Below are 144,179 nucleotides of genomic sequence, written 5' to 3'. Positions count from 1 at the left end.
CAGATGTTGATCACACACACACACACACACACACACACACAATTAAAAGACTACAAATGGTTCTTCTTCCAACAAACAAAAACAAAAACCTAGGGCAGATCACAACATCTTTGATCTGTGAGAAGGAGAAAAGCACAGGAACCCAGAATCACCTGGAACTGTCCACTGGACACGTTCTCTGCATTCCAGTCTTCAGCTTGAGTGACTGTGGAGGGGGCACCTTAGTCCTTAGGGACATGCTAGAAATTTCCAGAGCAGGATCCCCTCTGCCTAGGCCACACAAAACTGTGAGGTTAGCTGATTTCTGGGAGATCATTTCTAGAATCCACAGGCAGATAGAGAGTCCATGGCATACCCTGACATCTCTTCCATGAATGATCGAATCTACTGTATCCATTCCACCATCCGTCCAGGTGCCGGGAGGTCAGGCAGGATGCCAGCACATCTGGAGTGCAGAAGCTCTTGCTTGGCAAACCAGGGGGTTGTTACCCTCTGACAGGACAGCAAGGTCTTAGCAAACTTAAATTTCAAGAGAATGCCAAGGCCCTCAGAACTGGGATCCAGTGGGGTTCCAGATGGCATATGGGTTACTCTGCCTAGCTGTATAATAAACTTTGACTTATTTTAGCTTACATTAGATGAAATTAAATATATTTTAACTGATACATTGAAAATCATACATATTGATACATAGGATGTTTTGATACATGAATATATTGGGTAGTCAGGTAAAATAGCCTATCACTTTACAGTGAAATATTCAAAATTCTTCTAGCTTTTTGAAATAAACAGTAACAATGACTGTCTATAGTTACCATACTGTACTACTGTACACCAGGATGTTTTACTCTGATCAAACTGTACCTTAGTACCCGCTAACCAATCTCATCCCATGCCCCATACTGATTAGTGTTGACTGTCAACTTTATAGGGTCTGGAATTACCTGGGAGACAAGAATCCAGCCACCCTAGTGAGGGGATTATCTTGATTAGGTTAGTTGAAGTGGGAAGACCCACCCTGAAGATGGGTGACAGTATTTCTTAGGCTGAGGTCCTGGAATGCATAAACAGGAGGAATCAAGCCAAGCCAAGCATTCACCACTCTGCTTCCTGGCTGTGGACACAGTGTGACCAGCTGCTTCAAGATGCGATGTCTTGCCTTCTCCATCATGATGGACTGTATTCTTAAACTATGAGCCCAAATAAGCTTTTCTTTCCTTAAGTTGCTTTTGTCAGGATATTTTAATCACAGCAAGAGGAAAAGTAACTAAGGTAATTCTCTTTCCTCCCAAACTCTGCAGCCTCTGACAACCACTGTTCTGTAATTAATTTATTTGAGATCAACATTTTTATATTCCTCACATGAATGAGATCATGCAGCATGTGTCTCTCTGTTTCTGGCTTATTTCACTTAATATAATCACCTCTGGTTTTATTCTAACAGATGGCAAAACTTCATTTTAATGGCTGAGTAGTGTTTCATGCTATGCCTGAGACACATTGTCATTTTAATTGTTAAGTAGTGTTTTATGCTATGCCTGTGACACATTGTCTTTATCTATTCATCAGTTAATAGACACATGTTTATTATCATATTGATATTATATGTATCATTAAACCTATCATATTAACAGGTGAATGTTTTAGCTACTTGGCAGTGAATTAAAGACTTGAATGGAGATGTAGTGGACCTGTATTATGCAATACGGTGACATCATTGTGAGCTTTAGAAACACTGGTATGACTTTTTCAGTCTAGGATTTATGATGACAGGCCAAGTTCAGTACAGTGCAAAGGATGGTGTTTAGCAAAATGGCAGATTGGCTTAGCACCAGGGTTTTCTGTATCCTTCTAGCCTGGGAGGAGTGAAATTGCTCAGACTTCAGCTTTTTGTTGTATAGTGTTTGCTGTCTACTTAGACAGAAGCCACCTGGGCCATCACATATCTCTCTGTATACCTTTTCTTTCCTTCACCCAATCCTTCCTGATGGAGAACCCCCGTGTTGATGGATCTTCACAGTTACATGACTTCAGAGCTGTGACAAGCCCAGTGCCAGGGCGGTATTTTTTTTTTTTTTTTTTGGTCTGTCCTGTCCTTAGAATGCCCTTTTCTATTTCCATGTGAATCTCATCATATAAGGATTGAAGCGATTAATTAGCCAATTTATGAGTAATTCCTTCTGACAAGCTAGCCACCTTCCTTTAGCAAAAGTACAAGATGAGCCATCTAGAGGACAAGCATTAAATTCACTAATTAAATTAAATCCGAAACCAAAGGCTTCTGGGGATCAGATTTCTTTGGTAAAGCAAATAGGCATTGCATAATTAATAATTAGATTGCAGTCATCTGTTTAATTATAGAGCCTGACTTTAAGAGTAAATTCATAAAACAACGTTAAATACCAAATGGACTTGTATATTAGTACCTGAACATTTCTATTTGATTTTCAGGTGGTGATTTCCTTGTGGATCTTATCTATGAAGATTTTTTTCTTCAGTCATAAGACTTTGCCTCTATCTTCCTAAATCTCAGAAGAGCAATACACTGATGAGTGAGCCATGCATACTAATATCCTGGTCATGCTGCTGGTGTGACAAGAATGTCACTTGCCCCTTCTGATAGATGTCATCACACAGGAGGATGGTGATTGCAGCTGTCCCCTTGGCAGAGGAAGCATCCCTGGGCCTGGTGTCACAGTTGAATCGATCAGGGGTGGTGGGACTTGAACCCACTACAAGATTTTGCCTCAGAGGCATCTTTCCTACCAACTTCCTATAGAACTGGCAACCTGTTTTTCTTGGCACACCTTGATGTTCAACAAAAGCAGCAGTGAATGGTTAACTCTGCAAGTGGGTGCACTTTACAGTGAGGTTATGTTCCAATAAATCTATTGTAAGTAAAACAAAGTCTCTTAAGATAAAAATTTATGTAATTCCATAGCATAGCCTGGCCCACCTTGAATATGCTCAGAGAACCTGCATCAGTCACATTTGAGCAAACTCATCTACTACAAAGGCTGCTTCATGATAAAGTGTTAGTAATCTCATGCAAATCACTGATGGATGGCCACACTGAAACCAAGAACAGAATGGCAGTAGGGGTACACTGAATACCATCCTCAAATTGAAAACTCACCAGTGGACCCGCCCTTTGTTAGGCACCAGGGGTCCATGGTCTGAAAGTTAGGATGGGGACCTGAGTTGGTGCTAAGAAATTTGTTGTAAAGCTTTCCCAAGGAGAGGAAGTAGAGGGCAAACGCAGTGGGTGAGGTGGTGGGCTGGAAGAGTGGTACAGGAGGAGGAAGAGGTTGCCACAGAATGGCTGGTAACTATGCAGGGAAGGAGACTCAGAGGTGCTCCCCACGGAAGCCACTGGAGCGGAGATGTATGCGGCTGCTGCTGCAGGATGAGAGTCCAGGGGAGGCGGCCACTAAGAGGAAGAGAAGGAAGTCAGTGTGAGCACACGGTGAGGAGGAATAGTAAGGTCAAGCCAGCCTGCGCGCCTGCACCCGAGAACGCCCAAAGAGCATCTCTTTCTGTCTTGGAGCACAGAGCTGGGAGGGTGCGGCCCACGTGCGGGGGAGCGAAGCATAGGTCAGCGTGTACAGCGGTGACAAGCCTTCTTAGGCTGTTTGGACAGGTGTGAGCTTAAACCAGAAAAGGACTCAGACTGTAAAGCCGAATTTAGAATCAGAGAAAGAACGAATCGGACAAACAACAACGGGGACGATCTGTACCCGAGCTGGGACAGGGGACAGCAGGGTTCAGACAGCAACAAGAGCTCCCTGAGACAATGCAGCCACTGTGATGGTGTGACACTGGCCTGGCTGGCCTCCAACCACCAGTGGCCTTTGCATCAAAGTCTGGAAATTCGGGAGAAAGAAGTTTAGATGCAAACCAACAAGAGTGGAAAAAAATAAGATAAACCAGTGGTGCAAATGGAAAACCCAGCTACCCCTTTCACTTCAAATTGCTCGGCAGTGGAGCAATAGGATGTAACACTAGAGAGTTCAGAAACAAAATTGCTACACAAATAATGTGGTCTCACATCGCTCAGTGGTGGGGATGCTCTCTGAGAAGTTGTCTCTGGGAGGTTTCATCCCTGTATAAGTCACTCTTCCCTGACTCTAACAAACACCTGAGCTGATCAACATAGAAAGAAGAAAAGTTGGCTTTCTCAGTTCTGTAGGCTTGAGCCGGTCCATAACCAATTGACCCTAAGTGTTTCAGGGGCTGTGGTGAGCCTGTGCACTGAGGCAGGAGAGTGCGGCCAAGCAAAACCATTCACCCTGGGGCCAGGGAGAGAAAGGGAGACAGATATGGCTGTGGCAATCCCTGTCAAGGGCACAGCCCCATTGACAGAAAGCCCTTCCCTCTTGAAGACTCTGTCTCCACTGCCACCTCCTAGCAGTGTCTCTCTGGAGGCAAGGCTTTTGTCACATACACCTTCAGGGGACACTTAAGGTTCGAATGATAGCAGCCATATCACAGAATATAATTCCATGAGCTAAGGGAACCATTATGTTAGCTGATATGTGATATAAACAAATATGTTGTCTGAACCACGTGCTGGAATTTGTGCTTTGCATAATTTATGTTCTAATGGTGAAGCCAGTCTGAGTGGCTGTGTGCCTTTCTTTGGGTAATGGAGACAGTGGGATGCATGCAGTTGGATCCATCATGGGGGAGACTTTTTCCAGAAAAGAGAAACAAAAATCCACGAAGGGCAAGGGAAACTCAAGTTTTGTCAAGGGGCTATATGTAATGCTGCTGAACTCTGAGCTCTGCTGGGTGGCAGGGAAACAGGGGTCCAGACAAGGCCAGAACACCATGCCCCTAATGTTTCCACAGGGCTGAAGAATGACCTCAGGCAGGAGGAGCTGAGTCAGGCAGGCAAGAGGAAGAGGCAGGGCTGAGAGAATGGTAAGCATCAGTACCCCTGACTGTGGAGATGGAGGTGAGAGTCAGATCCAGTGCACATGCTCTCAGGGATGGCTGGAGGAGGGGGAGGGACCAGTTCTGGTGAGAACCTGAGCAGCCTGAGGCTGCTGTCAAGGGCATTGCCACGCGTGCAGGGAAGTCCTGGGGCCGGGGTAGGGATGGGGGGGTGGGGGGTGGGGGAGTGAGGAGGTGGGAGGGTGGGGGGGGTGGGGGGGTGGGGGGATGGGGGTGGGGGGGTGAGGGGGTGGCGGGGGGGGGGGGGGGGAGCAGGGGTGGTGTGATGGCAGTGCTCAGAGGCCAGATGCTAAGGAAAAGGAATGATCCGGAATTACATAAAAGACAATGGCAAGAGGCGTGGCAGAGCTGAAGAAGTCGGAGTTTTACAGGAAAGAGCAGCAGCCTTGGGCAGAAGCAGGAACCGGGAGCAAGGAGGACCAGAGTTCCAGGTCCTCGGTACAGAGACACAGATGGGAAGGCACCAGCAACAAGTGTCATAGAGAGGAGGCAGTTACCTTTGAGGCCCGGATGATACTCGGGAGAGCTGAGACGGCAGGGAGGGATTCTTTTACAGCTAAAAGGACCCGGGAAGCAAACCCAGAAGTCCGGGACATTACTGTTATAAACAAGACACAGGAGAGCAGCCTGCAGACTGCAGGGAACATCCTTGAACATCATATAGGAAGATAGTCAGGGATCACAGGCCTGTCAGTCATCCCAGCTACTCATGACGCTGAAGCAGGAGGATCTCAAGTTCAGGGTGGGCAATCCAGGCTACACAGTAAACTCAAGGCTACACCTGGTAACTTAGTGAGATCCTGGCTCAAGATTAAAATTGCAGAGGCTTAGGAATTTAGCTTGGTGGTAGAGCATTTGCCTTCTGTACCCCAGCCCTGAATTTAATCCTCAGTACAGCACACACATAATAAAACATAACAGAACGAAGTTAAGCAAACCAATGTTAAGCCAAACTAAGCCAAGAACAGCCTCACCTGGAGGTTAATATGCCTAAACTAGGGCGGAAGGGCCATTTTACACACTTTTAGTATTTCTTTCCAAACATTCACATTGTGCTTTTAAAAGTTGGTACACCAGTGGAAAAAAAAAAGAGAGAGAGAACAAACATTAATTAATGGGCTTGCTGGGCTGGAGAAATGATTAAGTAGTTAGGAGATCCCAGCCCCCACCAAAAAAGCCAGGCCTGGTCATATACATGCCTGTAATCCAGGACTGAGAGGAGCAGAGACAGGGAGATTGTTGGGGCTCGCTGGATGGTAACCTAGCTAAAGGATCATGAGTTCCAAGTTCTGGGTCAGGGAGAGACCTTGCTTCAAAAGAATGAGGTAGAGACCTGATGCCTTCCTCTGGCCTCACTAGGTGTAGGTGTGTGAGCCAACACAACACACACACACACACACACACACACACACACACACACACACCAGAAAGAGCAGGGAGAGGGGGAGAGGGGGAAGAAGGGAGAGAGAGAAAGGAGGGGGAGGGGGAGAGAGGATTTGCAAGTATAGATGCCAAGTTTAGCACCTTTTTTCTCTTCAAACAGAACTCGAAGTCCCTCGCTTTTTGTTGTTTTACACAGGTGCCATTTTCTGATTCTGGTTGAATTTAGAGATACAATCTTCTCCAGGTTCTTTGTTTCCCTTTAAGTACAGAACTCAGAAGTGGACTCAGTACTCCAGGAAACATTTGACAACTTCCAAGTATCATAGCCAGAGGACTCACCTTTCTTCTAGACCTAGATGCACCCAACGTAATGCAAATTTTAAAAAGCTGTCTGGACCAATTTCAGCTTTCATGTGTGCTCCTTTTTTAACATGCCACAGCCAGTCACCTCTCATCATCTATTTGCACAGCTCATGTCTCTCTCCTAAACAGTCTAACAGACCCTGCATTTATCTTGAGAAAGTGTCCTGGCCACCCTTCTTTTTCAGTGGGGGTTATTGCAAAGTTCTCTGTGTCAGCAGACTGGAGTTGGCCTTCCTTCCCACCCGGTAGTGGCCAGAGTGCTCTGAGCTCCCTTTATGCCAGAGCTATGCTGGAGAACACATCTGCAGACATCTCCAGCTTCATGGGTGGCCTGCCAGGCTGGTTGATTCTTTGTGTGAGGACACTGTAGAAATTGAACGTGTGTTTCTTTATAAGTAGAAACTTTGATTTAAATTTTTTAAAGATCAAAATCATTTGGTAAATTTGGACATTAAGATGATCTGGTGAGTAGGGGAAGCCTCTCATATTTCCTTTAGAAAGTAGTGGGATAGTCTGGGAGTCATGCATCTACATTCCTAACTCAAATCTGGACAAAATGTTGAAATGATTGCTGGACAGTTTCAATAAATCCTTATGTGATTATACCAGGTCAGAGAGGATCACATGATTGGATGCCTGCCTCCTTTTAAGTACTTCTAATCAGTCTTATGAGTGCAAGAAAACAAAACAAAACATGCAAGTCAGTACTTAAGGGCAAAGTACATATTAAAAATAAACAAGACTACTCAGGAAAAGTTGTATTGATCCACATGCATAGTTGATATTTTGTATACTGCCACTACACTTTATTATCTAGAGCAGGCTGGGAAAGCTGTTACCATCACGAATGTCTTCCGAACTATTTGTTCCTGTTAATCAGTAATTTTTGGAGGGCCAGTTAGTCTAGTACACTGTGCTTCAAAGGGTTAACAGAATTATAGGATTCTTCGTATCTATCTTGGCATTTTCTGTTCAGAACTTATAAAATTTCTTAGTTAATTCAAAGTGCATTCACTTCCTAACCTGAAAAACAGCATCCTCTGGATAGCGCTCTTGATACTGTGTGAAATGCAAAAGAACAGAAGAAGAATAAAGGCTTCAGAGTCACGGCCTCCTGCAGCCTCTTTGACACAGCCTTCGATATGGACACTCACCAGGACTGGTCCACCTAGACGCTGGGCTTCTCCACTCAGCCGAAGAAGACAGCAATAGCTTGATCCCATTGCCTGGTTGGGTTTGACGTGATTTCTTCATAACAGATGCAACAACTCTAAAGGGAACGTTGGAAGGCGGGTGGCCACAGAACTGGGTTCATCTGTATCCCTCGGATGGTACCAGGTTGAACAGTATCGTTACTAATGCAATATAAATCCTTTCCAAGTACTAAACACAGTGACCACCACTTATTAGCACTTTTCTTTATGTTAGAGATTATGCTAAATGCTAAAACAATGTAAGATTTCTTTGCATTCTGTACCACCACATTCTGGGGGTTATTATTGCCCTCATTTTAAGGGTGGAGAAACCCTAGATTGGGAAGGATTAAATGACTTGCTTAAAACTCACCCAGTCAGAAAACTGTGGAGCTTGAATGCTAGGTTAGACACACCTGTTCCTTAATCCCTGGCCTGGCGTCATACATGGAAAATAGGACTGCCACCTTGGGCCTTGGGGCACTGGAGTAAGGACTTGAATTTTAAAATGGTTGTCAAAATGTGAGGCCCTACTCATTTCTCATCACCCATCTTTATCTTTACCCAAGATGTACTTGGTGGGAGAATGATATTGCCAATATTCCTTAGAGAAATAGGTTGGGGGGGGAGGGGCAGACCAACTAGAATCTGCTGCCGTGAAAATCACCCTCAAAGATTCAGACATCACAGTAAAGTCCCAACAGCTCAGAAGAGCCCTGCAGTAGGGAAGCAGTACCCACCCTGGTGTTTATGCATTGGGTAGTGTGAAGGTCTTTCTGTTCCATTAAATCTGCTAGCTGAAAGGTCTGGGTCAGGGCCCAAGGGGGGCACTGAGACAAATTGTTAGGGAGTGAGTTTCTTGGAAGAGTTATTAATACCATGAACAGACAGACAGATAGACAAATAATGGCATATTGGGGACTCTGAGGAAAGTTCAGGCATCGGCACTAGTCAGAGGACATGGGGGCGGGGAGCTGTGAAGAGAGGAAATCAAGGCCCACAGTGTAGAACCCGAGGTCTCTTCTTATATATTTCTAGTGGGGAGGTTTTACAGTATAAACCTACAGTCAGGTTCTCTTGATTCCAGACCTGAGTGAGTGGGGAGCAGGTAGTGTGGCTACCAATAGCCCCTTTGATGTAAACTCACTCTTCTGGGTCCCTAGATGTCTCAGTAGGTGCCTGTTGTATCTGTGACAGATAAAGAACTGTTGTATGTACTGCAGCCTGATTAGCAGCTGGACTCTACGTTATGCTATTAAACTCACAGCCCCTAGGGCTGGGATTCTGTGGCATATAGCTTAGAACACGCCCTGCTATCTCTCTGGACATCACATTGTTTGAATCAAGCTGGACTTTGCTCTGCCCCTCTGGCCCCAAAAGCTTCAGTTTCTAGCTCCAAACACACCTGGTTCCACATCCTTCCCTGTCCTGTGATTGACATTGCAGATGTCCACATACAAATGGAGTAAGTTACATGCAACTCACATGTAAGTCACAACAAGTATGGGTGTCGACATAAATGAAATGCGAGAAGGCGGTGAGAACAGAGGAAACAGAAATGAGGGGAAGCAATGAGCTCAGAGCCCCACAACCGTTTCCTCAGTGACTCGGTAACCTCCAGAATTCATTTATAGACTCACCCACCAGTGATCCACTCCAAAAGAGTAAAGCATGGTTCTGAGTGAAAACAATTGAAGCTCCAACTCAGATAAACTGTATTTGGCCATCGGAGTGCAGCTAGTCAATAAAACACGTTCTGTCATACAGTTTTGCGGTGTATTGATTTTCTGTGTCGACAATTATTATTAGCTCATTTATTTATTCAACAAACATATATTGAGCACCTGTTCACTGTAAGGAGTTTTTTCTATGTATTAAAAAATTGATTAAAAACACAGGACACTCAAGGGCGATCGTGCTAGGGAGAAATAGTTAAGAATAAACTCGTTAAGGCAGAGCATGGATCCAGATTCAGCCAGTAGATGTCGGGAGACATGGGCAGAAGGGATTTGGCCAGTTAAAGTGTTCTGTCCTCTGCACCTCAGTCACTTATAGACTGAGGGGTGGGTGTGACACTGACTAAGGCAGGCACAGTCCTCCCAGAACCTTTCCTCATCAATTAATGAGGGTGGTTTCTCTCCTTGGGAGATTGCTACACTTGAAGAATGTGAGCCTGAGGCATCTGGAGGCCATCTTGCCTTTGTAGAGGAGAAATGGAAACTGAAGGCTGAAGCTGAGAAGAAACAAGTGAATGTAAAACAGAGTTATTAACTGTTTCCTCTTTTAATAGCTACAACTTTCTTATTTCCTTCCTCTGCTATATTGCTTCCTTCCCTCTTTATTTCCTCTCTCCTCCTCTCTCTTTTCTTCTGTTCACATGCTGCTGACTGAAAAAAAAGGTTTGTTTTATTTTATGTGCATGGGTGTTTTGCCTGCATGTATGCTTGTGTGTACCACATGCATGCCTGGTGCCCCTGGAGGCCAGGAGAGGGCATTGGATCCCCTGGAACTGGAGTTACAGATGGTTGTGAGCCACCTTGTGGGTGCTGAGAATCAGACCAGGGTCCTCTGGAAGAGCAGCCAGTGTTCCTAATGGCTGAGCCCCTTGTTTGGACCCATGTCCCTTATTTTTTGTCACCAAAATACTTAGTATTTCTAAGTGCTTTGTGTTTCTAAACACAGATGTTCAAAAAAATTCAGGGCAGTCAGTATATATAAGAAAACCAAAATGCCCTAACATTTTACCACTTACTTCAATTTTAGTAAAAACAACACCGGATATCACTATGTACTCGAGTCACACACTAGGAATCAAAACAACAACAATAAACAATAACAACAAAACCCCAGCATCGTGCTGTATATACTATTCAATGACCTGCCTTTCCACAAAATAGTATATTTTATGTGGCATTCTCATGACTCTTTAAGTCTATGTTTTTACTCTACTGTAGTCTAAAAAACAAAGATGATATAAAAATGTGTATGTTAAAAACTCACTCCATTTTTGTGCCTGCCCATAATATTCTCTTCCATAATAAAAACAGGGACTTTCCTCATGTACTCTCCAGTATAATTTTATGTAAATGGAGCAAAAACAGATCTACATGATTTCCAACATCCCCTTTTCACACAAAGGGCTTCATCTAACACAAGGGTCTACTGTTGTTTACCATTTAACACCAGAGAGGTAAAAATCTCCTATGTTAGCACACAAGAGTGCTTTTCAGATTCAGGCATTTGGGATGTGTATGTAGCAAAGTCTGTTTCAATCTCTCTGCTATTGTAATGATTTACTCTCAATCAACCTGAAACACAAGAAGTTATGAACTTTAATTAGAGTGTGTCTAGAACAGAATTGAAGAAGAGATATGAGTTGTTTTCTGGATATTAAAATTGAAGTCAATGCTAAAGATATTACACAAAAATGATGAAGCCCTTTGTTATTGTTCTAAATGTTGAGGTTCCTGGGCAAGCATTTATGAAGGAGAAGGCTTCTTTTCATGTTTATTTATCATATTATGAACAACAAAAATTTGTAATAAAACTTATTCAAAACACTATCTCATATATTTATTCAGGTAATGTGTATTTTATAAGCATCTATCTGGTCAATATAGATTATTTACTACAACATGAATGGTAAAGTTAGTTTTAGATTCCATATTGAACATTTTTATTTCAATTTTTCATCAACTTAATTTCTCAAAAGGAAGAAAATTAATCATTACAAGAATTTGTGTAAGGTTGCTCTTTGAAATAGTGTCTTGGAAGTGATAAACAAAAAAAGGTAACCACAAAAGTGAAAAAAATGAGTGAGTGAATGAATAACAGGTGCATGCAAATCTCATCCCACCTGCTCCTGACAAACATATGTTAGATGTTAACCTTGCCTTGCACGGATGAAGAATTGGGTCAGGGAGACTGATGCTCTGCCAGAATCACACATCCATTAAGTTTAAGAGGCAGGAGTCCTCACTAGTCCCTTCCGCCCTCAGCTCTGTGCACTTGAACAGCACATTACTCTGACTCTCTGTGAACCTGATTGTGCTTGGCCTGTGATCATTTATTTGTTGACAATTCCTCTCAGATAAATCATTTCCCTTTAAATTAAAAAAAGACAAATCATTTAAGGGTTTGAAGCTAACCAGAGAGTAGGCTAGCTATCGTGTGTGTGTGTGTGTGTGTGTGTGTGTGTGTGTGTGTGTGTGTGTGTGCGCGCGCGTTCCAGAAAATAGCAGCCTTGAGAACAAGTGATGAATATTAGAGATGGGTTCTTGGTTTCTAAACTTTAGTAGTGGGGCAACAGATTTTTACAGACAATCCATAGCGGCTTACAAAGATAAGCACAGAAAGATACATGGGGAAAAATCACTCTAGCTAACAGTTGGTTTCCTCTGAAGAAGAATCAGATCTGAAGAGATTAGTGTGTCGCTGAATAAGAGGAAGTAAAAGAAAAATGGAGTAATTAAGGATCCCATCTCTAGTTTTCTGTAACACGAGCGTACTGTAACAGGGCTTGTTACAGACTGTCACTAACAGAATGTTTATTGTAGAATGATGTTGGAAAACAAATATGAGAGGGGAGGGTCCTGCAAGTCACATGGGAAAATCTCAAGCTCAAGGTAGCTAACCCTCTAGGTAAGATTGTGCACATGTTGGGAAAAACATTAATAAACTGAAATTCCTCTCTGGGTTCATTAATCTCATCTTTTTGTTTGTCTATGAAAATATAATTTCAACTTGGAGGTTCTCTACGGAAAGGTAACTTCGGTCAGGGAGTATGTGAACACTTTCTGTGGTAATAAAGCCAGCACACACTCATTTGTATGAAATGATAAGAAAAGAGATGTCAAAACAAAAATATCAGACTTGCCAAGTTCTGCCTAATGTGTGGCTGTGGGACTCTGCATCTGCTACCCTCAGTTGCTGGATGAAGTCTCTCTGGTCTCTTTAATGATGATTCTGCTAGGCTCTGGTCCCAGAACACCCTGCAGCCAGAACAAAGTGTAGGTCGAAGGTTTTGTGGCCCAATTAGTGTCCCAATCCCTCCACTTGAGGCCTTGCCTGGTTGTAGAAGATGGCCAGTTCAGGGTTGGTGTCCCCCAAAAGTCCTTTGCTAAGATTACTCTTGTAAATTCTGTGGAGTTTCTATTGTACTAGATTTCCACCTTGTCCCCCAATTCCAGTCATGTCTCCCAGTATTTTCTCCCCTTTACTTGAGCCCCCCTATTCCCAGCCTCTCCAATCCCCAGTCCACCAGCAAAATCTATTCTATTACCCTTCCCTGGGAGTTCCTTGTGTCCCCCTTTAAGCCCTCCTTGTAACTTAGCCTCTCTGGTTCTGTGGGCTGTAGCATGATTATCATTTACTTTATAGCTAATATCCACTTATAAGTGAGTACATATCATGTTTGTCCTTCTGGGTCTGGGTTACCTCACTCAAGATGATTTTTTTTTTCAAATTCCATCCATTTGCCTGCAAATTTCATGATGTCATCATTTTTAACAGCTGAGTAGTACTCCATTGTGTAGATGTACCATACTTTCTTTATCCATTCTTAGGTTGAGGGACATGTAGGTTGTTTTTAGTTCCTGGATATTATGAATAAAGCTGCTATGAACATAGTTGAGCAAGTATCTTTTGTGGTATGATGGAGTGTCCTTTGGGTGTATGCCCAGGAATGGTACAGTTGTATCCTGAGGTAGATCTATTTCCAATTTTCAGAGAAACCACCACATTGATTTTCAAAGTGGCTGTATAAGTTTCCACTCTCACCAGCAGTGGAGGAGCGTTCCCCTTGTTCCACATCCTCACCAACATTAGCTGTCATCTATGTTATTGATCTTAGCCATTCCGACAGGTGTAAGATGGAATCTGAAAGTAGTTTAGATTTGTGTTTTCCTGATGGCTAAGGATATTGAACATTTCTTTAGGTGTTTCTCAGCATTTTGGTGTCCTCTGTTGAGAATTCTCTGTTTAATCTGTACCCCATTTTTTTAATTGGATTATTTAGTTTGTTGGTGTCTAGTGTCATGTGTTCTTTATATATTTTGGATATTATCTGTCCTATGTGGAGTTGTTGAAAATCTTTTTCCATTCTGTGGGCTGCCATTTTGTCCTATTGATGGTGTCCTTTGCCTTACAGAAGCTTTTCAGTTTCATGAGGTCCCATTTACTAATTGTTGATCTTAATGCCTGCACTATGGGTGTTCTTTCTGTTTAGGATGTTGTCTCCTGTGCCAAAGCATTCAAGGCTTTTCCCCAACTTTCTCTCTTATCAGATTCAGTGTATCTGGTTTTTTTGTTGAGGTCTTTGATCCACTTGCACTTGAGTCTTGTGCAGGGTGATGGATATGTTTATCTATTTGCATTCTTTTACATGCTGACATCAAGTCAGGCTGGCACCATTTGTTGAAGATGCTGTCTTTTTTCCAATGTATATGTCTAGCTTCTTTATCAAAAATCAGGTGTCCATAAGTGTGTGGATTTACGTCTGGGTCTTCAATTTGATTCCATTGATCAATGTGTCTGCTTTACACCAATATTATGTGTTTTTTATACTACAGCTCTGTAGTACAGCTTGAACCCAGGGATGATGATACCTCTAGAAGTTGTTTTATTGTATAAGATTGTTTTAGCTATTCTGTTTTGGTTTTGTTTGTTTTTATTTTGGGGGTTTTCTTGTTATTTTCTTTTCATATGAAGTTGAAGTACTGTTCTTTCAAGGCCTGTAAAGAAGTGTGTTGGAATTTTGAGAGGGATTGTATTGAATCCGTAGATTGCTTTTGTTAGGATGACCATTTTTACTATGTTAATCCTCCTAATCCATGAACATGGGAGATCCTCCCATCTTCTGATATCTTCTTAAATTTCCTTCTTCAAAGACTTGAAGTTTTTTTTTTTATATCATACAGGTCTTTCACTTGTTTGGTTAGGGTTACCCCAAGATATTTTATATTATTTGTGGCTATTGTGAAGGGAGTTGTTTCCCTGATTTCTTTCTCAGCTCATCTGTCATTTGTATATAGGAGGGTTATTGACTTTTTTTAAAGTTAATCTTGTATCCATCCACTATGCTGAATGTGTTTATCAGATTTAGTTCCCTGGTAGAATTTCTGGGGTCATTATCATATTATCTGCAAATAGCCATACTTTGACTTCTTCCTTTCCAATTTGTATCCCCTTGATCTCCTTTTGTTGTCTTATTGTTCTAGTTAGAACTTCCAGTACTATATTGAATAGATATGTAGAGAGTGGACAGCCTTGTTTTGTCCTTGATTTTAGTGGAATTGCTTTGAGTTTCTCTCTATTTAGTTTGATGTTGGTTGTCAGCTTGCTGTATATTGACTTTATGTTTGGGTATGCTCCTTGTATCCCTGATCTCTCCAAGACCTTTATCATGAAGGGGTGTTGGATTTTGTCAAAGCTTTTTCAGCATCTATGGAGCTCAGGGAGTCCTGTGGAGGATAGGAAGAAAGGATCAGAGGAACCAGAGGGGACAGAAACACCATGAGAACATGGCCCACAAAATCAACTGACTGGCACTCATTGGAGTTCACAGAGATCAGGGAGCCTATAGGGGTCTGACCTACATCCTCTACATATATGTTATGGCTAAGTAGCTTGGTGTTTTGGGGGGTTCCTAACAGTGTGTGTGTGTGTGGGGGGGTATCACTGACTCTTTTGCCTGTTTGTGGGATTCTTTTCCTCCTATTGGGTTACCTCTTCCAGCCTTGATATGATGGTATGTGCCTGGTCTTATTGTAGCATATTATGCCATGTTTGATTGGTATCCCTGGGAGGCCTGTTCTTTTCTGAGGGGAGACAGGGCATGTGTAGATCTGGGGTAGATGGGAGGTGGGTGGGAGAATGGGGGGGAGGGAAAACTGAAATAGGGATATAATGTTTGAAAGAAGAATTAAAACAAAAGCAAACAAACAAAAAAATCCCCAAAAATATACATACTTGGGTTTGGGAATGTGTCTTAGTTGGTAAAGCACTTGCTGCTCAGACATGGGAGCCTGAGTTCAAATCCCCAGTACTCATGTAAAAAGCAGGTGTGGCGGCCCATCTCTGTAACCCTAGGGCTCACTGGTCAATGGACCTAGCCAAATCAGTAAGCCTCACATTTGCTGGAAGACTGTCTCACAAAAGAAGGTGAAAAGCAATTGAGGAAATCACTCAATATCAACCCCTGGTACCCGTATGCATGTATACATGGGTACACACACACACACACACACACACACACACACACACACACACACACACACACACACGCTATGAGCTGGTTGCGGCAATGCTTCATTTTCTGTATTTTCCAACAACTGTTTAATGTAAAGGCAGTTAGTGTGTTGAATACTTACTGAAAGTCTGTTGCCTGAAAGGGGCTGTTTAAGAGAGAAGGGATCCAAAGCTTCTGCAAACAGAAGTCTGTAAATTGCTGTGATTCCCACCTCCTTCTTGCATACTATTTTCTCAAATTTCCAGTGATAGATGTTTCCTGGTGACTGTCATGGAAGAAAATTGTAATTTTCCTAAGCCTACTTAAGCACTTCTAACCTTGACTGAGCTGAACGCTTTGGGGACACATTTTTATTTTTCCAGAAATAATTTATAACTAGTTTCTGGGTTTGCCAATAACTGGAATGTGCATTGAATAGTGCTTTTCTGTAATTATGTTTGCGTTAGTGTGCTATTATATGATTATCAAATTTTAAATTACTATAATATACGAGGGAGCATATATTTTATAATGTACTAATTATATGACCCACAGAATATTGTAATTTGCAAGGAAATGCTTGCCTGTGAGTGTTTTCCAAATGCGTTCTGTGGGAAGTCAGCACTTGCCGCTACTCAGCTGCAGAGCACTTACCAGACCCAGGGTGGATTTGGGCAGTGCCAGCTTGCTGCACACAGAGATGGCTGTGGTGCCAGACTGCGCTGATAGAAGAGTGTTAGGCACAGCCTTACTATCCACCTTGAAAAGAGATCCAACTGAAAGCAGAAATATTAGACAAGGGGGAAGACTATAAACAGAAGAAAGGATGGATTGTAATTGAATCGAAACATTTCAGATCTGTCTATTTGGCCACTGTTCCTTTTGCTATTTTTAACCTGGAAACCATTCACACTATTCACTGTTATTAATTCACAATTCACTGCAGTGTTGGCTATAGCTTGGATGTTAAATGTCCTCCAAAGGTCCATATGCTAAGGCTTACTCCACAGACTGCGATAATATTGGCAGTTAGTGGAACATTTAGGGAGATAGGTCATTGGGCATGCACATTTTAAAGACATAATGAGACCTTCTTGTTGAATAATATTCTGCTGCTATGAACTCTGGCCTGTGCTGCCAGGGATACAACACAACAGGGCTGAGACAGCATGAACCCAAAATTCTAAACCCATGAACTAAACTAAGCCTTTCTTTCTTATAGAACAAATCATTTCAGGCATTTTTGTCAAAGTGGCAGGAAGCTAATGTAATGTTCAATCACAAAAGATCAAATAGCATATATATATATATATATATATATATATATATATATATATATATATAAAAATAATTTAAGTCAGATTTACAAATCCAGAGTATAAAATAGTTTGTGCAATCTCAATGGGAATGGTAAGTATTAATAGATGTGAGCAATGGGGACAGGATCTACAGTAACTAACCTCATACCTGGCCTCTAGCCTCTAGGGCTGTTTTCTTCAAGAGTTGACAGTGAGAGCCACCCATGTGACTTCTAATGTCATAGTTATGTAGATGTAACCATCTTATTAAATAAGAAACACATGGCCAATGCAAAGATGAAAGCCCAAGAGGTCAGAGCGATAGCTAAGAGCTAAAAACCTTACCCTTCACTGCCGCTGCTATCTTCCTCAGCAAGAGACCTACTTCCTGTCTGTTTGTCTTTTTTTATAGACTTTCTATTCTGCCTTCTCATTGGTTGTAAACCCAACCACATGACCTCCTCGTCACTGTCTGTCTGTACAGACCTCCAGGTCTTCTATGGTTGGTATTGAGATTAAAGGCATGTGTCTCCATTCTGACTGTATCCTTGAACACACAGAGATCTGCTTAGCTCTGCCTCCCAAGAGCTGGGATTAAAGGCGTACAGCACCACTGCCCAGCTTCCGCTATGGCTTGCTATTAGCTCTGACCCCAGGCCATTTATTTATACAAATAAAATTACATTTCAGTACAATTAAAATATCACCATATAGTTATCATGCTCAATGAAGTGAAAAGAAATAGTTGAGATAATTGGTTTTTTTATTTTTTTAATATTTTTATTTTATAATTAATTTAATTTTACATATCAGCCATGGATTCCCCTGTCCTCCCTCCTCCCACCCTCCAGCCTTCTCCTCCAATCCACCACCACCATTCTCACCTCCTCAAGGCAAGGACTCCCCTGGCGGGGGTCAGCCCAGCCTGGTAGATTCAGCCAAGGAAGGTCCAGTGCCCTCCTCCCTGCACCAAGGCTGAGCAAAATGTCTCAGCATATGCCCTAGGTTCCAAAAAGTCAGCTCATGGACCAAGGACAGGTCCCGGTTCCACTGCCTGGGGGCCCCCTAAACAGTTCAAGCTAATCAACTGTCTCGCTTATCCAGAGGGCCTGATCCAGTTCCATGGGGGCTCTTCAGCTATTGGTTCACAGTTCATTTGTTTCCACTAGTTTGGCTATTTGTCCCTGTGCTTTTTCCAATCATGGTCTCAATATCTCTTGCTCATATAATCCTTCCCCTCTCTCGCCGATTGGACTCATGGAGCTCCACCTGGGGCTTGGCCGTGGATCTCTGCATCCGGTTCCATCAGTCACTGGATGAGAGTTCTATCATGACAGTTAGGGTGTTCGGCCATCTGATCACCAGAGTAGGTCAGCACAGGCTTTCTCTTGACCATTGCCAGTAGTCTACAGTGGAGGTATCTTTTTTTTAATGATGTGTTTTACTTAACCCAATATACCTAACATTTATTATTTAAACGTGTGAACATAAAGTTATCAATAATGTGTTTTGTATTATGACTTAACTGGCTCATCCTTTCCACTGCATTGGCTTTCTTTGGTGCTAAGAGTATCCCAGCTAGTCTGTGTCTTTAAAATCCAATGTGTATATTATGCCTTTAGCACAACTTAATATCTAGCCCCATTTTTAGTACTCAAAAGCCCATGTAGTGTGAATACCATATTTGGGAAACTCAGCTCAAGGTGGATTTTCCAAAGACTAGACCACCTGCTTCCTAAAATTTTTGAAGACAAAGTATATTAATAGATTTTTAAAGGCCTATTTGTATAGAGGAATAGAATACACAGAGAAAGGCACAGATCCTAAGCACATTTTGATGACTTTTCACAGAGGACACAGTTGTGGGACTGGAGACATGATTCAATCATTAAGAGCATTTGCTGCTCTTGTAGAAGACCTAGGTTCAGTTCCCAGCACCCACATGTAGGGTCATAACAGCTTGTAACAATGGTTCCCCCTCTTTTCATCTCCATGGACTCTTGCATGCATGTGTTGGACCTAAACTCATGCAGGCAGGCACTGTACACATAAAATAAATAAATAAATTTTAAAGAAACAAGCTTATAAAAAAGAACATAAATCACTAAGAGAAACCGGGTATCACTCCTGCTCCCCTAGATTTCCTAATAAAATCGCATGCACTAAGATGTTTCCTTCCTTACACCCACTTCCAAGCCATACCCACTTATGCCACCAGAAAGAAGATATTACCAGAACGTTGAAAGCCAGTCCTTTTCTGTGGTACAGTTTCATCTTGGCTGTGAACTTGGATAATGAAGCCTTAGAAATATAAAAACTCCTCATGGTACCAAGCCAGAAAAGGAAGGCTAAGGAATGACATCACTGACTACTTAAAATTTGATATGCATGAGACCTATGCACATACAAACACATCACTTTCTCTCTCTCTCTCTCTCTCTCTCTCTCTCTCTCTCTCTCTCTCTCTCTCTCTCTCACACACACACACACACACACACACATATACACAGAATACATAGCAACACACACACATGTACATATACTTCCATGCACACACATACACTGAGAGAACACACACACACACACACACACACACACACCACACAGTATCTATATTTTTCCTGGTTCTTATTCAGTTTTAAACACATGATAATGTGGACTCAAATCACTTCTTAATCTGCTTTCTTTCTTTACACTCACTAATCTATGGATGAGAAAGTTCTCAGTTATATCAACTTTCATGGGATGCTGTGAAGACTGTAAATGTTTTTAATCAGATGGGTTTCCTCTTGTAATATGAACTGGGTATACAATTGATGCCCAGTAAACATTTTTCATAGGTGGGAGGGTAAGAGACAGAACAAGCATCCAAGTATCTGTGTAAGTCTGCAATACTGACTAGGCCTAAGGTTTATGGATGCAATGTCTTTCTAGAATGTGATGGATGAGTCAGCCTGAAAGCAGGGAGGCAAACACTGCTAAGCCAGAGATCAAATTATCCATGCTCTGCTGTTTCCTCCAGGAGCCTTCTGTGGGGGTGTCAAGAACTTTCCTCCTCTGAGAGTGGTTCTCTGGAGCACACACTTCAGCAGAATAGAAATCTTCCTTCCCGCTGTGAAGGGTGTGGCTCCCTCCCTATCTCTTTCTGGCTCATCCTACTGGAGTGACTTTCTTCAGAGCTAAATGTGGCCCGGCTATTTTCAAGCACCTGAGGAATGAAAGGCATAATGAGGGCTGGTCTGCCACATAGCTATTTAAGTGGTTAAAGATAGAATGGCTGAAGCCCAACCTTTCCATGGCTTTGTGACATTTTGCCACACCCAGTTCTGGAAAAGTGAAACGGTTCTACAGTATTAGTGAAGGGAAAAATGAGGCTGTGTATTCTCTGTCCTTTTTCATAGACTATGACTTAACCCTGCCATGTCTGCATGTCTGCGTGTGATGAAGTGCCTTATTATCAAGGAGTTGGAGTGAGCCCAGGGTATGAAATTTTTCCAATTCTACACAAAACTCTTGGGGGGGGGGGTGTTGCTTGACTAATGACCTCTAGAGAATTCTGAGTTGATTAAGGACACCAGAGTATCCAGGAATAAAGTGAGTCAGTATAATCATGATATGTATATGCAAAGGAGATTTTAAGACAAGAAAGAGCTGAATTTACTTTAACAACAAAAAAAGTTGATGAAGAAAAGCGTATTATGCTGTTCTGCAGTGAGTGCTGTGAGAGGAAAGGAGAGTGCTAAGTTATTTGCATTTATCATGAAGAGACAGCTATCTCTGTGGAGGTGTCCAATTGCAGAAGTTTTGGCCCAGGATAACCCTATGAAACCCAACAACCTACACTGCAAACCAGAGGAGGAGGAGGAAGAGGTCTCGAGATGGTGACTGTATGCAAACACAAAAGAATCCAAAAGGAGGCTCTTCCTCTCCGGTAAAACCCTGGAGAGCAAGCAGAGGACGCAGCTGAAACATCAGAACTCGGCATTGTGTGCACTTTGCTCTAGTGGATCTCATCACTGCGAATCCCATACCTTCTACCAATCAGCCATTCCTAGAGCTACGTATAAAGTCACACTCACAGGTACAGACAGCTGTGTGCTAAGCATTCACCCATATGGCTTCCAAATACACAAAAATCAGTTCCAGTTGAGCTGGCATATTTCCCTGACAACCTTGTCCTCTTCCAGTGACCTTAAATAATGCCATCTTGTATCTGGTTACCCAAGTGTGACATTTTAGTTATCCCTGAATCTCTCTTATCAGTGGTCTTGTTTCTTCCATTCACTAATCTTGGTGCTTACGGATCCTGTGTCTCTACATCCAGCTACTCCTCTCTGTTCCTCTTGACTCTGCCGATATTATCTCAAATGAAGATTTCTTTTGGACCAGCCATATCGTGGCATCGAACGTAGGGCCTCCTCATGTATACCAACTGTTACATTGTGAATAGGAAATGTCCCTCACAAGCTCATGTCACATGAATGCTTGGTCTTTAGCCCGTGATACTTTTTGGAGAGGTTGTGAAAACTTTTGTAGGGGGGAACCTAGCTAGAGGAAGTAGATTTCTGGAGTCAGGCCCTTTCGAGTATCATTTCCCAGCTCCTTCCTTTCCTCTCTACACATCTAACCATGATGTGAACAATGTCTGTACCAGGCTGTGATTGCCATGACATTCTGTCTCACCATGGGTCTGGAATCAATGGGGCCAAGGACTATGGACTAAAGCTTTTATTACTGTGACCCCAAATAACTTCTTCCTCTTAAATTGTTCATGCCAGCCATTTTCTAACAGTGATGGGAAAGCTACTAACACTATGAAAAACACAATCTGTTACAGCTTAAAACCCTTCAAAGCCTTTCTGTTTCTCTAAAATCAACTCCAATAGCCCCAGCAGCCTGCACCAGGCTGTGCATAAGTAGCAGATTCTACATGCTCCCCCACCTCCCAACCTGCGCATGCACACTATTTACTCTACGTTCTTCTGCCCAGCCAGGATAGCTCCTTTAACGTCTTCTCATGCCACAAGCCTTTGTGTGTACTGACCCATCGGTCTAGAAGGCTCTCCTTGGGAAAACATCTCTTACTCCGAGATCTAGAGTAGGGGCCACCAGCATAGGTGTCACGGTTCAAATCATCTCCCCGGGTTGGTAGGAATCAAGGGAACAAGGACTTCCCAGGTTACGGTACTCTGTGCTAAATATTTGAAGCTGGCAGAGCCTTAGAAGCCTTCTGGCGGGGACCCTCAGACTTTCCCCTCATCACTCCAGTCATCTGCCTCTTTCTCCCCCACAGTGGGGCACAGAAGCTGTAACTGCTCTTCCTCCAAGCAGAGTACATAATCTAGAAAGGTCCCTATCTCCCTTTTCCCCTGACGACTCCTGTTTCATTTCAGAGGGGTCTCGTGGGGGAGAGGAAGCGTTGCTGCAACAGACAGGCCAGAAGGGATCTGAATTAGCAAGCCTTGGTTCACATCCTTTTATTGAATCATATGTTTATACATGTTGACTGAATAGGGATTAGAGAGATAGAGGTAGGCAGAGAAAGGAAAGAGAAGCTCCCGAAACGGTGTCTTCTTGATCCCAGAAGACCTTGCTAGGGGAAACAGCTGGAAGGCACAGATGAGTGTTCAGATAGAGCCAATAGGAGAAAGGGGAGGGCCCAGCTCTGTAAGATAACCCAAGCCAGGCTCTGTGGAGCTGACTGCCAGACTTAGGACCTCTCCCATCCCAAAGGAATAACACCGCTACTTTTACTCTCCTCTGGCTTGATCTAATATCTTCCTAAACTTTATGATTCGTTGTTTATGCCAGGGAATGAACTCAGAACCCCCCCAGATAAGAGCCATCGCCCCTTACAGAGTGTCTTTATAACAGCTGAGAAAAGGTATCATATCCTTCTAGCTCTATATAGTATATGGCTGACTAGAAAATATATATTCAAAAGGGAAAGTTTGCTGAAGAATAAATGAATGAATGTAATGTTTGAAAAGCCAGCCAGTCATCCCAAAAGAACTAGAAGGAGATTCCTAAGCGAAGATATAATGAATAATAGGGACTCGGGCATCAACCCAGACTTACTAAAACTTGAGATTAGGACACAGATATACAAAATGCCACCTCTGCTCAAGACCTCTGATACTAAGCACAGGTTTGTTTGTTTGTGGGGGCTGGGCTAAGGCCATCCTCACTTCAGAGAAGCTGGCTACAAATGTAAGGGTCTCCACAAACTCTTTTAGTGTTGGTATTTGCCAGAGGGAGAAATAGGGAGCTCACAGTGGCACTATAATTATAATTCTAGTGTGACAACAGACAAAGATCAGAACCAGTTAATGGAAAAAAAATTCATAAAGTAAAACCTGAGGCTAGGAGGATTTTATAAACCAAGGATTCATGGCTTTAGGGAGATGTCACCTCCCCTGACCCATGTTGATGTATGGATACACACACACACACACACACACACACATCACACACGTGTGTGTTGCTGACTTAAGATACTCCCATATTGCATCTGGGGTGGAAGAATGCCTTTTGGTCCTATACTTCCCTAAGTACATAAAAGCCAAAGATTAATGAAAATAAATTGATTAGGCAGGCACTATCAACATGTTTATTTTGTTTATTATTATTATTATTATTATTATTATTATTATTATTATTATGCTTACTGTAAACCTCATGGTATAATTTCTAGCAAGAATGTAAAAGGCAGAGAGAGGGGCAAGAGTTAATATTGCTGACTATGAAAATAGAAGGCCATGCCACAATGACCAATGAAGCAGAATTTAATTCAGCCAAAGAATACAATAATCTTGTCTCACCTGTTCCTAAAGATTTATAGTACCCAAAGTGGTTTCAATGCCCTACCCCTTGGATTAAGCCATAGTACTAAAAAAGTATAAATAATTAAAAAACTGAGTGGCAATTAACAGAGCCAAAGGATTATTCAACTGGTTTTATTTAAGAATTAAATTATCCTAGAATTCATTTTTTCCAGCACAGCAGAAGAATGATTTACATAAAAATTGATATGCTAATTAAGATTAATCTTGGAAATCTACTGTGATATACTTTGTTAATAAACCATGATATTTTCTGAATTTGAAAGTTCATAACTGAATAGATAATATATTTTTGCCCTAACTTTTCACTTTAAAAAAATTAAAATGTATGGCATGGAAAATTGTGGTGAAGAAATTTGTCTCATCAGAAGGATGCTGTTTTCTGGTGAAATACAATATTTATCTATCACTGTGGTTTGAGTGTTGCCCTATGCCTCATGTGTTGTGAGGTTGGTCCCTACAGTGGTAATGCTATGAGACCCTGAAGAGAGGGGGCCTAGCTGAAAGTCCTGAGATCACTGGAATTCCTGATCAGGAAAGGATTAAGGCATTTTCCCAGGCAAGCTCTATTGGTTACTTTTCTATTGCTGTGATAAGATGCCGTGACCAAGAAAACTTACAGAAGAAAGTATTTAATTTCATTTATGGTTTCAGAGGGTTAGAGTTCAAGATGGCAGAGTGTAGGCATGGGGGCAGGACCAGGTGAGAACTCAAACCCCAGGTGAATATTTCAAACCACAAGTAGGAGGTAGGAAACACAGAGGGAATAGTGTGAGTTTTTTTGAAATCTGAATGCCTGCTCCCAGTGACATAACTTCTTCAATAAAGCCACCCCTCCTAATCCTTCCCAAACAATTCCATCAATGGGGGGCCAAGCATTCAAACACATGGGGGCTTCTTATTCAGACTACCATACAAGCCCCTGGTAATTCTCATGAGAACACAGTTATAAAAGGAGCAAGCTGCACCCACTTTTCTCTGGGCTTCCTAGTTTGAGATATGGTTTCTGTCTTCTTGTATTATGACTGCCCACCACAGGGTCTTCATATGTGGTGTGCTATACTGCTTGGATCTCAAGCTTCCAAAACCATGAACCTATTAAATCTTTTTATTATATAAGTGGAGGCCAGTGAAGTGACTAAGATATTAAGAGTGTTTGCCATTGAGCCTGATGACCTAAATTTAATCCCCAAAACCAACATAGTAGAAGCCCAGAACTGACTCCTACAAGTTGTCTTCTGACCTTCATATATGCTGATTTTCTTATATATGTTCTATGTGATTTATGTTTGTTCTTACATATGAATTGCCTGCGTTCTTCTGTTTCCTTTAAAATTCTTTTCTTGCCAGGCGGTGGTGGCGCACGCCTTTAATCCCAGCACTCGGGAGGCAGAGGCAGGCAGATCTCTATGAGTTCGAGGCCAGCATGGTCTTCAAAGTGAGTTCCAGGAAAGGCGCAAAGCTACACAGAGAAACCCTGTCTCAAAAAACCAAAAAATAAAAAAAATAAATAAATAAAAATAAAATTCTTCTCTTTAAGCTTTTGGTTTAATTACAATGTATCTTGGTACATTGTTTCTTTGTTTCCAATACTCATTGATTTGTTAAAATTCTTAACTCTATAAATTTGTAGTTTTCATGAGATTTAAAATACTTGAAGTTATTGTCTCCCCAAATGTTGTTCTATTCTCTCTGTCCCCTGGGAAGCTCCAATTGTCTGTGTAAATGCCTCATTGAGTACTAAGATCATCCACTAATCATCACATAGGTCATCTCTCTCTCCTTGCTTCATATCAGAGCTCCTATTTCCCAGGCCTTAAGTTTACTGATATTTTCTTCAACAGAATCAAAATGGCTATTAATTCCACCTAAAAATTTTTTAATTTCAGATTTTGTATTATTTTAGAACGAGGCACTTCTTATCTGTAGTTGTGTTTCTTTTCTCATTGTGCTAATGTATTCCTTGAGATTTTTCTTCTTGAGATGTTTTAACAGAATTTGTGACAGTCCTTTTCTGCCAACTTCATTATTGCTGTCATTCTGAGCCTATTTTAGATTAACTGATGTTTTTCTTCCATTATATTATGTACTTTTTTGCATATCTAGTACCTATTTATTGGGTAATGGATGCTATCAACATTGTTATTGAGTCTGCAGAGATGAAGGAAACTTCTCTCCTGACCTCTGCAAGCTTGGTAGTTAATCTGCTGCAATAAACTAACAATAGACAAGCAGGAAGAAAAGACACACAGAATTATTTTATGTACCAGGATATGGCAGGAAGTGAGTACCCGGTAATTCAACAATGTTTAGAATCTTCTAGATCCTTTCAAGAGACGAGATGGAAGTTAAGATGTAATTATTTTTAAGAGGAAGAGTAAATTTTGGGGGGAGGGAGTGATGAATGGGTCTATAGAAAAGACAGTAGCCCAGGACAGAGTTCATCTGGTTTCTGGCCCTGATGTTAATTTCGGTCATGGGCTTCCCTGTTTGAGGATGCCTTATCTTTCTTCCTTTCTTCCTCCCTCCCTCCCTCCCTCCCTCCCTCCCTCCCTCCCTTCCTCTCTCTCTCTTTCTTTCTCTCTGCCTGTTTGTTTTCCTTCCTTCTTTCCTTTCTTTTTTTTAAAAAATCTTGGTGTTGAAAGTAAAACCCATAGCCTCACACATGCTAAGTAAGTACTCTAGCCCAGTAGTTTACCCTCAGTCTTTGAGGTATCAATTTTTTCTGAACCCTAGCATGCAACTGAACCTTTCCTAAAACTTCTTTCAATGAGTGTGGGTTTGGTTATGACTAATGGCAAGGTCTTTGTGGATCAGCATGACCCTTCACCCTTCGGATGCTTATCTGCAAGCATTAGAAAGGGAGGTCTCTAGCTGCATATGATGTGTGCTGCGCTGTTACTAAGTTGGGGGATTTTGGATCTCTACTGAGTGTTGCAGGGTTTTACTATGATCCCTCTACACTAGCTAGTGATAAAAAAATGAACATCTCCCATCCCTGTATGAATTTTGTTGATTGTTTTATTCACAGCTCCTATACACAGCCACATAGTGTTTGGCTCTGCACAATATTCAGCACACAGTCAAAAACTTGATGAAGCTGTCATTGTTCAAATGTCCCCTCAGAATCTCATATGGGCCAGTTGATCTATATGCCAAAGACATTTAGAGTTTGGTGTTTTGGAATGTTATGGAGATTTGATAAGGTCACTAGAGTGAGGCTCCCTGTAATGGGACTAGCCACTTTATAATAGAAAGAAAGACCTAAGCTACCACATGCTTGCTCTGTCTCTTCAAGGAGATCCTCTGCCACATCGTGTTGTGGCAAGGACCAAGGACCACACCAGATGCTGGCATCTTGCTCTGGGACTTCTTAGTCTCTGAAACTATGAGCTAAATAAACTTAATTCCTTATAAATGACTGCCTCTGGTATTTTTAATAGCCACAAAGACCGGATTAATTCAAGACCCCCTATAATCTGTGGGGTTCTGGATGCCAGCTCTGTGCAGTTTCTACTTCCTCAGTGTTCTGATCTCCACGTCCCACTCACATTGTCGTTTCCAAACTCCAGCTCCTGTTTCCTGAGCTCGGCTAGATCCCAGAGGTCATATCCCTATCTCTGGGCAGAAATGGTGATGGCCATCAGTTTCACCTCATTTATTGTATTTCACTTCTCTCTGATAACAGTCCTTACTGTTTCCCAGTGCCCCAAATCTCCAGTTTCTAATATTGTCCAGTCTTCCAGTTATTTATGGCTATGTCAGTTCCAGGTTTTTAATCAGGGCTGAAATATGATATCTACATTTCTCTTGGTTGCACTGTTGAGGCATTGAATCATCTCACGAAAAACAAATAATCTGAAGACTTGGAAGCATGAGCCATTTTAAGACAGGATGAGTTGGATTTTCCTACTATGGTTCAACAAAACGCATACCCTAAGCAACACATCATACAAAGACCAACTCCATGGCTCAAAGTGAAAATGTGTCCTCACCATCCTACTCTTTATCTCCAAGTTGATCTCAGCAACACAAGCATTGCTTTAATTCAGGTTAGTAGTTCTCTGCTCACAGTGGGTACCTACATATGATTCAGATGTTGTGCCTGACATGAGGCTATATGAGTAAAATTCCTTCTCTCGGGGAACTAATTGTTTGCTAGGGGAAATTTTACCCACCATCAAAAAAAAGGCCAGTATAGTTGGTTGTATGTTGAATTATGTTCCCTTCAAAGATATGATCAAGATCTCACTTCTTGGACCTGTGAAGGTGATTGTATTTAGAAATAGAGTTTTTGCAGAGGTAATAAAGTTAAGATAAAGCCATGCCAGATTAGGGTGAACACTAATTCAATAGCTGTTACCCTTATAAGAACAGGAAATTATGAACACAAACAAGCCATGTGAAGAACTCCATATGAAGGCAGAGACAATAAGACAGAGAGGTGGCGCAGGAAGATAGAGGCGGAGATTGGAGTGATGCATCCATAAGCAGGGGGTGCCACAGACTGTTAGCAACCACTGGAAGCTAGCAGAGAAAGGGTTTTCCTCTAGAATCTTCAAGGGGGTGGAGTATGCAATTTGAGTTTGGGCTTCTATCCCTCAAAACTGTGAAAGGATTCTCTTGTATCTGGGAAGCCAGCCTATTCATTTTGTTCTGGCAAACTTACAAAATGAATACACAGCAAAAGAGGAAGTGCACAGTGGAAAAAATAGCCCCATGGAGCTCATGGAGCTTCTCCAGGCTGTGGAGCATCTATTGAAAGAGTGTAGGAATCTCTCTCCAGATACTAGTCTAGGTACTTTGTACCACTCAGGAAAATCCAGAGAGGGAGGGATAGCAGCAAAAGATTGGAAGAACAAGAGCCAAAAGTTTTCCAAAATTGAACAAAAGATTCTGCATCTCAAAAGTCTCAATTTTTGGAAAACAGTAAGATGTTTTTTTTTTTTTGTTTTTTTTTGTTTTTTTCTGATGCACATCAAGCCCACTGCAACTATGGGTGACCTCCAGAACAGTTGTCATCTGGGTAACAGGTCAACAGGATCTGCGTCAGTTTGCAAGCCAGCGTGCCTCCACCCCCATCTTCAGAATGGCTTCGGTACAAAACATTTCTCACGTGTTGTCTTCGCTCCAGAGCCCCGTCTTCACGGCAGACACAGCTCTGCTCCAATGAGTCTGCTGGCTCCCCTGACCTTTTCATTTTATAATATTTGTTCCACAATAAAAAAAATAGTTTTAGTGATTTCATTAGCATATGTTTACTAATTTACTAAATTTCATTTAGGTTTCATTGTGACCTTTCCATAAGTGTGGATCTTGAAACATTACCATTTCCATTCTCCTGTCTTCCATGCCCTCTTGCTGTCTCATTTTCAAACAGCCCCTGTTCTACTATCAAACTTTATTTTGAAAAGTCAGATTCCATGTATGAGAGAAAACATTCAGTGTTCATTTTTCTGAGTCTAACTCATTTTTCTTAGAGTGATGTGCTCCGGTGGCACCCATTTTTCTATACAAAACAAGTTTATTCTTCTTCGTGACAGAATGAAGGTCCATGTGTCTATTTAGTGCATTTTGAAATTCACTTATGTTTTTGGTGGACACCAAAGCCAATTCCAAAAGTTTGCTCATGATAACAAGTTTATATTCTTAATTCTCTTACCTCAACTGATTGCTGGAGGATCCAACTTTTGACTTTTCCTTTCTCATATCACACACACACACACACACACACACACACACACACACACACACAAATCTAAAAGTCAACGTGAAACCAATTGAGAAAGCTGTCATTTGAACTGAGAACATGTTTTAATGTCAACAAGTCTAGGTGAAGGCCAATGTTCATACACACAGTAACAAGTATAATTTTGTAAGGTATATGGCCTGAATCATATTCATAGGAGGAATTCAGTGTCTGTGGCCTTCAGGAGAATAGGAATTCTTTCTCTTTCTTTCCAGAAACATTCACTATAACCTATCTCTGAGAAGACAGACATCTATTGGTCTTTGTGCTGGCCAGGTATTTTCATGGTGACAAAACCCAAGAGAAACAACTTAAAGAAGGAAATATTCTATTGTCTATGGATTTCAGAGGTTTTGGTACAAGTCTGGCAGGATCCATTGCTTTGAGTTGAAGTGAAACAGGCTATTTTAGCTGCAGGATCTGTGGTAGACAAGGAGGCTACTCATACCATGACTGTGTGGAAAACAGAAAGAGAGAGATAAGAAGGGGCTGTGGACATGCTCTACCTTTCCAGGGCATTCCCTGGGGATACATTTGTTCCCACTAAGATCCCTACTTTGCACCCCCTTCAATAGCACCATCTTCTTGAGACCAAGTCTTCACTCATGAGCCTGTTGAGCACATTTCACATCCAAAGCCCAACAGCTTTGCTGAACTCCCCAAGAATTAGAGCCTCTTTGCATTCTCTCAGAGCCAGGCCAAAATTGGGCAGTGGACGAACCCATCACCACACCAGTGGGGTCTGGGTTGACAGATTTAGAAAGACCTGGGAGGGCAGAGGGTGTCACTCTTTCATGGTGAGGGATAAGCAAGGTTTCCCCAAGTGACTCTGTGAGGAGGTGGCAATGGCAACATCCTCGAGGTGGTTTTCTGCAGTGTGGCTTCTTTAGAATGCTGACTAGAACATTCAGGTAGGAACAGCTTTGTTCTTTATTTTCATAAACGTTGTTTGACCTCTGTCCCAGTTCAGTGTAGATTCATCTGGCAGGAAAACCATGTGTGTGGCAACATCAAGAGAGGGGCCATCTCTGTTCTTTATTGACTGTCGCTGTCTGAGCTCTTCTATGACAGAAAGGACAACCCCTAAGGTTGATTTTTCTTTAGCACACCAAAAGAGTAGCAAATAACATTTCTAGTGCAATGAGGGGGATTCTTTGTCATACTGATGATCTTGAAGACACAATGTCCTCCCTGCCCTTGTACATAGCCATACAAAGCCTCTTCCTGGTAAGACAACTGGTCTACCTGCTTCTGCATCTTCTAGAAATCGATCTCCACAAAGAGCAGCATAATACTCCACTTGTACTCACCTTGCTTTTCACTTATATCAATTATAGATTATCCAGAATCAATACATATGTGTCATTTTTTAAAAAACATCAGAACATTATCTCATGTGGGTAAATCATTATTTACTGAATTAGCCCCTTTCTGATGAACACTTATTTTGATTTCATTCCCTCGAAATTACAGATAATACTGAAGTAAATACTTTTGAACATGTGTCATTTTTACATGGGTAAGTAGGTACATTTGATATTTGTTAATAACTATTTTACAGAGATTTTATGTATTTAAAACCCCATCAGCTTAAGAAATACCTGCTTCCTCAGACTCTTGTTCACAAAGAGTGTTATCAAACTTTTGATTTTTGACATTCCAACAAAAAATAACATACTATGATAATATATTGCATTTTTCTTACATGCAGGACTGCTATGTAAGTGTGCATGTTGTGCATGTAATAAATTCAGAGCATCTCACATTCAGTGTGATGCAAACAATTCTCCCTTGAACTCTGTGATGCTGAATTGGCACAGCTAAGTGACTCTGCCCTGCGTTAGGCTGGAGCTAAGTTAGCGTCAACTTCCTAAGACTGAGCCTCATAGAGCTCTTTTTCTGTTAACGTTCTTGTCATTTTTTTCTCCTGCACATTGTTTGTTGTTTATTTTTATTTTCTACTTTTTTTAGTTTGTAATGATTTTCATATATTATATAGGTAGTCTGAACTAGAATTTTCCTTTTGTCATAAGTCAATAATCACATTGATGTTCACCCTTTCCTACATGTACACCATTTTACTCTGCTCATTTTCATTCCCAAGTACCCGTTCATCCTTTCTCCTTCTTCCAGTGCCCCCACCACTCAAATTAGTCATTCTTTTTCTCTCATATATGAGAAAGATGGCCTGGAATCTGTTAACTGCTTTGGGTAATATGATCATTTTCACAATGTTAATTCTGTTAACTCATGAACATGGTGGTGGTCTTTCTACCTTCCAGCGTCATCTTCAGTTTCTTTCTCTAGTATTTTACAGTTTCCATTGTAGCCTTTTACCTCCTTGGTTAGATTTTCCCCTAGAGTTATTTTTTTTTTTTAAAGATTTATTTATTTATTTATTATGTATACAGTGTGTTCTGTCAGCACGTATCTCTGCAGGCCAGAAGAGGGCGCCAGATCTCATTACAGATGGCTGTGAGCCACCATGTGGTTGCTGGGAATTGAACTCAGGACCTTGGGAAGAGCAAGCAGTGCTCTTAACCTCTGAGCCATCTCTCCAGCCCCCCTAGAGTTATTTTTAAAGCTATTGTAAATGGGCTTATTTTCCTAATTTTTTCTACACCTATTCCTTATTGGTTTATAGAAAAATGTACTGGGTTTTACATGTTGATCTCGTATCTTGCAACTTTGTTAAGAGTGTTATGTGTATATAATCCTAGCAACCAGGACAATATCAGCATTACAGAATTCTCTTGTATATCCCTTCCAATCAACACATTCCGAGGGCTCGTCTTTATTGTGGCATAGAATGCCATGGTTGCTTGGCCTATTTCTGAAACTTAAATAAATGGCCCTAGTGCCATACATCTTCCAGCAAGTCTGCACCATCTAAATGTACCCAAACAGTGCCCCCAACTGGTGCCTAAGTGTCCAAATAACTAAGACTATGGGGGACATTTCTCATCCAAACCACTATACCACCTGCAATTCTAATAGCCAAGTTCAGTCATTGTGCATCTTCTCCCCATTTGCAGAGGATCCCATCCACCTAGTCTAGGAGGAGGCCCTGCTCAGCTTGAATTTTCCATCGCCTCTGCTGCTCTCTTCATGCCCACTCTGTCCCCTTGGGTTTTTTGTTTGTTTGTTTGCTTTTTACAGTGGCCCCTGAAGTTCAGTTAAACCCTAGGCCTCACTCATTAGCAACAGAGGCCGTAGTCTCCAAGATATGAGTATTCAAATTTTTAGGGGTGAAAGATATGGCATCCCCTCTACATTTGCATCCTTCCTTTCAAAGGGTGAGTAAATAAACAAGACAGTCTGACCAACACCCTAATACTCTCTCTTTTTGATAAATATTTGCTTCTACAGAAAAAAAGTGACTCTCTATTCAGCAAACCCCCACTTCCTGACCAGTGGTTTTTGAGATACAGGTTTTTGCCTGAATTGAGTTCCCCAGAAGTGTAAATATTTAACACATACAATAGCACTTCTCTAGAGCTGCTGTTTTCTAAGCAAGCCCAAGGATTATATTGAACGTGATTTTAAAATAGAGGTAAGTAATGACTTTAATATCTGTTCTCCTTCTTCATTTACAAAAGCAATCCTGTTTTTTTAAAAAATGATATACTCAACTTATTAAATAAGTAAATCTAATCCTTGCCCTCACAAAAGAACTGTGACTGCAGCCGTCATTAAAACAACAATAAAAGCAGAAACAAAGATGTTCCTGTTCAAAATATAGATAACAGAAACAGAATGTAGAAATCTTCAAATGAAAGATTGAGGCTCCCAGCCTACAAAAAAAAAAAAAAAAAAAAAAAACAAGCAGGTTATCTGGTTTTATGGACAAAGATGTTTGTGGATAAAGAGAAAGGATTGGAGATATGATATGGTGTTTTTATTGGTTTTCTCCCTGTGGTCTTAAGTTAATTCCTTTTTACAGTTCCAGTAATATCAGTATTCTGGGATAGATGAGGAGGCCAGTAACCCATATTTCTTGAATTACATCTAGTAAACTGGAGAAACTAATAGGGACATGAAATTCCTACTCAGAAAATTTTAGTTTATGTATTCTCAGTACTATGTTTTGGTCATCTGGAACTTGTGCTATTTTACAGTGAGTCACTTGTTTGTCCTCAAGTTCTTTATACACCCTGATGACATTTAGCCTTTACTTTGATATGCTTAACAAGTTTATTCTCCACGTTCATTCATACCAGCAATGCTAATAATCCTGTGTCTAGTAGAGTCTATTTTCACTCAGTCACTTAAACTTTTATTCAGTGGCTTCTTATTTGCTATCCAGAAATACTTGTACTGGCTATTTTGTTATGTACATAAAAAAAATCTTCAAATACAAAAAACAAAATTTCTTTTGTTTCTCATGAGGTATAAGAATGTCTATAAAATTAAATTATAAATGTTTTATTGAATTTTAATTTTAGATTGTCAATTGACTTTATGGCACAGCACAACAGAGCTCCACCAAGTAGTTTCAGCCATCAAGCAATTTTCCAGTAGTCATGGTCTTGACTAGTTCACATTCCTGCCTAAATGTTTGTAAATATTTGCCTGCAGTTCACTTCCAGATCCCTGATCACAAAAATGGATTCTAGCAGCCATGATTTCAAAGTCAAGTAAGTCAATGATCTCTGAATACTTTAGCAGATACAGAGAGTTTCCTTGACATTAGACTTTAAAAAGAGTTTTATCTTAACTGATGACACCTCAGGAATCATCTTGGAGCAATCAAATTCTAAAGAGTTTGTGTTGGCTTATGGTTGTAGGGGGATAACAGTCCGTGATGACGGAGGGAGACATGAGAGCAATGAGCAGGCATGGCTGCTGGAGCCGAGGGCTGAGGGCTCACATCTTGATCTGCAAACACAAGCAGAGGGAGCAAACTGGGAGTAGGGCCAGAGCTTAAGTTCCCAAGCCTGACCTAAGTAACATCATTTCTCCAGTAAGGGCACACCTCCTAAGCTTACCCAAGCCCCCCAAAACAAGCACCACCATATGAGCCTATGGGGGACATTTTCATGCAAACCATTACTGTGGGATAATGCCTTTGTACACTGGTTTAATAAAATGCTGATTGGCCAGTAGCCAGGCAGGACGTATAGGTGGAGCAAGCAGACAAGGAGAATCCTGGGAAGAGGAAGGGCTGGGTCAGGAGTAGTCAGACAGACACAGAGGAAGCAAGATGACAAGGTAGAACTGAGAAAAGGTACCAAGCCAGGTGGCTAAACATAAATAAGAATTATGGGTTAATTTAATTGTAAGAGCTAGTCACTAAAAAGCCTGAGCTAATGGCCCATCAGTTATAATTAATATAAGCTTCTGAGTGATTATTTTAGAAGCAGGCCACAGGACTGTGGGGGCCTGGTGGGACCGGAGGAACCTTCCAATTACAAACCATCTCAAATGATGATCATTTGCCAGTTTGCTCCAGATGACGTCTGCTCTGTTTGGGTAAGAAAGCCCAAGAGATTCAGCATCCCAGCTCCATTCAGTCCATGCGCTTTTGGACAGGCTAAGGGAGGGGCTTACAGAGCCCTTCCCTTACTGCCAACCCTCTGTCTGTCTTGGTGCAGCGCCACAATCACATCCTCATCACAAGTCCTTCAGGTGATTCTGATCTGGACTGCCTCGGCGCAAAGGTTCCTTCCTTAAAAGGCACGGTGTTCAGCTTCTGTTGAAAGATGAGCTCAATGTGTAGAGACAAACTAGAGAAATTTGTTTCCCATCAAGGGACTCTTCCTGTTGTTGATCCAGCAGCATGGGTTCCACGTCCCATGCAGAGAGAATGTGGACAGAGAAATGATTCTCTGTCATTTTGCACATAATGAGATGTTGCCTCCAAGCCATGTGTTGGTTCAGACACGTGTTATCACTCTTTTTGTCTCTGAGTGGGATGACCTCCTGTTTCCTTTTAAACTTCAGCGGCTCCAGTAAACAAGCTGATAGGCCCATGGTGCAATTACAAGAAGCCAAATTCAAAGCCGAAAGCATGTAAAGTCCAGCCTAAGCACCAAATGATTGGTCCTTGTGGACTTGGTCTACTAAGTTAAGCTGATTGTAAAAGCTTGGAGTCAAGCACACAATGAACATTGTTTACTTTGAAGTTCTACCATTCAGGCCTTTCAAATAATCTTTTTTCTGGGGTGGCTGCCTCTCCTGTGACGAGATTGTATTTTACCCCATGGATGCTTACTTAGTAGCACGACCCTTTTGAAAAGCCAACAGGGCTTCCCACTGTTTCATGACCTGCACACAGTGTTAGTCTCTAGAGCCTTTAATTTTTTTTTTTCCTTCCCTGGTACAAGAAGACAAACGAACTGAAATTGTGCCAAGGTTTTGCTTCGACCATAGCATGAGATAAAGAGGATTTACGAGCAAAGAACTCTCTTGAACGGCTGCCAAAAAAAGCAGATAACTTTTAAACAACACAGTGTGCTAGCAGAAAATGCCTGCAGCAAGACTACTGTCACAGGATGGAGGAGCTTCGCACAGAACATGTTGGCAAACTGTGAGCCTAAGCTCGGAAAGAGCAAAAGGCTGCTCTGGAGTTGCTGGCTTTCTTCACACTAAACTGAGTGGGACAGAAGTCTTTGATCTTTATTATTGATTTTTGACCAATATCAATTAATGGACAGCAATCAACTAAGTGACTAGTTTAGTTTGAATGGACTTTAATTCAGTACATTAAAATGGAATATGTCCTCACTAAATTAACTAAAATACAAATGTGGTCTCTTACTTGAATCAGATGTTAGTATACCAATAGAATAGAGTAGATCATTTCTTTCTTTTCTGAAGATTGTCTTAATCCAAGTAAATAGCACAGACTGGATGTACTAAATAGACATTTACTTTTCGCAGAGTATGATGTTCAAGGTCAGGTTTTTTTTTTTTTTCTTTTGGACAGATTTTGAGTCTTGTAGTCACATTCAGTGACCTGAAAGGGATTTGCTGGAGTCAACAGGTGTCTTGGTGTAAAACAATAATTGAATATTTTTAAATTACATATTCCTAATAAGGAAAATAAAAATTAGCATCTCCTGCATGAGAATTTGATTTTTTACAGTAGAAACCCTACAGGCCAAAAGGGAGTAGCATAATATATTCACAATCCTGAAGGAAAAGAAATCTTAGTAAGAATATTATATTCAACAACTCTATTTCTCGAAAATAAAGGGAAACAAAATAAAGACTTCCTCAGACATTTAGGATTGGAGAGAGTTTATCAGTATTAAACTAACCTTACCAAAAACATGACAAAGATTATCTCCAAGCTGAAGGAAGAGGATGCTAATTAGCAGTACCGAAGCATAAGAAATTACAGAACTCACTGGTGAGATTAAGTCTATTTACAAACCCCACATACATAAAAAACTTCACATGGGCGGGGAAATGGACTCAGTCTCTAGTATCTAGTATTAAAAGAACCTAAAACTACAACGATATGATCATGGGAGTGAATTATGAAAATCTGTAAGTTACTCCAGCAAGAATACAAGGGGAAGGTAGAGTCTGTGAGACGATCGAAATTGTTGTTAACTTCAAATAGCCGGTACCAGGTATTTTCTGTGAGGTTCGGAAAAACCACAAGAAACAAATCCGTGACACCATTGCGGAAGTCACGAATCAGGAAGGGAAAAAGCTAGATAGGAAGAAAGGAAGAACAGGTCCACAAGACAAGTGGAGACAATTAGTAACGCAGCCTTAGAAAGTCCTTACCTGGCAACAATTACATGGAACTGTTTACAGACGGACTTCCAAAGTCCAAAGGTATCTCAGGTCAGCAATCTAGCATTACCTCACGGAACCAGAAACACAACAAACTAAGTCCCAGGTGAACCAAAAGAAGGAAATCAAGACCAGAACAGAAACAGATAAAATGGATTTGGATTCAGCAGAAAAGATGTATGAAACTGAAAGATGGTGTTAAAAATTATTTCCTTATTTAGTGTTTTACTTGCGTGTGTGTCTGTGCGTCACATGCACGCAGTGTCCATGAAGGCCAAAAGATAGTGTCGATTCCCCTGGGCATGGCGTTATGGACAGTCGTGAACTGCCACGCAGATGCTGGGGACTGAACCTGGCTCTTCTGGAAGAACAGCTAGTGTTCTTAACCACTGAGCCATTGCCCCAGTGCCCAAAAATGACTTTTGAAAAGGAAAAAAAAAAAGTCAAACTCATTGCTAGACTAAGAAAAGAGAAGAAGAAATATTACAACTAATAACAGCAGGATATGCATCATAAGAACGTCACCTAACTTTACATGCATGTGGACTGCACAAAGAGAACTCCTGGATGTAAAGGGGAGAATAGTGGTTGCCGTAGGGGAGGAGTGTGGATGTAAAGAAAGGAAGTGGGCCCAAATAAGTTCAGGTAATTACTGCAAACAGGGTGGCTGGTATTTTAGAATAAGCAAAAGGTTCATTGTAAATACTCTCCCAGCAAAGAAATGGTAAGTATTTGCAATGATCGATAAGCTACTTAGCCTGACTTGATTATCCCACAATGCACACATAAATCCAAACATCACATTGTACCCCATCAATAAACATGGCTATTATTTATCACTTAAAAATAGAAAACTTAGCAAAAATTAAACACAGAGGGACTGGGAAGATGGCTCAGTAGGCATGAAGGTGCCATGCAAAGGTGATGGTGGAGTTCAGCCCTCCAGCACATAAATGTCAGGTGGGTGTGGGGCCCTCCCCGTAACTCTGGCCTAAGAGGACAACAAAGGGGTTTCTCAGAGCCAGCGGGCCAGCCGGACTACCTGTATAGGTAAGTTACTGGTTTATTGAGAGACCCTGTCTCAGTGAATGAGATGGAGTATGGTACAAGAAACCTGACAATAACCCTGGGCCTCTACATGTATGTGTGTACACACACACACACACACACACACACACACACACACACACACACACACACACACAAAAGGAAAACCTGAAAGACCTGTCTCAAAGAAAGGTAAAGAACTCCTGAGGAATGACATCTGAAGTTCACCTTTGGCCTCTACACATATGCATGTGGACCTCAGGTGTCCAGAGGACATAGTACTCAACTTCAGGGGACTCCCACTGGTCAAACAGGACAACTAAAAGTCAAAAAGACTAGTGACTACAATAGACTTAGCTCTGTGTAGTATGTTGGGAGCCCATGTGTTTATACTGACATTTAAAAAGGAAAGAGCCAGAAAGCATTCATTTGGAGGTGCAAGGACAAGGACTCATTCTGGAAAACTTTCCTTTTTGAGGTGTACTCTATTCTACTTCCTGTCTGAAGCATACGCCACGGTATTTCTTGTCTGAGGTATATTCCATACCTCCTGTATGAGGTGTATTTCACAGGTACACTTCTTAGGACTGGGAGCTAACAAATTCAGAAAGAGAAAAGGGAAAGAAAAGACCAAAGGATGTAAATAGATAAATAAATCTATGTTGGATCAGGGGAAGTAAGAATATTTGTAGATAAAACATCCTAATAAATCCACCCACAACTTACCAGAACCATGGAGCGAGTTGAACAGGGTCACGTCTTATAAGATCAATATATGAAACTCAGATTTATTTTTCTACTAGAAAATTTTGACATTGCAAAGAGTGTTCCTTGTAATGGCATAAAAAATTGACAGAATACTTAGATGGGAGCTTTAAATACAAGCATGAGACCTGTAGATGCAGAGGGAAGTCTTAAAAGGCTCAAATGGAGAGAGAGACATTGTGTTTGTGAATTGGAGAACTCAGTATTATTAAGTTACCAGGTCTTTCTGAATTTATCTATGGACTTCATGCAATCTTAATCAATATCCCAGCAGGTTTCTTATAGAAATTGACAAGCTATTTTTAAAATGTGTAGGAAATGTAAAAAGACGTAGGGTGGCCAAAACCACTTGAAAGGGCTTCTCAGACTTAACTGGAAAGCTAAAATAATGAAGACACTGTAGTTATTAGTAAATGGATAGAAATATTGATCAAAAGCAGAATAAAGCCCAGAAACAGACCTGCTTACAAAGGATGGATTTATTTTGGAGAAAGGTGCCAAAGTAACTGAATACATAAAACATAAAATTTCCTTGAAGTAATCCTGATAATATTTGGACATTCATACACTGATTGTGCTGCTTAAACTATTCCCAACATCTACAAAAGTTAACAGGACATGAAGCTAAACATAAGATCAAAACAGTGAGCCTTCTAAACAAAGGCAAATGAAATGAAAACCAAAGCAACAACAAACCAAAACATATGGGGGTGGGGTGGGTGGGGTGGGGTTGGAGAGATGGCTCTGTGTTTAAGAGCATCGTGCTCATCTTGAAGAAGACTTGGGTTCAGTTTCCAGCATCCACATGGTGACTCAAATCTCAAATATCTGTAACTCCAGTTCTAGGGAATCCAATAACTTTAAAAAAAAGAAATATATATATATTTACCTCAGGGTAGGCAAGAACTACCTAGATAAAAAGCAAAACAAGCAAGCAAATACATCAGCATTGGAACTAACCTATAATGAATGAGTAGGTCGCCATCTAACTTGAAAGCTTCTGGCCTTTGAAAGATACATTTTTAAATGAAAGATAGGGGGCCGGAGAGATGGTTCAGTGGTTAAAGCACTAATTGCTCTTCCAGAGGGTCCAGGTTCAATTCCCAGCACTTACATGGCAGTTTTTAGCTGGCTGTTAACGCCAGGATCTGACGCCCTCTTCTGGTCTCTTCAGGAACAGGCATACAAGCAGGCAAAATGCCTATATACATAAAAAAAATAAAAATTTAAAAAGGAAATGAAAAAGATAGATTATATATTGGTGAGAAATATTTCTAAATTACATTTCTGACAGATGACTGAAATACAAAAGAATTCTTACATATCCAAACAGACACTTCGCTGAAGAAGATAAACACTGTGTGAGAGATAAATGCATTAAAAACCTAGAAGAAGAGGGCCAGCAAAATGGCTTGGCAGGTAAAAGAGCTTGCTGAACAAGCCTTAGTTCAATCCCTAGAACCCACACTGTAGAGGCGAGAACTGACTCCCACATGTTGCCCTTTGACCTCCACAGGAACACCATGGCACACATTTCCTCTCCTTACAAAATAAAGAAGTAAAATTAAACAAAAACCCAGAAAAGACACCACTTTTCACCCACTGGAATGACTGACAATATCCGGTTCTGTAGAGCACACCGCCCAACTGGAGTTCTCACCTATTTGCAGATACCGTGTAGGTGTTGGGGAGGCAATTTGGCAGGTTCTCAGGACACTAAACACAGCCTTGCCTTAAGACCTAGAAATAAAATTCCACTCCTGATATTTTCCCAAGGGGGAGGAAGCATGTTCTCCCCAAACCCTCATATAATAGCTCGGAGAAGGTGGATTAACACCAGCCCCAGATTAGAACATGCCTGGGTCAACATTCCGCAGCCATCCATGCGGTGTAACAGCACTAGTCAACAGTGAAGAGACACCAGGGACTGTGGTCCACAACATGGTGCTCGATTAAAGGGGCCGAGACAGAAAAGGCCGTGTGCTGTATGGCTTCGTTTACAAGACATTCCAGAGAGAGCAAAATTACAGGGAGAGAAAAAAGGCAGTGCTTCCAGGACAGTGGGGTGGAGAGAGAGAGAGGTTTGACTTCGAAGAAGCGCGAAGGACTCACGGGATGACAGAAGTGCTGTGTGTTCATGGTGGCATTAGCTCACACAACTCTAAACCCCTGTCAAAGCTCACCAACTGCATGTTTTTAAATAAACATGACCAGAAGATGAAAAAAGGCAAACTGAGCCAAGAGGAAGTCTGTGAAAAGATCAAAACAATAGTTTAAATGATTTCATAAAAATCTCTTTATGACTTGTTATAATACCGTATTTTGAAGACCTATGTGTATGAAGTATTAGTTCAGGACCTGGCAACAGAAGTCAAGCCAACTTCAATTCAAGTCTATCTTTGCCATTTATTAGAAAAATGGCCTTATACTATTATTTTACTCATACTTCATAAGATTAGAGTGAGACTTAATGACTCGCATAACCCGGTTACTCATAACTCTCTGGCTCAGGATAAATATTCACCAAATGTCCATTTTGAAGATCATTTAGAAATGGAGTTCTCTCTCTCTCTCTCTCTCTCTCTCTCTCTCTCTCTCTCTCTCTCTCTCTCTCTCACACACACACACACACACACACACACACACACACACACACTGCTTATAATGCCATTTGAAAATAATGAAACTAGCACACGCATAACATAGAGCAATGGTGTAAGATAAGAAATGTTTTCTGGTGCCTGGAGGAGCTGATGACTTTCTGGAGGAAATTATGATGATAGATATGAAAAATGATGTTCAGGCCAATTAAGGGAGCAAAGGGCAGAAAATCTCACTGTGTATTTGAGAATTTTGATTGCCAATCATGTTGCATGCCATCCTGTGGTGGAGGGAGAGGGAGACACCAAAGAGAAAGAAAAATTAATTAGACTTGCATCTTCCAGGGTTGACTTTGAGCATCCTGGAATAGAGCACTGAAGCCAGGATGAGGCTCCAGGACTAGAGACATATCGGAAGGTTTGTGGATGAGGCCGGGAAAAAGATGGTTGTACATCCACAGCGTGGACTGTGAGAGTGAAAAGTTGAATCCGAGAAACTTAGAATCTGATATCTGAGCACAAAGGAGAATGAGTGTCAGGCTTTATGTATGAGCAGCTAGGAGGACACTAGTGCCCCTGGACCAGTGGTTCTCAACCTTCCTAATGCTGTGATCCTTTATTACAGTTCCTTATGTTGTAGTGACCCCCAACCAGAAAGTTATATTCATTGCTACTTCATAACTGTAATTTCACTACTGTTAGGAATCAAAATGTAAATGTCTGATATGCAGGATATCTGATATGCCACCCCTGGTGAAAGGGTCGTTCAGCCCCCAAAGGGGTTGCGACCTTAGGTCATTGCCTTAGACAAACGGAAGAACACATTTTGTACCAGAGAAACTATGAGTTTAGGTGAATTGTGTTGTTTAAGGTGCCTGTAAAGGACTTTTGAGCCTAGAGTTCATTATCATCTGGTTGGGGAGCTGTGGAAATTGAAGCTGTGACTTCAATTTAACAGCAATTGAAGTCACTCATAGAAGCAAGATCATCCCATTGAAAGCATACACTGTGGGAGAGAGTCAGGAACATATTACTGAAAAATAGCAACATGTATGGGGTATAGAAAAGACCTTAAATAATGCTTTAAAACTAGAAGGATCAAGGGACAGCACAGAAAGTCCTAAGTTTCCTGAAGGGGCTGCTAAGAGTGCCATGTGCACAGCAATATCAGAAAACACAAAGATAATTCACATCCTATGAATCTAGTCAGTGTTTGTGCTGTGGAAAAGACAGACTTGAACGGAAAGTTAAAAATGTGGAGTTATATAGTGCAGGCTATTTTCCTGGGGAGCCACGAACATGAGCAGGGAGATAATTGAGTGGCAAGAGACACAGGTTGCTATGGTTTTTATAAGTGTTCCCCAAAGGCCTATGAGTTAAAGACTTGGTCCCCAGGATGGCACATTATTGGAAGGTCCCATGCACCTTTTAGATTTGGGTGCTGGTGGGACCTTATTTTTTTTTTAACTAAGTCTCTATTGTTTGATTTTATCAATAAAGACTCAGGAGCCAGATGCTGGGGTGAAAACCTGCTAGCTCAGAGAGGCAGAGAAAGCACCCAGCTTTTTCCTCTTCTGCCTAGCTCCCTGGAAAGAGAGTTTTCTCCTACATCTCAAGCAAAAACTCCTCCAACTGGATATCCCTCCCTTCTACTTCCTGTGCATCTCTCTACCCTCCTGAGTTCCTCTTACGCTCTATGGTTTTTTTTTTTTTCCTGTCAACTGGTTGCTTGCCCTACCTCTTAACCTACGGTTGATTTTATTTAATCCTGTTCACAATATTTAAGCAGAAAGCTCTTGGATTAAAGGTGTGTGCTAGGACTGAGCCACACCACAACTAGAAGCAGGTTTTTTTCAGTAAGTAACACAATCTCAGGGTTCACAGTGTGATCAAATATCTGCAACCCTCTTCTGCCCGACTTTTGGTTCCTAGCTTGTGAGGTGAGCATCTCTATGATGTACTGCCCTAGCCAAAGGATGGCATCTCCAGAACCATGAGTCCAAATAAGTCTACCTTTTTAGGTTTATTGCTTCAGGTGTTTTTCTATAATAATAATGGGAAGCTGGGTGATGAAGATGAATGAAGTTTCTAAATTTTTTATTACTTATTCTCTCTCTCTTTCCTTCCTTCTCTCCCTCTGTGTGTGTTGGGCGGGGGGATGGCAATGCATGTATCACAGCATGTATATGGAGGTCAGATGAAAACTTTATGGGGTTGGTTCTCTCCTACATTTATGTGCATTCCAGGGATCAAACTCAGGTCTCCATGCGTACATAGCAAGTGCCTTTACCTGCTGAGTCATTTTGCTAGACCCTGGAGGAAATCTTGATTTTGTTTTTATTTTCTTGTGAGGTACAGGAGAGATTATTATATTTATATACATATGGGGGGCTGGAAGAAAGGAAGTTAATGAATTATATTGGGTAAGAAATTAGTCAAGGTCCAACGAACATATAGAAATCACATGAGCTATTGGACCATAAATATTTGACAGAAATAGTTGTTAAAAAACGTAACAATCTGGTTGTTAGGTGACTGAAATGGTAGGAAGAGAGTACAGAGATAAATCAGCAACTGTAAGAAGCATCCAGCATTGTTAGGGCTGAGGTAACAAGGAGGACCGGTGGAAGATGGAGTCTACATTGTATAAGGGGTGGAGAGATTGTCTCCTAAGAGCAACGGAAGGCTCCTTTCTGGGGATTGCATGGGGTCAGACTGAGTTAGGCAGAAACGAAAGAATCTCTGAGAGTTGCGTACAATCGAGCAGATGAAAGGGGCTTAGCAAAGCATTGCTGGGAAAGGAAATGAGATAGAGTGTAAAGAAGCTAGGGGAGGAAGTTTGGAGAAGCTAGAGGAGGAAGTTGGGGGAAGGAGCAGAGAGGTTGGACACAAGGCAGCGGAATGGCATAGACCGGGCAGCCGGGCTTCGGGTTTTTCTTGTGTTTTCGAAGAAAGCTGCAGATTATTCGAACAGTGGAGGGAAGTCCGGAACAATGATTTCTGGAGGGCCAGTACATCTGAGTGGACGAGAAAAAGCTGGGAGGGAAAACCAGAGTCATTATCTGCAGGGCCAAACGCGATGGCCTGGTCTGTGGTGGCTGTAAACATCGGAAGGAACCTGTAAGGAAGGGAAGGCTCCAGTTAATCGATGGCTTCTTTGCTGAATGTGGCTGGGGGGCAGAAGACGAGAGAGCGAACAGGATCTTCTTTATTTGGGCCATTAGAAAGGATAACTGAAGACGAGGAAGGGAGGGAGAGGAGGAGATTTTGAGCCTTGTTAGTCTTGCCCGGTACGATTATGGTTCCTGCAGGACTGATCGCCGGGTGCTGGACAATGGGTGCTTTGGAGCTAAGAGCCAATTCCAGGCAGAGCACGCAGGCGCAGCCCGGTGTCGCCTAGCAACTAGGAACAACACTGACCCTCAGAGGCCAGTGCAGTATGTTAGGTGTAGGGAGTCGCTGCTCCTAGGGACTCCATGCAGGTAAAGGCAGGCTCCAGGCTGGGCTGTTCACTTGCCCTAAAGGGTGGAGAGACCCAGGACTGAACCAATTGGGGCATTCGGTGCACAGGTGGGAACCGCTGGGACAAAGGGAGGGGACACCTGAAGAGCTGTCCCAGTCAGCACCCGCAGTTACCAGCGGTACCCTGCCCTTAACGGGGCGAACCTGAGGCTCCAAGAGGGAAGTGAGGGTCTGAGATCCTGTCACTTGACTGTAAGTGTCTCTTGAAGCAGGATCCTACCTGCTACAGCCTTCCTCTGCTGCTTTAAGTCTGCTCAAAGCTAGTTTCTGCCTATGGGAATATCTGAAGCTCAGAGACTGAGGGGACGGCAAGAGGTGGGGGGATACAAATGACAAATGGGGTGATAATGCGGCTATGAAAGGCACGATTTTAAGCCAAATCCATTGTCATAATCAGTTTAATAAACTTAGTGCCTATTCATCGCGTTATCTTCCAGCTGTATTTATATTCCTAAAGAAACTGAGAGGTGGGTGGATTTTTTTTTATGTCCAAAGACATTCATTGCAGCCTTGTCCATAATTCCAGAAAATTGGAAATGGGAGGCTAGATGAGTAATGGATTTGAAAGCATTATTTAAATGATATGCTGATCCACTGAAGATGCCAGGAAGATAAATGGAGATGGAAATGTTTTGAACTTGCCCTTTAAGGATTTCTTAGGAGAATGGTCCTAGGAAAGGAAATTGACAATAGGCAGTAGAATTCAGGAAAGATGGTAAAAATCACTGTAGAACACACACACACACACACACACACACACACACACACACACACACACACAAAGGAACTATATCAAAATAACACAAATCTACCTGAGCTTGTCTTTGGGTGAATTTTCTTTTGTTCATTGTGCTATCCTTTGTCTTGCAAATTCTTTACAGTGAATTACCTAGTCTTTATGAGAAAAAAATTAGTGTGTGTGGCTAACTGCTCCCACCTATACCTGTGGTTTACTCCTGCCACCCCCCAAGAGCTATCCCAATATAGTGATGAAAATCAGTCACCTCTGACCTCATGGTGTTGCCCAGGACCCTTTCCATGACTGCAGTGCTCTGTGTCTTTATCCTCTTCACTGTTCATTATTGTATTGTTCAAAACACCACCCTGGAATAGGAGACATTAGCATGAGGTCAACTGAGATAACTGTAAACACCGTGTGTGTGTGTGTGTGTGTGTGTGTGTGTGTGTGTGTGTGTGTGTAACTTAATTGTTTACTGAATGTTCTTCAGTAGGAATTGTTATGATTCCATATATAGCAGTTGCTGCTGTGCCATAGAATTGCTTATGAACTTATCTTGACCTATGAACTTACCCTAATGATAGCTTCTCCGTGTTTCAGAATGATTTCTATGTTCTGGATGAAACGGGCTCAATGTCAAAGGCCTATGCACTTTTCAAGCATACATGAATATCCGAGATTTGAGAAAAACGCTAGCTTTATATAAGGAAAGAAAATTGAAAACTAATACTTTAGTGTTTTGTTTATCTTACATCTCCATACATTTAAAGACAGATTTCCCACTTTGTAAGAATTTTCAAATATCCACACTAGTTGCTGAGTAGTTCAAAAAGCAAATCCTGATGGAAATTTGGAGGCTGGAAAGATGGCTCAGTGGTTAAGAGCATTTGTTGTTCTTCTAGAGGACCATGCTTGGGTCTCATCACCCACATTGTGGCTTACAAGTCTGTAGCTCCAGTTTCAGGGGATTCAACACCCTTTTCTGGCTTCCTGGGGAACTGGCATGCACATAGCACACATACATGAAAGCAAAAATACCCCCACACATAAAATAAATAAATCTAAAATATATTTATACAAAATTGTATTTAATGGAGAATGTTTTTTTTTTATTTTAGCATTTTAGTATACTTGATAAGCCATAAGGTACCCCAGGATAGGACAAGCCTGCCAGGTTCTTCACAGCCCTTACAATTCATGTTAGTCACATGGAATGGGAGTCTTTCAAAGCCTCTGAGTCACTGTGATTTTGTAGCCTTTTAATACATTCAATGCATTCTGCCCAGTGTCTCTAAGACCAGGAGCAGCTTTTGACTCCTGACAAGCAATTTGAACTAATCCTGATACTGAAAGCCCTCTCCAGGGATTTTGCTACCTCCGGAGACTTCTCTCAAGATGTTGGTAACTTGATCTTCCTTTCACCAAAGCATTACTCACAGGAAAAATAGAACTAATGATTTTCATAATACTGAATTCATATCATGTGCTAGATACCTGCAGGTACATGACATAGTTGCATACAAAAAAAGGACACACATGCCTGTTTTGTGGCATGTCATGTGGGTCTCAAAAACTTCATCTCAAGCCCAACATAGGTGGTGTGGAAATGTGCTGTGCCATTGCTCATTTAGTCAGAAGTTATGTCACCAATGCATTCACCTTTCTAAACTGAACAAAATGCCAGTACTCAACAATCTTATCAATAAGTTCTTTGAAAATCAGTGCTTCCAACAGGGACACATGAAACAGTTTGGGTCCTTGCAGGAATTCCTTCATGAACTACATGCTTTAATTGGTAAAAATGTGACAAAGAAATGCCCTTCTCCCAAGGGCATTGATGACTGAGAGACGGAGGATGGACAAATTTATTAGTGCAGATCACAGCTTTTGCATCTTTCTTTTCTAGGATGGGTAAAAAGATAAAGAAGGAAGTCGAACCTCCCCCTAAGGATGTGGTAAGTTTCTGGTGCAAATACCAGCAAGAGTTTAACCACCAGTTTTAAAAATAAATTGTTCCGACAGTTTGGCATGTCCCACGGTATACATGAATGCATGGTGGCAGAAGTCCAAAGTCTGACTAATGATAATATTAGTCAGAGAAACCTAACAGAATATAAACAAACATTTACAACATTGTCATTATATAATTAGCACAATTAAACAGCGATTACTAGCTTTTCTAGTGTGTAGATAGCATGTTCGCAGTCTAGTTAATGGATAAATTGTTTCATTGTGTTCTTTTAAATACTTCAACTTTATATTCACTAGTCTCTCATCAACATGAATTATCCAAGGGAATTTTAAAAAATAAGGAGAAGTTATGCTACAGTGCTTACATACTTGTGTATGGCATCTGCTGATGGTCTTGGACATGAGATGTCCCATTTTTTTCCAGTTAGTAAGTAGTCTGGGATCATTAGCTGCTTCTCTTCTACATGTTAAGCATCAACATGGCCCCTTATAGAAAGTGTTTTTCACTCCTAAATGCATGGTTTATCTGCTCACTTTAATCAGTTACTGAAAGACTATGTTACAGTGGAAAACCACCTTTGATGATACTGACTTTGGAGTCTTTTTTCAAAACATGTGTTTGATGTGTGTGTCACTAGACAGAATACAAATAGCAATGAGGAATTCCCAAGCTTGCAAAAATTGGAAAGTACTGCAAGAAAGTTGCCCTCCAAGTTGGAGCATTACAGTCAAGGCTGGAAGCTTTGTCTCAGCATGGCTCCTTATAAACTGTATTAATCACTTTGACCAAGTTGCCAAATTTGGCCAAACTATTTCAGTTTTCTTTATCTTTGAAATGGGAATTGCACTTTCTAACTCATTTGGATTGCTATATTATTAATCCAAAATAAATTATATGATGTTCTCAGTGATTGGCATGTAGTGCAGCAAATAATATTTGTTATTATAGGAATCCTCAGGACTCTGCTCTGTCCCTGTCCCTGTCTCTCTCTCTGTCTCTCTGTCTCTGTCTCTGTCTCTGTCTCTCTCTCTCTCTCTCTCTCTCTCACACACACACACACACACTGATGACTGCCAAGATATATGATACTTTATAATAGAATTATGATGAAAGCTACTCTACCACCCACCCTCTTGCACCCAGTTGTGCATTGGGTACATTTTCAAACCTCTATATGGTACAGGGAGGATGTGACGATACCCACCTCAGAGGCATACCCACTCCCAATAATGAGCATTAGACAGCATCAGGTGCTTAGAGTAGCTTCGAGAACTAGCCTCCACTCCAAGTGCCCCGGAACCACATGGGAGCCAGGGGTAGTGGTGTGTGCTTGCCACATCAGGACTCCAGAGACTGAGGGAGGAGGATCAGTACTTTAAGGCCAACCTGGACTAGACAGTGAGACCCTGTCTCAAAAAGAAAGGACGAAAGCAAACACGTGTGGCCTGTGACCACCACATCGGAAGGGCAAAATGAGGAACATCTCTGTCTCAGAAGTTCTGTCGGACAGCGGTTTCTCATGGCTGCATTTTCTTAACTGAGCTGGGAGACTACGGTTTCTCATGGGTGCTTTTCCGTAAAGGTGCTGTGAGACCACCTCTGTACTCCTCTGGCCTCTCGGCAGACTGGCCTTAAAAAGCAGAGCTCAGCCAGGTGCTTCTTCCTGCTTTCATTCTTTCTGTGGTAATTTTGGCTCACCGTTCACTTTATACAGAGTGTGACATTGTAATTTCACAACAAGCTTGCTGGTGACTGACTACCTCGTGGGGAAGCAGATGGCCTATGTGATTACAGCTCAGGATTATTTATTTAGTCGAGTGGCATTCTGTTACAGCCGTCATTTCATTCTCAGCACCTTTTTAAATAAAAAATTACTATAATGCTGTGGACCCTGCAGGAGAAACAAATACCACGCCAAGTGCCGCCGCTCTCTGCCAAGCACTGGCATTTCTAGCGCAGAACTGCTCTTTAGCGTGCCGCTCTTACGGCCTCCATCTTCCTTTATGCTTCCCATAATCTATATTGCCTTGTTCCTAATGATGGCTGGAAGGCACAGTAACACATCAGAGTGTTGACGAAACCTCCAGGAGAGATTAAACGGTGCTTATTTATCACTCATGCTTCAGTGGAATTTTATGTACTCTACCTCTTTGAAGATTGTAGTTATCATAGCATGCTCGCCTGCAATCACCGAAAAGTTAGTCATGTGCTCATAAAACAAGCTTTAAAATATTCCACTATTAATTGAAGTTTAGTGCTCTGTGGTATGACTGTAGTCTTGGCTACTCTGGAGGCTGAGGCAGACGGGTTGCTTGAGTTTGGGAGTTCAAGGCCAATCTGGACAACAAAGTGGAAGCTAATGTCAAAAAAAAAAAAGAAAAAGAAAAGAAAGGAAGGAAGGAAGGAAGGAAGGAAGGAAGGAAGGAAGGAAGAAAGAAAGAAAGAAAGAAAGAAAGAAAGAAAGAAAGAAAGAAAGAAAGAAAGAAAGAAAGAAAGAAAGAAAGCTGGCGAGCTTGGGAGACGGCTCATTCATTGGTGATGGCACACAACACAAGGACCTGAGTTCAGATCCTCAGAACCCGCAAAGGAATTACACATGGTGACTCTCATCTATAACTCCAGTACTGGGTGGGGGACACGAGAGGAAGGGGACAGGTAGATCCTGAAGCTAGTCAGTCCAGCACAAAGTAAGAGACCCTGTTTCCCTGAAAAGGAACAAAAAGGTGAAGACTGATTGATAAAAGACACATATGCCACACCCTGGTCTCCAGATGCACTCACACTAACAAGGACACACCACACATCTCCAGATGCACTCACACTAACATGTGCACACCACACAGCTCCAGATGCACTCACACCAACATGTACACACCACACATCTCCAGATGCACTCACACTAACATGTACACACCACACATCTCCAGATGCACTCACACTAACATGTACACACCACACATCTCCAGATGTACTACACCAACAAGGACACAACACACATCTCCAGATGTACTACACCAACAAGGACACACCACACATACAGAGAGAGGGAGAGAGGAAGAGAAAGGGAGAAGGAAGAGAGAGAAGAAAAGAGAAAGAGTTATATTAGAAAATTAAAGATCTGAAATGGGGGTTAAGTCTGTCCCAAGTATGGGCTGGTGGGGAGACCAGGCAGCTGGAATGTTGGAAAACGCTTGATGTCTAGGATGTCTAGAGCTGTGACAGACAGTCAGGGAGCCTTGGGAAAGTGGGACAGAAACTCTGGACACTTCTGCCTGTAATTTCAGTAACAGAATGCACCTTTTGAAGCCAGCTGATGGTTTAGGTCTCCTGATATCAAAAGACAGACCCTGATAAGTCACCTTAACTCCACAAACTGAACTCAGGAGGTCCAACAAGATGAGGAGGTCCATAGCTTCAACTGTTATTAAGGAAAGAAATGAAATGATCTAGAAATGGTCAGTGGCAGGTGACGTGGTGCTCACTGGTGGTAGCCTTAGAGTGGTCCCTTTGGAGTCTGATGAAAGTTAAGCTCAGCTTGGATATGTGCAGCCAGTAGAAAATGGAGAAAAGTCACACTTCGTTATGTTTTTGACCGTGAAAGGGAAGGAAGGGCACAGGGTGAGTAGTATCTAAAGAAAAATTGGTTTTTGTTTCAAAATAAGAGAGATTTGTTTGGAAAGTTTTGCCTGGAGTCTATAGCACAGAGAACCAACCAGGAAGGGCCAGCAGCAGAGAAGTCTAGTTAAGGGTCCCCTGGAGATAAGAAGTTCTAAGCTGTCTAGGTGGAACTAGACATGAGAAATAACATGCATGAACTACTAAAAAGCTATGAAATGAATGATTTTTAGAGCTCTCATGAATCTGGGGATTTTTGATAAGAGAGTCTTACTGAATTTCTAGAGCATTGTTAGGTAGAGTCTCCAGAAGTGTCAGGCCTTTATAGTGTGGCTAGCCTTGCCGTATGGTAAAGGCTTTCCTGGATTTGCACAACAAGGTTTAAAAATGAGCTTGAAGTAGACAACGTTGACCCAGGTGTAGGATAAGTGCTCACCATAGCAAAATCCAACATCCTTTGAGTTCCTTTCATCCCCATTACCAAGGAAAAAGATCTTTACACTCAACTACACAGTTTTCACAATATTAAGTAGCCAATAAAAATAATTAAGGATGGAAAAAAGGAAAATGTGAATCATACCAGGAAAACAATCAATAAGCCATTAGAGGAAATAAAATAGAAAGCTAAAAATATATTCAGTTACCAAAAAAAGAAGACAGGAAAAAGAACAGATTAGAGAAAGTGGAGACAGATAACACGATAGTTAATAAAACTCAACCATATCAGTAATAATACTATATATAAATGTTGAAATATTTTTAAGGTGAGAGATTGTCAAATTTGATGAAAAGACAAGACTCAAGTAACCTTTAAGGAGAGCTCAGCAGGAGAGAAAAAAAAAGAAACCTTTAAAGATACATGGACACATGGATACATGGATACATGGATACATGGATACATGGACACATGGATACATGGACACATGGATACATGGACACATGGATACATGGACACATGGATACATGGATACATGGGTTGAGAGTGAAAACAAAGACATGCATACCATGCAAACACTAATCACAGGGAAGTGCCTGCATGTCGAACAAAATACAATTGCAGAACAAACACTTTTATCAAATAAAAAGGTGGACATTTCCTAGTGATAATTTTTTTTTCATTTTTAAGAAGAATATGTTCTTAAGACAAATTTTAAGGAAATTTAAGAAAAGGGGCTATTCCATCGAACAAAGATGAAATATGTAAATACAATACTTTTACCAAAGTCAATATCCATTAGCTAGAAAGCATTGCAGAGACAAAGAAGGCCCAATGAAGCAGACACACTGTGCTGGATACAGGGACATTGATGGTGCAAAATGGTAGAACTACTTTGAGGAAACATGGCGTTTTCTTGTGAAGTTAACTACACATTTGCTATCAAGCCAGAAGTGTGTGTGTGTGTGTGTGTGTGTGTGTGTGTGTGTGTGTGTGTGTGTGTTCAGATGCATTTGCATGTTTGTTCATGTATTTGGAGGCTAGAGGTCAACATCAGATATTTTATCCAATCATTCTTCACCTTTGGTTTTTGAGATAGGTCTGTCAATGAACCCGGAGTGCATTGATTTGGCTAGAAAGTCCTCCTGTGTCTGCCTCCCCAGCACTGGGATTACAGACAGTCACTACTGCACTCATCTTTTTTACACGGGTGTTCAGACACAGAAACCCTTTAGCAATGTTGAGACAATACTGTCCTAAAATCTGGCAGAAGGCATTTGCAGATAAAGGTGTATGCCACCAAGCCTGATGACCTGAGTTCAATCCCCAGGATCCACATGATAGAAGGAGAGAGCCTACTCCTTTGAGTTGTTCTTTGACCTTCCATGTGTTTGAACACACACACACACACACACACACACACACACACACACACACACACACACACACACACAGTAAACTAAGAATGTAATATTTTTCCAAAAATCCAACAGGCTTTTCTCCTCTGTATGTTTTTTTCCCATTCCAGATTCATCCTTTTAAGTTACCTCCATCATCCATCTCCCTTTCCTTTTTAGTTTCCCAGTTTCACACAATGACGTCACCTATATTCCCAAACATACTGCGATGTTCAGATAGGAAGAGTCATCCCAAAGAACCAAGTAACACTTGGAAATCCATCTGCCTGCACCATACACAGAACTCCTCCCTCCATTTGTCTCTGGAGATGGAAGAAAACAGTGTCATAATTTATTGCTCCCTGTCCACAGAAAGCACCAGTGCTATGAGTTCGGTCTTGCTTGGTTTTGCTACACAAGAATTGCCCAGACTGAGCATGACACAAATCTCAGAGTCCTACGGATTTCCTCTGTGCTATGCTCCCAGTTCCCTTTTCCGGAACTTACTCAAGGTTGTGTCTTATTATATACATTTGCCCCATTTTTCATCCTTGTTCTTGTCTCACATATGTTATTCCTGCTCTTCCACTGAGAGTCCGGTAGGTGGAGTGGACACATTGACTGTTGAGACAGGGCATCAGGTGTACTCAAGGATTCTTGTATGAGGGCCCAGAATAACAGTAATACATATTTATTTCAGTGAGCATGTGTGTGATGTGCCAGACATTGGGCTAAGTGCTTCGTCATAACCTCCCTAGCCCTCCCTTGATTACTCCAGATATGTGCTTTTATCCCTAGAACACAGAAGAAGGAAGCAGCATTCTAGAAGCTTCAGCAACTTGTCTGAGTCAAGCTGAGAATCCGCATCTGTAACTGTCTCTCCCCTTCCCACGGCCCTCTGGGAATCAGAGGGCTGCGGTGGTCTTTAAGACTTTTTCTTTCATTTCTGTGTGTATAGGTGTTTCACTTGCAGGTGTGTCTGTACACCACTTACATGCGGTGCCCACAGAGGCCAGAAGAAAACATCAGACCCCCTGAAAACTGGAATTACAGAGGTTGTGAGCCACCACGTGGGTGCTGGGAACTGAACCTGGGTCCTCTGGAAGAGCAGCCAGTACTCTTAACCACTGAGCTATCTCTTTAGCTCCAGGGATTTCTTTCTGATATAGGAACATTCCAGTTCGCCTACGGGGCCATGACCACATCCTTTTGCAGGATTGTGGCCTCTTTCAGTTTTAAGCCACTGTTCCTTTTTATGTGACATTTAGGAATTACGAATGAACCCAATTACTCTTCGTTTTGCTTTTCAGTTCGACCCACTCACAATTGAAAGCAAAAAAGCAGCCACCGTGGTGCTGATGCTCAACTCTCCAGAGGAGGAGATTTTAGCCAAAGCTTGCGAAGCCATTTATAAATTTGCTTTGAAAGGTTTGGATCTTTTCAGTTTATCTTCCTATCTCATTCCTATTTACTACATTCCAGGCATTTCTTCACTTGTCTGTAGGTTACTTCCCGTGTGAGTGACATCAGTGCCCACTTGAAGGCAGTGTGCTTTACTCGGGTTCCAAGGGTCGGTCACAGCACAGAACAGTCATCTAGACCAGGAGTCGGGCATGGTGGCACATGCTTGTCATCTCGGGATTTGGGAGGTGGAGGCAGGAGGGTTGTAGGCGGAAAGCGAGCCTGGGTACATAGTAAATACCCTTGTCTTCCCCATTTCTTATTCACTCACTTGGTCACTCACTCATTTATTTAATCAACCAATAAGAATAAATGCCACAGAAGCAAAAAGAGCCACCGTTTGAGCAGTAAGATGAACTTGCATTGGATCATAACCTGAAGTACAAAATAAATATCCCTGTGCACAAACAGTAGTGATAAGAAGAGTTAATGTCAAGGCCGCCACCACCCCATCTCCATGCTCCCTTCCATACAGTAGCCTTTCACCCCCAGTATTCCCCATTTCCACTTTGTTCTATTGTCTCCCATCCCCCTCCCTTAGACCTCCATTTGTGCAGTCTCAATGGCCCTTTTCTGGTTTCCTTGTCTGTAGCTAGAGTTTTCCTGCCTTGCCCACAGTCAGGACAAATCTCTGTCACCTGCCAGTCCCACAGCTGCTCGGACCCAACCAAGTAAACACAGAGATTTATATTGCTTACAAACTGTATGGCCGTGGCAGGCTTCTTGATAACTGTTCTTATAGCTTAAATTAACCCATTTCTATAAATCTATACCTTGCCACATGGCTCGTGGTTTACCAGCATCTTCACATGTGGCTTGTCATGGTGGCGGCTGGCAGTGTCTCTCACTCAGCCTTTCACTTCCCAGAACTCTTCTCCTTGTCCTGCCTATACTTCCTCCTGCCTGACTACTGGCCAATCAGTGTTTTATTTACTAACCAATCAGAGCAACACATTTGCCATACAGAACATCCCACAGCACTTGTCTTTACCCATAGTTCCTCCCCCTTGGATGTACTCTTTTAACAGTTAGAAGCTACAGTCCATGAAGGAGAGAGAGAGCATCTGAACCTGGCTTACTTCACTTAAGGTTTCCTGTTCTGTCCATTTTCATGTTAATTTTATAGTTTCATCTTCCTTTACAGCTGAATAAAATTCCATTAAAATAAAACTTAACAACAGGGAGAGATTGTTTTATTGAATTAAAAATCAAAAGCAAATTACATGCTGCCTTCAAGAAAGACACTTAGAATGTAAGGGCTCAAATAAAAGATGAAAAGAGATATCTCATGAAAAGACTAATCAAAATAAACCTGGAGTGGTTATAATAATACAAGAAAAGTAAACAGTAAAAGGAGCCAGAGGTCATTTCATTATGATAAAGAGGTCAAATAATCGAAGGGCTAAAGAAAATCTTCCCTAGCCATGGACCTAAAATAGGACCTTCCAAACGAATAAAGCTGGTACTGTAAGGAGGGGTAAGCATCCACAGACACTCCCCAGAGAGAGGATTCAAGACCCTTTTCTCAATAAATGAAAGAATAAATAGACTGCAAGTCTAAGAATACGGAAGATTTGACCATCAATACTGATGAATTTAACCTAGTATTGACAGAGCTTAAGAACTGTGGAGTGAACATTATTTCTCAAGAGTATCTTACAGAATACTTACCTCAGTACACTGCATTGTGGGGCATAAAACAGGACGAAGCAAGCTTTAAGGGACTCTAAGCTACTCAAAAATATATCTCCATACCACAGAGAAATCACGTCAGAAATCAATAATACCAGATATTCTGGGTAATCATTAAATACTCAGAAAGTAAACAGCACACTCCTATGTAACTCATAAGTGAAAGAAAATGAGTGATAAAAGTGAGAATTGAAGTAATCTATAAAAATGTATAGAGTGCTGTTAAATGAGTGTTTAGATAAAAATTTATTGCACCATGTTAGGGTCAGGGAGGGGGCTTAGTGGGTAAAAGCGCTGCCCTGAGTTTGGATCCCTCAGGTAGAAGCCATCATCCCTCAGGTAGAAGCCATCATCCCTCAGGTAGAAGCCATCATCCCTCAGGTAGAAGCCATCATCCCTCAGGTAGAAGCCATCATCCCTCAGGTAGAAGCCATCCCCCTCAGGTAGAAGCCATCATCCCTCAGGTAGAAGCCATCCCCCTCAGGTAGAAGCCATCATCCCTCAGGTAGAAGCCATCATCCCTCAGGTAGAAGCCATCCCTCAGGTAGAAGCCATCCCCCTCAGGTAGAAGCCATCATCCCTCAGGTAGAAGCCATCATCCCTCAGGTAGAAGCCATCATCCCTCAGGTAGAAGCCATCCATCTGTTCTTTGACTTGAGCCCATGTGCATGCCCTCACATGCTAAATACACACTCATTTGCCCAAAGATCAATTTTTAGAAGTTTTAAACCAATAGTTGCAATTCTTTTTTAAGAAAGAGCAATGGTAAAGGAGAAATTAAACTCAAAGTCAGTAATAAATATAATGGGTATCTGAAGAGAAATTAATGGAACAGAAAACAATAATAAAAAGCAAACAGAAACTGTGAGCTGGCCAAAAAGAAAACGAGGCAATCTTCAGCTCAGTATGTCTCTTAAACATGGATGAGGAATTTGTAAAGAAAACATTAGCAAATTAGATCCAACAACTGAGTTCCATGTGAAGGGCCCAAGATTTGTTTAACTTAGAAGGATTAGTCAAGGGATTCTATCCTATGTGATAGAGAGAGAAGTGAATGTCCAGGGTGCTGGAACCCCAGGTTTGTTCTGGGCTAACACTAGGTGGAGCTCCAAGGAGACAGAAAGCATTCATGCATGGTCTTGTTTTACCTGTGGTGTCAGGTGAGGAGAATAAAGCAACTCTTCTTGAACTTGGAGCTGTGGAGCCCTTGACCAAACTGCTTACCCATGAAGACAAAATTGTAAGAAGAAATGCTACGATGATCTTTGGAATCCTAGCTTCCAACAGTGAGTAACAATGTTTTGAAATGAACAAGTTCTCCTTCTTTCAAAGTTAACTTTAAGAGATTAGCCTAAATTTTATTTAAGCCAACTTTAACATCAGAAAAAAAAAAGTAGTACAGTGTAACAAATGATTTCATAGTTTTAAAAGACGTGTTTAATGTGTGTGTATCTGCATGTGAGTACAAATGCCCATAGAGGCCAGAAGAGGGCGTTGGATCTCCTAGAACTGAAATTACAGGTAGTTGTGAGCTGTCCAGTGTGGGTGCTGGGAACCAAACTCAGGTTCTCTGGAAGAGCAGTAAGGGCTCTTGAGCACTGAACCATTTATGCAGCCCAGATTTCCTATTTTAATAGATTTTTAACAGATGTGGACATAAGTATAAAAATCTCACCTCAAAGTTAGTGATGGTATTCTAGTCTAACAGGTTAGGAAAGAAATTATCTCTCAAGATGATTCTCTCCCCTCACCTCGAGTTAGTATAGTGTAATTTTCCTGCACACATGTCAGTTATATTTCATATAAATTCTCTAGTATATGAAGCCCACAGAAGATTTGGATAAATTCACTTTTTAAAACTGCTAACTATTGCTTCTTTAAAAAGTTTAGTTGTATATATCGAATTCAAACTGATTAAGTTAAATGCTCTTGAATCAGATGTATGATTTGGTTCAAATATTTTCTTTTATTTAGGAGTGTGGTACTATAGTATTAGCTAAAACATGCTCTTCTGGTTTTCAAAACAGAAGTTTGGCAGAGCTGTGCCAACAACAGTAGTCTCTACTTGTGCACAACATGTCTTTGCCCAGACATAAGTCACTTCTCTGTGTTTTAGGGTCACAAATTTTGTAACTTACAAAAGTTTCAAAAAGTATTTTGAGCCAATATCTTTGTAACTACAAAAAGATTCAACAGTACTCTTAATAGAGAATGAATTCAACCATGGAACAAAGGTAGTAGAAATAAACCCAAGTCTCCCAGTTACAGTATATGGCTAAGGTCATCATTCTGTCCCTTACCATGGCCTCTACAGGGTACATCATGGTTCTTATCTTTCTGTCTCCAGTTGTCAGTTTTTCTAGACAACATGTGATATGCACAGATATTAACATTTTCAATGACTTCTTTCCTGTTTGTTTTTTTCTTAATTTCTATTATTTCTCTTACTTCTTCATTCATTCATCTATCATTTAATACATAAGGTATTTATTTCTTGAGAAACTGCAAATTGTCATTGAAAACCCTCAGTTCAGGATATATATAAATTGCATTTTATGGGTTTCTAGGGGATTTTGTGACCTTAATTACTAAGAATTAGGGACTGAAGAGATGGTTCAACAGCAAAGAGTGCATCCTGCTCTTGCAGAGGACTGGAGTTTGGGTCCCAGCACCCATACTGGATGGTTCATAATTGCCTATAGCTCCAGATTAAGGGGGAATCCATGTCCTCTGGCGCCCTCTTGCATCTGCACCCACATACACATACCTGCACACATATCCACTCACACACATACATGATTAAATGTTTTAAAAATTTAAGGAAATATTTCCACATGTGGGTGTTAAGTGAGGGGTTCTCTGGGAGCTCCCAGGACCAAAACCCACCCTATCAGCTGGTTTTGGTCAGTACTAGGAGGACACACCACATCTGCTCATCCAGTGGGGACAGCACCGCTGCCCTCAGGGTCCCAGTAAGTACCTGGCTCTCTTGTCTGAAGAATGATGACAGGTCGTGAATACATGTCTGGTGTGATGAACAATTATGGTATAGTGAAAGGCTTTCTTTTGATTCCATTAGATGAAAAAATGATTTGAATTGATTGATTTGTATTTGATGATGTGGCTAACACGTGGTGGTATCCCCAGCTGCTTGGCAAGGTCTCCTTTTCTTGGAAGAATCAATGTGTTCACAGCTATAGGTCCACTTGTCACACATGTCCTAGAAAACTTGGATGAAAGTTGAGCAAGTAGCCATTGGATCCTAAGGAGAGTCATGGCTCCAGGCTAATCTGTAGATGAATGCACCTCCACACTGCTCAGCTGCAGCACTGTTGACATGTCTAACAACAACAACAACAACAACAACAACAACAACAACAACGGATGCCTCTTAGAAACATGTGCCTTCCTATGGTTCCATACTCAGTGAACAACTGTGCTCATGGCAGATAAATTGATGTGTCAACTGGATGCTGGCGCTAGAACTTCATGTGAGAGAGAGCTCTCCTTTCACAGCCTCCTCCTCTACTTCCTCCTTTTCTGTTTTTCTTCCCCCTCCCCCTTTCCCTTCCTCTCCTCTTCCTCCTTTTCCATTTTCTCTTCTTCCTCCTTTCCTTCTGCTTACTCCTTCCCTTCTCTTTCATATCCTCCTCTCCCCATTTTCTTCCTCCCCTTCCCCTTCTCCTTCCCTCTTCCTCCCCTTCTGGAAGTTACTGAGCTATGTGTCTATGCCAAGCTGGAGTGATTAGAAAAGACACTGAAATTACCTTACTGGACCTTCTATTTTGGCCAAAATCCAAGTGCCACTGTTTTCTTTCTTTTGTCAGTTTGTGTTTAATTCATCCAGAGCACACAACAGCTGCAGTGGTTGTGGTCAGCCACAGATGCAGTGGTTGTGGTCAGCCACAGATGCAGTGGTTGTGGTCAGCCACAGATGCAGTGGTTGTGGTCAGCCACAGATGCAGTGGTGGTGGTCAGCCACAGATGCAGTGGTTGTAGTCAGCCACAGATGCAGTGGTTGTGGTCAGTCACAGATGCAGTGGTGGTGTCAGCCACAGATGCAGTGGTTGTGGTCAGCCACAGATGCAGTGGTGGTGGTCAGCCACAAATGCAGTGGTGGTAGTCAGCCACAGATGCAGTGGTTGGAGTGAGCTACAGATGCAGCGGTGGTATGGTTGTGGTCAGCCACAGAAGTAGTGGTTGTAGTCAGCCACAGATGCAGTGGTTGTGGTCAGCCACAGATGCAGTGGTTGCAGTCAGCTACAGATGCAGTGGATGTGGTCAGCCACAGAAGCAGTGGTTGGAGTCAGTCACAGATGCAGTGGTGGTATGGTTGTAGTCAGCCACAGATGCAGTGGTTGTAGTCAGCCACAGATGCAGTGGTTGCAGTCAGCTACAGATGCAGTGGATGTAGTCAGCTACAGAGAGTTCACCAGAAACCCAAAGCTACCAGAGAAAGATGGTTTTATAAACTGGTAGAAGGTCAAGAACAAATTAGATGGTAAAACCAAGATACGGTGTTAGGAACAGTAATCAAGCTTGATATAGTGGTACCCACCTGTAATGTCAGTACGGGGAGGCTGAGGCAGAGAAATTGCAGTGAGTTTGGCCTGGCCACCATAATGAATTTTAGCTCTGCTGGGACTGCATAGTGAGGTTCTGTCTAAAAAGTAAATGCAATCAAAACAGATCTGATAAAGTTAGAGCAGGCATTAAAGTCACTGGCAGATCTGCCTTAACCAGAAATTATGGGTGGCACCCTGCTCAGCCAGATGCTGTTCACCTGGCCCCAGCACAGGTCAGAATTTCCGTCCAGTTGCCCTAACTGAGGAACTTCACTGTTGAAAAAGAAGGAGCCGAGACTAATATTGTGTTTACAGTGCTTGAAAGAACAGCTTGTCTGGTATGTTTTGTTTTTTGTTTTTTTTCTGATTTAACATCAATAATAAGAATTAGATTCTTTGAACCATCTAGTGTCAAAAGCAGAATAAGTCTGTCAGCTGTGTCACCGGTTCACAGAGCTGCAGTGAACTAGAATTACCCATCAAGCAGAGAGGATGGCTCAGCAGACTTCATGGACCGCCGGGGTGGTTCTTGTGCATCTCTGGTCATTTGATCTAAATTTCACGGCATGGGACTCTCTGATGGACACTTTTAGCTTGTTTTGGCAAAGCAAGGTGAGATGTCCACCTGAGGCCACAAGGGACGTACAGCTAGGGGCTTTCCATGTGACTGCCAATCACATAGAAAGGAAGCAATTGAGAGCCCCCAGGCACCACCATGGTCTGCCTTAAGGTCAGGGACACATCAAGAAATTTTGAAGTGTGGGGATGTCTTATATATATGGGGGAAGTGCTTAGAAATCTAAAATTCCAGAAATAGTAGGGTTTTTTTTTCTTCCAAGCATCTAAAAATAAGGGATTTTGCTACTGTTGTCACAAAAATGATTCTCAACCATGCCGACTGGCATCAGGAGAACAGCACTTGCTGAGACAGGGTGCATGGAGTTTGGTTCCCAGAACCTTGCAAGGATCTAAGTATTATGCCAAAGCTGTTACCTGTCAATTAATGGAGAAAACGTTTTTTTAAACCTGGTGTTGGACCATAAATGTCATCCCCTACTGTGTCCAGCACAGCTTGGGCTGGACACCTGACTGAGTTGATACAGGAAGGAAGAAATGACAGACAGACAGACAGACAGACATACGGAAAGACTGGGCTCAGAGGCATTGTACTCACTATGATGGAGGGCAGCACGTTCTACCCAAAGAACCCAGAACCTCAGTGAGTTTATTATGTACAGCACAGAGAAGAGGGCTTAGCCAGTGTCAGAAGAAGGGCTTTGTAGGGGACAGTCTCTAGGAAACTGTAGCCACCATTTTCTGTAAACTCTGTCAACATTCATACATGGGCCGGAGGAAGGCTTTGCCATTTCCCTGGGCCTGACCTAGAAAAGGCTTTGTCAATCCCCTGAGCCTGACCCAGGAGTGGCTTTGTCAGTTCCCCTGGGGTCCTGAGACATTGGTGTCCTTCTCAACAACACACATTCATTCAGGACTACCTCTGCTTCCCACAACACAGCACCATGGGACATTACAGGTCCTGGAACCTACAAAAGCTACTGTCTATTTGCTCCACCTTCAGCCACTTGCAAAAGAAACAGAGAAATCAGAAGTGTCAGCACATTGAAAAAAAGCCACAGCTCTGAATTCCTCAGGAAAGGGTGTTCAGTGAATGCCAAACCTATTCAGCAATTAATAAGGACAAATTCATCCTAGACAGTTCTCTTCAGTGACCTTCCCTTTAGTTCTAGTGGGGTTAATCTTCCTTACAGGTAAAGGAAATGAACCAGATGTTCCAAAACTAAAGAAATAGGTATCTTCCCCCCCCCCAAAAAAAACCCACAAAAACAAAAGCAAACAAACAAACAAAAAACCTGGAGTAAAGTCAGCAGGAAGTAGGGACGTACTTGGCTAGCCTTAGCTTAACAGAACGCACAGACAAGTGAACTTCAAAACCCAGTGCATTTCTCTCTAAGAACTTTTGACATCTCCAATAATTAAATGGGGTGTAAGCAATGATGATATATCAGTCAAAATATGTTAGGATAATTGTTTGCATTCTACACAAGTTTATGAAAATCGAACTTAAAAATAATTTCAAAATAGAGAGAATAAGTGACCATAGATCTGATGCATCTACAATGTAAGCTAAGGCTCTGGGGAAACTGAGGAAAAGAGGTCAGAAAGATAGTATGAGCCAGAAGACCAAGACACCTACTCAAAACAGGGTCTTCTAGACATGACAGGGAGGTGGCACGGACGAAATCTCGACAATAAGGTTTCCTAAACATATTGCATAATGACAACAAGAGTCAGTGTGCCAGTGTGGATGGGGGAAATGTCACGGGTTCCACCCTTAGATGAAGAGCTGCGGAGAGGGATGAATCTGTTTTCTCCACAGACAAGCTGGATATGTTATACAATCCCAAGTAGTGAGCTTAAAACACATGTACATGTGAGTAACAGTAAATTGTACACACACACACACAGAGAGAGAGAGAGAGACAGAGAGAGAGAGGCAGAGACAGAGAGACAGAGACAGAGACAGAGAGACAGAGACAGAGACAGAGAGAGACAGAGACAGAGAGAGACAAAGAGAAAGAGAGAGAAAGAGAAGAGGTAATAACAATTGAAAGTGTCAGTGTTGGCACAAGACACCCCAAGACCAAGTTCTCAGCACAAAGGTGATTTCTTTGCCCAGAAGGACAAAGGGCAGGTAATAAGAGACAAAGACAGGAGACAGAGGACAAGAGGGAAGGGAACAAGGGAGGGGGAAGGGCATTTAATTGGGCATGTTAATTAGGTGAACCAAAAAGGGGTTTTTGATTGCTGGACTTTAATACTTTGATAGCTGGACCTTGGCAGTCAGCCTCAGGAGGAAGAAGAGGCCACATAAGGGAGTAGACCTTGGTGGCTAGCTTTAGGAATGTAATCTGATGGTTTTTAGCAAGGCGGAGGGCATGGGGGAAGGGCAAGCCCTGCCAGAGCCATGTTTGCCATGCTTGGGCCTATTAGAGCCCTTTCAACAATAATTAAAGAAGAAAAGATCATGGATTTGGAAGGAGTAGGGATCTGGAAGGAACTGGAGGCGGGAGAAAGGTGGACATGATGTAATCATGTATAAGAATTTCAAAACAAAAATTTAATATAATAAACATGTACAGGACACTGTAAGTCAGCTTTTCTGATGTGTTCTGGGTCTGGCACTGCGGCTGTTATCCTTTTTAGTACTGACCAAAAGACAGAGGCTAGATGGTGTCTGAGCAGAGTCAACTGACCTGGGCATTCATCCAGCTACTTCCTTGTTGCTGCTTAGATCTCAATATCCTTCCCCACGAAATCATACAAGCACCTAACTCCTGAGCAAATGCTTACCAGACATCACCATTATTATTTTAACAAACATCCGTATTTTGTTTCTTCCTTTGTAGGTGATGTTAAAAAATTGTTGAGGGAGTTAGAGGTCATGAATTCTGTTATTGCTCAGCTTGCTCCAGAAGGTAACTTTGCATCTTACATTTATTTCCTAAATGGAACTGAGTTCTTTTTACAATTTATTAAACTAAATATTGTAAAGAACTTACGAGCCATCCACTATGAGTTGCCATTATAATCTTACAAGCCATGGCTCAATTCTCTCTTTTCAGGAAGTGTGGTATGAGCAAGATTTGTGGAGCTTTGGATTCCAAAGCCTCTGTGTGTTTGTGGTGTGTGTGTGTGTGTGTGTGTGTGTGTGTGTGTGTGTGTGTGTGTGTGTGTAGTACTAAAATTGAGTCCAGGGCTTTGCATATGTTCAGAGAGTATACCAACACTGCAATATATCCCATAACCCTGGAACTCCAGACCCTCCTGCCCCAGCCTGCCAAGTAGCTAGGATCACAAGTGTGTGTCATCATCACACCCCTCTTCGGAGCCTATTGCAAAGTAGAGCTTCGGTAAACAGCTAACACATTGTCTTGTTTGTTTGTGATCTACAGAAGAAGTGATAATCCATGAGTTTGCAAGTCTTTGCCTCGCAAACATGTCCATCGAGTACTCGGGGAAAGTACAGATATTTGAGCATGGTGGACTGGAGCCGCTCATCAGACTGCTGAGTAGCCCAGACCCGGATGTGAAGAAGAATTCGATTGAATGCATCTACAACTTGGTACAGGTAAAGTTTGCTTCTAAACAGTGTTTTGGTAGCAGGGGATACAACTCAGAGCTAAAGTGCTTGCTTAACATGCAGGAGGCTCTGTGTTTTAGCCTCAATACCATTAAAAAAAAATCTTTGGACAAAAGCCAATTGTGGGGGTTGGGCTGAAGAGATGGCTCAGAGGTTAAGAACACTTGCTGCTCTTCCAGTGGACCCAGGATCAGTTTCTAGTACCTACATGGTTGCTTATAACCATCTTTAACTTCAGTTCAGGGGGGATCTGATACCCTCTTCTGGTCTCTGTGGGCACTATGTGCATATGATACACAGACATGTAGGCTAAAACTAGCACAAGATAAGGTAACTAGGATCTGGACCAGCAATGTTCCAACCTGTGCATATCATTACTGGGATAGCATCAGCCTTTGCAGACAGCTTCTTTCCAGAAATTCTCATTCATAAAAACAAGCCACTGGGACAGTCCTGATGGGCTTGGAGGACCAGCTGGTCAATGACCAAAGCTTTGGACTGTTGATCAGTAAAAAATCCTGTCATCTGAATCTGCTCAGTGCAATTCATTATTCACCACAGCAAAATGCTATCTCGTCAGGCTGCTTCCCCGTATAATAGAAAATAACTCCCACTCTCCTCCTCACTGTGATGCCCCCGTGCCCTGCTTTCACCCACAACAGTTCAGTTTGGAAAGACTTACCAGCTGTCTCTGCTGCTTTTCTCGCTCAGGTTTCTTAACAACTACCAAATGTACATAATAAGCTTTAGGTCGGCCGAAATCCTAAGACAGGCAGGAGGGGTAGGGTAGAGGGCTAATCTAGAGACAGTATCTAGGCACTGGGATGGAGAGAGACTCAGAAAACCTTCTTGGCCTTAGGTGGTCCTTGCAACATGACCACCTCATGCTCCTGAAATGGACATCCTCTGGAGGAAGTTCAGCCTCTTTCCGCTGTCCCTGATCCAATGGGCTTTCCCCGACCATCTCAGTTTATTTTCCTGTTGCTGGGATTAAACACCCTTACAAAAAGCAGTTTAAAGGAGAAAGAGTTGGTTCTGTCGTAATTCAAGAGTGTGTAGTCCTTCCTGGCAGGGAAGTCAAGATGGCGGGAGCTTGCAGCAGCTGGTCATGTGACATCCACAGTCCAGAAGCACAAAGCAATGGATTCCCATGCTCAGTTAACATCCTCCACTTCATATAGTCCAGGATCTGTTGCCCAGGGAATGGTCCCACAGACAAGATGGGTCTTTCCACATCAGCGAATAGAATCAAGATAATCTCAAAAGCTAGAGAACCTCTTAATCTAGAAAACCTCTCACAAGCTTGTCTCAGGATGATGTTGTATTGTTCATAGTTGTCAATTAATACTCTCCATCCAACTCACTCAGCGACTTAAAACTTTCCATATGTGGGTTTGTGGTTTTAATCTCAGGACTCCTTGTGGGTGCATTTTTCTACTTTTTATTTCAAGTGAAAATAAGATGCGTAACCTTTACAGTTCTTCATAACAGAAGCATTGGAGACTAAGAAGATATTAGGGCTGCTGTAGCTAAATACCACAAGCTGGGTGGTTCAGAGTTACCGTGTTAATATGACATCCTCCAGAGACTGGGCAGAACCATTCCTCAGTTGCCCAGCTTTTGCTAGCAGCCAACAGTCTAGTCTCTGCCTTTGTCATCTCCATCCTCATGAGGACATCAATTTTACCTTAGAAGGACACCATTAAGGACTATACTCCAGGTTGACCCTGTCTTGCCTAATTACATCAGCAGTGACTCTCTTTCCAAAGGTGGTCACATTCTGAGTCCCTGCGGACATGATTTTAAAGGCCACTTTATGCCTAGAAGAAGCTGATCATTTAGAGGTTAAGTAAAAGATGAAGGAAGGAAGGCTAAGCTGAATGTGGGAGTTTTCCGTGTGTGTGTGTGTGTGTGTGTGTGTGTGTGTGTGTGTGTGTGTGTGTTGTACATACACATTTATGTTGGTGTGTGCACATCTGTGCATGTGAGTGGGGAGGCCAGAGATCAGCGTCTAGTTTTCTTCAATTACCCTCTACCTTATTTTTTTGAGGCAGGGTCTCTCACTAACTGGAGCTCAATGATTAAGGTAGGCTGGCTGGCCACTGAGTTCTGGGAATCCACCTGTTTTGTCTCCCTGGAGTTGGAATACAGGCACACTGCCACTCTGGTTTCTTTATGTGGATTCTGGTGGTCCAGACTCATCTTCCCAGGCTAAGTGGCAAACACTCAATTGATTGAGTTACTTCCCCAGCCCCCCTTTTCACCTTCAGTGCTATTTTAATCACATTTGAGGGTTGTTTTTTTTTGGGGGGGGGGTGGTTTTTGAGACAGGGTTTCTCTGTAAGCTTTGGAGCCTGTCCTGGACTAGTTCTGTAGACTAGGCTGGCCTCGAACTCACAGAGATCATCTGCCTCTGCCTCCCGAGTGCTGGGATTACAGGCGTGCACCACCACCGCCTGGCAAGTTTGGTTTTTTAAATCATGATTTAGTAATAAAATTTGAGAGTTTTCTCCGCTATTCAATACAACACTCCTCGCCCTGCTACTACTACCAGATCTGGTTCGTCACATGCAGGAATGTGACTACACCAACTCTATGCGATCTTAAGGGTTTCACTTAAAGGTCATGTATTTGAAAAAACCTTGCTGTAAATTTGCACACTCAGGGTTATCTACAGCAGTGGATGTGTGCAGCTCTAGGTTGTTTCACAAACAACCCCTCAAAGATAAAGAATCCGTGCCATTATTTCATAAAATATTATTTGAAACAGTATATTCATGTGAAAAGAATTGTATTATGTATACATTTTAATGTAATAATTTTCATAGAAGTTTGCAGCAACATAAATCCTGCAAGTGATAGATAGCATCAATAAAAATTTTTTGCCGGGCAATGGTGGCGCACGCCTTTAATCCCAGCACTCGGGAGGCAGAGCCAGGCAGATCTCTGTGAGTTCGAGGCCAGCCTGGGCTACCAAGTGAGCTCCAGGAAAGGCGCAAAGCTACGCAGAGAAACCCTGTCTCGGAAAAAAAAGAAAAAAAAATTTTTTTACTGTCCTTTAAGAGGTTTTTTTTTTTTTTTTTTTTTTTTTTTTTTTTTTTTTTTTTTTTTTTTTTTGTCTATAAGTTATTTTGGAATCTGGAGTTAAAAATGGAGAAATTATACCATAATAATGTTCTCTGCCAGAAAGTAGACACTCTCCACCCTTGAGATTGCATTTTGTTGTAGAAATTATTAATGTGCTCATTCGCATTTCACGGCAGGATTTTCAGTGTCGGACTTCACTTCACGAACTAAACCCAATCCCTCCGATGTTAGAGCTCCTGAAGTCGGAGTACCCAATTATCCAGCAGCTGGCTCTCAAAACCTTGGGTGTTATCACGTGCGATAAGGAGTCTCGGACAATGCTGAAAGACAACCAAGGACTGGACCAGCTCTCCAAGATCCTAGAAACCAAGGTATCGGCAGTATTCCCATCCACGCAACTCTCTGAGATGTTGTCCTAAAGTCTGAATGTTTTTAATTGTAGTAGGCAGAGTTTACAGGAGTGATTCATTAACGGTTGTGAAAACTTTATTAGGCTGCTTGGAGCAGATTAGTTGTAGAGGCCATCAAGAACCAATAGAGGCCGGGCGGTGGTGGCGCACGCCTTTAATCCCAGCACTCGGGAGGCAGAGCCAGGCGGATCTCTGTGAGTTTGAGGCCAGCCTGGACTACCAAGTGAGTCCCAGGAAAGGCACAAAGCTACACAGAGAAACCCTGTCTCGAAAGGAAAAAAAAAAAAAAAAAAAAAAAAGAACTAATAGAAAATAAGCCTTATGGCTTTGAAAGTTTAAGATTTTTCTGAAACACCTAGAATTAACCTTTTAATCTCTCCATCCATCATGATTGTCTGTGGGATGAGGCAAGAAGGACGATTTATCTCATAATACAATGAGAAACATTGGAGGTGAAGTTGCTCACTTCCCACAAGGTTCACAAGGAAGCTGTCTCCCACTTGAAGAGTCAGTGTGTACCCACATCTTCCAGTCACAATGCCGATCTAGCCTTTGCTGAAGACCATTTAGCTGTATAGACATGGCTCAGATTCATGCTGAAAGAATCTCCAGGATTAATTCCAGAGCCAAGTGCCTATATGTATATTTCAGATTCATGGCCTCCATTTCAATGAATTATCAAATAAATTCTACTTAATGCCTCTTCAAAAATAAGGAGAGAGGGCCAATCTAGGAGGTTAAAGTCTCGTTGAGTAATAATTTATTAAGTTTCAGACTAACCATTATTCAATTTTTCTCCTAAAAAATATGGACCTCAGATCTTGATACATAACTGAGAAAATAATGTACAATGTTAAAAGCTGTCCTGGTACAATAAGCCTGTTCCCTACCACATCCATCTACCTCTGATTCCATGACACCCTGTGCACTAGTTCTGTGTCAGGATTTTACATTTGTGGTGTAGAACTCTAACATGACTATAGGCTGTATAGTACTGTTAGAACTACATAACTAACAGTACCATACGTAGGCTGTATAGTTCTGTTAGAACTATGTAGAACTCTAACAGTACCGTAGGCTGTATAGTACTGTTAGAACTGCATAACTCTAACAGTACCGTAGGCTGTATAGTACTGTTAGAACTACATAACTCTAACAGTACCGTAGGCTGTATAGTACTGTTAGAACTACATAACTCTAACAGTACCGTAGGCTGTATAGTACTGTTAGAACTATATAACTCTAACAGTACCATAGGCTGTATAGTTCTTTTAGAACTATATAGAACTCCTAACAGTACTATTATTTTGTCCTGTCATTTCATCCTATTATTTCAAATGTATGGAATATGTAAACCAGAGAAGTTACTTTTCCCAGTGAACAACAGGTGGAAATTTATTAATCACAGGATGAATGTAGCTTTGTCTGATAGTGTCACAGTTCTGTCTCCTGTCTTCTTGGAATAAAAAAGTAATGGCATGGAAAGATCTATTCCGTCATAGGTGTGGTACAGGAATTTTGCATATGTGATTTTATTACCTTCTTATTTCTTTCAAAGTATGATAATCCATAAAACAACAATTACTATATCATTATATATGATACTATATATAATACATAATGTATCTATATATTACATATAAATCTTATCTGTATATGTGTATATACTCTTTATAACATCATAGTTATCACATATATAGCTATATAATTGTATATATCAACTATTACATATCATAAATAATTATTGCATCTTCCATCTCATTTTATAGATGAGAAAAATGAGGCTGACAGGTTAAATAACTTGTCTGTAGTTACAGAAAGTGCAAATATATGGGAAGTATTTTACAGAGTTAATATGTGTATTTTATTTGGAAGTTTTTAAATTATACTAAAATATATAAAATAAAATATAAAAGTTCCTCTCCCATCCCCACCTAGGCTGGGGCACAAAGCCCAGAGGATCATTCATTTATGTTCCCATGCACCCAAACTCTTTACTAGGGTAATGAGGCCAAGACAGAAGAAGGCTACAAAAAACTAACAGACTCAAAAGACAGAAAACCCAAAGAGAACAGGAAAGTCTACTTGTTAAGTAGATTTCTTAAGTTAGATGAAGAATAACTGTTAAGTAGATTTCTCAAGGTCACAGGGTAAAAGTCAATTCAGTAAAACTATGTTTCTCTGTACTAGGAATGAGCCTTGGAGAAACAAAATATATATAATTCAAGTTACAATATTTTCTATGAGTATGCATGCTTACCTGTTTTGTGTGTCTTTGCATGTGTGTATGTGATGTCTGAAGGCACACGTGTGTGGAGGTCAGAGGTCAGCATCAGCTCTCTTCTTCAATGGCTCTCCACCTTATTTTCTGAGATAGCATGTCTCACTGACCCTGGAGCTGGCAATTCAGCTAGACTGGCAGGCCAGCAAGCCCCAGGGATCCTCCTGCCTCAGCACCCCGGTGCTGGGATCACAAGCATTCGGTGCTCGGGTCCACAGGCTTGCCTGGCAAGCACTTCACTGACTGAGCTGTTTCCTTAGACCCCTACCACATATTCTTAATACACAAATGGCAAAGAATTCAATTCTCAAAATTGGTGCAAAATTTCTTCATGGAAAAAAAATGCACAGCAGTGTTAAGGAAGACTTACGTAGAGCAGTCTACCAATTTGTCTGAGCTGCTCTTTCGACTTGGTCCCACCCCTTGTTCCTCACTTCTGTCTTCTGGTTTTTTTTTTTTAGACAGTCTCACTTATAATCCTGACTAGTCTGGAACTCTCTATGTAGACCAAGCTAGCCTCTAATTCAGAAATCCACATGCATCTGTCTCCTTAGAGTCTATGCTGGTGTTAAATGAATATGCTGTTGCACTGGGCTCTGTCTTCGTAATTTTTAAAGTTAAAATTAAATTGTACTCTTCAAAAAAAAAAAAAAAAGGACAAAATCATACATCGATCTAATACAAAACAACCATCCTGTGTCCATCAGAAAATTCACCACACTTACCCTAGAATGAGCACAAAGTCCATGAGTGACATTTATTCTTCTTAACTTTCAGAAACTTAAATCTTATATTGTAAGAGTAATGAAAACCAAATCCTTCATTATAGTTGACCATTTCAGATTGTATGATAAGAAGACAAGAGAGTGGAAAACGAAGTCATGTATTTAGAATACACAAATGCAAACAGACACGTGGTCAGTCAAGTATTGCTTCTGAAATGAAGAAGAAACACTGGGGCAATTACAACTTTCACAGCTCTAACTAGTGCCATGGTCATGACTGACACCCATCACTACCTCCTTCACTGGTCTAGGTTCCTTTGGCCCTCAACAAAAGCCTCATTTGAGCAGAGCTCTTAACTTGTAAGATGACTCACCTTAATTACTGAACACTAGAATGGATCAGGTCATTGTAAGTTTGTTTGCCTGCCTGTTTGGTTCCGGGGTGTGCGTGTGTGTGTGCATGTGCGTATGCATGTGTGTGTGTGACAACAGCTCATTGTGTAGCCCCAGCTGGCCTGGAACTAGCACCAGTCACCCTGCTTCTGCCTTCTAATTGCCGTGACTACGTTGTGCACTACCACACTTGGTTATTCAGAATAAGTTTTGAACAGACTACCACATTGCTTTTCCCGGTTGCTTTAATCACAGTGTGGTAATACCAAGAGATACACTAAAAGATCTCATATTTTCTAGACATACCTTCCCTTTGATTGGCAACCCAACTTGCCCTTACATAGAAAACCTCTTCTTTGCTTATTGATTTGGAGGTTATAATTCAATGTTAGAGAGTGTACCCAGCATGGACAAAGCTGGTTCCATACCCAGTACTGCCAAAAAAAAAAAAAAAAAAAAAAAAAAACTATACTTTTTTCCTTTGGGGATTTTAGATGTGTGTTTGGTGGAAGATAATATGAGCAATTTCAGTTCAGTGTAATTACTGGACATTTCCTTTATTATTTTATCCATAAACCATTTTGAAGTAAGAGAAATGGGAAAAGATGAGGCAAGTAGTGGGAGGTGAGTTGTTGATAAGAACTTTGGGTTTCTTGGGCTTCTGTCAACACAGAATTAATCACACTATGTTCTGATGAGTCCCACTTTTTCTCTTGATAAAATCTGAAGAGAAATTTTCTTTAACACAATTGTGGTGGCTTGACTGTGAAATGTGCCCCATAGGCTCATGTGTTTAAAAACTTGTTCTCCAGATGGTCATGCTGTTTGGGAAGGTCATAAAAGTTCCACCTTTAGGAGTGGAACCTTGCAAGAGGAAGTACATCACTGAGGGCGGGCTTTGAGGGTTTGTAGCCTTGTTTCGCTTCCTGTTCTCGCTGTTATCCCTGACTGCCCATGCAATGTAAGTGGCCAGCCTCATGTTCCTGGTGGTGATGCATTGTATCCCCCTTGGAACCATAAGCTGGAATAAAGCCTTTCTCCCCTAAGTTGCCTTGGTCAAGTATTTTGTTGTAGCAACTTGTAAAGCAACCAAGAGGGCAACTTTCAAGTTGTGTTTGTTTTTATCGTTAGGAATTGAATGACCTTCACGTAGAAGCACTTGCAGTGATAGCCAACTGCCTGGAGGATATGGACTCAATGGTGCTGCTGCAGCAGACAGGGGGCCTCAAAAAACTACTCTCATTCGCAGAGAACTCAACCATTCCTGACATCCAGAAGAACGCAGCCAAAGCCATTGCTAAAGCGGCTTATGATCGTATGTGTCCTCTTAACATAATCTCAACACACAGTTTCCTCTTGCATTCTTAATTCTGATGAATACTTACAAATGCTAGAGCATCTGCCTGCCCTGAATACCCCTCCGAGAAGAGCACAATATGTAATAGTTAGAACCCAAACATCTCACAGTCAACAAGTTAAATTACAGATTGCTTTGTCGGGGGGGGGGGGGGGGGAGGGGTTTACAAACTTAATACCACTTAATCATCATCTATTTTTAAAAAGCAGTTCATTATGAGTTCATTTAAACTTTAAGCCTTTATTTCTCCTGAAATTGGAATAACACAGAATACACATGGTGCCTGTGATTCGGAACATGTTGTTTTGAGAGATCCACTCTCCAAGTGACATCCAAGGACTGTCGAGTCTCAGCCAGAAGCCAACAGTGCCATGTCACACAGCCGCAGAAAACAATATGCTGGTGCTATGTACATAATACAGTTTTCATTTCTGCGACAAGCTGTGTTATCATAAGTCTATGCAATAGGAGTGATTAATCACATCCCAAGCACTGAAGATGCAATGACAGCCTTAATTTATGTATATAAGGGGAATTTTGTAAATAAAAGATGGGAACTTATTTTAGCCCTTCTGCATCACTACTCTTAGAAATGATGGCAGCTTTGACTGTTTCTGTGATTTACATTCTAAACATACATACTCACATCTGTATATATGTCTGTGGATACACAGCGGAGAACATTTTTTAGCCCATACTGGATTTCCTAACGTCTCAACTTTAATGCAGCAAACACAAGCTCACTGTGTGATATACAGTCGGCACAGTGGGCCTTCATGAGTTGCAGTGTCGACACAAAATCTAAAGATAGGCTGTAAAATTAAGATTTTTTTTTTTTAATATTGGAAACATATGTGAGGGGATTCAGTAAAGAAGCTTCTGAAATGACCTCTCCATTATGGGAATGTTGTTACTGGGAATCAGAGAGAACATCAGAGGTGTCTGGAAGAGCGCGGAACAGAGGGAAAAGAAAGCGAACTGGACATGGCCAGAGTTATCTGCGAGAGAGAATAGTGGAAAGTGTACGATAGCAAGAGAGAATAGAAAGAAGAGTGAGCTTAGCTGCAGGGGGGCCAGGGTGTAAGTGAGAAGGGTCAGGGTGCTATCCTGGAGGCTTTGAAGTGTATAACAAGTACTTGTGAGTAGAGACTGTAGGAGCCTGGAGACAGCATGGGCTGCGATTTGTGACCACGGGTACTTTAGTGGAGCCATATGTCCCTTCTGCCAGAGGTGGGGAAATGACTCCTTTTGGGGAAGGAAAACCTGTTTCACAAGTTTCTGGGGGAGGCTGGCTTTTATCTAACTGCCAGGAATCCTGTGTGGTCTAGCTTGAGCTCATTTCTAGATACATGGACTGCCGGAGACCAAGCAGGTAAATGTTGGTTTATCCCGGTTCTCCCCAGGGGAGCTTAGATGTTGTCACACTGGGCCAGTTTTGTTTTCATTCCCTTCCAGGATTCTTGGTGAGGTGAGGCCCACAGAGTGGTGTAATGGTCACACAAACACTGTCACACCCAACGTGCTTTGCACATCTTCTGTGAGGTCTGGTGTGACTGGGTCTTTCTAGATGTGTGGCGGCCCCGACTTGTGTGGTGAGTTTCGTGGAGGTCATATTAAGTGAGGGCATGGCTGCTTGAAGGTCTGGTTGAGGGGGAGGTCCTTATTGTAGATACCAGGGAGAGTACAGCCAGAGGCATCTGGAAGCAGTGAAAGAAAGTAGCACACTGACCATAGCCAGCGGAGTGGACTGGGCCGGCCGGGAGAGGAGAGAGAGAAGGGGAGGGTGAGAGAGGAAGACAAAAGAGAGAGTGCATGGCCAAAATGGCAAGGTTGTATAGCAACGAAAAGCTGGGGGAAGGGAAGCCCATGTGTCGGAGAAGCTTAGGATAGATAAGGGGCAGGGTGAGAAGAGCTGGGAAGAGCCAGGGTGCTGGCATGGATTCTGTGACAGGTATTTGTGGTGTTGAGAGAGCCTGAGGGCCAGCATGTGACTTGGTATGTCAATAGACACCAGGGATAGATATTTGTCCTGAGTTTCTTTTGGACCTGACAGTGATCAATCACGTGACAGAGCATGGGCGAGGCAACAGGCAGTATGCCCGGAGTACTAGGCTCAGTATTCGACCTGATACTACCACTGTGGCCCCCGCCTGCGTAGCCGCGAGGGCAGAGCAGTACCTGAAACCTGTCCATTCACCTCTCCATTCGTGGTTTTCTTTACACAAACTGAGACAGGCAAGCAAGCAGGCACTCACAAAGATGTGCCAACCATGCTGGTGCAAACACAGGATCACTGTGGAAGACAACTGCATGAAGACTCAGGGTAGAGAAGTCTTGGGTTCCAATAAGAGCTTTATAAGTTCAGATGTGGAATTGATAGTGAAAGCTTCCTGGGCAAAGAAGATCTGGGTGGGATGTTCACTGAAAGGAAAAGTGTGTGAAGGCTGGAAGAGTGTAGAAAGTTCCAGAGCTGAAAATTTGCAGAATGCCTAATGAATGGAATGCAGCAGAACATTGAGAATGCTGGTCAAGGCTAGAGAAGCAACGAGAAATTGTTGTAAATCAAGATACCTCACACGAAGGAAGAGCCACTGAAGAGACAAAGTGAGAAGGGAACATTGCACTTGAGCACTCTCACTGTGAGGTTGAGAAGAGATTGGAAGGATGTATCATCACCCAACACAGAGGACCAGGAGGAGGTTACTATAGTGATCTAGGTGAGGTAAGATGATTACCTGGGAGGACTTAGAGGTCTAGCTGAGAGGTAAGATGCTGGCTTAGCATGCATGAAGCCCAGCAACATACACACACACACACACACACACACACACACACACACACACACACCCAGAAAGTACCCTGACAGAAATACAAATAACATGCTTTCTCACATGTAGAAGCTGCAAAATTGATTCCACAGTACAAGAGACTAGAACAGTGTTACCAGAGTCTACAATCAGTCTGGGAGGAGGGGGTGGAGAGGGAAGGGTTAATGGAGACAGCTCTTCTGATGTCCTGGGTTAAACTGCATGACAGTAGTCATTTCAAAACAGTCTATAGAGAACATTTTTAGTGTTCCTTACTCAAGAAATGATAGGTGTCTGAGATGGTGGATTCCAGATACCCTGACTAGTTTATTACTCATTGTATACATGTACTGAAACACCTCATGGGACTCTGTATGATTACTATATAATTATTGTATGCCAATTAAAAATAAAATATATATTAAAAAGCATATACCACCCTCCTGACAAATGTATGTGTATAAAAACAAATCATCCAAAGTCTTAGGAGGGATCAATGGATTAACATGGTTGTTGTTCAAGCTTGAGGACCTGAGTTTGGATCCCAACACCCACATAGATTACACCTGCAATCCCCACACTGGAAGGCAGGGACAGTAGGGTCCTGGAACTTGCCAGCCAGCCAGTCTAGCCAAATTGGTGAGCTCCAAGTTCAATGAGAGGCCCAGTCTCAAAAATAACTTGGAGAACAATAGAGGAAGATATCCACTGTTGACCTCTGGCTTCTAAACATATAGGTATAGGCATGTGCATTCCTTGTATGTGCACACATATTCGTATACCACAAATATACTCACACAAATCTTATGTCTGATTTTAACATGATTTGAAGTGATTACAGAGAAGGTAGAATGACAGACAGATAGATAGATAGATAGATAGATAGATAGATAGATAGATAGATAGATAGATACATACATACATACATACATACATACATACATACATGCAGATACATGGTGCCATGACACAGATGTGGTAAGCACAGACTCAAGGCACTATGCAAGTAGAACCACCAGCTCCATTCTTGCCCCACAGAGAGGCTCTGTACGCATTTACGGAATGATTGCATGGCTGAGGTGGGTGAGTGAAACCAGGTATCTGACTTGGACAACTGAGAATAATATGATGCAACTCCTGAAATGGGAACTCAGAAGAGGTGCAGGGTTGAAGAAAAAAAAAAATGAGTGCCTGCTGTGAGATGTCCTGTATGCTGTGAATATATGTTGCTATGATTGATTGATAAATAAAACGCTGATTGGCCAGTAGCCAGGCAGGAAGTATAGGCGGGACAAAGAAGAGAATTCTGGGAAGTGGAAGGCTGAGGCGGAGAGACGCTGCCAGCCGCCACAAGGAGAAGCATGATGTAAGATACTAGTAAGCCACAAGCCATGTGGCAACTCATAGATGAATAGAAATGGGTTAATTTAAGATGTAAGAACAGATAGCAAGAAGCCTGCCACGGCCATACAGTTTGTAAATAATATAAGGCTGTCTGTGTTTACTTGGGGGACATGAGTAGGAGAGATTCGTCCTGACCATGGGCCAGGCAGGACCAGGAAAACTTCAGCTACAAGTGCCTGCTTTAAAATTCTGGTAGTGTAAAATTCGCCTCTGTATCCACTGTTAGGTGCGCAGTTCAGCAGCATTAAAACATTCCTCTTCCTGGGCCCTTTCCACATGCAGAACATCACCCGGAATGATTCACATGGCTATCTACTCACTTCCCTCTGCCAACCACCCTTCTACTTTGTCCTTACAGATCTGACTGCTGTAGTGAGTCACTTCATGCTCTTAGGATGGTACAGAATTTGTCCCTCTGTGGCTGTGTGGCACTTGGCATGCTGTCCTCATAATGCCCATTCCTATAATAGCATGTGTCAAGATTTCCTTGTTTTTAAGGCTGAATAATACTTCTTTGTTTATGCCTTGTTTTGATTTCCCATTCAAGCACGGATGGACAGTTGAGCTGCTTTTTCCCTGTGAGCCATTGTGAACACAGCTGCTATGAACGTGCATAAACAAATATTTCTTTGACTCTCTGCTTTCACTTCTTGTGGTATGTACCAGGAAGGCTTGCTAACGCACATGCTAATTCTATTTTCTAATCTTTTGAGGGGCTTCTATGTTGTTTTCTCTAACAGCTGCACTTTTTTTTTTTCATTCCCATGGACAATGCCCAGGGTTCCAGTTTCTCCATGTGCTGGCCAAAACTTGATAGCTTTTTTTTTTTTTTTTTTTTTTTATGGTAACTGTCCTACTAGGCACACAAAGGCATCTCATAGTTGTTTTTATTTATATTTCCCTAATTAGCAATGTTCACTAACTTCTTCACCCTCTTATTAATCACATGTGTATAATTTTCAGAGAAACGTCGTAGTCATTTGTGTGTGTGTACAGGTATGAATGCATGTATGTGAAGGTCAGGAAACAGCCTTGGGTGTTCCCTCAGGCACTGTCCACCTTTTTCTTTTGCTGTTCTTGTTGCTAGGCAAGGTCTCTCACTGGCCTGGAACCTACCAAGTAGCCTAGGCTGACAGACTGGCCTGCTCAGCGGATCCACATGCCTCCATTTTCCCAGGGCTGGGATTATAAGCATGAGTCAACACTGCTTAGTTTATTTTTAACCTGGGTTCTGGGGGATCAAACTCAGGTCCTTGTGACTGAACTGTCTTCTGAGACCCATTTCTTACTTTTTATTTTGAGACAAGGGTCTCACTATGTGCCCAGACTGAACTTGAACTCACCCTGTAGACCAATCAGGCCATAAACTTGTGGTCCTTTTCCTCTGACTCCCAGGACTCTGGGTTCTCAGGGCCACCTTGGCTTTGCTGTAGGGATTCTTCGTGTGTCGTGGGTACCAACCCCTTACCTGTGATCAGCCAACACTCTTTCCCATTGTGTGGTTGCCTTTTTACTCTGATGATTGTGGTTTTTGATGCATGTATGTTTTTCGTTTTGATATAGCTCAGTTCATCTATTTGCAGCATCATGTCCAAGTGTGTTTTATCCAATCCATTGTCATGCAGGCCCTCTCCACTCTAAGGGTTTCATGTCTTCAGCTCTTATCATTTGGTTCCTGGCCTACTTTGAGCTATTTTTTGCATGTAATTTAAGGAAGTATCCAACTTCTCACTTCTGTAGGCATATAGCCAATTTCCCAGCATCATTTGTTGGAATCCATTTTTTTTTTCCTTTGTAACACAAAATAACTCAGGCATCTAGTCTTGGAGCTCTTTGTGGCACTTAATGTCTTCTGATTCTACTTCCTTATGTTAGTTCTAAAATAACTACGCTTCAGCTTCAAGTCGTGTCTCCTCAGTCTTAATTTTAGGATCTAATGACTAAATCTGTATTGACTTTGCCTCTGCCTCCGTCACTGTATCTTCCCTTTAACCAGGACTTTCTTACTCAGCAGTCCTCCTTCCAGACTCTTCCGCCTGCATCCTGTCCCCAGGCCATCCTGTAAGCATTCTTACATCTTCAGGACTTTCTCGTGATTGTAAGATGTCCCCCCTTTGAAGTGTGTACGTGAATATCATGAAGTTCATTTTTAAAAAGAGGCACTGACACTTTCTATAATATAAAGATAGGTCTGGCTTAGGGTGATTTTTAATTTCAGTCTTAGGAAGCAAGTGTTTCAGTCAGTCTTAACCACATGGGCTCATGGGTCAGACCTGGAAAGCCTGACCTTCAGTGAACCTCTTTCTTAACCCGGAACCTCTTTCTGAGTCAGCACAGGAGTTCAAAAATCTTTCATTTTAAACTGTAATATTTGTTTTTATTTGTAGGGTTTTTTTTTTTTTAAAAAAAAGTTTTGATTTGCAGTTTTTAAAATTCAAGTTTTGCTTTGAGATTAGGGTGGCATTCTCTAGAATGTTGTCAATGTATACACATGGTCTAGCCAACTCTAGACTCTGCTTGTGAGTGAACCAGCCCTTGCTGGATGCCTGCTGCATGCAAGGCACCAGTCCAGAAGAAAAGTATGGTCACTGGGATTGGGGAGTGGATGGGTATCCTTGAGTAGACAGCAGATGCATTTCCTGGAGGATGTCAAATCGGGTGTTATATTGTTACCTTCTGGATAATCAAATGGCCAATCACAGAGGAAGTGTATGTTAGAAGCTTCTTGCTGTATTGTGTCTGTTGCTTTCCTAGCGTAATGTTAAGTAACTTTGATTTACATTCACTTCTAATCACAATCATTAAAAAGTTCACAATTGTGCACTTCTGCTTTAAGTTCCAAGTTGGCATCAAGATCATTATATAGTATCAAAAGTGGTTTGTGGAAACAACAGAACAAAACACTCCTTAACCGTGAGACAGTTTAGATAAGGTGCAGGCGGGTAAAGGGAACGCACAGGAACCTTGAGCAACCCACAGCGGGGCGGTGCTGGGAAGTTACCGCCATTGATAGCCACTGAGAGCGATGCAAAGTTGCAGAGTTAGAGTTCTTTGTGAACTTCTGTATTCGGACTCATTTCTGACTTCTTTGTTTTCCATACTTTATCTTCTATGCTTTTTAAAAATAGATCTTTAAATTTTTAGAGTTATAGTAATATAACTATAGGCAAGTCTCTCTCTCTCTCTCTCTCTCTCTCTCTCTCTCTCTCTCTCTCTCTCTCTCTCTCTCTCGTGTGTGTGTGTGTGTGTGTGTGTGTGTGTGTGTGTGTGTGTGTGTAAAGGAATGGTTATGTATGAATCCCTTCACCAAATAGCTATGAGTCTCTCTTTTTTAAAGAACCTCTTTACTGTGACATTACATTGTATCTATGTTTCTAGTCTAGATTTCCGGGCAAATACAGTCTACCTCGGCATACACAATCAGTTTGCCCTGCTAATACTGGCTTCTTTTTGTATTTTGTTTTTTATTTGTATCTCAAATTAATAAGGGTATATTTTTCAGTTAAAAATTAATTTTTCAGATAACCAAGAGTGCTATTTTTTTTTATTTATGGCAGTATGTTTATTGGGGAGCGTGTGGACGTGTGTGAGTTTGAAGGATGGCTTGTTAGAGTCCGTTCTCTCCCCCCATGTGGGACCTGGGGATTGACCCCTCCAAGCGGTCTCTGCAACCTAGTTGTGTGTTTTTGAGTCCTTACCTGTGGATTCCTGTCTTGGAATGTGTTTGAAAATTCACCTGGGTCCAGAAATATTGGATAACATTTCTCCTTAACTCTCCTTGAGTCTTGTTTTTTGTAGAATCCCAGTCTGAGCCCTGCCTAACTTTTCTTATTTTATGTATTTGTTTCATCTTAATTTGGGCAAAATCTTCTTTTCATTAAATTCAAAAAGTCTTGGGCTAGAGAGGTGGCTCTGCAGTTAAGAGCACTTGCTGCTCTTGCAGAGGGCCCGGGATCAGTTCCCAGAACACACATCAGTGGCTCACAACAGTCTGTAACTCCAGTCCCAGAGATCCAGTGTCTTCTGGCCTCCAAAGGCACCAGGAATGCACACATGCATAGATATACGTGCAGTCAGGACACTTATTCACATAAAATACAAATATTTCTTTAGTTAGGAGAAAGTAATAAATTGGAAGTTACTCAAAACGGGTCTTTGTTTCCCTCCCTATACTCTCCGTGCTGGTGTTTCCCCTAATGCAGTAAATATTCTATTGAATTTTGTGTTCTTGTCTTTGCTTTGCATAACCTTTGTTCCCCGAGAAGTAATTACTGCCTTTAAAGCACCTCTGTCCTTTTTCTTCCGTTTCTGTTATGCCATGTAGAGCTGCAATGTTCCTGTGGACCGCAGGCTGCCCTGCCTTGGCCTGGGTGTAGCTGGCAGAGAAGGCTCTCACAGCGCCTTTGGCTGTCTTCCCCATCAGCTGAGATGTCAGGGGAAGCCTTTGGCCCAGGTTTGGATGGTGGCAGGGGTGTTCTTGTATGGCAGCACCACACCATCCCTGTTCTGTATTCTCGCGGTGCCTGTGCTAGCCAGGCGGAGGTGCATGATTTTGACCGGGAGCAATTTATAGAAGTTTTTCTGCTCTCGCCCCGGGCTCGTCTTCTCTCTTTTTTCTTAGTCAACCTCTCTGACAGACAAGCTAATTTTAAAATAACTCCACCTCCTCAGCTTCTCGCCATTGCTAAACCCACTGATCGCAAAGCAGCCTTGTAGAATTTGACATGAACATGGCATAAAATACTAACTGTATCCTTTAAACAAACGTCTTCCTGGTTCTTAAGCTCTAACTCTGTGGGGCACCCACTGTTGATGGTCACCCCCTCCTTACACTTGTCTTCCTTGCCATTTCTAGAACGCCTCTCTCGCTTAGCTCTCCTCCCAGTTGTCAATCCAAAATCCTTTGCATTTCATTCATTTCAATACTGAGCTTGTCTTCCGGTCTCCTGTCTCGTTCCTTCTAAAATCTCCCAGAGACTTATGACTAATGTCTGCACCGCTTCCTTCTCTGCTTGCAAGTCTTAAATCCGTCTCTAATTCCGACATGCCTGCTGAATCTCTGCCTGATGCTTCTTATGGCTTCCATGCATGGCTTCCAAGCCTTATGGCTTCCAAGCACATGCAAGTACTATGCCCAAACTCGGGCTTTAGGGGAGTCTTGAATTTCTTTGAGAATCTGATCGGAGTAAGCTTGCCAACATTTAAATATGGACATTATCCTGCACGTAATCTCAAAGATATCATGGACTGTTTGAAGCTGTCTCTGTCTCCCAGATTATAGCCTCCAAATGGGAACTACAGAGACCTGTGTCACTGCATCTGATCTTTCTCTGTGCTCTGGGGAATCTGAACTCAGGTCCTTAGGCTTGTGTGGCAACCACTTTACCCTGCGGACCATCATCCTAACTCTGAGACTTTTGACAAACGTGCTTTTGGGTGATTTAAGTGGGTAGAGCCCATTCTGCTTTAAACATATTTCCAGTTTCCTGCACAAGACCTCTATAGATCTCTATTAGGATAAATTTTAAAACCTATGCATAAACTCAAATAATCTGATCTTGCTATAATGGGATACTAGGCAAGCACTGGAATGAGAACCAACCTCCACCGCCCAGCAGAATGTTCATTTCTGAATGGGTGGGATTTCCGTCTACTCTACCATCACTCAGTGGAGTACTCTTGCACATTACAGTTCCGTCAGCATCTGCCTTTCTGGTCTCAACTCTTAAGACTGTTTGTCTTTAAAAAAATGAGCTCTCTCTCTCTCTCTCTCTCTCTCTCTCTCTCTCTCTCTCTCTCTCTCTCTCAGTTCTGGGGACCAAACCAGTCTCTTCAACATGCTAGGCCGGTGCTCGATAGCTGAGCTATTCTGCCAGCTCTAAAGTTATATATTTACAGTTCTACTTATTTGATTTGGCTGGTAACTTTCCTTTATTCTTTCTGGCATGTTCTCCCTGAATCAACTCTGCCTTTAATGACAACAGGGACACTGGAAATCTTTGTCAAGTGGTTCTTCAAATCTAGTAGGCACCTAGGTGGTTTGATTTTCTCAGACTAGGAGCTATCTGACCTGAAACCTTCACTCTCCGTTCTCAAAGCCTAGAGAAAGAGATCATTTTATAAACATTCACACTTTCTGTTGCAAAGCATGGGCTGTTACAATCTCTGCTTGTTTGTTGACAGAACTGTTCGATCTAAGCAGTGGTGGCCCTTCCTGGGCCTCTGCTAGAGGATTGGGTGGTGCCTTCCTCTCTTGCTGGGTTATTTCCTTCTTGTTGGGGTATTAATTCTGTCTACTTGTCCACAACCCCAAGTCACCTCTCCCTGTGTACCTAACAATAGACCACTCTCTTCCCACACCCTACCAATATATCTTGTCTGTTTTTCATATTAATTTGTGGACAGTCCTGACTTCCATCTGTCAGATTCATTAGACATGCATTATTATTTCGGTTACATTGGTGAACCTTCAAATATAACAAAGATTAACAAAGTTATCTGCTAGTATTTCTGCGTTGAAAGTAAATAATTTGGTAGAAGTTTACATTTTTCCCTAGCTAGAAAGTGCCATTAGTAAGTTTGGACAGATATTTGTCCTTATTCTGTTAGTAAGAACAAAGCTACTATCAATATTAATTTAAAATGTGGCTGTGCTTTATCTTCTTTCATTGCAATATTTTTTTTTAGATAAGTGTGTGTGTTTTCATTGTTTGAGAAAAAGTTGAGACATGTAAACAAATAACACTCATTTTTTAAAGGTTTGACTCCCCGTTTCCCACTGTGGGAAGCAGGGTCAGCATGCCTTTGACCTGGCTGCAGTCGGAGGGTGGGAAGGTGTTAATTGCCGACGGTTTTATGGGCTGGTGCTCATATCTCAGGAGCAGCAAAGGTAGGGCGATGGCCCCTCCTGAGACTGGGCAAGGACAAGCATTACAGGCGAGTTTGGTTTTGGCTCCCAGCCTCACTCACCCTGCTTTATGTCAGCACACTGAGTGTTATTTTCAAAGGGCATTACTCTATTAGTAATGTAACGGTCTAGAGTCTTTATTATCTGCATAATTAAAGCACAAATACTTCTTGGCATAGAGATTTGGTGAAAGTACTTGGTTAATATGTTAATTCATCTTTTAAATCTATTATAGCCACACTGCAGTCAGCACTTTTGAGGTTTGGTGAGCACAGCTGGATTTTGAGAATATTCCCAGCAGGGTTGAGAAGCTAATTGCCCACAGTGTTTATTTAAATTATTTTGTAAAAATCTAATTGCCCAAAGTATTTACTTAAATTATTTTTTTAATCTTTCCAGTTTTTACATATATACTGAATTTCTGAGTGCAACAATTATGTGCTCAAAAGTTGATCTTTTCACATTAATTACTACTGTATCTTGTCAGATTTTCCTGGTAGAATCCATGCTGAGTGTTCTGTTTATGATTTGATTCAGAGCCATCAGGGAAAGCTTAATGATACAACTAAGCCATTTTTTTTTTAATGTGGTCAGTCTCTGGAAAAATCGTCTGTATTTTTTTTAAACTAATAATGACTTCATGCATTTAAAAATATCATAGAAGGCACATACTTTCAATGTTATTAACTGAAGCTTTTTAATGAGATACCGCTGTTCTGACCAGCCGGAAGCCTGTTGGTGGAAGAAAGACAGGATTGATGGGCTCCCAGGATGCGGCTCCTGATTGGTTACCTGCCTAAGGCCCATTGCTTGGGATCTCCTCTGGGGATGGCTGAGCCAAGGCCAGAAAGTCTTTGCGGACATGACCGGATACTGCTGCAATGGAGAGAGAGTGTGGGAGATCATGGTTAGAGAGCAGGAGAAAGCCGATCTGGACTTTCCAACGGAGACCCCATTAGTGTTTGTTTCTGAAAATATTTCTGGGAAAAAAAATCAAAACACGTCTAAGTAATTAATTATTTCCATGTCGTGCAGATTGTAATCTAAAGTATTATCAGTGTCTGGGGTAGCAGATCCTTCCTTACGGTAATGTTCTCAGACCTCAGAGCCATACAGCCTTGTCCACTGGCCGTGAGAACCGACTTTGTCAAGAGTACGTTTCTCCGGCTTTGCAAAGACAATGGAGAATCAAACCTACAGCCAAGTATTTTAAAGAAACCAAATGCAACTTCGCAAGGAATTATTTCTCAGCTGTTTCTTCCCTCGGCAACCTCTGGAGCCGTCGACCCCAGTTTTTAACATGCTTTTCAGACTCTTAAATGGTAGTAAAATGTAGAATGAAATAGAACATGAAATTCTGTACATTTTAGAATGAGCAGAACACAGAAATAACCTTAGTATTCTAAATTTAATCTTCTGGTTTGAGGTTCTAATTTAGATTGGCAAGATTCTTCCTTCAGTATGCTATGAGATTTTATGTATTAAAAAAAAAAAAACCTAGGACAAGAGAAAAAAAAAAGTTTAAAGGACAGAGACAAACAAAAATCACTTTGGATTTCAGGTTGGGGAAGCCTCCATGGCAGATCACTTGCTTAGTGGGTCCAGGGTCCTAAGGTTCGGCCCCCAGCACGACACACACATGTAATATGAATCTTAACAGGTCTTATTAATAAAAACAAACCTGGAGGCAGATATTGGGGTAAATTCTGGAAGATCAGAGAAGCAGAGCAAGCCACAGCTAACCTCGCCTTGATAACTTCCTAGCTGATTCTGTTTCCTCAAATTGGAAGCCTCTGAATCCTTATCTGAATGAATCTCAGCTGACCTGTTCAAAAGCCTAAACATTTAACAGGCTCTAGTTCCTGGTCCTTACACCTTATATACCTTTCTTCTTCCTGCCATCATTTCCTGGGATTAAAGGTGTGTGTCTTTCCCAAGCAAGTCATGAGATCTCAAGCTCTGGGATTAAAGGTGTGTGCACCATGCCTGGCTCTGTTTCAGTGTGGCTTTGAACTCACAGAGATCTGCCTACAGAATGCTAGGATTAAAGGCGTGTGCTACCACTGCCTAACCCTATGTTTAATATAGTGACTGTTCTGTTCTCTGACCCCCCAAATAAGTTTATTGAGGTGCACAATATATCAAACACACACACACTCACACACAATTGGTTTGAATTTTTTTTTTTCTTTTTCTGTTTTTTTTTTTTTTTTCGGTTTTTCGAGACAGGGTTTCTCTGTGTAGCTTTGCGCCTTTCCTGGAGCTCACTTGGTAGCCCAGGCTGGCCTCGAACTCACAGAGATCCGCTTGGCTCTGCCTCCCGAGTGCTGGGATTAAAGGCGTGCGCCACCACCGCCCGGCTTTTTTTTCTTTTTCAAGACAGGATTTCTCTGTGTAGTTTTGGTGCCTGTCTTGGATCTCACTGTGTAGACTAGGCTGGCCTCAAACTCACAGAGATCCACCTGGCTCTGCCTCACGAGTGTTGGGATTAAAGGTGTGCGCCACCGCCGCCCTGCTGAAATTTAATATTCTATAAGGGGGTGGTTATGATGTGGACATAGAATCATAAGTGTTTTCAAAAGCAAAATTATTCTAACATTGTTTTGTATTGTGTCTATGTGATTTCTGTAGCCTTTGCTATTTGAGCATGTACAATTATTTTGGGGGAATACTTGAAGGTTTTGATAGACAGAGAGGAGAGGCAGTACCATACAAACTCATTTCTCCTTCCTCCTCCCTCTACTCTTCTCTTGGAGTCTTGCGTATCCAGTTCTCTGGTCTGCACACTGTAGACAGTCTTAATAGTGTATTGTATATTTAAAATAATATCAGGTACTTGGGCTTCTGTGATTAGTGGAGGGGTGGGGCGGAGGGAGCCTGTGTGAACACTGAAAGCTGAATCAGCTCATGACGCGTGTTAAGTGTTTACGAATTCTGGATGTGAACATCTTACCACACAATGCTCCCTACCACAGTACTGACACACAGCAGATGGATGCATACCGAATGAATGTGGCACGCATCGTCCCTTTGTGTCCTGGCTGTGTTCTGAAGGTTAACTAGGTACACATTCTGTTTAGCCCAGGCTTGAACATTAAAGTTAGCAAATGGCCTATATTTCTATCAAGTGGTAAATAGCAATACAGTTTTTACCAGAAAAGTTCTGACTTGCTTTTCCTTTTGGTTTATGAAAGCTGAAAATAGAAAAGTTTTTCACGAACAAGAGGTTGAAAAATGCCTGGTGACCCTCCTGGCATCCGACAACGATGGAACCAAGATTGCTGCTTCCCAAGCTATTTCAGCCATGAGCGAGAACTCCAGCAGCAAAGATTTCTTCAACACCCAAGGTGAGCAAACCCTCCATTTTTGAAGTCACTGCGCTGCTCTGGGCTGTGGCAGAGGGTATGAACTCACAGTTTGCACTCGCTTTTCTGTAGGGATTCCACAGATAGTTCAGTTGCTCAAAAGTGACAATGAGGAGGTGAGGGAGGCAGCCGCCCTGGCCCTGGCAAACCTGACCACCAACAGCACTGCAAATGCCAAGTAAGTGCAGAGACGTCACTGGGTCCAGCGTCCTGACGGTGACATTTTGGCTTTTAAGTTGATTCTTATTTTTTAGGTAATCTGACTTTTGTTATTCTCCAGGGTCTCTTATGAAAGTAGTTATCTGATTGGCCTATTTCCCAAAATACTGAATTTTGGTGAGAAACTCTGAACCATTATATACCCAGTTGGCCAGTTAAGTCTTTGTGTGTGTACTGCCCCTCTGTGGTGTGTGTGTGTGTGTGTGTGTGTGTGTGTGTTTACATGCCCATATGTACAGATACATATAGAGTCCAGGTATCATTCTCAATCACTTTCCACTTGGTTTTGTTCAATTTTTACTATTTTATGCATATCATTATTTTGTCTGCTTGTGTATCTGTGGACCATGTGCGTACCCAGTGCCCACAGAGGCCAGAAGAGGGAACTGGATCCCCTAGAATTGGAGTTACAGACACTTTTGAGCAGCCATTTAAGTGCTGGAAATCAAGCCTGGATCCTTTGGAAGAACAGCCACTGCTCTTAACCACTGACCATCTCTCAAGCCCAAATTCCCGGGTTTTTTTTTTTTTTTTTTTTTTTTTGTTTTTTGTTTTTTGTTTTTTTTGAGACAGTCTCCCACTGAATCTGAAGCTTACCAATCCAGCAAGATAAGAAAGCCAGTGAACTCCAGGGATCATCCTTGCTTTTTTTTCCCCCAGCACTGGGATCACAGGCGTGTGCAACCATGCCTGGCACTTTTCATAGATGCTGGGATCCACACTCGGGACCCCATGTTCGTGGCTTTACCAAGGGAACCATCTCCCCAGCCCCTCCTGGGAACTCTTCTACTTTTCAGTTCTTATGCAAATGAAAGCAAGCAATGCTAGAAATAGTTTTGACATTATTAAAAGCAATAGCTAAATTTGAAAGAATTTAAAGACATTAGAGAAAACAAGAGCGGTTAAAAAGTGAACCAAAGGCAATGGACACGAAGGGGTGGGGGTGGGGCGGGGGTGTGTGGAGATTCCTCCCAACTAGGAAAACTGTGGAATGTGTTTTGTAATTATTTTTTAAATTAGTTATCTACATAGTCCATCTCTAATGAGACCAAGACTCTGAAATCTCAGCTGACTTTCCAGGGTTCACCCATGTGTCAATAGCTGAGCTGGAGACTTGAACCCATGTCTGTCAGACTCCAAAGGCCATGCTCCTTTTGCCACAGAAGGTAACAACACAGCCTTGCAAGACAGGAATCTCCTGGGCTCAGCTTTTTCCCCTCCATGCATCTTACTTAGTATACAACTAACAGCTATTTCTTATCCTTTCATGTATGTGAGGTTCTTGCTCAAATTGCCCTGTCTAACTGAAGAATATCCTCCTCTTCCCTCACGTAGTCTTTTCCTTACTGTTCTTCCTCTTTCTCTACTCAAGTGCAAGCATTTCCTTAGCTGTTAGTGGAGTGACTAAAATCTATGCCCCGAAAGCCTGGCAGCAGAGGCATCCAAACCAAGGGTGCTCCTCCGTCAGAGGTAGTGGAACCCGCTTCCCAAGCCACGGCCGTCTTTCTCTCTCTCCGCCCAAGTGCTGGCCTTCAGGATGCCTCTGACACAGGAAGCAATGATCTGAAGACAAGCAGCCCTACCATTTCAGGAAGTTTTATCAGCACCATTAAAATCTTTCTGTCGTCCACTTGGATTTAAGTATCATCTAAAATACTTTTAACAGGCCTCCAGAGTATATATGCATGCCTTGATATGTATGAGTCTGGCTTCTGTGATTTCACCGCTTGGTGTAAACCTGAAGGAGTTAGGAGGCAGTTAGTCCTCTCAGGGACTTGTCTACTACATCCCACTTCATCTGTGGAATTTAATCTGAGGCCAGAGTTTCCTCACCTATCAGGAGTGCCCTCCACCGTCGACCTTTTCTCGATTGTATTTGGTAAGGGGTTTACTAGTGTTCTTTGAGAGAGATCTGTATGGTTGTTTTTTTTTTTTTTTAGCTAAAAGTATTTTTGAAAGCAAATTTTTTTTTTAGTTGATGTATTTATCATTATAGATGTATGAGTGTTTTGCCTGCATATATGTGTGCATAGCCACATTCATGACCGGTACTCTCAAAGGTCAAAAGAGGGCCTTGGACCCCCTGAGACTGGAGTTGTTGCTGGTTGTGAGCCAAGGTGTGGGTGCTGGGAATCACACCACCATCCTCTGCAAGAGTAACAAGTGCTCTTAACTGCTGAGCCAACTCTCCAACCCTGAAGTAAATATTTTTTAGAATGAGTCAGTCTTGGTATATTTGTAGCAGATGCTGAAAACTGGAGTCAGAAAAGATCTTACAGTCAACCAAAAACAGGGAAGCCAGCCAGGCCAACTTGGAGATCCTTCTAGAATGCTAATAACTCAACGATTATAAAGTCAAATCCAACAGAAGTAATTGCGATTGGTTATTTTTAATGGAAAATGTTTTCTCCTCTGACTGTATTTAAACATCAGTTAGCATAAACCTGGCTTTCCTGGGGTCCACAGAATTCCCTTTTTGGAAGCAAGCTATTTCACCAAGACTCCCAGCATGAGCTGTTCCACTGCTGGGGCGGCTGAGTTTGAGTTTTTCTAATCGCTTTCTGTGGCTCACAGTGAGGGAGGGAGGCAACGCCAGCCAGTGCTCAATCCAGGTGCACTGAGAGCTGCTGGAACACCTACTCATTTCCAACCTACTTACATCGTTACTTTGTAACAATGTAGTGGCCATAAATACTGCGGGTGTGCCTTGGGGTGTCTGGTCTCCTACAGTCAACATCTTAATGTACCTAAAATGAATTTCTAATTCAAATTTTTATGATCTAAAATGGAATTTTATAACCTATCTATAAATTAATTTCTCATCTAATATATCTGATCTCAGGCTACCATGTGTCTTGTTTCTCACATGAAAATACATTCACCTGTAACAATGATGTGTAGATGGGAGACTTTCTCAGCAGCATCAGCAAATACCAAGCCCATCCAGGCCCCTTTGTGGAAGGCTTTCAGGGTTAAGGTGTTTTAGTCAGCACAGGGGTGCTGTCTGTTAGGTGGTCTCTGTGAATGTGGCTTCATGGACACTCAAGCTTTCTGGGCCTTCCAAACTTTATTTCTTCACAGAATAACACTTCAAATGGTTTGAATGAAACTGCTTGAGTTTGATTCTAAACTGTTCCCGTTCTCACCTGACTGTTTACCCTGCTACTGAGGCCATGGTGGGGGGAGGGGGAAGGAGGAGAGAGGTAGGGAAGGTGGGAGCCAGGTTGAATCTGTGACTGTGAAGTTCTCAGCAGGGCTGTTTCCAAGGACCCTTAGGGGGCGGGGTGTGGGGCCCGCTCAGCCCTCACTGAGTGTGGATTCTGGGGGAATGGCTTCCTGGGGATTCCAAGGATTCCCTGGGCCCTTTGTTGGAAGATTGTGTTTGTTCATCTCCAGTCTCTGCATGGACCTGTCTAGCTGACTTCCTCCCTGCCAAAATTCCCTTGAAATCCCTGCCATTCTGTGAGTCAGAAGCCTGGGTGCCAGGTAACTAGCCTTATCCAATTTTATATGAAAGCCATAAAGGACTTTCTCAAGGGTGTGTTTCTCAAGTACATGCTCCAATTTCTCAGAGGCCCTTTCTAGCCCACCTGCCAAGTTCTCATAAATGAGACTGTAGCTTACTGCATTAACACACTTACAAATTATCATTGTTGAAGAAAACAACTCTTTTACAAAGAGTAAAATAAGCCATGAAATATGTTCTAGAAGTTCTTTCCAGTTCCAGAAGTATTTTGCCTGGAGCATTTTGAACTGACACTCCTCTTGCCTAGAATGTTTTTCTAGAAGGTCAAGTCAGTCGCTGTTCAAATCGCCTTGGGAAAGCAGTCTACCATTGCTAGTGTTGAAACACTGCTGCACACTGCCCGCCCTCGTTCGCTTGCTTGCTGCCTCCCCTCTCGTGTGGCTCGTCTGTGGGTTTGACTGCTATTTATAGTCCTTGGAGGGAGCAGCCTTCCTCTCCTTATTCATTGACACATTCCGAGCATCTAGAACATCACTGTCCCACAGATAGATAGAGTGGGGGTGGGAGAGGAGGCAAGAGATTTAAAAAAAAAAAAAAAAAAAAAAAAAGGAAATGAAATGAACCCAAAGTGAAAAATGGGAAGTTCTGTGTGATGGGGAAACGGCAGCTGGGAAAACTGGGTAGGAGAAGCCGGGGAGCCTCAGTAAACCGGAAATGCCAGAGGACCTGAAGAAGAGAAAACCCGCCGAAAAATATTTCTTTCGCCAAGGGAGGGCGAGTTCCAGTGGGGGTTGAGGAGCGATCTGCCTATCTCCAGAAAATCCTTCCAAGATCTCCGAGTTTGTATTTGCCGTGGCAGTTCTGAAGAAGACATCAGCTATCTCCGTCAGACCTGGGTCAAGGAAGCCTAAGGAAATGTCCAAACGTGGAGCCACAGTGGCTTTTAATGAGGGCGAAGATGGTGAGCCGGGAGAAATGGCGCCAGAGGATTGTTGGAGAACATCGGAAGATGTAGCCAGCAGCAGCCAGCCCCCAGTTCTTTAACAGAAGAGCCTGGGGTTTCTATAACCAGAAGCCGTGGAAACAAAATACAAGATGTTGTCTTGGAAATGTACACCACCAAGACGAGTCAGGCACCGGCTTTGATATTGGGATGTGGGTGGGTGTATAGTTAAAAAGCACTTAAAAAGAAAAAAATAAAGAATAGTTTAAGACTATAGTTGAACTTCTTTTTGGTCTTCCTTTTTGTAAAAGATTAAGTGGAACACTACTAATAAATGGGAGTTTGAAACTAGAAGTAATCTTTGTTTTATATAAAAATTTCAAGACATTTGCTTGTTTTGTAGTGTTTTATGTGATTTGTTTTCAAAGGTAACATAAGAAATCATAACTACCTTTTTAAATCATGTTTTTTTTTAGACACAACTATTAGCACATTAAAAGGGAAAAGTCATGGTCCCTTTAAAATTCAGAATAGTTACTCTCCTGACTGCATTCCCTAGTCTTTAGCCGATCTGGCTCCCAGGAATAGCCTTCTAGAGAAAGTGGGTATTGTACTGAAAGGAAAATATTACTAGACTATTGACCAATAGTAAATCTAAATCAAATTAAGCTACCCCCCCCCTTTTCCTTCTGGGCGGCCTATACCTGGGATTGCATTGCCAAAAGAGAGTATGGGTTTAGATCTTACACACACACACACACACACACACACACACACACACACACACACAGACAGAGACAGAGAGACAGAGAAGGGGAAGGATGAGAATATAACAATATATGAAGACACAAACTGAGAAGAGGTATTTCCTGTGGCTTCACTTGAGCAGTTGTTACTAACTTGCTAGATCCAACTTGAGCTGGACTCATGGCCGGATTTCTCACTAGCACAATTACACAGTTTATTTTAAACTTGCAAACAGTGATAGTAGCATCAGAAGTATACTTTAATTACTTAACTAGAAGGAAAGCAAGCACATGTTTTTCTGGTCTCTCACTATAGATATTCTATCGATTTGTATGTTGTAAAGCTTGTTTAATAAGTTTCTGTTGTATATGGGTGATTTTTAAAAGTGGGACAGTTAAGCCAATGTTTAAAAACATAGTCATAGATAAAAATGATATGATGGGCGTTGGAAGACATGTCTGCCTGCCCCCCCCCTTAAACTTCAATTTGACAAAATTCATTAGTATTTTAGTAAAGATATTTATCTCTTCCTATATTGAGTTCTGGTTAATAACTCGTTGGGATCAAGTAAAGAGACGTAATGGTTATTTTAATAAATAGTAAAATGGGCATAGTTTGCCTATGTAAATGTAAGTTGTTTGTGTATTTGAGGTAATAAAATTGTGTAGAAACTAATTATGCTACCTACATTTCCCTTGTTTTACTTAAGTGTTATTACCAACCATTCACTCATTTGTGAATGTTAGCTTTGCTGTGGATATGCGTGCTTCATTTAGAGTTGTTACCTGCTTAAAAGAGCTCTTTACCACCCAGAAAACTGAAGCTACCTGCACACTTAACATTGTCATGTTCAGGGAAAGCATGTTTGGATCACAGAAGCCACCCTCAAGTCAATAGTGACTTCCCCCTAAAAGCCTTCTGTTCTCACTCGGGGCCCCGTATTTACTGCAGAACAAAGGTTAATGAGTAAGAAGCAACGAACAGGAACTGAAGTACTTATCTGAAGGGTACTGAAAGGCGAGCTGCCAGAGTCCCCTGTTAGAAGAGAAAGGAGAAAGGCATTGTCTTAAGTGTGGAAATAGAACGAGAGAGGTGAAAACTAGCCGGGATGGAAGAGTGGGTGGAAACGGAGAAGCAGCAGCCAGCCAGGAGAAGGCGTGGGAATAGCAGCCCCTGGGCTGACTTGGCACAGCTGTCCTTTCTTGGTATGGGGCTACTCTACATACAGTCCTCTGCGCGTAATGATTTTTGGAAATGAGAAGCTATTAATTTTTGGATGTAGGAAATATCTTCAGTTGAGTTTCATGTTTTATTTACTCTGCACTTTTCTACCCGATTAATCATTTCAAATTTTTAAATAATTTATGCAAGTGCAGAGAGAATGATTCGTGGTTGACAGCCTTCTGAGTGGCTGGTCCTATGTGTAATGAGACTAGTTTAAACAATTTATAACCTCACTGCCATCTGTTGGATCTGATCAGAAGTAGAGCTTTCAAAGCTGCCCCCAGAATGGAAAGGATTCAGCAACCTTCATTTCCCTTTGCACTGGTAACTGAATTTACCCATTTGATAAACCACGGCAAGATTTGAAAGGAAGTATACATGTTGGTTGGGTATTTTAAAATGATACCATTTTTTTTTTTTAAAAAGAAGACACAATTTTAGCAAATAGCAAGCAATAACTACAACAATTTTAATATCTAAAAGAAAATGAAATCTGATACTAAGGCTCGATCTTCACAGATAACGGTGTGTCCATCCACACTGACCTAGATTCTGCACAGCCATCCCACGTTTCCTCCTGGAAGATAGTTTTAAGGACCCCCTCCTCCCCACTCCCCTGTACAATTTTCAGCCTTTTGTACAGCTTCTCCACTGCCCACAAGAGCAGCAACCCAAGACAGTTCTGAATTATAGCATACAGACTGGTCACTTAAAAAAAATAATAAACGAGTTAATTGTTGGGCCACCTCAAGCCTTCCCAACGGCAGAGACAAGCTCATCACTTTGATGTGACCTCTGGCCAAGACCACAAGGGCTGATGAGTAAGAGGCAGACCCAAGAGGGCCCCACGTTACGTGTGTGCCTGAGTGCTTTGTTAGCTTTTGAATAGCTTCAGCTGTATATCCATGTCAATATGAATGATTGGTCATTTTGTATTATTGGTAGTAAAATTTCTCTTGACTAGTTAATATAGAAACAAAGAAAAAAATTCTTGCTCATTAAATAAAGCTCTAGGAAGGCAGGTAATACCACTTTAATATCCATGAAAATTATGTGTTGAGTAGTCATGTCTAAGAAAACCATATCATATGTGGAGAAAACAATTAAATGCATCCCCAGAATAGAATTTTATAGACCATTGTAAAAGCCAGTACCTCATATAGCACGTATCAGGACAAGCCAAGACTCACTTAGTGACCATGCTAGGATAGTCCTGTCACCTAGATGGTCTGCGCTGAAGTGGGAATCATCTCTGGCCCGTGCAGAAAGTGTGTGTGTGTGTGTGTGTGTGTGTGTGTGTGTGTGTGTGTGTGTGTGTGTTTAAAGTTAAACAAATCACCACCCAATTAAATAAAGCTGGGGGTGGGGCTGGTAATACAATATGCTGTGTTTATCTTACCATTCCTTTGTATGTCTTTTAACTTGTAGATGTGGGACTGATTATCCTTAGAGTCGCCAATATTTTATTGTAGAATGATGGCTGTAGCAGAGTGAGTGATGACCGGTTAGTTTGAAGACAAGGATACAAGAAAACACATCTGTTGAAAGTGGCCACACGCCACGCCCTCCCTTCTCCCTCGGCATCTCTTGCAGGGAGGGAGGCTGCACACCCTTCCGAGATGGTTGTAGGTTGTGTGCGATCGTCCTTTGAGAATTAGCACTGGACCCGCAACACTCAGGTTCACTTAGGATAAGTGGTCTCGGGACTCTGAGCGCTTGAGGAAACACTGGCCATCGAAACGACCCGTGAAAGACGCAGACCCAGCGCGTAGGTGTGATGTGTGCGTCGGACCTAAAGCCCAAGCCGCCCGCGCAGTTATTGTCTTTGTCGCGCGGGGGTTTCCTTAAGAAACAGGTTTTCTGAGCGATTTCCCTTCACCCACAGCGGCAGGAACCGCGTCTTCCCACTGCCCCCTAGTGGCGGCTCCGGAGGGGGCTGGGGGAGGGGCAAAAATGAAGGGCTCGCTCTGTGTTTTAATGAAACACACACTAATTTAATTTGAAACACTCTGGTGAGCCTAAAATAATATTTTTGGAACATTATTAAAAGATTGTGATCTGGAAAGCATTTCACTGCGATAGTATTTTACTGCTAAATACACGGCTAGCAGATGTTTGTGTCTGTCTTTGTCCCTTTCCGAGGTGCGGTCATTTCACAATGTTTTGACACCCCCCCCCCCTTTTTCCCCTTCCCTAGCGGTGGCTGAATATCTGCCGCGCTGTGTCATCAGCACGTTTGAGAAATAGACGCTAATGAATCCCATTGCAATAGAAAAGATTATTTAAAAACTCTTGTGTAAATTTGTTGTGAAATTCTAGAACCTTGGCGGTCTCCCGATATAAGTGACCGGCGACATAGATTGAACTGGTTTAGGAGGGCTGAAGAATGATCCTTTTTTTTTTTTTTTAAACTAGCGATGATATTTCAAAGAGCTTGGTACTTTAGAAGTCCTCTAGAGCCCCCTGAGATTGGACAGTAGGTAAAGGCGCTTGTCACTCAGCCGGATGTCCTGAGTTCGATGCCCAGGTCCTACCTAGAAGGAGAGACATGACTCCCAAGGGTTGCCCTCTGACCTGCACACCCATGCCCTGGTACAGACACACACACACACACACACACACACACACACACACACACACACACACACACACACACGCAACAAATAAAGTAATAAAAGTCCTTTGTATTTAAGTGGTAAAACAGAAAGAACCTTCACGATACACGTAGGAATTATTCCTGTATTCCTTCAGTTCAATTTCCTGAGTGGCTGTTTCTCGTGTCCACCCTTAGCTTCTCTATTCCTGTCCACATGGTCGAATCTTGCTATTACTTGGCTTATATTGGCTGGGGAAAAACCATACTGGGGTTGAAAAGCCCCCAGAACGAGAAGCTGAGTTTTCAATAAAAGCGCTTGATTCCCTGTGCCTACTCCGTCGGCGGATGCTTGCCAGACCCTGACAAACAGTTTGAATTTGATTAGCTACCAGTTTTGTGAGGCTCAGTGAATCTCATAAAATGTTCAATTAGAAAATTATCCGTGCTGCTTTTATTACCTACAGAGCAGGGCTGATATTTGCATAACATTTTAAAGTTGCTGGTACTCTCTGGTTTCTGGCATTACTGATTTCCACAGGAAATTATCAAACAGATTGGATATCCTTAGATTATTTCTCTTTTAATTTGAAGCCTATTTAAACCTATATGTTAGTTTGTATTCACCCTTGACTTTTCATATTAATCATTCGCCGCGGTTTTTCTTCACTTGAGAATAAGCCCTTACTGCTGATTAATTGTACCTCCGTGGAGAGGCCTCAGGTCCGATGGTGGAAAAGCCTCAGTTCTCGTCCTGCAGGTTTATTTTGGCTGTCTGGCTGGAAAGTTGTCTGAAAAAGGAAGGTTTCATCCTCACATGCAAACGGTGAAATATGGTCTTCTTTCCCCGTGAGCCACAAAAGTCCTCCTGCTAGTGACTAATAGATATTAGATTCTGCTGCTGATGGCAGCTGGCAGCTATGGGCAGGTATTTAGCTAAGTACCCCAGTGGAGTGTTATCTTTGGATCTAACAGCAGTCTTATGTGAGAAGGGCTGTCCTTGTCCTCGTCATGTGCGTTTGTTCCTGAGCAAGTAGAGGTGTGGTACTTCCCCAGGTTACCAGAGGTAGGCAGGACACTCACACTGAGATGCAGCCTGTCCCTCCTCCCTGTGGAGCCGGGCTCTTCTCCCCACCCTTGCAGCTTGGCTCCCAGTGTCTGTTGCTCAGCAAGTGTGGGAGGCTCTTGTTCTCTATGCAGAACTTAGTCAGTAGCTCTAGTCCTTTCTCTTTGCTTCCCCCCTCATCTTTCTCCTCAGACTCCTCTCTCTCTCATCTCTGCTTCCCTCCCTCCCGTCTTCTCTGCCTTCCCTCAGTCCTTGAACAAAGACAAAGTGAAGCAAGCAGACTCTACCTTTGCTCTTCTTAGAGAGAGAAGGCAGTCACAGAAAATATTGTCTCCTGAAAATATTGTAATGCTGGAAACAGTGATAATCTGGACATGATGTAATCCCAACACCGAGGAGGTGGAGACAGGGGTATCAGGAGTGTGAGGTCATCTTTGACTATGTAGTGAGGTGGAAGCTTACCTGGGCTAGGGTAAACCAGGCTTTAAGCAAGCAAACAGGTAAGACAAATCCCTTCATGATAAATGTGAAGAGAACATGGATTAAAAGCCACACGGTCAGGATTTTAGTGCTGTGCGTGTTGTTAACCCCTTTGTGAACCCTTTCTGAATTGTCTCTTTCTCAGCTAGGAAACAATAGCCAGACTGTAGACTGCCCACTGGTTTGGACCTCTGAGCCACTGGTTTGGCAGTGATCCTGGTTCTTCTCTCCAGAAATGACTTCCAATAGGGGCCTGACAGGCATCCCGCCATTTATCTAAAAAATGCATCTTTGAGCCTCGGATCCTTTTCTAATCACATCAGGGCCTTCTCCCAATGCTTTCTGGGTAGGATGCTGCTCCCGATATCAAGATGCAGTGAGGCTAGAGAAAAGGCCTTGGGGACCTGTGGTCCTTGAGCTTGAGTCCGGGAGACGTCGACACACAACTATTAGATTTCAGTTTTGAGACAGTTTAGTAGCCCAGGCTATCCCAGTCCTCCCATGTTAGCCTCCCAAGCACCAGTCACCTTAAAAGATTAATTTCAAAAGTGACAGAAGTGCAAGCGAAACAATGTATCACAGTGTCATAAGGACAAGTGCTGTCCTGGGGCCTTAAGGGGGGGCCCAGGGCCCTGTATGGAACTAATAGAGGAAGAGGAACATAGCTCAGTGCTGGGGATTTACTTCTGTCTTTTTTTTTTTTTCAGTCACACCAGAGCGTTCAGTGTCCTTATGAAGAAAATAAAATGGTATCTTTAATTACTGTAGGATGCTATTCCATGTCATTTACAAATATTACAGACCGATTTCCAGGAGAAACAGAAACCTCTGGTAACTGTATTCTGAGCAGCCAAACACCATCATTCCTATTTTATTAGGAGACCAGGCAACCATGTATAATGAAGAGAGTTGTTCTCTTCCCATGGCAGGTAGTTAATTACGGGCAGAGCAGCCTGGCTTTCGAAACAGGGCTTGGTGGACATGAGGGGAGTGAAGAATTGTGATCGAATAGATAGGTCAATAAAGACCCCCTCGTCACTCTGTGTAAGAAAATTACATTTGATTCCCTTGGACTTTGATTGACTGCCTCCAAATCCGTAACAAAAACAATTTGGACTGTCTGCGGAAGTGCTGGGCTAGCACGCTTGAGCCTATGACTGCATAGACTGCATAGAACCATGTGAAGAACATGTGAACATAGTTCTTCATAGATGCCATAGAAACCACAATGCCAGAGAAGTTGTACAAAAAGAACATTCTGGAAGCCTCAGAGCAACACTTAAGGCAGATCCTTATGATACAAACAGTTGGCTTCCACACACATCTCTGAGTACTTTATTGCATCTTTATTTTTTCCTGTGTCTTTGGCTAATGTTTACTTTCTAATAATCATCTTCTGCTCTTAAACCTTTCATTTTAAGCATATGCCTGCAGTTGTGATCCCCCGCCCCCCCTTTACAGCCAAAGGTTCTTTAAACACTGTTTAAAAGAAGAACTCTTCTTGGCTGGTCTTGTCAGCCCTGGTGTACAGTTGCAGTTCAGTGTGTGTGTGTGTGTGTGTGTGTGTGTGTGTGTGTGTGTGTGTGTGTGTGTGTGCCCGCGTTCTGAAGCTGAGGGCTGTGGCCAGGTGATCCCTGTTTTCAACCCTGGGATGGGCAGCGAACCACACTTTTTGTCTTTTTGGTGTCGAGTCTCGCCTTTACCAACTGAGCCGTCTCTTTAGGCCAACACCCCACTTTCCGGACCACTAACATCTGGCAGGTACAGGAAGAGCACGTCAGGACTCCTGCTCTCTGCTTCCTCGCTCCGGCTGTGGTAACCAGGAGCTGTCCCACCGCCTGCTTCTTGGTTTGGTGCCTGGTTGCAGCACTTCCCCTGCGCAGGTCCGCTGTCAGCTGGCGTGGCTGCAGGTGCCATTCTTCACCATGCCGAGTGTGCCGCTCTCCACCACGGAAGCCTGGCTGTGCCAATATGTCTTCCTCGGTGCGACAAAACTCAGAGACATATGAAAAGTCATGCTGGTGGGAATGGTTGTAATCACTGTTAACAAACAAGATCCTCATTGCCAACATTACCATCTGTTCCGCCACGTTCCACATATTACCCTGTATGCGGGCTCTGTTAAACAGATTTCCGGAACGCCCAAGGTCACCCTTGATTCATGTAGCCAGCCATCACAGATCTCTTGAACAGGACTCTCAAACCAGCAGAAAGATCCAATTCCAGGACCAAATGGTGTAGCTTTGTGACACTCAGAATCATTGTTTGCAAAGACAGCGACTCCCCGGTATAAGAAACAAGCAGGTTCCTAAGATATCCTTTGTTTAAAGTGTAAAATTCCATGTCTTAACCTCATCTAAAAGCTGTCTCAATGCATTGTGGTGAGGACTGGGCGGACTGAACTCAATCTAGGTCAGCCTAGACATCCCAGTGCGTTGGCTCTCCCTCATCGTCCCTTCTCAGCCCACCCAAAACTTTTCTTCACTACCCTGAGTTAATCCAAAGCATTAAAAATACTTTGGCCCTCCAACTACTGGAGATACAAATCAAATAAGGGGCAAACATTGGCTCCAAGAAGCCTGTAGTGGGCAGTAGGTACCACAGAGGAGGGAGTGATTGACAAGGGGGTCGTACCAAGACAGCACAGAGCACAGAGCAGCTGAACAGCTATTGAATGAGATGTAGTTCTTCAGGAGGAAATACAGGAGGGATGGCAAGGGTATTCAGGGCAAAGGGAACATCAGTGTAATCACATACAAGTGAAATAGCATTGTAAGCCATCAGTTGATGCTATGAGTGTGACTGAATTTTTGCTTAGTGGAATTTGGTATCCATTTTTTGGGGGGAAGGGGATTTGCTGTTTTTTGTTTTGTTTTGATTTTTGTTTGTTGGTTTGTTTATCTGATTGTAGGTTTGGGGAACTCCAGTGGAAAACTGCTGATTTCCATGACAAATGTGAAATAAATATATTTTGTTAGGTTTGATTGTGTTTGTGCCAAAACCTTGTTTTCTGAACAAAAAGAAATGGGTGTGTTTAATAAAGGTTCGAGTTCACGTTTTTAAAAAAAAAAAAACTGAGTTTGGGGATCTAGAAACCCTTTCTTGAGGAAAAGCCATTTGTACCAAACTACAAAGGGATTATCTAGAAGAGAAGGAGCCGGAAGTAGGAAGAGCTTGTGTAGTGAGACACAGGGAGAGCAATGGGAGAGGAGAGAGTGGGGCATGGGGGGTGGGGAGGGGGGGTGGGGAGAGGGGGGCGGGGGAGGCAGATCGAGGCGTGCAGGGCTTTGGAAGCTGTGTGGGTGATCTGGGCTTTATCCAGACAGTGGGAAACTGTGAAAGTTTGGAGGAAGCAATATGATTAGAATGCAAAAATATTGCATTAGCAGTAAGATAGAGAAAGGGTTGAAAGAGCACGAGACATATTAGGACCTACTGATTGATGATCCTCACTTCATGATGGGCTTATACTCCCACAAATCTATTGAAAACTGAAATTAAGTCCAAATGCAGTTAATGCACCTAACCCACCTGACATCATAGCCTCATGATACAGCACACTGTTGGGTTCCAGGGCGAGGGCAGGTGGAAGCAGGAAGGAAAGAGGGCAGGGAATGAGAAGGAATGGATTATGGCACGTATTGATATATTGCCAACCTGGTAAAATGTCCACATTGAAAACCGGTAGTATGTTTTCTATTGAATGCCGGTCACTTTTGAAAAATCCCAACTCACACTGTAAATCAAAGACCATTTGCGTGTGTGGACCTTCTGTATCTGTGCTAATCCAGGTGAGAATCGGGGTGGATTTAGTTGGAGGAGGAAGGAAAAAGAGATCAAGATGAGAAACAGTGGTAGAGGGAGGTATAGGCAGGACCTCGTGAGGCTGGCTACACCATCATGCTGGGCCGCACCTCTGTTCTTCACACACACACACACACACACACACACACACACACTGATGTTTTTAGTCATCTCCATATTTGTTGTTAGCTTGTTTTTTTAAATTTATACTTAAACTCATTTGAGTAAACTCCAACTGGATGGCAATGAATGATGGTAAATATCAGAAAATATTTTCTAAATATTGTGGTGACATATGGCCCTATAATTCTGGATTTCATAATACAGCAGTTTGACTTCTGTCTCACTTGCTTGGATAATGCTGTGCTGTTAAGAAAACTGAAATATGTTTTTAAAACATGACAGCCTTTGGTTTCTGGATGTCCACATTAAAAACAGCAAAAAGCAAAACAATATCATGGGTTTCAAAGAAGCATGATGAATGCAAGTTTCTCATCTACAAATTTGGCATTATATTTCTATCACTGTAATTAGCTTATTTTTGGGCAAAAAGGGTTTGGTTTCCTGCTGCAAGTTCATTTGAGTAATTGTTTCTCGGAGTTACACAGAACATAAACTGGAAGCAGAGGGTGGAGGTCCGATGTGTGCCTTTCTTCCTCGGGCTGAAAGCTTGGTTTATCTCCGGGAGGCTGGTCTGCTCAGCGCAGTAAAAGTTATCTTCCCCTGTGCACCAGAAACTTGGGCTTTTTCAGCAGCTAGGTTTTTATGTACTTCTTTTATTGTCTTCTAAAGAGCAATGAAAGGAGCAGAAGGCAGCCAGCCACAGACCAAGGCAAGGCACGTCTTTACCTTAGAATGCCAACACTGAGCACAAGGCCCGGGAGCTCAGGCATTCCTTATGGAAATCCCTTGTCTCATCTACTACTTCTTAATTTCCTCCTCCTCCTCCTCCTCCTCCTCCTCCTCCTCCTCTTCCTCCTCCTCCTTTTTCTTTTTTAAATATAAGCTGAGTCTTTTTATTACTTTTATTTCATTTTATTTTTGTGCATGATGTTTTGCCTGCATGTATATCTGTACCACTTGAATGCCTGGCTCTTGGAGACTAGAGGGGACAGTCAGTCTCTTGGACCTGGAGTTACAGGTGGTCTGAGCCAGTGAATCATGTCCTTTCAAGGGTAGAAAGTGTTCCTGATTAAGTGCTGTGCTATGTCTCCAGCCCCATTTCCTAGTTTCTTGTTTTTGTGAGAAATTGAAAAAATAAAGTGATGTGTGCTCTTTCAATTTTCCAAGCATGAAAATACCTACCACTTAACAAAGGAATCATGTATCTTGGGCAAGGCATGCTTGGAGTGGTTACAGATTTGAAGCATTTGACTTGAGGAGCTGGGTTATGTTGAGTGTCAAGAAAAATTACTCAAAAGAAAAGGAGTTTTGAAAAGATTCCAGTGTATGTCAACTAGAAAAATACATTGAACTTGAACTTCCAGGAGTTGGCAGATATTTCTGTGGGAAAGCATGTGTAAAGCCCTGGGTTCTATTTCTGGCATGTGTACATGAGCGCGCACAAGCATGCACGCGCGCGCGCACACACACACACACACACACACACACACACACACACACAATATAGATGCAACAGAAAGTTTTTTAAAATTCAGTATTTGAGCTGTAAAACTACATAAGCAAAAATACGAGAAGTTCCTGATAAAACCGTAAGCTCTAAATCTTTTTATTCGTTGTTTTTCAGTTCTTCAACTAAGGTCAAGTGTAAAATCTTCCTTATTTATAAAACCAAATGACCACGCAAGAGTATTTTATTCCAAGGAAAGGAACTAAACACTGACCCCTGTAGTAGAATATTGTTTTAAGGTGTGTTACTTTTGTTTATGTTGCATTTGTTTAACTCTGTAAAGCTGTTACTGTGCCTGTCTAAAACACCTGGTAGTCTAATAAAGAGCTGAATAGTGAGGCAGGAGGGAGAAATAGGTGGGGCTGGTGGGCAGAGAGGATAAATAGAAGGAGAATCTGGGAAGAGATAAAGAGAAGAGGGAGGAAGAGGAGGAAGATTCCAGGGGACAGCCACCCAGCCACCCAGCCACCCAGCTACCCAGCTACCCAGCCACCCAGCCACCCAGCTACACAGCCACCCAGCCACCCAGCCACCCAGCCACCCAGCCACCCAGCCACCCAGCCACCCAGCTACACAGCCACCCAGCCACCCAGCCACCCAGCCACCCAGCTACACAGCCACCCAGCCACCCAGCCACCCAGCCACCCAGCCACCCAGCCACCCAGCTACCCAGCCACCCAGCCACCCAGCTACACAGCAAGCCATGGAGAAAGAGTGAGATTTAACAGAAGTTAGAGAATGGGAAAAGCCAGAGGCAAAAGGTAGATGATATAATTAAGAAACACTGGCTAGAAACTAAGCCAAACTAAGGCCGGACATTCATAATTAAGAATAAGCCTCCATGTGTGATTTATGTGGGAGCTGGTGGTGGGACACCCAAAGAGCCCCCCACCCCAAATCCCAACAACAGACCCCTAGCTACTATACTCAGATGAGGGCCTTCCAACATGTTTATACAAGTCAATTTTGGTTATATCTTCCTGAAGAAAGGAAGAGTGTCATAGGAAGGGTTAAGTGTTTCCTAAGAGCAGGAAAAAGCATGGAAGTGAAACTGGATATCACCTTCACCTGGAAGGAAGCAAATACGTTGGAAGGACTGGCCTAATAAGCCAAGGATGCAGGCAGGCAGGCCTGTGGGTCAAACCTGCCAGCCCATCACTAAGCCCGGGCTTTGTTCTCTTCCTTCTGAGCTCCTTTGTATGGTCATCATAGCCTACTCTCCCTGAGGACCACTGGTCTCCTTACCTAGATTTCATTTGTCATCTGCTCTGTGCAGGACAGGACAATTGTCATAACTTTGAGGACACAGGTCATCCCTGATAGTAAGCAGATTTAGATAATGTTACCAAATTAAATGCACTGGGACACTGATGGCTTAACCAGACAGATTTACTTTTTTTTTTTTCCATCTGTTTTTATGATACTATCCTAAATGAAAAAGAATATATCCAATATAAGTTCAAGATATTCAAATTTGACATGTTTGTGTTGTTGGAGCCTTAATAATTTTCTGTTATTAAAACTTCTATTAACATGACTTAGGTAAGTAGCAGTTGTTATTATTATTAATGTGTTTTTGTGTTACTGGGGATTGAACCTAGAGTCACGTAAGTGCTAGGTAAGTGCTCTACTACAAAGCTAAATTTCCTGACCCCTTTGTCTGTTTTGCTTTTGTTTCTTTTGAGACTGTCTCACCAAGTAGCCAAGGCTAAATTGGAACTCACTTCATAGTCTAGACAGGGCTTGAACTCCTTGCTGTCCCCATAGCTGAGATGACAGCCCTGGCAGGGTTGGCCTTTGTGGGTCCTTTAGGGCCAGCGTGTGCTCGTTATCTTATTACACAGGGTCATTTTTCAGGCGCTTAACACAGTGCCGCCCCTCCCATCAAATGTTTTAAATCTTTATCCATCACACGCATGCCTTAGCCAAAACACATGACTCCTCCGTCAAGCATTAGGGGTTGTAGTTCATCCACGGTGGAAAAGTCAAGGCAGCAAGAACCTAAAGCAGCCAGACATGCCATACCCACAGTCAAGGGCAGACAGCTATGCATTTAGACATGAGTGCTAGTGCCCGGGTGGCTTTCCCCACTCATCTAGTGTAGAATTCCGTGCCCAGGGAATGGTGCCACCCATAGTGATCAAATTTTTCCTTCTCAATTACCAGAATCAAGATAACCCCCCAAAGACATGCTCCAAAAACATGCAACCAAATCAGGTTGCGACTGAGACTCTCACTGAGACCCTTCCCAGGTGACTCCTGGTTGTGTCCAGTTGGCAATTAACACTCATCCTCACTGGGGAAATTAACCAAACACCACCCAGGACTTAAGAGCTCAAGAGGTTTTGGTCACGTATTTTCTGTAACCCAAGGGTTACTTGATTTCACTCATTTCCCCCCAGATTGCACTTAGATCACTGGCATCCCATTCTGGGTTCATTACATGACAAATCATTCTGTTTCTAAAATCCTTGTCCGTGCTTATTTGAGTGAACTCGGTTACAGACTCCCCTGACACTGCCTTGAACTGAGAGAACAGCATTTCTCTCTCCCTGCTGTGCACAGTGCTGCCGCAGAAGCCGATGCCATCGACCCGCTGATCAACATCCTGTCGAGCAAGCGGGACGGAGCCATCGCCAATGCTGCCACGGTGCTGACCAACATGGCCATACAGGAGCCTCTGCGCACCGTCATCCAGAGCCACGAAGTGATGAACGCGCTGCTGAGTCCGCTCCACTCCACCAACACGGTGGTGCAGAGCACCGCGGCGCTCACCGTGGCTGCCACTGCCTGCGATGTGGAGGCCCGCAACCAGGTGAGGCTGAACGGGTACACGGCTTGGAGTCATTCCGTCTGCTCAGAGAGCTACCCAATCTTCTCTCCCTGTCCTCATTCCTGTTGGCACGGTTCCTTCCTACCCATCTACTAGGGCGTCCAGCTAGCCACTGGGTATTTATTTACCTACTACTCTGTGCCAGGCACTGTGCTGAATGTTGGTAGCGAAGTGACAGCCCTGTGGCCATGCTACCCTGTGCTTGCAGAGGGGTCTAGCCTGGAACACTGCAGTAGATTTTCATGTCTTCCCTCTCCATACCGATCCTTTAGCCTGTGACCCTCCTTACACCTCACATTGCAAGGTCCCAGTGGCTAAGAGGGAAGCTGGTGGGTTTTATATACAGAAACTCTGTATGACCTGCACCTGTTGCCCAACAGTCCAAGCAACCGCATTTCCTAGAACCCACAATGCAGAAATACCCGCTCTCCCTAAGTCCATGTGAATGTATACTCTTCTTTTACCGTCTCTGTTTCTCTGCATGGAAAGGTGGTTTCCCCTTTTATCGACCTGGTAAATTTCTCTTCTCATTCAAAGCCAGCTCTACCACCTCCTCCACCTGCCTTTCTCCAAGCCGGCCAGCTTGGCTGTCCTGATCCCCCCCCCCGCCCCCCCAAATCTTTCCTTGTTTTCCTACTCCGCATTTTATGGTTCTTGAAGGAAAAACTATAAACTCCTTCAAGCTTTGGGGAAAGGAATGGAATTTCCTGCCCAGTGTCCATGTTATATTACAATGTCCATGATACATAATGTTCATTTATGTATTGCTTATCTGCAGGTTCTCACTGCATATCCAGGGTTAGCCTCTGGCCTAGGGCTCACCATCCTTCCCCCTCTATTTTCCAAGAGCTGGGGTTACAGATGTGGGCCTCCACGCCTGACTTTTGTAACGCCTATTTAATGAATAGCTGTTAAATAAATGAGAAAATGAGTGGATGAAGGAATTAATAAGTTAGCTCTCTGCCAAAGGAACACATAGCATTAGATATCTATCTTGTTTTATACCCAGAAATAAATATGGTCAGAAAATTGGCTTCCTAAGTATGCCATGCTTCAAATGAACCAGTGAGTCCTGTATGATGAGGCATGGATGCACTACAGCCCCTGTGTTGGAATTGAGGATGCTTGAAATTGGATCATTGCTCACATGGGCTCTTGACTTTAAATACTGCCTTTGACATTATTTTCTGAAATGTTATTTCCATTTTCCGGACTTAGAAAATGTAGTATTACAATCTCAGACACAAGACAAGTGCTGTTAGTTTTTTGTTTGTTTTTGTCGTTGTTTTTACCTTTTACTCTTTGGGGGCCTGGCACCCAGTTCCCAAATAAATACACGAAGTCTTATTCTTACTTTTGAATATCTGGCCTTAGCTTGGCTTGTTTCTAGCCAGCTTTTCTTAAATTATCCTGCCTACCTTTTGCCTCTGTGTTTTTATCTTTCTCTATTCTATATACCTTTCTTTACTTCTTACTCTGTGGCTTGCTGTGTAGCTGGGTGGCTGGTCCTTGATGTCTTCTCTCCTTCTTCTGTGGTGATATTTTATTTGTACTGAAATGTTATTTTAATTTTATGTTAATAAATAAAGTTGCCCTGGGGTCAGAGCTATTAGAGCCATAGTAAGAGCGTGGTGGTTAGAAGAGCTAGGTAGATTTCTGTGTGTTCAGGGATACAGCCAGTATTGGAGACATACGCCTTTAAGACCTGGAGGGCGGTACTTACAGGCAGTGATGAGGCAGTCATGTGGTTGGGTTTACAACCAATGAAAAGGCAGAACAGAAAGATTATTTAAACAGGGACACAGGAAGTACCTCCCTCTCTCGGGGAAGCTAGGAGCACTGCAGGAGGTAAGATTTTATCTCTGAGCTCTGACCTCTCGGCTTTTCTCTTTTACATTGGCTCTGTGTTTCTTATTTTAATAATACGATTGGTTACATCTACATTCTTCTTTTGCTCTCTGACCTTTTTCTCCCAAATTTCTCCCTTTTTTTTTATTCTCTCTGCCTGCCAGCCCTGCCTATCCCTCTCTTGCATAGCTATTGGCCATTCAGCTCTTTATTAGACCAATCAGGTGTTAGACAGGCAAAGCAACAGCAGCTTCACAGAGTTAAACAACTGCAACATTAAAGAATGCAACACATCTTTGCATCATTAAACAAATGTTCCAGAGCATAAACAAATGTAACACATCTTAAAATAATATCCCACAACAAAGCACACTTTCAGATCTTTCTTTTCCCAGTTAGAATTTCATACCTAGAAATTATTTAGTGGCATAAGTAACATAGCTCCATTCAGCTCCTTTCTTACTTTCTTTCCCTTCTCTATTCCCCAAAGAAACAACTTTTATATGATAAAAATAACAAAACACAAAATTCCTTTTCTACAGAACTGTTCCAGCACAGGCTTTGGTTATGCTTCTGACCTAGGCTGTGGTGTGCTGTAGGTAGTATTTGCCTGCTGAGAGAAACAGTGAGCTCTGGCCTCTGTGTGTGTGTGTGTGTGTGTGTGTGTGTGTGTGTGTGTGTGTGTGCATGCGCGTGCGTGCATTTGTGTGTGCATGTGTGTGTGTGTGTTACTTTCCTAGTGCCACTAGATTGAATTACCAGTGTTTTACAGCTTAAAACAAGAAAAATCTATGACTTTACAGAAACAGAGACCAGATCCCCCAAAATGTGTCTTAGGAGCTAAAACCAAGAAGTCTCCAGTGATGTGTTCTCTCTGAAGGTGTTTTTGTTTTTGTCTTTGTTGTTGTTTTTGGAGGGGGAGGGGTTACTCAGTTCCGTTGCCATTCCTGCTTCTAGAGCAGTGGTTCTTAACCTGTGGCTCATGACCATTTGGGAGGTTGAATGACCCTTTCGCAGGGTCACATATCAGGTAACCCACACATCAGATTCTTACATTATGATTCATAACAGTAGCAGGATTACAGTTCTGAAGGAGCATCGAAAATAATTTTATGGTTGAGGGTCTGCACAACAAGAGGAAGTGTATTAAAGGGTCCCAGCATCAGGAAGGCTGAGAACACTGTCCTAGAGACACCTGCATTCTTTGGCTTATGGTCCCTCTTTCCACCTTCAGAGACGGTCTCAGCAGCAGTGTATCCCCCTGTATCCTTCCTGTTTCCGGCACTCCTGTCTTCCTCCTGTTGGAATCTTTGCAAGGACACTGAGACTGTTTGAGAGTGCAGTGTCATCTCCAGTCCCAGCATCTTTATCACATGTACAAAGGCATTTGCAGGGAGGGGTAAGGGGACACGTTTGTGTCTGTCAGGACCAAATGAACCTTCGGTGCTCAGGTGCAGGGTGGATAAGCACAGAGTAACCCTCATACTGCAGAGAGAGGATGGGCTCCCCCCACCGTCCCAGGGAAATTCTCGGCAGATGACTTCTACTTGGAATGGAAAAGTGGATTCTTGTAAAGACTGGCAGACTTCCCCGTGAATGTAAGAACTCTAAATTGACACATTCTAAAATTGTCTTTGCACAGTTGAAACCGTTTTGTAGTCAAATCATGAGATTTTTCTAAAGTATGAATGTTGATTTTTCTGTTCCCCATGCCCTGCCGAGGATGGAACCCATGGTACTAGTCATGGCAGGCAGTGTTCTAACCATGAACCATATTGACAGGACAGCCCTGGGATTCGAGGATAGGGTCTTGCTCTGTGATACAGGCTGGCCTTGAACTCAGGAGCCTCCTGCCCCAGCCTCTGAGTGCTGAGATTGCAGGTGTGGACCACCAAGCCCGTTTCTATACTCTTAATGTGTAAATTTTGGTTTCTGATTGTAGTTGAGGATGTGTGGTGGTCTGGAGCCCCTGGTTGAGCTCCTGAACTCCAAGAACGATGAGGTCCGAAGGCATGCCAGCTGGGCGGTGATGGTCTGTGCCAGTGATGAGCTGACAGCTGTCGAGTTATGCAGGCTTGGGTGAGTAGGCGTTCCTTTCGTCTAGCTCAGACGCAGAACATGAGAGACAGAACGTGAAAGACCCTGCAGACCCAAGAAGCATCAAGTAGAGGCTGCACTGTCATTTAGGCTAGCACTCAGGAGGGGCCACTTGGGGCAGGACATCTTTCAATTTCCTGTCCACCTGACGATGCCCCCCTTGAGTGTTCTGCATTCATTCCCAACGTTTCCTTTTCCACTTCATCCTCATAAATGGTTCTCTTTCACCTTTGCCAAACACAATCCTGTTTATCGCCCGGACTCGAGGCTGAAGTAAACCGGATGGACCACTACTATTTAATCCCCCTCCCTGCAACACCAAACCCTTTGGCCTGATAATCCGTATTTAATTAGCGTCCCTCTCCCATTTCTTCCCACAAGCTGCAGGCGAGCTTAGTTCTCTTTAACATAACAGCCAAAGAGGCTTGAAGGTCTCCACACATTCCCAAACATTTGTTCTTATTACATAATTTTGTTGACAAAATCTAGGGTCTCATACTCTTTCTGCATTAAATGAACAAGGAAAGGAAAGGGCAGGGCCAGACTGACTCACCGCTGTATTCTGTATGGACTCTTTAGAGAACGACTAGCACAAATGCTAGGAACGCTACCAAATTCACTCTAGGAAGCCAACATTACCCTAATTCAAAACTGGACAAGGATGCAACCATAAAAGAAAACAACAGACCAATCTCCTTGATAAACACAGGCACAAACATTCTTCTAGCCTGATCTCCAGAGCATACAAAGGAGATTAGACGCTGGGCAGGGTTATAGTGTAACGGAATGGGGGGAGTTTGAATGAAAATGGCCCCATAGGCTCACAGGGGGTGGCGCTATTAGAAGGTGTGGCTTTGATGGGGTAGGCTTTGTTAGAGGAACTGTGTCACTGGGATGGGCTTTGAGGTCTCGGATGCTCAAGTCAGGCCCAGTGTGGCACTCACTTCCTGCTACCTATAAGCACAGAGATAGAACGCTCATGGTGCTACCTCTCCAGCACCATGTCTGCCTGCCTACTGCCATGCTTCCTGCCGTGATGACAATGGATTAAACCCCTGAATTGTGAGCCAGCCCCAGTTAAATATTTTCCTTTATAAGAGTTGTTGTGGTCATGGTGTCTCTTCATGACACTAGAAACCCTAAGACAAAGCGCAAATAAGTACACTAAAGAACAGAAGTCAACTGACCATTTCAATCTCTGGAGAAAAGGCATCTGGAAAGGTTCAACATCCCTTCACAGTAAAAGCCCTGAAGAGATTAGAAAAGAAAAAAAAGGACTATAACTTGCACTAGGCTTTTTCTTTTTGGCCACCAACCAGTTCCTGAATCATGCCCAGCTACTGGCCTAGCTACTGGCTGTTCAGTTCTTTATTAGACCAATCAGGCACCCTTGGCAGGCAAGGTGAACACACACAACGCATCTCTATGTCATTAAACATGCATCCTTACATCGTTAAACAAATGCAGCACAAAGAAAAGTAACATACCTTTCCACAGTTACAGTAATGTTCTGTAGCATAAACAAATGTCACACATCCTTGCCTAGTCACAATAATATTCTAAAACAATACCTCAACAGAATTAAGGGAATGTACAATAAACCTATACCCAACATCGCTAAGTGGAGAAAAAACTAAAATCATTCTCTCTGAAACCAGGATAAGCACAGGCAGCTACAGTGACTGTTGAGATTCACAGGGCACAGAGTCTTAGCTAGTACAAAAAGAGAAGGAAAGGAACAAGATCCAAACAGGAAAAGTCAAATTGTCCCTGTTTGCAGACAACTTAATCTTTTATTTAAAAGATGTTAAATGCTTCACAGAAAAACTCTTAGAACTGACAAATACTTGCAGCAGCTAGCAGGATCTAAAATCAACATCCAGAAATCAGTAGCTTTTCTATGTGCCAACATTAAACTTGCTAAGAAAGAAAGAGGAGTGAAACGAATCCCTTTTACAATGATATAAAAACTCTATCTAGGAATGAACATAGCCGGTGAAGTAAAAGTCCTCTAAAAGGGAAACTTTCAGACACTGAAAAATGAAGTTGAGGAAGACACCAGAAGATGGGAAGACAACCTGTGCTCTTAGATTGGCATAATCAACAATGTGAAACCATCTGTACTTCAAAAATAATCTGCATATTGAGCACAGCATCCATCAAAACTCCAATGTCATTCTTCACAGAACTAAAAAAAAAAATCCTGAAATTCATGTGAAAGCATAAAAAACTCAGAAGAGCCAAAGCAGCACTAATCACAAAGAGCATTGCTGGAGGTATCGCAGTAGTTGATCTTAAATTATACTACAGAGCCATAGTAACAAAACCTATATGGCACCAAAACAGACGTGTAGACCAATGGAAGGCAAGAAAGGTTCCAGATATTAACCTCCATAGTCGCAGCCCTATGATTTTTGACAAAGATGCCCAAAATACACATTGGAGAAAATATAGCATGTCTGACAAATGGCACGGGGAAATGGCTCTCCACATGTAGAAGAGAAAATAGAGTCACATCTCTTGTACTGTAGAAAGAACGATTTAAAGTAGGTAGAAGACCTTAATGTAACACCTGAAACCTTGAAACTGATAGAAGAAAACAAAACTAAAATACTTCTAAGCATAGGCCCAGGCAAAGACTTTCTGAAAGGGATTCCAAGGGCACAGGAAATAATCCCGAGAATACATAAATGAAATGGAATTTCTCATTTGTGTACAGCAGAATGTGGTCCCCAGAATAAGCAGACAGCCTTCATAAGAGAAAAAATCTTTAATAACTACAAAAAGATCATAAGGGATTAATAACTAGACCATATTAAAAGCTGCAAAGATTATACATCAGAAGAATCATCCAGTCAATAGATGGGCTAATGAATGGAATAGATAATCCTCAAAAGAAGAAATACAAATTGACTAACAGATATCTGAAAAACTGCTCAACATCCTTAGCCATCAGGGAAAAGCAAATTAAAATTATTTTGATATTCAGTTTTAGCCAGTCAGAAAGGTTGACATCAAGAAAACAAAGAACAGGAAATGCTGCTGAGGGCATAAGGAATGATGAGCCCTTATACATATCTAGAAGGCATGTAAACTCCATCTAAAGGACTGTAAGTAAACACACTACAGAGACCATCCAAATGCTCCTCCAAAATGGTTGAGAAATAGACCAGCCTAAACGTCCATTAACAAACAGATAAAGACAATGTGGTGACACATACGGTGAGATTTTGTCCAACTATTAAGACATCTGCAGTCATGACATCTGAAGAAAAGTGGATAGAACTGGAGATTTCTGTGTGGCATTCACATCTAGACTTAGAATACATGCATGTTTTTCTCCTCTGTAGAACCTATATTGAAACTATGTATGTATGTGTATACTTACATGTGTGTGTTTAAAGGAGACCCTGAGAGGGGAGGAAGAAACCTTAAAGGAGTGATGGAGCAGGAAAGAGAGGGTAGTAGAATACATGTGACATATGACATGTTCTATTACAGACAGTAGGGACTCACTAGAGGGTGGAAGAGAGCCAGCAATAGAGGGGCAAGGAGGATAAGGAAGGCCGGTGAGTGTGCAAATTAAAGTGCAATGGCACATATGTATGAAAAAGTCATAAGAGAACCCATTACTACCCATTCACCTGTTTTCTGTTGCTGTGACAACACCCGAGAAGGGAACTTATGAGGAGGAAAGATTTATTTTGACTTAGAGTTCCAGATGTTTTTGCTCACGGTTCCTTGGTCTCCTTGCACACATCTGGACCTGTGGAGAGGCAGCACATCTCAGTAGGAGCTCATAGTCGGGGTACGGAGGCAAGCAGGGCTGCTCACCTCAGAGCGCTAGGTAGCAAAGACAGGAAGTGGGGGCTGCCAATAACCTTTTCAAGGACACACACCAATGACCTAACTCCCTCCCGCTAGACCCCACCTCAATGCTCTCCTCACCTCCCAACAGAGCCACAGGTAGACAATCAAGCTTTTAACGTAGACATTTATCCAGGCCGTGTCCTACCAACTGTCTGAATATGAGTTATTGCGTGGCATTTGTGTTCACAGAAAGCACTGATTTGTCTTCATAATACTGTCAGTTTTACTTCATTTAAAAAGGCAGGGGAGGCACTAACCTTTCCATCTCAATTCTTCACTCAGGAGTGTAAAGATAGAAATGGGAACTCAATGGCGGTTGGCTTGGAGAAAACAAACAGGTTGTTTTTGTTTTGTTTGTTTGTTTTAATTTTGTTGACAGGGCTCTAGATATCCTTGAAGAAATTAATCTATCAGTGAGTCGGAAAAATAAATTCAGTGAGGCAGCCTATAACAAATTGCTCAACAACAATCTTTCCCTGAAATATAGCCAGACTGGCTATTTGTCATCAAGCAACATAATTAGTGATGGATTCTATGATTACGGCCGGGTAAGTGACAGCATTTATTTGTGCTTTACTATGATTTTCCCTTTAATCATGATACCCTTGCATTGCTATTTTATAAACTCCAAACATAGTTTATATTTTTATAGATAGAAAAGCGAAAATCATCCCTTTAGCCTGGACTTCTTCTGGCTCTAAGATTCTGTGTTCTCATAGTTTTAACTAGGTTCTGTTTTACTAGTAGTTTAAGTCAGCTTGTTAGTTCAAGTCCAGTGACACCCACGACACACACAAACCACCGAGAAACTGCTCCACAAAAGCTCATTTTATTCAACAGTGAGTAATTTTGAAAGAACTACTATAACGTCAGTATAAAGATGCTTCAGGAGAACTGAAAACAGGAGCAGGAAACCTAACACAGAACATGGACACACGGGGCAGTGCTGACAGAGAGAGGAGCCGGAGTCTTTGAAACATTCAATGAAACTATTCTATATAAAGAACATTCTGATTCATTCACTCTGAAAGTACTACACTTCTGACGTTGCTGGCTTTGACTGCGTCAACAGAACAAAAAAGATAAAAGACCTCCGCTCCCATGGGATCAAAGGGAGGACAGCAAATGAGTTAGAGGTGGGTGGTGGGTGAGGGAGAGCAGAACAGAGGCAGGATGAGGGCATCTACAAAACAATGAGGTCATAAAGCAGAGAGTTGCCATTTTCAAATGGTGGTGAGGCATCCCTGAGTGTGGTATCTGGATAAAAACTTGGAGAGAGTAGGAAAGTTAGCCTGGCAGCTATGTGGGAGAGAACTTTCTGGGCAATGGAGGAATAGGGACAAATGTGCCTGGCATGTCTAAGGAATAGCAGGGTGGGGGACAGCATAGGAACAGAGCTGACAAAATGGAACAATAGAGATTACTCCAGATGGGTAGAGGAACCCAGATCATATGATTCTTGAAGACCTCTATGAGATCAAGACCGAAATCTGAAATGGGAAATGGGGCAGGATCTCTTGTAGAGAGTGATAGGATCTCTTTTAGTTTTAGAAGACTAAAACAGATTGTTTTGAAAAGATTATGAAAACTATCTTAGATTGGAATGGAATCTATAACTTGATCAAAAAGATTTAGAAGTTTATCTAGTTTGCCCTCTTCTCTCAGGCTGAGAAAATTACCCTCGAATCCCTTCTGTGCCCTCCCACTCTCAAGCTGATAGCCTCTTTTTCTTTGATTATTATTGTTACATACATATATATGTGTGTGTATGCATGGATGGATGAATGGACAGACAGATGGATGGATAGACGGACGGAGAGAGAGAGAATATGCTGAGTCCATTTTTGTTGTTTGTGGGTATATGGTTTCAGGGCTGATCACTCTGCACGTGATAACCAACAAGGCGGCTCATCCCTAGGAGAGCTTAGCTCCCCTCTCTCCTAGCAGTCATTGGTCGCCTGTGGTTCTTTGTCTAGAGGTATGACCCTATGAAATTTCCCCCCATTTCTTCTGTGTTAGCGTGTCCATGAGTGTTTTGCCTGCACACGTATATGTGCACCATGTGTGTTGCATGCCTGGTGCCTGACAAGGGCAGAAGAGAGCATTAGATCTCCTGAGACTGGAGTTACAGACAGTTGTAAAATGCTGTTCAGGTCCTAGGAAGCAAACCTGGGTCCTCTTCAAGAGAAACAAGTGCTCTTACCTCCAGGGCCATCTTTCCAGCTCCAGCTTCCCTTTAAATAGGCCCACAATTTTTGAGGAATCAGTTTCAGTTTATGGGTACTTTTACAGGTAAAGTCCTCCCTGAAGCGTGTAGATAAATTCTGGGCACAAATACTTCCAGGGACTGTGATAACAGCTATAGTATGGAATAGCTGAGGGTAAGACAGCAAAGAATGTGGATGAAAGGAGAGAGTGTCTGAAAGCTTCTGGCCCCCGGCTCTGATTATGTATAGAGATTATCATCTATCATCTACCTGCCTCTATCTACTATCTATCTATCTGTCTATCTATCTATCTATCTATCTATCTATCTATCTATCTATCTATCTATCTATCTATCTATCTATCTATCCATCCATCCATCCATCCATCCATCCATCCATCCACCTACCTACCTATCCATCCATCTATCCATCCATCCATCCATCCACCCATCCATCCATCTATCTATCTATCATCTTGTCTGTCTTTCAGTTATCTATCTGCAGTATGTGTGTACATGAATGAATCAGACTCCTCAAACTGTCAAGAACCCTTTCTATCAGCACTCATGTTTAAATCATAACTGTAGCTGGAGGGCTTCTCTCCAGGTTCCCCAAGTCCCGCAGTCTCACAATCCACTTATAAAATAATCACTCAGACGCTTATATCACTTATAAACTGTATGGCCGTGGCAGGCTTCCTGCTAACTGTTCTTTTATCTTAAATTAACCCATTTTTATAAATCTATACCTTGCCACGTGGCTGGTGGCTTACCGGCGTCTTTACAGGTTGCCTCTCCTGGCGGTCTCTGCAGTCTCTCTCTCTCCTTCTTCCTGTTTCCCCAATTCTCCTCTCTCTTTGTCCCGCCTATACTTCCTGCCTGGTCACTGGCCATCAGTGTTTTATTTATATAGAGTGATATCCACAGCACTTCCCCTTTCTTCTTTTTTTAAAAAGGAAGGTTTTAACTTTAACATGGTAAAATTACATATAACAAAACAATTACCAAGCAAGAATTATAGTTACAATATTAAAGAAGATGTCCTATCTATCTTATATTTGTGAGTTTAAGGTTTTATAGCTAACTTATCTTTTATCATAACTGAGGAAATTACGACTATCTAGTCTTTAACCACATCAAAGACCTGAGAAGGAACATAATGGTACCTGAGAAATGGTAGATGGATGCAAGCAACTTTCGGGAATCTTGCAAGAGTAGACCAAGACAGCTGGCAGCCTGGACAGTCACCTAATATTTCTCAGCATTGTTGGTGCATTCAAATTGGCTACAGGCCTAGAGTATCTGACAGACCATTTTTAGAAGCAGGAATTTTAAGAGACCATCTTACCCTGTCTTGGCAGAGTACAGTGGTCGCTTTCCTTGTGTCCCGCTTGTCCAGAAAGGACAGCATTGCATTTGTACTGTCAGCCATCAAGGCAAGGGCAGTTCTTTGCCCAGTAGGCCATTTTGTGCCAAGAAGACAAACTTCCAAATGGAAATGTCTTAGAAACCCAACATTCTCTCGGAATCAATTGGTGCAGCCAGGAGCAATTGTGTCTCATGTCAACAGAATTTTAAGTTATTTAAATGCCATATTCTCTAGGTCTATGAAGTGTTTGAAGATTACCTATCTATCTGAAATATATCTATGTATACCTAGAAGACTTAACTAACATGGCTACAGATATGATTATCATAGATGACTAATTATTAATCTATTTTTTAATTATCCATTACAATTTTAAATGAGTTATATAAACATAATATCTCAAACAAGAATAGAAATATATATATATATATATACAGTATAACAAAATTAACTTCAAGTTTGTATCAATGAACTAAAATTTATACCAATGTAAAACATTTTAAACATAAACTAAAATCTATACCAATGTAAAACATTTTAAACAAGTTGTTCTTTAAAAGTAGGTTCATTAATCTACCCTTTTATCTTATCATCTCCATATCCTCCTATATATCATATCCTCTTTTCTTTTTTAGAAAGAGATCACATTTATAATCAACCTGTTTTAAATAAAAATATTGGTTTTTCTCTGTCCCACACCAGAGGGCTCTTCTGATTTGGGACACAAGAATCTCTTAACCATTTTTTTTTTTTAAAGCAATATGTCTGGGTTTAGAGGGGGAGTGAGCCAATTCCACCTCTAAAGCCAGCTTGGTATATTTGGGAATTTGGGCGTAGCATCTCTTACTACTTCCTGCTGGAGGGGGGCGCTGTATCTTATGGGGACGCAAAGAAAATTTTAGACCTATGGGGTAGTCCGTGAGACTGTATTGTGTGAACCAGTTGCCTTGAAACCGGTCTGGATGTTGGATCATCTGGGCCATGGTGTCATCGGAGACCTTTCAGGGGGTCTTGGCTGGTGAAACCTGATGTATCTTAATCTGGAACAAATCCACAGCCTCTGGCTTTCTGTAGAAACAAAAGCAGAGCCTCTTTTCCAAAGTAACATTTCCTTATATCCAAATTTTGAAGTCAAGGTACCTTTAAAATATACATTTTGGCCGGGCGGTCGTGGCACACGCCTTTAATCCCAGCACTAGGGAGGCAGAGGCAGGCGGATCTCTGTGAGTTCGAGGCCAGCCTGGGCTACCAAGTGAGTTCCAGGAAAGGCACAAAGCTACACAGAGAAACCCTGTCTCGAAAAAACCAAAAAAAAAATATATATATATATATACATTTTGGCATAACTCAACAGCTTTTGTAATCAAATGTTTTTCTTCAGTTACGAATATCAAAGACAACATAATCCAGATTTTATGTGTGATAGCCATCTTTATGTGGCTTATTACCTTCACTGTTTTTTTTAAAAAACACTTTATTTTTAGATACTATTTGTTTATATAACGGTATATATTTTTTTCTTTTAAGCCTATGTACATTTTTACATGCATTATAAACTATTTTATCTGAATCAGTCTTACTGCGAACTTATTGCTTTTTTTTTTTTTTTTCTTTTTGGGTTTTTCGAGACAGGGTTTCTCTGTGTAGCTTTGCGCCTTTCATGGGACTCACTTGGTAGCCCAGGCTGGCCTCGAACTCACAGAGATCCGCCTGGCTCTGCCTCCCGAGTGCTGGGATTAAAGGCGTGCGCCGCCGCCGCCGCCGCCGCCACCACCACCACCGCCCGGCCTGCGAACTTATTGCTTTAAACTGTAGCCTTTTAAGCCTGAAACGGCGCTGTGGCTGCTGGCTCCGCCCATTTCAGCTTCCCAACATGGCAGTGGTACGTTTTCCGCCAGCTCTGGGAGTCATCAAGTCTCAGAAATAGTGGGTCTAAGCTTTTATCAAAGCAGCGTGTAGCCCAGAAACCTCTTTTTTTTTTTTTTTTTAAATAATAGTAAAGACTAAATCTACCACACAGCTTAATGTGCCGCTGGCAGACGCCTCATTTCCGCCATACTGCGGGTCAAATGCACACGCCAGGAACCCGCCGGTGTTCAAACCTGCATTTTGCAGCGTCTAGCTGCCCGTATGAGACAAGAAGCAGGAACCTGGTTTTGGCTCTGTTTAGAATTGGTTATTAAATATTCTCAGGTTTAAGGTGGAAACTCGAGCCGTTGGGCGCCATTTGTAGCTGGAGGGCTTCTCTCCAGGTTCCCCAAGCCCCCCAGTCCCACAATCCACTTATAAAATAATCACTCAGACTTATAAACTGTATGGCCGTGGCAGGCATCCTGCTAACTGTTCTTTTATTTTAAATTAACCCATTTTTATAAATCTATACCTTGCCACGTGGCTGGTGGCTTACCGGCGTCTTTACAGGTTGCCTCTCCTGGCGGTGGCTGCAGTGTCTCTCCTCCTTCTTCCTGTTTCCCCAATTCTCCTCTCTCTTTGTCCCGCCTATACTTCCTGCCTGGTCACTGGCCATCAGTGTTTTATTTATATAGAGTGATATCCACAGCACATAACCCATGCAGAGAACCCTCTTTTGTGCTTATCTTACAGATATCTTACATTATCTTACAGATAAATCCTGGCACCAAACTTTTGCCATTAAAGGAACTCTGCTTACAGGAGCTGAATGATCAACGTGCTATTTTATTAGTCAACAGTAAATCTGACATGTGAGTCTTTGGGGGTAGGAGTGCTTTTAGGTAAGGAAGCATGCAGTTTCTGTTTATAAATATACAAGAATGTAAAAGTTAGCAGTATGGTATCTTCCCAGCTGATCTGAAACTGAAAATAAGGGCTGGTCCATAAACTCAGTCTGAGATGGAACAACCTGTATTTTCCACTGCTTCCATGTTTAACCACTTCCAGTGGATTAGGAAAAATAACCCAAGAATGTAAAATGTAGACAATATTGACAAGTTTCCAGAAATGTGTAGTGGCATGTAATCATCACCCATCATTTTTCTTTAAAATAAATAGATGGTAGAGCTAAAAATTAAAGCATCATAGAAAGAAAATTACAGGGTCTCACTCTGTAGTCGAGGCTGTCCTTGAAGTCACAGATATCCACCTGTCTCTGCCTCTAAAATGCTGGGATGAAAGGTGTACATCACCACACCTGGCTTACACATTTTTGGCTTTTTAAATTGGATTGCTTATAGCACAAGTTGGCTTCAAACTCCTCTTGTAGCTGAGGATAGCCTTGAACTGCCTCCTTCCCTGAGTGGTTTATAGGCATTTATCATGAGGGGTGATTTACATGGTGAAGAGGATCAAACCCACGACTTGGTGCATGCTGGGTAAGCTCTCTGCCAGCTAAGCTACAGCCCCAGCCCCAGTTCAATATTAAAAAAAAAAAGATCCCGTGAATCTGTATATCTATATACTACCAACACGATATATACATGTAATGCATATATATGTGATATATATATGTAATGCATATATATGTGATATATATGATATATATGTAATGCATATATATGTGATATATATGTGTAATGCATATATATATATATATATATATATATATATATATATATATATATTTCCTGTTCTGGCTTGTGAAAAGTTTTGACTTTATTTTTGTCTTAATAAAAATTTTTATTTTTATTAAAATTTTTAATTTTATGCTTTTATGCTTTTAAAACTCTCTTTTATGCTTTTAAAACTGGTATGGTGCCATTGAGGATCTTCTGCAAATATGACTTTCCCAAGGAATCTGTTTTATAGGACAAAGTTAGTTCTGACAAATTTTAGTTTGTATCTAACTCCAAATGTATAACCTTTCAGTTCTCCACCTCCATCTATGGAGGATAAATCATCAGATGTTGGCTATGGACGAAGCATTTCTTCTTCATCTTCCTTAAGAAGGGCAAGCAAAGAGAAATCCACGTAAGGCCATATTTTATCAACATTCAACTAACCCTCCTAGAGATGAAAGATTGAGGATTTTGTTGTTAGAGTTTTAGATTTTTGGCAACTCAATTCTTTTTCTTATGGTGATACAGCTGCATAATTGTTTTGTAAATTGCTGTGGTAAAGATCTCTGGGGGAAAATTAGGTGTGGAGGACCTGTAATTGAGGTTGAGTTTCCCTGAACTGTGGATGGACTAGTCTCTGACTGTTATAATGGTGATTGAATCCAATAATAATGGGAGAGAAAGGACCTTCTCATAATAAAATTATCTTGTAAATGTAACCTGTTGCCACTGTTAGCATGACTAGAATAAGATGTGTTCCTTTCAAATGACAAAAAGAAAAATAGTCTTCGTTTTAGTGCTGGATTTGGGTCTCCCACAGAAGAAAAATCAGAGCCGACGTCAGGACGAAACACTGTCCTTAGCAGAGGTACCACCAAAGAAAAAGGTTCAAGGTAAGAAATACACTGTTTTATTCTTTCAGTTACAGTCATGGCTACTTGTAATTATGCAATAAGGGCCAGAAAGGGAGATAGAGCTTTTGTTTATCCTGTGCTGGGCATGGAACCCTGGAGTCTCCATGGTAGGCAAGGGTGAGCCACAATCTGGCACCTAAAAGTTCTATTTAATAGCCGCCCCTCAGGTCTTGAGTAGCTTGGTGATAGAGAATTTGCCTAGCAAGCGTCCTAACCCGGGTTTGGGCCCCAGTACTACAAAAGAAGTTTGATTTTGAGACCTATGCGTCGAATGGAGTCAAAACCCTGGGATGTAAAATTGTCTGTTTTTGTTCTGTGCTGTCTTTGACAAGTGTACCCAGAATTTCTCCTACCTTTGGAGAAGTCGAGCTATCTTGGTAACCATTATCAAGTACTACAGTGGCTTCCATTTAAAAAGGACAGTGGAGGCAGCTCCTGATGCCCCCCATTCTGCTCCATTGGGATGGGAGGGGCTATCTTCTTCCAGCAGGCCATGTACCTGTGTCCTTTCCTGATCACACTCTCTCCATCTTTTCCTGGCTGTGTCCCTTACCCTTCAGGACAGAAGCAGTTCAAACAGAAAGAGACAGCCCCTCTGGTTGGAACGACCACAGTGTTCTTTGTGCTTCTTTGGGTTATGTATTCAAAACTCCTATTTGGGTCGGGGAGATGGCTCCATGGGTGAGACACTTGACTAGCACAAATGAATACCTAGGTTTAAGACCCAGTAGGACATAAACACAGCATGGTGGTTCACCCCTACAATCTCAGCACTCAGGAGCTGGAAGAAGGGGGATCAGAAGTTCGAACTTATCCTCGGCTTCATAGAGAGTTGGAGGCCAGCCTGGGCTACCTGTCTAAGGAAAAGTCGAGGTGGGGGAGAAAATGGTTTGAATTGAAGGAGTCTTTGATTTTTTTCTCAAAATATTCAGAAGGAAAATTGATGTGACCTTTAGTTGATTAGTTCCTTTTACATTGTGTGGTTAGTAACAGGTAAAGATAAATAACTCCCATCCCTAGCTGGAAATGTAAACCCAGCACTTGAGAATTACTTAACTTGGATGCTATTCCTGCCACAGGTTAGCCCCATATTCCCAGCTTGTTTGAATCTGGAACAAACTAAGTTCCTTGCCAATTAGGTAATGAATGTTTCAGTAAGATCTGCAGCTTAATCTTAATATTGTTGAGAGTCCAGCCTCCTGAACACATGATAAAAGATCTGTACCCGTGCATACGAGGATGTGGCATGTTTAGCTAAAGCAACAGTTTCTTTACCTTAAAAGTCATACACCTGTTTACATATCACTAATGACCAAGTGACACAATTCTGCTAGAAAAATTGAAGAGTAGAATTCAGGTCAGGCAGAAGGAGGGGTTAGCAAGAGAAGCACTCAGAAACCCCGACCCCTTTAAAGCTATAGCTGGTTTTGAGACTTGTCACTACAGGGTCCACAGCTGGGCAGCGGTTGAACTGAGGGATAGTAGACAGCCTCCCACTGCCCCCACTCTGACCTTCCTGGACCCTTGGGACTTGGTCTTTCCATTCTTTTTGAGAAACCCCACCCACCCTCATCCAAGCATATTTGGACAGACCTCTTGATCTGCCCCCACTTGAGTGTGGGTTCCTCAGAGACTTGACTGCCTTAAGAGTCGGGAGTAGGCAGGTGGATCTCTATGAGTTCAAGGCCAGCCTGGTCTACAGAGTGAGTTCCAGCACAGCCAGGACTGTTACACAGAGAAACCCCTGTCTCAGAAAAAAAAAAAAAAAACAAAACCAAACAAACAAACAAAAAGAATGTCCTTTACTGAACTTTCCCTTGGGCACTTATTAAGGGGGAAATTACTAAAGCTAAAAAATGCGAAGAGGAACTATTGGAGTCTGGATCATCTTCAAAGTGGGAAGCCTGGGCCTTACCTGAGACTCTTGTACACTTAAGTTTCTGTGAATTCCTTGCAAAGGGGCTGTGGTGACCATCTAGGGAGATCTTCCCCTTCCTCTTAGAGGATGCACTATTTGGTTTTCTGTTGGCTTGAATCACCTGGGAAGAGGGAACCAACCTCAGCTGAGAAATTGCTCCAAGCAGGTGGGCCTGTAAGCAAGTCTGTGTTCTTATCAGTGGTTGATGTTGAAGGACCCAGCCCACTGTGGACTGTGCCATCCCTGGGCTGGTGGTTCTGGGTTCTATAAGAAAGCAGGCTGAGAAAGCCACGAGGAACAAGCCAGGAAGCAGCATTCCTCCATAGTTTATGCTTCAGTTCCTGCCTCAAGTTCCTGTCCTGACTTCTTCCCTCTGTGATGGAGCATGACCTGAGAGATGTAACCTGAAATAAACCCTTTCCTCCCCGGCCAAAGGTTGCTTTTGATCATGATGTCTATCAGAGAAACAAAAACCACTAGCTAGGACAGAGGGTCACTCGTGCCTGTCAGTTCCTCTCAGTCCCTCTCAGCTAGTGTCATCCCCTGGGGTACAAATGACAGAAAAGACACTATCTAGTAGCTGGAGATACTGACAAAGGAATGATCACCTATGGGGTGGGGCCAAAGGATTAGGACCAGCTGTTTGGAGGAAGAGTGCTGAACTGGAAATGGATTCAAGGGACACACCAGGCAGTGCTGTTGTTCAAATCTTAGACAGTCTTTTAACAAAAAACCCAGAGCCAGATATCTGGGTGAAAGCTGAAAGATCAGAGAAGCAGAACAGCCAGCCACTAGTTCTTACCTCTATGAAATCCTCAGTCTAAAGAGAGTGAGTTCCTGTTTCCTCACACCTTATATACTTTTCTCTGCCCTGCCATATTACTCCTGGGATTAAAGGCGTGTGTCCTTCCCAGGAAAGGCATGAGATCTCAAGTGCTGGGGTTAAAGGTGTGTGCCACCACGCTGGCTCTGTTTCTCTCCTATACTGCATCAGTCTCATGTAGCCCAGTGTGACCTTGAACTCACAGAGATCCAGACGGATCTCTACCTCCGGAGTGATAGGATTAAAGGTGTGTGCCACCACTGCCAGACCTCTATGTCTAACCTAGTGGCTGGCTCTGTCCTCTGATCCTCAGGCAAGTTTATTAGGGTACATAAAATATCACCACACGGTGCCTAGTGTTAGCCACTGAAAGTGCACGAAGAGCAAGCTTTTCCATCTACCATGCTAGGAATAATTGGTGTAAAAGCGAATAATAACTCTCATGCAGATGTAAGCGGAGTACTGTGCCCAGCAAAATTAAAGCTTTTAATTAACATGCTACAAAATTGCCTTTTGCTTAAAGGCAAAAAACCCTATGGAATTTGAGAGAGGGAACTTTCATAACCGTCACCACAGTCAGACTAAAAGATAGTTCAAACATCCAGAATCTCAACCCTGGCCTTCTCCATCGAGTCCCTGATACTGCAGTTCAGTCTTTGTGGTTGACTAGACTTGGTGGTGGTGTTTTTCTGTGGTCTTTGTCTTTTCAAGGTCTCACGATGTAGCTCTGGTTGGCCTGGAACTCACTTATGTAGACCAGTCTGGCCTTGAACCCACAGCGATCTGCCTCTCTCTGCCTCCTGAGTTCTGGCAATAAAGGTGTGTACTGCCAGGACCAGTCAAGGATGACTTTTATGAGATCATTGGGATGTTACATCTGATACTGATGCTTTCCACCCAGCATAATGCTTTTGAGATGGTTCCGAATTATTTTGTACACTGGTAGTTTATTCTCTTCCATTCTCGATCAGTATTTCATTGTAAAGGTTTACAACTATATACCCATCTCTTATTGAAGGGCATTTGAATTGTCCCCAGTTTTTTTAATTTTTAATTAACTTTTAATATAGCATACAAAATAATGAGCTTTGCCATGGCATTTTCTTAGATATGTGTCGTTGCATTTTGTTCTAATTCATTTCCCTCTCCTTACCCCTCTATGCTTTTCAGATTAATTCAGAGCATAGTTAGTATTTGGTCATTTGGTTGACTGGATGTGGGATTTTATTATTGTTTACTCCCAAAGGAAAGGGAAGGGGAAGAAAGAAGAAGAAAAAGTGAAAGAGGAAGAAGAGGTCATGGCAATGCCCAAAATGACAGAAAGCAGCCCGGACAAAGAATGGTACCCACCTCTTGACCCCGAGTTCTGCGTGTATGTGTTCGAGGTGACCAAGTCCATACTGCCCATCGTCAATATTAAGGACCAGATTGAGGCCCTGGCCAAGTGAGTCGCTCCCTCCCCATCTCCCTCTCCCTTCTTCTCTCTCTGTGTATACTTATTTCTGAGTCAGTTTAAAAAAGCTTCAGTGGTTTGCTTTTTTTAAAGTTAATTTAGAATAAAACCAACAAAATAAACCGCAGTGGTCCACGGCGCCTGAGCTCTGACTCCGCAGCAGAAGCACAATGAATTAAAGGTGCTCTTCATGTCTGTGAAGCTGCATTTCTGTGAGGAATGAGAGCCGAAGTTGCTTAGAGACAAACAGTCTGTGTTTTCTTCTAGCTAAGCTGTTAAAAAGCATCTTTGATACGATCATAGAGAAGTTGTGAATGAATTTGCGTTAAAAATTAAATCATTCCTTAGGTGTAGGGGATATTCAGCCTTTAAAGGCATCCTATTGTGGATTCTCTATAAACTCGCTCATTGCTCTTTTTAAAGCCCAAATAAGCATCTGCTTTTCTGATGGGTGTCTGCCAGTTTGCTTGCTATTTCTCTCGAGTGGGCTGTGGGCATTCTGGGAGCTTGCTGCAGGGCAGACTAGAGAACTCGGTGTAAGCCTCGGGAAGGGAAGTTGTCCTCCTCCTTCGTGCTAAAGAGGCCAAGGCCAGGGGCAGGACTGTGAGGGAGCAGGAAAGACTAGAAATGGGGGATGGGCTTCCATGATTGACACAACCCAGCAGGGCGCCTTCTGGCTCCAGCAACAGCTGCAGTCTCTGTGGGAGCCCTGTCCACTCCAGGTGGGAGTCAAGTAGCAGTCCTCGAACCTGGAAGTGACAACTGTAAACCTCACAGCTGCCAGATCACCGACTTCCGTCAGCCACGGCCGGGGGGAGAATGAGGGCGTGTGGCTATCGAAGGATTTCCGTGTCCTTGAGACGTGATGAGTCTCGCAGAGCTCTGATTCGAGTCCTGTGAACATTGGTCCGATGCCTCCCAGCACCGTGTTCCTAGCTGAGGCTCTCCTCCTCGTTTCTCGATCACCTTATTTTCTTTTTCTTTCTTTCTTTTTTATTTTTATTTATTTATTTATTTATTTATTTATTTATTTATTTATTTATTTATTTATTTATTTATTTATTTATTTATTTATTTATTTATTTATTTTTTTGGTTTTTCGAGACAGGGTTTCTCTGTGTAGCTTTGCGCCTTTCCTGGAACTCGCTTTGGAGACCAGGCTGGCCTCGAACTCACAGAGATCCACCTGCCTCTGCCTCCCGAGTGCTGGGATTAAAGGTGTGCGCCACCACCGCCCGGCCTTGAATCACCTTATTTTCAAACATGAATGGGTGATGACAAGTCGTGGCAGAGGGCTGTTCCACCACATGACAGGCTGTCACGTGACGGGTGGATTGACAGCTCGGCTCCACCTCCCTGACTCATTGCTTGCTTAGGTTTTGTTTAGCTTTGGGGTTTTCCTTTGTTTTGGTTTTGTTGCTCTGGTTTGTTTTGCTGTGTTTTGAGTTTTGTTAGACAGTATTCCTCATAGTACAGCCAAAGGCCAATCTTTCCTTTAAATTTTCAATTTTTCCGTTTTCCCCTGAATGTGTTCTTAGTTACAGAGAATTTTTGGAGATGTGTTTATTGACATTATCCTACGAGATCCTACTATTTGGGGGGGAACCTCAAAAACAAAGTACCCCAATTTCTTCACCTCCCACCCATCTGCTACCCTCCATACATTTCCTCACCTCCCACCCATCTGCTACCCTTCATACATTTCCTCACCTCCCACCCATCAGCTACCCTCCATACATTTCCTCATCTCCCACCCTCCATACATATCCTCACCTCCCACCCATCTGCTACCCTCCATACATATCCTCACCTCCCACCCTCTCTTACCCCCTCCATACATTTTCTCATCTCCAACCCATCTGCTACTCCCATATGTTTTTCTTCTTTCTCTTCTTCCTCTCTCCTTTGATACCAGTATTATATAATACCATATCTTTCGTCATTGAAAAGATAAATTTTAAATGAAAAAAATTATGAAATTTATACTGCTTATAAGCCCAGTCTTCAGGAGGCAGAGGCAGGAGAAGCCTCAGGGGCAAGGCCAGCCTGGGCCACATGCTGAGATCTTATCACAAGAGAATAGGTATTCCTCCCCACCCCCATGACCCCACTTGAAAATGTCCATGAGTCTAGTGGAAAACTTGACTAGGTTCCTCTTGCTTTTGAGCTGAAATGCCTTGGAAGAAGAAAGCCCACCAGATATTAAATGCCTTTACATCCAGACTAAAACACTTAGCGCTGTTCAAGAATAAGATAAAGTTTTAAAGTTACATTTATAATTAGTGTGGTAATCACTTGGCTTGTGTTATACCCTTTGGGATCTTAGCCTTCATTTTCTTTTTTGCACTGGATTAAATCAGCACGATTTTAGTTTATAAATGTATTTGTGATTGTCTCAGATGATGATTTTCCCCAAAAGTACATTTTTTAAAGTAAAGCAAACAAAAAAACAGAGGAAATGTAGTTTTTACATGTCTAATTGTATACATAATCGTACATAAACCATCTAAACTAAGTGACTAAAACTGTTTTTCATCTCAATGTAATGGGCACAGGTATGTGGCAGATAAAATGGGCGGTAGGATTCCAAAAGAGAAGCTATCTGATTTCAGCTGGGAACTTCACATAAGTGAGCTGAAATTTCAACTGAAATCCAATGTCGTTCCAATTGGGTATATCAAGAAAGGAATCTTTTATCATCGAGCTTTGCTTTTCAAGGTATTTAAAGTGTTTTTGTCTCATTTTCCATTAGATTAAAAAGTTTTGTCTTTATCTCATCAGACTGAGTCAGTTGCTAACATTTAACTGGACAATATTAATCTTTGCATTTATACTTATTTAGTTTTAAATATTTGTGATTTTTATATATGTACATATACATGGATAAATAATATCAAATTTTCATTAAGTTAAAAAAACAACTTTCTAAATGATATGGACATTTACACATAGAATAACACTGACATGTGAATCAGTGGTCCTTTTAGGGAATGCAGAGGATATCATCTAGATAGCAAGAGGAAGAGAGAAAGAGAGTGGGTATAAAGTTGAAGGCCTGATGTAAAGCATCAGATAAGTCTGCCCTTCATCCTAAAATGTGAGTAACCACTAAAAATTGTCAGGGAGGAAGAATGTGATTTTGAAAGACCATTCAGGCTGTAGAGGGGGAGATGAATTAGAACAGACACAAACTAGAGACAGGATGACCTATTAAAAGATGTCTGGACAGTGAGTACAAGTGACTCATACCATGGACACGTTACTCTGTGTGGAAGAGAATGAAGCTGAGAAGACTTTGGTTGTAACAACCAAAAGGACTTGGTAGTTGCCTGAGCATGGTAGGGGAGAATGCCTGGGAAGAGCAGACTGACCCCATGTCCTGGGAAGGGCAAGCAAAGAAGACAGCCCCCTTCACCGAGACTGAGCACTAGGGAAGTGTGAGGCTTAAGAGAGTGTGGTCTTGATCCGTTGGGTAGGAACTGAGAAAATGCTCCCAGAACATAGAGACCAAATGATTAAGTTCCGTCCATCTCCCAAATACAGAGTTCTCTATTAGATACTTTTCTCCTTTCTGTGACCAACTACCTGGCAGGAAGCAATTTAAGGGAAGAAGGATTTGAGAGTTCAGTCCACCGGGGCATGGGAGGTATGGCAGCAGCAGCTGGTAACACTGCACCCAGGGTCAGGGAGAGAGAGAAATGCTGATGTGAAGCTATGTTTGTTCTTTTTCTCCCCTTTATGCTGTCTGGGACCCCAAGCCCTTGTCCTTCTTCAGTTAAAACTCTTCGAAATTTCATTACAAAATACCCTGAGGCATGTCTACTAGGTGATTCTAAAGCCAATGAAGTCAACAATGACTTCATTACCAGTTTAACAACCAAACTCAACATTTTAAGTGAAAATATTCCATATCTCATTCTGAAAGACTCATGGGCATCTCATGACGCAAACTGTACTTAGTTATATGTAAGAGTCCCCCAAATCTTAACAGTCCTATTATTGTTCAAAAGTCCAAAGTCTCTCCTAAGAGTCAAAGCAACCTCTTAACTACAATGCCCATAAAAACATTTTTCAAATTACATAATTCTACCATATAACGTCACAGAATAATCATTGCCATTCCAAGAGGTAGGAACAGGAACATAGTAAGAAAAGACTGGGTCAAAGTATGACCAAAACTCAACAGAGAGCTGGGTATTGTGGCTCTTAGCACTTGGGAGGCAGAGGCAGGCAAATCTCTGCATTCAAGGCCAGTCTGATCTACAGACTAACAGGTAGGACTATACAGAGAAATTTGTCTTGAAAAACAAAAACAAAAACAAAAACCTTAACAGGGAACACGGCAATTCCTACACCACCACGTTCAGCATCCAGGGCTTGTAATAGAACCAACTGGGCTTCTGAAGCCCCGCCCCTCCAGCTCTGTCTCTTGCAGCACATGACTGACCACTCTCTTGGACAAGCTGTGTTCTGTAGCTGCATCTTTCCTTGGCCGATGGCTCATGGTCTTAGCATTTCCAACATCTTGGGGCCTCTACTTGTGTTGGTTTGAATGAAAATGTCCTCCATAGGCCCAAGGGGAGTGGCTCTATTAGGAGGTGTGGTCTTGTTGGAGTAGGTGTGGCTTTGTTAGAGGAAGTGTGCCACTGGGGGCAGGCTTTGAGGTCTCAGATGCTCAAGCCAGGCCCAATGTCTCAATCTCTTCCTGCTGCCTGAGGATCCGGATGTAGAACTCTTAGCTACCTCTCCAGCACCGTGTCTGTCTGAATGCCACCATCCTTCCTGCCGTGATAATAATGAACTCAACCTCTGAGCTGTAAGCCAGACCCAGTTAGTTGTGTCCTTAGAAGAGTTGTTGTGGTCATGGTGTCTCTTCACAGCAGTAAAACCCAACTGAGACACCACTGTAGCTTGGGGTTTATCTTCACACGTTTCTACATGGCACCTCACAATAAGTCTTCCCTCCTCAATTAACCTGTCTGGAAATGCCCTCAGAGATGTACCCAAGGTGTGTCACAAGAAGACAAATACTGTTAGCCATTGTCTTAGTTAGGGGTTACTATTGCTCTGATGAAACACTATGACCAAAGAAAATTGGGGAGGAAAGGGTTTATTTGACTTACACTTGATTGTGGTCCATGACTGAAGGAAGTCAGGACAGGAACTCAAACAGGGCAAGAACCTGGAGGCAGAAGTTGATGCAGAGGTCATGGAGAAGTGCTGCTTACTGGCTTGTTCCTCATGGCTTGCTCAACTTGCTTTCTTATAGAACCCAGGACCACCAGCCCAGGGGTGGCCCCACCCACAATGGGCTGGACCCTCCCCCATCAATCACTAATTAAGAAAGTGCTCTCCAGACTTGCCTACAGCTAGTCTTATGGAAGTATTTTCTCAATGGGGGCTCCCTCTTCTCAGATGATTGTAGAATGAAACTGTCCAACACATCATCCAAGTCTCTTCTGTTTTTTCTTCATGAATTTCCAAGGGTAGGATCTTCACTTGCCCCTAAATAGTGCCCAAATGGCTAATAGTCACAGATTCCTGCATTCATACCTTAGATCTCTCAATTCCGGATCTTTCTATCAGATCACTTTCCAATTAGCTCCATGTGAGAACCTTATGGGCACTGTGTTAGCTTAGTTGCTATAACAAAACACCACAAGGCAGGAGATTGTATCTCTTCCTGTTTGCCTGTTTGTTTGAGACAGAGTCTCTCTTCATAGCCCTGTCTATTTTAGAACTCATTCTGTAGACCAGGGTGGCTTCGAACTCACAGAGATCTGCCTGCCTCTGCCTCCTGAGTGCTGGGATTGAAAGCGTTCGCCATCACACCCAGCAGTTCCTGTTTTTTTTTTTTTTTTTTTTTTTGGTTTTTCGAGACAGGGTTTCTCTGTGTAGCTTTGCGCCTTTCCTGGGACTCACTTGGTAGCCCAGGCTGGCCTCGAACTCACAGAGATCCGCCTGGCTCTGCCTCCCGAGTGCTGGGATTAAAGGCGTGCGCCACCACTGCCCGGCCAGTTCCTGTTTTTGTAAGGGCAGTAATTCCTGGGGAGGGAGGTCTGACCCTATGAGCCTCTAAGCCTAGTCACCTCCCCAAAGATTCACCTCCAAAAACATTAGAACTTAGGGCTTCAACATACAGATTGGGGGGGGCACTCAAATATTCGGTCCCTAACTCTTTATGCCAACCTGAATTGATTGCCTTCATATGTTACCTGGGTCATGCAATTAATTCCTCAACTTTCCACCCCTGACATCCTGAGCATGGTATTCATGAATCTTTTACCCTCTCCACACGTGTTCTTCATCCTGTTTTCTCCCAGACTGATGGCTCTTGATTGGCCTTACTCTCTCTGCCCTTGGGCCTGCTGGATACACTGACCACCGACTCGCTCATTTCCCTCCTCTCCTGTCTGTCTCTCACTGCTGCCTTGCCAGCCAGCCTGGACTGGTTGTCAGGCCTGTCTACTCTGACGCACAGGCTGCAGAGCATGACACGGGTGTCTGCATTTAGGAGCAGGTGTGTGTCCGTCCTGTTCCAGCTCGTCACGGACATTCTCCTGATCTCTCCAGCAGCTAAGCCCCCTCTGCTCCCCTTCCTTCTGAGAGCTGGAGACCTTTGTGTGTTCCTCATTACAGGGAAAACAGATGTTCAGACACAAGCTTGTGCACTCACTCACCAGCTCACAAGGATGTGTGCACTCAGTTCACCAACTCCCAAGGTTGTGTTCACTCTCTCACCAGCTAACAAGGTTGTGTTCACTCACTCACCAGCTCACAAGGTTGTGTTCACTCACTCACCAGCTCACAAGGTTGTGTTCACTCTCTCACCAGCTCACAAGGTTGTGTTCACTCACTCACCAGCTCACAAGGTTGTGTTCACTCACTCACCAGCTCACAAGGCTGTGTTCACTCACTCACCAGCTAACAAGGTTGTGTTCACTCACTCACCAGCTCACAAGGTTGTGTTCACTCTCTCACCAGCTCCCAAGGTCACTGCACATAGGAGGCAGACACTCGATTCTTCCTTTAGGTCACTACCTGCAGTGACCTTGGGAAAGTACTGGACTGCGATGGTACTTTTTCATCCTGACCGACAGCCCACAAATAACGACACGGAGACGTATTATTAAGTATGAAAGTTTGTCTTATGCTTAGGCTTGTCCCACTATCTCTTATAACTTAACCTGCTTCTATTAATCTACATTTTGCCACATGGCATTCTTTCATTCTGTATGTCCAGCTCCCTCTGCATCTCTTAATCCGTGTGCCTAGATTCCTCCTCCTCTTCATCTCCCTCTCTCTCCAAAAATCCCACCTGTCTCTCCTACCTAACTATTGGCCATTCATCTCTTCATTAAACAGATCACAGTGACACATCAGTGTAAACAAATATTCCGAAACACTTGACCTCAGCTTCACTCTGTAAAATGGGGGATGGTAATCTATTGTAGTGATTTAAAGCGCTTTGACAGGAAATAAGAGACATACCACTAAATGTTACCTTGGAAAACATCACACACACACATGGTCTTTGCATCCCACTGGATGATACAAGGGAGTCTATTCATTCATTATAGTACAGCTGAAAAGTTTTAAATTATTTTAAAGATATTTTAAAAGGGGAAAAAAAAGAAACCTCCAAATCAGGGGGAATCAGGGTACCCCAGAGAGATTCCTGCAGTGAGGTGGTTACAGAAAGCCAGAGAGCTAGTTGTAGTTGGGGGTCTCCTTGGGACTGCAAGGGTGATAGATTTTGATGTCGTTAGTTCTGTGGTCACTGTTTTCTAGGCCATCTCCAGCTACAGGACAAACAATATCAACATCAGAACCTAAGAGTCCTGGAAATGACCACCAAGTTTCATCATATGGGTCTTTTCCGAACTATGCAGTCTGGTGCAGTCATTGCATATTTAATTAAAATATTAATATGCCCGCTATGAAAACACAGTTCTGTTCCCCTGGTGCTATTTAGCCTTTGCTGAGTACTTACTCTTGGGGCTTGGCACCCACTAATTCATCACACAACCATGAAGCTACCATGATTCTCCCCAGCTCACAAAGGAAGACATGGAAGCCTGGGTTTGCCAATCCCTTCGCTTAGAGTCACTAGTTGGTAAGAATCTGGGTTAAACTGAAATGCAAACCAAGGCAGCCTAACCAAGCTCTTCTTTTCATTATAGTACAGCTGAAAAGTTTTTTTAATTATTTTAAAGATACTTAAGAGGGGGGAAAACCCTCCAAATCCGGGGGAATCAGAGTGCTCCAGAGAGATTCCTGCAGTGAGGTGGTTGCAGAAAGCCAGAGAGCTGGTTGCAGTTGGGGGATCTCCTGCACCGTGGTGCCTTCCACATCGCACGGCAGACTGGCTGGAAATGGGACTTCCTTCAGTCTCTCCGCCTATTAGAGCCAAAGAGCAGCCTCGGATGTGGACAGACTGGTGGGTCCACGGGCTGGATCCCTGGGATAGCTTCCCTCCAACCACCTCATCTATCCATCTACTCCATTAACTGCCTGAAGAGTGTCCTTTCCCAGGACACTGACACACACTGAGTCTACAGATGACATGCCATCAGGGACAGCCAACGCTCGGCTGCACTGGTCTCCATTTTCCACCTTCGAGTCCAACATTTTCTTTGCATGCCTGTGTTTAACTCTCTCCAAAGTTCCGTCTCCCACTAAGGAGCTCTTGCCACCTGCTTGCCTATGGCCCTGAGCCCCAGGTGTCTTGTTCCTCCCTCAGGCACTGGCTGATAAAATCGGTGTGGGCTGCTGCCTGGTGCGCGGTGAGTACAGCCGAGCATGGAACGAAGTGAAGCTGCTGAACGAGGGTCGGAAGGGCGTCACTGGGAGCCTGCCCCCACCCGAAGAGTTCATCGTGGACCTCATGTTCCACCCGGGGGCCCTGCTGAAGCTCCGCAGCAAAGAGGCAGACCTCTACCGCTTTCTCTAGTCACCAAAGGAGCGCAGAAGCGCTCCAACCGGAAACTGTCTCCACGTGCTTTCTAAGAAGGGCACTCGCTGATTTGATCACTTCAAATAAAGGAATTGGAAATGGTTTGTGTGTCGAAATAAACTGTGGGTGCGACTGTGCGGTGGTGTTCTGGATTCCAGGCTGTGGAGTTCAGGCATCGGTCAGGGCCTCCCTCACATGCTCCCCCATCCTCACACAAGGTTATTGTGGGTGAAACCGTTCAGCTCTCAGAGTTTAGGAATCGTCAATGAAGGCATCGCACAGCAGCTTCCTGTAATGGAGTGGGCTTGTCACCGTCCCTCTTGGTATCCAGATGAGTCAGATGATACTTGGTTTAAATTAACTCAGTCACCGTGTCTGTCTTTAAGATTTGAGACTAGTATTTCAAAGTGCTTCCTAAGAGGTTTTCAGTAACTAGACAATGGGTTTCTCCTGAAACGGTAAGCCAGATCAAGCCGAACTAGAAAAGCAAAAGAACAGGTATATTTGAGCAAAGCAACTCCACAGATGGGGCTGAAGAAGTCACGTGGCGGAACTAACGCAGGAAGCATATATACCCTGTAGGCTAGGGGGTGATGATGTGTCCTCCACAAGCTGGGTTTGTGTCCGAGTATGGTCAAAAACTAAAGCTGCTGTAGCCTCCAAGAATGCAGAACTGGGCTTTTGGCTCCTTTTCTTTGTTGGAGATTTTCTGAGAGGTCAGGGTTTGGAGAGGGGGGGTGCTTCTCAGTCCATTTTATATATTTATTTCCCTATAAAATCAGAGAGATTTTATAGGGAAAAACCACAAATAATTTCTAACTTCATTGTTCATGTTTGGTTTTTTTTTTTGTTTTGTTTTGTTTTTTTGTTTTTCGAGACAGGGTTTCTCTGTGTAGCTTTGCACCTTTCCTGGAACTCGCTTTGGAGACCAGGCTGGCCTCGAACTCACAGAGATCCGCCTGCCTCTGCCTCCCGAGTGCTGGCATTAAAGGCGTGCGCCACCACCGCCCGGCTGTTTTTTATTATTTGACTTCTATTGATTCTTTGTGGATTTCACATCATGCATTCCAATCCCACCCCTCTCCTTGTCCCCTCAAATTTGCCTTCTGCCCCTGAAATCTCCCCTCCAAAACAAAAGCAAATTTAAAAGGAAAATCAAAAACCAAGCAAAAGAAAAAAAAAACACAAAAAGGAAAAAAAACTCTTGTCTTGAAAACTGTAGTGTGGCTGTTGAACTACACAGTTTAGCCTTTAGTCCATTCATCTTTACTTGTATTGTACCCATTTCGCAAAACCCCCAGAGACCACCAAGGAACCTGTTTCCGATGCAAGCACATAAGGGTTCTTTTATTGTCAGGTTCAACCTGGGCCACCACAGGGCAGATGGAAGGAAATGTTGCAGGTGGCCACGAGCCCAGGTGTAGAGAGATTTTATAGGGAAAAACCACAAGCTGAGAATTACACGTTTGGAATTGGGTAGAAGGGATATGGGGCAAGGTGATTTTTTTTGCAACTATTGGTCTAGACTTTCGGTGCAAAGCCATATCTGAAACTATTGGATTGTACTTTTGACGGGAAACCACAACCCACTGAACAGGATTATCTGGACTGCTCAGCAGGATTATCTAGATAGCTTCAAGGGCCATAAACCACAGACAGAATGTCTACAGGAATATACTGCCCTGTATCTGTTCAAGTTGTCATGGCACATTCCTGAGGTCCTTCCTGGAACTGAGTACAGCAGGTGGTCTGAGATGGTGGCCCTACCCTAAGATGGAGTCTGTATTGCCTTCACACTTGCAAGTGTTCATTGCCATGAATCATCGGTGTGGCTGGAGGCCTCTGGCTTCTGCCTTGCCACCAATCATAAGCTCTCACTGGGGCTCCTCCTGGACATCCTGCTGTCCTGTGTCATAGAGATGCTGCTGTTCTGGACCTGCAGGTTCATTCCCTTCATGTGCTCCAACAATTCACAGATGAGGTGGATGCTGGGGTGGACCAACGCATTGCCCTGGTTCTAGGCTTGAGTGGTAGCTGAGCTGGTCAGACCATCAGCGCTTCCTCATCACCACCACCCAGGCGAGCTCTCCAGCACTGCCTTGGCTAGCTTACCCAGTGCAGCCTGTAACAAGGAGTGGGACCAGTTTTCCTGCTCTAGGAACCTCAGATCTGGGTCACCCACACTCACACCACCAGGGCCAGCTCCTCTACTTTGTCCAGGCGAAGTGCAGGGCTCTCTCTCTCTCTCTCTCTCTCTCTCTCTCTCTCTCTCTCTCTCTCTCTCTCTCTCTCTCTTTTACTGTAGAGGGCATTATGGGGAGGGGAGACAGGGTCATCTTTCCTGCTCCCAGGCCCTCAGGACTGACTCACCAGTGTCCCCAACAACAGGGTCGGCTCTAGAGTGCTGACCAGGAGGGGTGCAGGGCCTGCTCTCATGTGTGCTGCAGCTGGAGAGGGGCAGGGCTAGTTCTCTCACTCTCATGACCTGGGGGCCAGCTCTCTCTCTTGCCTGCTGGTGGTAGCAAGGGGTGGGAAGGGGGAGGGCATCTTTCTCTCACCCATTCCACCATATGGCAGACAGGGGTGGGTGGGTGGGTGGGTCAGCTGTCCTGCTCTCACACCCTCAGGGTCTGCTCAACTGCATCCCTGATCACAGGGTCAGCTCTAGTGTGATATCCAGGTAAGGTGCATGCCTGTGGTGAGGGGTGGGGCCATCTTTCCCCAGTGTGTATGTGTGTGTTGGGGGGGGGCAGTGCAGCTCTCCCCTGAGGGGAAGGGCCAACTCTCCTGCTGCAGTATCCAGTGAGGGCAGAGCCTGGCCAGTGAAGGGCAAGGCTGGTTTAGTATATCATGGTTCCAGTGACTCCTGTGATAGCACTGGTCAGGGACACACCATTACAGACTCCATCTGCAGGATCACGAACTCAGACATGGCTCTCAGCAGCATTTTGGGTGTGGCTGTCACCATGGCCCTGGTGACAGCACCGGCCACCGAGATGAGTATGGCCCCAGTGGCAGCATGGCCCATGGGCACCAACATGGGATCAGGTGGCTAACTGGGAACCTGGTCATCCACACTGCCCTCAGTGGTAACAGGAACCACAGACATCACCTCAGACCCTGGCTGCTGTAGGGCCATGGACCCAGACATGACCCTTAGCAGCAGCCCTGGCTCAGATGACTCCATAGCCCCAGGTGGCAGCACAGTCCGTTCAGATCGGCATGGCCCTTGGACACCCTTATGGCCACAGGTTCCTGTCTAGACCCCAGGCATCTGTGTGGTCTTTGGTGGCAACATGGGCCAGGAACCTCAACATACACTCCAGTTGTGGTAGGACCATGGACCCAAACACTCTGCAGCAGCTGGGGCCAGGATGTCACCATAGCCCTAGGTGGCAGCACAGGCCACTCAGATTGGCACGGCCTCACTGCAGCATGGCCCTTGCATGACATGTTCCCAGGTGGCAGCCCAGACTACAGGGCTCTGCAAGGCCCTCAGTGGCAACAGGAGCCACAGATATCAACAAAGGCCACATTTGGCTGTTTCAGGGCCTTGGACCAAGACCTGGCCCTTGGCAATAGCCCAGGCCCAGATCACCGTGGGCTCAGGTGGTGGCAAGCAGCCATTCACATCAGCCTGTTCCTCACCACCCTCACCTCTTCAGATCCACCTCTCTCCCCAGCCCACATCCTGCCTCTCTCTTTCTTCCATTTCCCAACCTGTATTCGGTTGGTGCCCAACCGCCCTGCACCAGGGCTCTTGGTTGGGACATAGGTGGTGCTTGGTTGAGTCCCTGCTGGCTTTTCTTCTCTCACAAGCCCAGGCCTAGAAACCTCAGGTGGCACTTGCTATGATGATGCCAGGAGCCATCTGTGTCCTTTGCCGGCTCAGGCCTGGGAAGAGTCAAGTGGCCACTGGTTGATCGTGCCCCCAACAGACCAAGAAGACAGGGTATTTGTTTATTTTTTTAACTTATCATTAAGAACACTGTTTAGAGACTAGGGCAATGGCTGTGATGGTTTGAATAAGAATACCCCCGCCTCCCTCCTCCCGGCTCATATAGTTGAATGCTTGGGCATTGCAGAGTAATGCTACTTGACAGAGATTAGGAGGTGTGGCCTTGGTGGAGGAAGTGTGTCACTAAGGGTGGGCTGTGGGGTTTCAGAAACCCAAGCCAGGCCCACTGTCGGTCTCCCCCTGCTGCCTACGGATCCAGAGGTAGCACTCTCAGCTCCAGCATCATGTCTGCCTGCACGCCGCCATGCTCCTGCAGCGCTGATAATGGACTGAACCTCTGACACTGTAAGCCAGCCCCAATTAAATGTTTTCCTTTACGAGAGTTGCTGCGGTCGTGGCGTCTCTCACAGGAGTAGAACACTGAGTGAGACAATGCCTCCTCAGTGATGAAGCTGCTTGTCACACAAATGCGAAGACCTGAGTTCAAACCCCTGGCAAGCACCTAAAAAAGCCACCACACTACTGTAACACAAATTGCTAAATGGTCTTATTAATAAAAAATAAATAAAAAATAAACAAAAAAAAAACAAAACAAAAACAAAAAAAAACAACCCAGAGCCAGATATTGGGTTGAAAGCTGAAAGTTCAGAGAAGCAGAACAATCCAGCCACAGGTTCTTACCACTAGGAAATCCGCAGCCCAAGAGAGCTACTTCCTGTATACTCATGCCGATATACCTTCCTGTGCCCTGCTGTCTTACTTCCTCTCTCCACCCAGCTGTATCATTTCCTCTTTCCACCCAGCTCCATTACTTCCTGTCTACAGACCTCCAGTCCTCTATGGTTAACTAGTGTTAGGATTAAAGGCCTTTGCCACCACTGCCTGACCTTTATGTTTAATATAGTGGCTGGCTCTGTCCTCAGATCTCCAGGCAAGCTTTATTTGTTAGAGCACAAATAAAGTATCACCACACACTACTACTGAGCATGATGCATAAGATTAAAGTCTGGCCTCCACACTCATGCATGCATATACACCCCCACACACAAACACACAAGCAAACTAACACGTTTTACTTAATATTGGGTCACCCAACATTGTTTTGCATTAATATAACTTAAAAATTACAAGATCTGAGGGAAAACACTTATATGGAGTAAATCTTAGATGAGAAATTGCATGTTTAGAAGTGAGCACAAAAGGGGAGGACATAAATACCCATTTCAAATGGTAATGCAGATGAGAATTATTAATACAATGACTCTCACAAAGTATCTATTTTCTGATAAATCTTTTAAGTCTGAAGTTTATCTGTATAAAAATTTTCCTTATGTATTTTAAAATGGGATTGATTTTAGAAACTATGATTAAGAATGTTTTTCAAAAACCAGTTCGTGGGGACGAGGGCATGGCTAAGTAAGTGCTCTTGCTTTGCAAGCATGAGGAGCTAAGTTTGAATCTGTAGTGTTCAGGTAAGAAGCAGGGAGGCTGGAGACATGCTTAGAACTCACTGGCCAGGCAGCCAACCCAACACAGCCAGCCTCGGGTTCAGTGAGATACCCTGTCTCAAAGCAGGCTGTGAGTGACAAAGGACGACACCAAGTGTCCTTCTCTGGCCTCTGAATGGACACGCATGGACATATATGCACCTACACACTTGTGCACACATATCACACTGTGTACCTGAGTACACACACTCACACAGAGACACAAATCCATAATTTTAAAGCATATAATTCTTTATCCCAGAATAAGCTTCTTTATTTTTTTCCAGTGGCATGGTAAATTATATTTATCATACAATTTAATGAATTAGAGTATGGATTATAGGGCATGAACCCATCTCAGCATTTTTTAAGCCTGTTTTGATCCAGCAAACACTTGAGATGGATTACAGAGATTTATAAAGTGTAACAAGATGAAAAATGAATGAAGAACAGAAACACAGGAGAGGGAGTGCGAGCCCAGGAATGAGCTCAGCATGCAAATGCGTCCATGAAGATGGTGAGGGTGAATGTGACTCCACTCCAGGCAGCCACTGAAGAGACAACGCTGTCTGTTAAGTGACTAGACCAGGGTCCACCAGCTACCAGCACAGGACCTTCTCAGAAGGAGCAGAGATGGGGATTTCTCCTTCTAAAGCCTCCCTGAGATAAACAAACGTAACAGGAAGACACCAGTGCCTTACATTCTAGAAATAATTTCATAGGCCAGTGGCCAGACGTCTACTGGCCACTGTAGCTATGTGAGTAAGCTAACAGTTTCAAGTGGAGCCATTTTGACAGGCCCAGGTGGACGTGTGCTCTTAATGCGGTGCTGATCAGAACTCTTCGTTGGTTTGTTTCTTGCATCTTTGAGACAATTCCATTTAATGTCCTCTTAGGTTCTAGGTAATTATCGAACAGACACAGTTTAAACTCTATTCTTGGGCAGGCCTTTGAAGTTCAAGAACCATATAGCTCAATAACCAGGCAATTACATGAAAAAATTTGCAATAGCAACAAAAGTTATGGAGTACCCATAAATGAACTTCAAAGGCAGCATGGGAGAGAAATAAAATTTCCATGACTACACGGCAGGACAGAAGGCACTCTTTGCTAGGAGACTCGGCAAAATGTCATCAGCACTTCCCACATCATCACATGAGCAGTGTTATCTCCATTAGAATCCCAGTGTACCCTTTCTGAACTCGGAGGCAAACGCCATCTAGAAGAATGCATGAATGTCCACACTACTTTAAAATGGAGTAATACAGAGGGATTGGCTTCCCACTTCCCATCACATATTAGAACATGTATTGAAAAGCGATCAGAAGCCAACTAGTATGGCAGAAACATAAAAAAACAAAAACAAAAAACCAGAAGATTTAAGACTCCAGATGAAACGTCTAGGTAGTAGCTCAGATATATTATTGCAAAAGTAGTTAGTTTGTCCAGCAGGCATGTGGTAACCTATTCAATAAATGGTATTGTAGTCTTAGCATGAAGGACCTCTGCTGTGTGTGACACATGGCGCCCCCAAGGAACACATATAAATTCTACATGCTACACACAACTTGTAAAGAAAATACACTGTGAATAAAATTGCAGACGGGAAAACAATGTGGCATGTGTAACAGACAAAAATGTTAATATCCTTAATAAGCAAAAGTCTTTTATAAATCACTAAGAAAAAAAAAGTCCATTTGGAAAACAGACAAAAACAAGTGCATGTTTCTACCACAGCAACAAGTAATCCCCTAATCTCAATGACCTAAGTTAAAACTCTTTAATGAGAGTGCATGTCAAAGACGAATCAGTAGACAGAGGTTTCCTGTACAACCATTCAAGGCCCCAGGCCGACAGATGCCTACTGGATATGGCTTGACTCCCAGCTGTTCATGTGCTGGATGGAGGCCTGCCCTCCGGTTCTCTGGCACTAAGAAGCAGGCATTAACTTTGAGGTGCGGGGTCTAGAGGCAGCTGATTGGGTTGTGAAGTCAGGAAGGGATTGATGCTAACACAGTGGGTTGGGGCTCCCAGGAGGCTCGGCTTCATGGAGACGGGGTTGCTGTAAACGAGCACTGTGTCCCCCACTGCCCCTCACACTCATGCCCCTGCCTTGTGGAGCCGTCCACTGTGCTGTGGCACATCTGGTGGCCCTCTCTTAGACTTTCCAGCCACCAAAGCCACAAGCAGCAAGAATCTTCCATCATCCCACACAAACATTACCTGGCATCAGGTATTTCTGATGAGTGGACTGATATTACACAGGAAACTTG

General features: G+C 42.7%; 1 protein-coding gene across 5 annotated transcripts; it reads left to right on the top strand.

The window, feature by feature from the left end:
• The first annotated feature begins 45,555 nt into the window (after positions 1-45,555).
• Armc3 (armadillo repeat containing 3) lies at positions 45,556-136,563 on the top strand. Of its 5 annotated transcripts, none has more exons than XM_076572615.1 (20): positions 45,597-45,734; positions 45,812-45,886; positions 48,340-48,388; positions 55,164-55,281; positions 58,167-58,292; positions 65,000-65,068; positions 65,546-65,721; positions 68,997-69,191; positions 73,761-73,944; positions 88,299-88,451; positions 88,542-88,647; positions 107,207-107,456; positions 111,265-111,401; positions 115,669-115,837; positions 121,490-121,587; positions 122,708-122,809; positions 123,195-123,290; positions 127,299-127,496; positions 130,061-130,223; positions 136,249-136,563. In XM_076572615.1, the coding sequence occupies exons 3-20, from the start codon at positions 48,341-48,343 to the stop codon at positions 136,456-136,458; spliced, it is 2,598 nt and encodes an 865-aa protein (XP_076428730.1). In that variant the 5' UTR covers positions 45,597-45,734; positions 45,812-45,886; position 48,340; the 3' UTR covers positions 136,459-136,563. The 5 variants fall into 5 exon arrangements, with proteins under 5 accessions (XP_042133974.2, XP_015852922.3, XP_042133977.2 ...); XM_076572614.1 differs by having other exon boundaries at positions 123,183-123,290; XM_042278040.2 differs by lacking the exon at positions 45,812-45,886 and having other exon boundaries at positions 45,556-45,654; positions 123,183-123,290.
• Positions 136,564-144,179: the final 7,616 nt, after the last annotated feature.

Source organism: Peromyscus maniculatus, chromosome 5 (assembly GCF_049852395.1).
Source record: "Peromyscus maniculatus bairdii isolate BWxNUB_F1_BW_parent chromosome 5, HU_Pman_BW_mat_3.1, whole genome shotgun sequence".
Classification (NCBI taxonomy): Eukaryota; Metazoa; Chordata; class Mammalia; order Rodentia; family Cricetidae; genus Peromyscus; species Peromyscus maniculatus.
The sequence above is the reverse complement of the archived record's forward strand: the minus strand, read 5'-3'. Positions and strand labels throughout refer to the sequence as shown.

Coding starts and splice junctions, on each gene's coding strand:
- Armc3 (XM_042278040.2), top strand. CDS start 48,341: ATGGGTAAAAAGATAAAGAAGGAAGTCGAACCTCCCCCTAAGGATGTG. Junction 65,069..65,545: donor TGCTCAGCTTGCTCCAGAAG/GTAACTTTGCAT, acceptor TGTGATCTACAG/AAGAAGTGATAATCCATGAG. Junction 121,588..122,707: donor GTCAACAGTAAATCTGACAT/GTGAGTCTTTGG, acceptor ATAACCTTTCAG/TTCTCCACCTCCATCTATGG.